General features: G+C 38.2%; 2 protein-coding genes and 1 pseudogene across 4 annotated transcripts; all 3 read right to left on the reverse strand.

The window, feature by feature from the left end:
* Nucleotides 1–16,332: 16,332 nt before the first annotated feature.
* On the reverse strand, nt 16,333–43,484 carry LOC149072386 (sphingosine-1-phosphate phosphatase 2-like). Its single transcript, XM_089246437.1, has 3 exons — nt 42,846–43,484; nt 29,317–29,406; nt 16,333–23,375 (listed from the first exon to the last, which is right to left on the reverse strand). The coding sequence occupies exons 1-3, from the start codon at nt 43,395–43,397 to the stop codon at nt 22,806–22,808; spliced, it is 1,212 nt and encodes a 403-aa protein (XP_089102563.1). The 5' UTR covers nt 43,398–43,484; the 3' UTR covers nt 16,333–22,805.
* A 15,985-nt stretch (nt 43,485–59,469) lies between these two features.
* LOC149072387 (chromobox protein homolog 3 pseudogene) lies at nt 59,470–67,020 on the reverse strand (annotated as a pseudogene). 2 transcript variants are annotated; one of them, XR_016194380.1, is made up of 3 exons: nt 66,898–67,004; nt 62,651–62,805; nt 59,494–60,249 (listed from the first exon to the last, which is right to left on the reverse strand). The product of XR_016194380.1 is annotated as a chromobox protein homolog 3 pseudogene, transcript variant X2 (transcript). The 2 variants fall into 2 exon arrangements; XR_016194379.1 differs by lacking the exon at nt 62,651–62,805 and having other exon boundaries at nt 59,470–60,249; nt 66,898–67,020.
* Nucleotides 67,021–67,297: 277 nt separating this feature from the next.
* LOC149072388 (cyclic AMP-dependent transcription factor ATF-3-like) lies at nt 67,298–102,726 on the reverse strand. The gene is made up of 4 exons (XM_089246956.1): nt 102,640–102,726; nt 71,959–72,473; nt 70,311–70,418; nt 67,298–68,777 (listed from the first exon to the last, which is right to left on the reverse strand). The coding sequence occupies exons 2-4, from the start codon at nt 72,406–72,408 to the stop codon at nt 68,592–68,594; spliced, it is 744 nt and encodes a 247-aa protein (XP_089103082.1). The 5' UTR covers nt 72,409–72,473; nt 102,640–102,726; the 3' UTR covers nt 67,298–68,591.
* Between the last annotated feature and the right edge of the window lie 18,701 nt (nt 102,727–121,427).

A 121,427-nucleotide genomic window follows, 5' to 3' on the forward strand; every position in this document is an offset into this window, starting at 1 on the left:
AGAGTATCATGGGGCCCCGGGACAAGTGGTTTTTCGGAGGCCTTACCTGGTAAATTCTAGAAAATTTCAACCGGATCTCATTTTTGTGAGGTCCCTCTTCTCTTGAGGTGCCCGGGTGGGCCCATGCGTTAAGACGGCACTGGATGGTACTATTATACTGACGAAAAAACCGGTCAAAATGGATGCGGTGTTCTTTTCAGAGCCGTTTTTCTCGGCAACTTGGGTTCTTGTATTCTGGGAATTCCGGTGGTGACAGGGTCGATAGAGACAGTAATAATTGCACGTGGTGTTCGTGGTAATGAATCAAGTAGAGCGCATGCGCAAAAAGTGCAAGTAGTGGTATCGCCATTGCGCATGCGTGGTGCTTATGATCAGAAGTAGTGTTTCTGCAAAGCTGCATTAAGAATCTTTCAAGCGGCTTTGGTGTTTTCTGTGACTGTGCTATACAAATACTCTCGTGGCAGTGGAGAGGTATTATTTCAATGTGAGAAAAAAAAAATTTTCTCAGGAAGAAAACTAATAATAATCAGGAAGAAATCTGAAAAAAAAGAGGGGAAAATCATCCAAAACGTAGTAGGACGCTTGAAATGAGGATGTCTCGTAACCCTACACAAAAGGGAATTTTTTGAGGGAAATTTTGCTTGAGACGTGGCTACCTTCCTTCTCACCGCTCTAAGCAAATGAGTAGAAAACCTAATGATATAAGCAAATGAGTAGAAAACCTGGGCCATGCTGGAAGCTGAGAGTGTACGTTGTGAATTTAACGAACGTGGAGTATGTCCAAGGTTATCAGACGTTCTCTTTTAGAAGGACGTATCTTCCTTTGTTATGTCATTTCCAACGTACAATTACTTAATTGGGTAGAGGCTTTCCTAAAACATCGTAAACAGTTTGTCCATTTTAATGATCATAACTCTCCATCCGCTCCCGTGAAGTCCTCTCCCCGTTACTTTTCTTAATTTACATCAATGACCTTCCAGAATCCCTCAACTGCACCAATAGATTATTTGCTGATGACTGTGTAATTTACCGTTTACCGTATCATTCACCATCAATCTGATCAAGAACTTCAACATAACCTGGCTTCCATCGCGGACTGGTGTTCTTTATACAAATAAATACAAATACAACGCCACAACAGGCAAAATGCCCAACGAGGTGGCTGAGAAAAAGATGCCCATAACAAATATGGATGTCATATTTCAAAAATACAGCAATCCAATTAAAAACACAATCACAAAAATTATAAACAATATATACACATGGATAAGGATGATTTAGTGCCCGCACGTCACACCTCGAAGGTTCCGCACTCGTATACAATGCCCATAATGTATTTATGGTTGTCTTATTTATGGCAAATGCCAATTAATACCTCAAAAACGGTTCACATGAAAGTTACCTGTACATTACTTCCTCTTGAATCGTACATCATCAATAATTTAACGTTATCCAAAGTTTCTCAAATCAAATACCTCGGTGTCATAATCTCAGCCGACTTACGTTGGAACAAACATGTTGACTATACGTTTACCAGAAGTGTCTTAAACTTTTCTTCCTCCGCAGCAACCTTAAACACTCCACTCGGGATATCAGACTACTCTGTTACCAAACTTATGTCTCCCCCGTTCCTACCTACACCTCCAGTAACAGACAAACGCGAATCAATCAAAAATAAATCCACCCGATATTCTCACGACTGCTGGTCATCTTTCGTTTCCGTGTCCGAACTTAAAAATGAACTTCATCTCCTCCCTCTCTCTACTCTTCGTCTCATATTTCTCGACTAACAGTTCTATAAAATTTTTCATGGTCATTTCAACAGATACCCCTGGTATCTTAGTCAAACCATCCTACATCTCTAGAAAGACTCGACCATTCCCTTAATTAAAATCTATTTTTGCTTCCACTGACTGCTTTAAATACACCTTCTTTCCTCATACCATTGGTTAATGAACAAACTCCCAAGCTCTATTGTCGAATCCACCACTATATATAAACTGGAGAGCCAAAAAAAAATGGCAGAGGCATGCGTATGCAAATAAAGAGATATGGAACCAATCAGAGTACGGCGCTGCGGTCGGCAACGCCTATATAACACAACAAGTGTCTGGCATAGTTGCTAGATCGGTTACTGCTCCTACAATGGCAGGTTATCGAGATTTAAGTGAGTTTGAACGTGGTGTTATAGTCGGCGCACGAGAGATGGGGCATAGAATCTCCGAGGTAGCGATGAAATTTGGATTTTCACGTACGACCATTTCACTAGTGTACCCTGAATATCGAGAATCCGGTAAAAAATTAAATCTACGACATCGCTGCGGCCGGGAAAAGATCATGCAAGAACGGGACTCACGAGAATCATTCAACGTGACAGACGTGCAACCCTTCCGCAAATTGCTGCAGATTTCAATGCTGGGCCATCAACAAGTGTCAGCGTGCGAACCATTCAACGAAACATCATCGATATGGGCTTTCGGAGCCGAAGGTCCACTCTCGTACCCTTGATGACTGCACGACACAAAGCTTTACGCCTCGCCTGGGCCCGACAACATCGACATTGGACTGTTGAGGACTGGAAACACGTTGCCTGGTCTGACGAGTCTCGGTTCCAATTGCTTCGAGCTGATGGACGTGTACGGGTATGGAGACAACCTCATGAATCGACGGACCCTACATGTCAACAGGGGACTGTTCAAGCTGGTGGAGGCTCTGTGATGGTGTGGGGCGTGTGCAGTTGGCGTGATATGGGACCCCTGATACGTCTAGATACGGCTCTGACAGGTGACAGGTACGTAAGCATCCTGTCTGATCACCTGCACCCATTCATGTCCATTGTGCATTCCGACGGACTTTGACAATTTCAGCAGAACAATGCGACACCCCACACGTCCAGAATTGCTACAAAGTGGCTCCAGGAACACTCTTCTGACTTTAGACACTTCCGCTGGCCACCAAAATCCCCAGACATAAACATTATTGAACATATCTGGGATGCCTTGCAACGTGCTGTTCAGAAGAGATTCACCCCCTCTTACTCCTACGGATTTATGAACAGCCCTGCAGGATTCATGGTGTCAATTACCTCCAGCACTACTTCAGAAATTAGTCGAGTCCATGCCACGTCGTGTTGCGGCACTTCTGCGGGCTCGCGGGGCCCTACACGATATTAGGCAGGTTTTTACAGTTTTTTTGGCTCTTCAGTGTATATCACTAGTTTTTTTTTTGTCCAATATCAAACAATATATCTGTCATTTTCAATCGCGTCCTCTTGTATAGGCCCCAGGGCCAACAAATATTGTATAAATAAATATACGTTGCGCTGAGGAGCGGCTCGAGACAATTTTTGCCGATGCGGGACTTATTTTTGGTACACCCATGACCTCCCTCCAATTAAAAAAAAAAAACCATGTTTCAATCACTTCGTTTTGATGCGTTCAAAGGAACAGCGATATTTTGTCATAACATATCTCATTTCAATTTTTTTTCTCCGTTCTATCTCGGATTTGGCGACCCTCGTCGAGTGGGCACAGAAATAATTTTTCCTATTTTTTTCGCCCTTTCACATCCGATTTGACGCCCCTTCTAGAACGCGGCCAGTGTGACCGAGCTGCCTTTGGTTGCATTACTAAGTCTGGCGAGCCGGGAGACGGACCAGAGGTCTGGGGTACCAAAGTGCATGGAAAGCAGGGAAACACTGGGTAAAAATGGGGCGATGGAGGGAGATTTTTTCTTTTCCGAACAGAACAAAAAAAAAACTAACTAATATTTCCTGGAGGAATAAACGAAAAGAATTCAAGTGTGTGTGTATTTTAATCTGGCCGAAATTGGTATACACTGTATGCATATATAGATGCACTGCTCATATTCTTTTCCTAAAAAATCTACTGGATACTCAAACTTTCAATTTTTTTCCACCTCAATCATTTTTTATGTATATTTTGTGTACACTAATTTTTTTAAAATACCTCAACGATTCTTTTCTAATAATGTATATCTAACTTTTCAACTTCTTTCGGCGCCTGCTATCATTTTGCACAGGTCGCACTACCCTAAGGCTGAGATCCCACCAAGGTTTTTCGCCGCTCGTCGATTTGCCGCGAGATAAGGAATTTCGTGGCGAACACCCATTGCTTTTTTTGCCGCCTTTTTTCCCCCTCCAAAACTCTGTACCTGTCCCTCTCCCTTCTCGCCGTCTTCCATACGTCAAAATGTAAATTTTCGCGGAGGAGGCTGCGTGTTGGTGCGCGTATAGTATAAATCTATGTTTTCCATTCCCCCTCTAGTGCTGCCGCGACGCAGTGGGATCTGGGCCTTAGACCGCCACTGGCTGAGCTGACGACAGAAAAGACATAGGAGGCGGAAATCGACCTCGTAAAAGGTTCAGTACAACCATGGAGCAATACTCCGATGAGTAGAAAAGCTGAAGAACTCGGAGGATCGGAGTGAGGGCGCGTTCACTGCGGAGGACATTCGTATAGCTTACTCTAAGCTGCTGAAAAGGGGAGGAAAAAGGCAACCTCCGAGAAGAGAAAGTCGTGCACAAGAGACATTCTCGGCAGGAGAAACAGTTACTGATAGGAGGCCGGAAAAGAGGCCAAAACCGAGGACAGGAAATATCTTGCGAATTAACTACAGAGGAGAGGGTGGTGGAAAATTAGCAGAGGAAGTGAGAAACTCTTACAAATCGGCCAGAGCGGGTATTAAAGTCTTGTACTATTGGGAGACGAAGAAATGAGCCGTCTTCGCCGAGGTTAGAGGAAAGGAGGATGCATCTAACCTAAAAGAGGATTTCGAATTGAAACCGGAGCCTAGAGAGGAGTACGAAATACAAAGTGGAGGAGATTAAAAGGGGGGGGGGACCCAAGGGTTATTATCTTCGATGTCGACAACGATATAGGCGAATAGGAGATCAGGGATAACCTCAGGAGCCTGGACGAACAGGAGGTAAAGAGGCTGAAGGTGCATAGGCGGAAATAGACTTGGAAGTCTGGGGGCAAGGTCATTATTGTGGGGGCGGGGGGGCACGATGATGTCAGTTCATATACATACACATACATTAGATCTGCCTACTCCACTTTTGATGCTGGGGGCCCCCACGCCCCCCCTATCTCCGCCCACGTGATGGTGGTAACAAAGTTCCCAAGAAAGGACTGGATGGTCGAGGTCGACCTGCAGACCTTTCGAGTGCCGACCACAAGAGGAGCTGTGCATTTTGACTGGCATCGGAGCACTGTGAAGAAGTACATCCAGCTCCTACAGTATTTCCAGTGCTGGAGATATGGCCACCTGGCCAGAAAGTGTCTTCACAAGAAGATCTGCGGAGAGGAAGGCCCCGAGGAAAGAGAGTGCAACAAGGAGATGAAGTGTAGCAACTGCTACGCGTCGAGCGGTCTGAAACTGCCTATAGACCACAGGTGCAACCCCGATGCCTGCAAAGTCCTCGCGATAGAGGTTAGAAGAGCCCGTGCCAACATCAACTATGATATGTCAGGGTGGTGTTGGGCTGGACGTACAGTATTTTTGTAAATACGTTGTGTTTGTACATTAACCCCCCTTTTTGGACAGTCCACTTTTGTTGAGTAAAGTGATCCCAAGTTGGGAGGAAAAAGCCCACACATAATGGCTACTTTCATCAATTTTGGAATTATACCTTTCATTAATGCTGAAGTTATATATCTTTAATTCCAGAAAAAAATTTTTCCTTTTGATTCTAGAATATCTCATTAATTTTAGGGTTATCCCATCGATGCTGAAATTATTTCTTTTATCTATTGTTTTAAACTCTCAGTGATGCCATAAGAAAATAACAGAGATTGCGCCCACATTTTTTACGTAGTAAATTCTAGAAAATTTTAACTACAGTAGATCTTTTTCGTGAGGCCCCTCTACTCTTCAGGCTCCCGCGCTGCTCCCGGGTGGGCACCATGCATTAAGACGGCACTGGGAAAGGGTTGTTTTTTTCACTCTGTAGATTTTTTTTGTAACCTCAGGGACTTCGGCTTTAATTTCAACGATAACGCACAATTCTTGAAGTTTGGGCTGAACATCCCTGATGTTAAAAAAAAAATGCCTAAAGTGAAAAGAAGCAACCCACACGTTTGTGCATACAGGGTCTAAAATGCATAATCACCGATAAAAGTAATAAATGCTGCAAAATTTATCAAACTTACTGAGACGATTGGTGTTTGTGAGACTTGTACAGAGAGAACTGTTCTGAAAAAGCAGTTCGATCTATGGTTCTATTATTTCGAATTTGCTCAGCTAATCGTAACTTCCAACTGTTCTTCCTACATCTTTTAATGGCAACAAAAGACCACTCAATCTGCTCCTGGAAAATCTCACATTTCTCTCTTTCAGATGTTATCTTTCCATTTCCTAAGAACTTTTAGTTCCAGAACTTCTTTTTTTCTTGTTTCGCGGAGCCAATCCAAATGTTTCCCACTGTGCCTCAAATCGTAATTAATATATAAGCTTCCTTTACAGTTACAGGCAGCTAGATTAAGTTCACACTATGATTCGTATTCCCAAATAATGTGTAACACAGTGGAAAAATTGCATGTTTTAATCAACTGGTACACTATTTAATTAACAGATATATTTGGTGAGACGTATCATCGCGCGCTCTTACACCTAGTACCTTACCAAGGTGCAAAACAATGCTGTGAAGCATATCTTAGGGATAACGATATCAATGGAATAAAGCAATGCATATTTTGCACCTCAAACTTTTTTCTTAGTTTCAAAAACAGAATTTTTTTTGGTGGGGGGTGGGGGTTTGATTGCGGAATATGGTTTACAAAGATGTAAAAAAAAAATCCAATTAAATTTCCAACATACGTTCCTCATTAGTTTCTTGAAAGGGAAAAGATGTCTTTTTAGAGTCGCATTGCGGCCACACCTTATACCAAGGCTTCCTACACAGAGATACTGTCTAGGAGCCAACTGTGGAAGTCGAGTAGTCATAGTGACGGGCTCGCAACGTGAGGATCCGGGTTCGAACCCCACCGGCGCCACAGTGGTGGTCGCCTGAAGTTGGTTTTCAAGGAGCGAATGTGTGCGAGCCGATCTCCCCATTAAAAAGTCCCCCCACCGAGAGCAACAGGCCTACAACGTTACAAATATTCAATCATTACACTTCACTCACAATTTGAAGTATAAATGGCAGCACTGAAATATCAAACACAACACTAGCTACATACTACACACTTAGGTGCACTCACTTTGTCCCAGACTCTGCCATGAAGCTGGGCTGGAAGAGATCTCGGCAACGGGATAAGTCTGGTGGCAGAGCCCCTGGCGTTCATTCATGTCTACGAGCCAAGCCTCCTATAAGGCTCTTCAGTTGTGTATGTACGGTTTGTTACAATTTTCGACACACACACATATGTTGCACTCAGGGGTGGGTTGAGACAAAATCTCTACCCAAGCAAGACCTGTTTTTGGGCCCCCCCCCGACTTCCCCAATTATAAAAAAAAAACGTTTGTTTCAATCGCTTCGTTTTGATGTGTTCAAAGGAACAGCGATATTTTATGTCATAACACATCACATGTCGAATGTTTTTTTTTTGCCCTTTTACCTTGGCGCTCCTTCTAGAGCGAGCAGAAATAATTTTCCAATTTTTTTCGCCCTTTTACTTCGGACTTAACACCCCTCCTATATAGAGAGGGCACAAATAAGTTTTCCTAATCATTATTTTGCGTTTCCACTTTGGATATGACGCCCCTCCTAAAGCGAACAGAAATTATTTTCTGTAATTCTTTTCACCCTTTTACGCCAGATTTGGTGCTCTTATTAAAAGGGGCAGAAATCATTTCTCCTAACTTTCTGTCTACCTCAGACTTGGCGCCCCTCTTACAGCGGGCACAGATAATTTTTCCAAATTTTTTTTTTCCCTTTCACTTCGGATCAGACGCCCTTCTAGAGCACACCCAGTCCACCGAGCTGCCCCTGGTTGAACAAATACGAAAGTCTGACGAGTCGGGAGACTGGTTAATGAAAGTAATACAAGTCGGGGAAAAAAAGAGGCATGAAGGGCCTCTGGCTCAAAATCTTTCCCACATCAGAAGACACCTTCAATTCTTGTAATACTCCCCACAACACAGCCCCTAAAATCTGCTGCAGGGGTAAACGAAAAGAGCTAGAGAGAGAAAGAGAGTATTTTTATCTGACCAAAATCGCTATGTACTGTACATATATAGGTGCGCTGCCAATCGATTCTTTTCTTTTCGAAAAATAACCGTAATATTATATACACACAAACCTCCAATTATTTTCTCATCTCGATCATTTTTCATGTATATTTTAGTTATTTTTTAAATAAGTACCTTAAAAATATTTTTCTAGTAATTTATATTTAACGCGTTTCAGCGCCCCTTCTTATTTCGCGCCCGGTGCAACTGCACCGGGCGCACTGCCCTAAGACCGCCCCTGTATGTCTATTCAACTGTTGTAATGTGGTAGGCCTCCTTGTGGTGCACCCTGGGAAACGCAAAATCTATCACAAATAATTTTTTGATGCAGCATGACCTTGATGGTCGGTTGTTACAGTAAAAACCAATCTCCAATCCAAGGTTCCAGCATAATGAAATAGGCCCATTTTTGCATGGAAATTTCAAATTATCCGAGGATGATGTCACTCTCCGCTATCCACACAAAGGTTTTTAACAGCTGGCTGATGTGAAGATATATTTTTGAAATTGCACACAAGCTCCAAGAAAAGATAGATATTCGTTGCCTCTGTAGTCTAGTGTGTTCACCTAAAAAGTGAAAGGACGGTGGTTCGATTCCCTGACAGGGGCAGTTGAAAATTCTCTTTCCAAAAATATATCTTCGCATAAGCCAGCTGTTAAAAACCTTCGTAATTTGAAATTACTCAAACACTACATTTCTACTCCAATGGATTGGATATGGTGAGCTCACTTCATACATTCGCCCCTTCCACGAACTCTCTTTCTTTTAGTGGGCCCATCTGTAGGGCCATAGGCATACATAAAATTTTCTCGAGGGAGGTTTCACATTTTTTCCTGCAAAATAACACTATAATCTTGGCTCGGGGGGGGGGGGGGTGTTTAGAACCCCAAAACCCCCTTCGCGTACTACACCAATGTGTAGGGCATTGTGTATGCAGTTCCTATTGAACCTTTGGAGATCTCGCCAAAATTAATGCTATTAATGTGTCACCACTGTGTATTATTAGTATTAACCCCTCAACCTTACCATATTCGACCGTATATTGCACGACAAACAATACTATCATATCTTAACATTCATCCCACGAATTTCGAACAGGGGTCAGCACGGATCATGGCCTCAAAACTAGTGAAAATAGTGACCAAAATTTTTAACAAAGTGACCAAAATATTTTTGGAAAGAGACCAAATGGACAATGAATTTTGATTATTACCAAATTGAATGAATTGAAATTGAATTTAGTTTTAACTTTGCATTTCAATAGAACTCATTGTAATTGGTTTTTCTTACATAATAGTGTGAAATAATTAAATCAAACTCAAATGCATTCTGCTAACCAGAAAAGTTTTGAATAACTTATCAAATTTATCAACAACTATGTGTGAGAGAATAACAGTAGCAATGCCTTCCCCCATGTTGCTTTCCACAACCCATCTTAAAATCAATTTAAGCAGGAAAAACTTCAAAACGGGAAAAAGTTTTCACATTAAAAAAAAAAGAAGGGGAAAAAAGGAAATAACAAAATTTGATGAGAATTTGTCCCATCTACATTCCAGTGGATTTTTCATTCGTGTTATGCTATGAATGACAGTATACAAAATGTACTCAAACTTTTTTAGTACACTAGTACAAATTTGATTTACATACCTAGGTTTGTATAATACGTTCCAACAAATTTTAAGAAATTTACTATAATGATTATAAACTAAAATTAAATTTTTAGCAATATTATTTTAAACTATTAAATTGAATAAAGTATTTAAACTATTAAATTGAATAAAGTATTTAAACTATTAAATTGAATAAAGTATTTAAACTATTAAATTGAATAAAGTATTTAAACTATTAAATTGAATAAAGTATTTAAATTATTAAATTGAATAAAGTATTTAAATTATTAAATTAACTAAATTATTTTAATTATTATACGCTGAGGCAGGAGCAATCCACCCTCCCCCAGCGTCAATGGCAGAGCCTACTGATGTATACATATATATGATGTATATCAATTGTCATCGTGCCACACCCGTAAGACCTTCAAGTCTATCTCCACCTATGGCTGGACTGGGAAAAGTGGGTGAGTCTACTATTTTACAGGCGGGAAAGAGGGGGGGGGCACAAAAATAATACTGTCCTTGGGTGAGGGAGTAAATAAATCAGTTTTGAAATTGTTTGGTTTTCGAGAGAAAAATTTGTAAAAATATATATTTTTCTTTTTTTTTACACACAACATACACCCCTACAAAAAAAACATTTACTCCTTTACCCAGAAACACAGGGGTGGGAAGTGACAAAGTCCATTTCGGAGCAGCTTTGAAGCAGCAAAATTCAGGATTCAGACCAGTTTTGGAGCAGCAAATTCAGGATCCGGAGCAGTTTTGGAGCAGCAAAATATAGGATTTGGATCAGTTTCGGAGCAGCAAAATATAGGATTTGGATCAGTTTTGGAGCAGCAAAATATAGGATTTGGAGCAGATATTTATAAATTGGAGCAGGGAAATTAACAAGAATATTTTCGTTAACCCTCACCCCCTTTTCAAAATAAAACAACTGCACTGTCTTTTGTTATCAAACATCTTTTCATCAGCTTGTTTTTTGTTTTTGGTATTTCAGTCTTTTGACACCTTGTATGAAAGAAAGGCTGCCATAAAATTTTTCACACCAGTCTATTTAAGATGATTTTTGCTTACTGAGGGCACTATTGGCTGTCTGGAACCACAGCACTTCAAATGGGCTAAAACTTTTCTATAAGTCTTAAATTTTTTCATACTTGGAAAGAAATTGTTGCAAAATGGGAGAGAATTTCGGAAGAATCAACGCAACGTTTGGCAATTAAGTACTCATTATTTGGCGAGATTGGCGATCTGACATTCATTATTCGGCAAAGTTTCTAAATTAGCATTCGTAATTCGGCGAAAACGCACTTTTTACTTCTGGAATGAAAATTTTTTTCACGAAACATCGGGATTTGACGCAATGACGATCGACTAAAGTAATTTCTGCTGCTTCCAGTGGCTACTTTTTTTTAAACGGCAACTGTGACTCACATTTGCGCTTTAAAGCTGAAAGATCATTGCAAACTATCTTCAGTTGCACAATCACGGATATTATCGGGGTTTCGCGATAGAAAGGGCGATAGTTTAAATAAGGTGTACAGTGGAATAAAACACGCTCTTAGAAAGAATCGTTTCGCGGTAAGCAGGAACAAACATTTTTGGCGTCCTTTCCGAAATTCCGGGCATACGAAGCAAAATTAGTTATTTGGCACAGGATAACGCAAGATGTTGATTTTGGCGCAGTGTTCCCACCCCTGGAAACAGTATAATTTTGGCCCCCCCCCCATAATACACAGCGGCCTTCCTCAGTAAATTTCCCATGAACCTTGTAAGTGTAACATGACGACCTGGGATCTCTTACAATCCTGTTGTTCAATTAATCTTGTTTAGGCCCCAGGGTTCGTTGGTTACCGGAAACCACCCGAGGCTTCCGCTGACAATCCGGTTCGGGTCAGTTAGTTCGCTTAGTCTGATGGTCGGGAGGTGGGGTCTCCTAGCCGTCGAGCGAGAACGGGGCCAGAGGTCGGGCTACCAACGTCCCATATAAATTCCGCTTTACATCCATGTCAGAGATCCCAATAGCTCGTCTAGTTACCTTCTCTTTCCCTCTGGGGGTTCCCGTGGTTCGTCGGTGGAGGCCACGTCGAGTCGTCATCGTCAAACTCTATTTTAATTGTGCAATATATTAGTGCAATATAATATAAATGTTCAGCAAAGTGTTATATAAATATGCAATATATTTTACCTCCATGCCGTCGGTGGTTCCTAGGACCATCTCACGGTTTATAATGTCATGAGTTTTTACAATGTGCAATAGGCCTAAAAGTTGTGGATCCTGGCCAGATCTCCAATTTGTTATGTTTGGTTGCCAGATTCAATATTATAATGTTTACAATATTTCCTTTTCTCATGAAGTTATGTAAATCAGATACAAGCTAATGTTGTGATTGGTTTTCCTTTTCTCATGAAGTTATGTAAATCAGATATAAGCTAATACCGCACCTTCAATGCTGTGATTGGTTCTTCAGTAAGGCATTGTGGGAATGCTACTATATAAAAGCCAGCTAGAGATGTGCTGACCCACTACCTACTTCCTCTCGACTTCCTTACCTACGACCGACTTAATCAGTAAGGCGTCACGCCCTGTCATGGTGTGAGCCAGATCGTCTCATAAATAACGATGAAGTTACAATAGTAGAAGTGTGCCTTGGCACTTATCCTGTCTCATCGCACGTAAGGTTTCAACGGCGTCGTGATCCAGTGATCGGTTAGTGGCCAGACCGGCCACCCGTGGACTTTCATCTCCAGTTCCATGTGCAGTGGCTGAGCTTTCATCTCAATGTGTGTGTTTACACCAAAATCGTCTGAAGCTGGTTTCGACGAGTCTTTGGCTGTGTGGCAGACACCTGGGAGTATCTACCGGACGATGTGATAAGACGTGAAAACCTGGACAACGGCGGTGAGATCGATTCATATTTTTGTTCCATTGTGACAATGAGAGAAAAGCCTGTGATAAAACGTTAATTAATAGTTTAACATATAAAGGGCCTGTGATAATTGTGATTACGCTGATTAATGGTTTAACAATATAATTGAATAAATGTTATAGTTCTATCTAAACTTTGTCTATTCCATTGTTGTCATCCACTCAATGTTTACTGGGGGAAAAATATTAAAGAACCGGGAGGTAACGATCAAGAACGTTACATAAGCACCAACGTGGCGAGGAATCGCCGTTTTGCAGTAGTCAATTCAAGATGGCTGACAAAGGGCACATAAAAAATTACAAAAAAATATATAATTTATAATATGAATTAACCTAATATACGGCAATATGTGAAAATCGATAGATATATATCGGGAAATACGGAAAATTAGGATAAAATGAACACAAAAATCAAATCAACACGCGGGGTTTATAAATGCAGTTGATACAGAGTTTATGGATGCTGTAGTCAGGGCTACCTATTTTAGCACGAAAAAAAGTCGCCACGTTGGCGCTGACTCCTCCCGTAATTTTCAACGAACAAAAACAGTGAATTCGCCCCCACCCGGGACACCCGATTTACCATGGCTGTAATACAATTGTTTTTTCTGGAGGGGAAACGTAATTTTACTGCCCCTTGACTGTGAAATTTGATAATTTTGCAAAGGAATTTTTATTACGTTTTCTTAAATATACCATTCCATCAAAAACACCGTCCAAGGCATTGCCCCCCGCCCCCAGATCTGATTACGGTATGTAGCAACCCGGGTCGAAAATTTACTATCGCCCGGGGCCGGTATAGACTCTTAACAGAAAAAGAGTAAACTCGGCACCTTTCCTCGTTCGTTTTAATAACTTCCGAGGTCTAAAAATGGGATTTTTTACACATCAAGAATGGCGCGCAAGATGTCGATATTAAGTCAACAATCAGTATCGTGAAGATGCTCTAAATTAAGTTATGGCCAGAAGCGGATAAAGGTCAGTTGACGGCCCGGGCATAAAAAAAATTAATATTAGACCCTTTAAATTAGGAAAAAAAAATGTAAAGTAGGGGGGCAAAGGCGCACGCTCGGTGTGCCCATCATTAAATCTGCCTCTATTTATGGCTCGTGTGCACGTTAACTGAGTTTTTATCAGCCTGATGACCAATTTTCATCTGATTTGGAAACTCTTGTGTTAAACTAAACGTTGAATTGCAGGATTCTGTGATTTTTTCATAAACAGTTCTCCTTTCGATGATACCTGGGGCTACGGTTTCTTGCTGAGATTTAAATCCAGTTAGAAAAATAGTACGAATTTTATTTGTAGATAGATCGCGATTTTAAGTCGGATGATTTTTTTTTTTATTGTAAGTAAATTCGAAATACCTGCGAGCTTCTTTAACCTTGGCCAGCTACATGAGTATTCTCCAAAGTGTATTAATACGCACTTTGGTATTCTCCCGCTGCGCGTAAGTTAGCTTCTGCACGGGCTCTCTTAAATCGTCATTTCAAATAACATTAAAAAAAATTAACAAAAGTAACGATAGAACAAACAACAAATGTAACTTGCTCGATGCTCCAAGAAAGGAATTCGGCCCTTAGGACTAAAACTTTTTAAAACAAATAAAGGATCAATTTTAAAATAAGATGAAAATGAAAGAACGAGTGAGCACATGGGGAAATAAAGAATGGTAGTGGGGGGGGGGGGGGAATTCTTTGTTGTAAGTATACACCTTTTATGCTAGTTTTTTTTTCAGACTGGCTTTTCCATAAAATGACGATTCTTTAACTTCTTAGCTTAAGGTTAAGCTTTCTTTCCAAGCGCCTTGAAATCAAGTTATGCTGACGTCACATGGTATGCTCCCGGGAAGATAAGATGCCTTCGATCGTAGTTCAATGAAGGGAGGGAGAAAATTAGCGATATTGATAAGGTAAAGTTCCTCCTTGAAGAAAAGAAAAACACGGAGACAGCAGAAAAGCGCACGAGACCGAGGTTTTTTTGCTAAAAAAGTGACCTGGGCCTGAAAATACGTAATAAAAGTGACCAGTTTCTAAAAAAGTAACTTTTAGTGAAAAAAGTGACCCGTGCCGAGCCCTGATTCCGAATCACCCTGTAATTAAAATAGTTGTTTCAATAAAAAATCCCCCTTTTGGGGAGGCAGAAGTGCAGACATGAAAACATTTTTGGGGGGGGGGGGGCTGAAAGTTGCTGGTAATCCGATATATATGGGACTGAAATGCGTACACGAGAGGGAAGCTGCATTGCATTTTCTTTCCAGAAATTATTGGGGGCCAGATCCCTTACAAAATTTATTAGAGGGAAGCTGAAATAGCATCAGTTCCAATGTTCCAGTGCCTATGGGTGGAGGACACGTGAACCCCTTCTTGCATAAGCCCTCTACTTAATTGTGGCTTTGTATACGGTTTGATTAGTGAAAAAGGCTGTCATAACGGAAGGCTTGGTCATAAACACGACTAATGGGAAATGAATGGGAAAATATGAAATGAATCAACTCACGGCCCGGTTTGACTTATGCCAGGGCAGAATAGAACACTAGTGGGTATTCAAGGCTTGAGCTACGAAGAGACTTGATTCATCAAATTTGTTTTCTTCAGAACATAAGTGTCATGGAGATGCAATAGAAGATTTTCAGTGGGATTGATACGCTAGATCAGTGTTTCCCAAAGAGACAATGGAAGGGTCCAAGGGTCAGTAAAAGCTTAGGGTTTAGTATAGGATCTTATGGGTTGACTCTTGAGTTGGAGACGATAAGAAAAAACATTGAAGGGGGTGATGGAACAAAAAGTTTGGGAAACTCCATGCTAGATAATGAAATACTGTTACACCAACATTCAAATGCTCCAACTTGGGGACACCAGTTCTAATAAATTAGGGTAGGAACATAATGCACACTGGTTTCTGATTCTACAAGTTCTGCCGTTATGGATTGGTTAAAAACCTGAATTTCAAGTTTTTAACCAATCAGCAATGGCGCAGACTTGCAGAATCAGAAACCAGCATACACTTTGCTAGTACCCTCAGGGACAATTCTATGTTGTTGTGTCACAGGGATTCTTTTCTTTGTAAAGGTTAGGGTAGTAAATGCATGCAATTCTCCGTGGTAGACGCCTTCAAAAGGAAATATAATAAGCTGGGTGGGAGTAAGAGAAGCTATCCATATTTAAATGAATGACAACCATAATTTTATGGGCAGTATATTTTAGTTTTGTTTTTGCTGATTTATTGCTGTAGGCAATAACCATATTTTTTTTATGGACTTTTTCAATATTTCTCTATTTTTTCCCCCTGGCCACTTTGTTGAGCAATTTGTTTGTGGCTTCTGATTTTGTATTTGTTTTGTACTTGGGGGGGGGGTTGCTATAGCCTAGAGGGGCAATTTCAGAAATGGGTGGTCAAGAAAATTAGAACTGGAGGTGGCAGCAAAACAATAAATCTGCCTTTTACATAAGGGGGGGGGGGGTGTGGCCATAATATTTTTATCTAATTTTTCATATTTTGACATAAGATGCTACTATATAAATAAGTATCAAAATAAACAGAAGTAATAATGTATGCAAAGGCTGACTAAACAGAAACTTACATTTTATAGCAGATTCCAAACACACACAACCCTTCTTTTCTTCTCTCACGAGAGGCTGATGTGCTAACCACTGTAAAAAACTACCATAAAAGAAACTTTTCGCACATCTTAAAAAGAACATGAATTTTCTGGAGAAGTATAGAAAAGCCCATTCTATTTAGAGTAGGGAAATTGTTACATAACGTAAACTTAGCTCATAGTACAAATATGCTCAAAAGATTTTGGTTCTACACAATTATTTTTTTAAACTAAAATTAATCTCAAAAATTAACACCAAAATATGGTTTATTAATAGTTAATTTGTGTTAACCACTGGAAATACACCTGGTAATGCTCAGGATAGATAATTCATACTTCAACGAAGCAAAAAATAAAAAAGTTTTAGTGGAGAAACAAATTTATTTTCTGTTACAAAGAAATGTAAACTAAATGAATTTCCATGCAAACAGCTGTATGAATTAAATGTATTTCATGAAAAAAAAACCATTTAAGAAGGATGGAAATTCACTAGATGTTGCCAAATGAAAGAATACTGATAAATTTCAAGTTACTGAAGTAATACGCAAGTCAAACTACAAAAATAAAATGAATATAACAAGTGCCCAATAGTCTGTGCAACTTTCATGATTTTCACCTTTTTTTTTGTTGGATTTGTTTTTGAGAGAAATGGTATAATTCAAGTTCCACAACTGGCATAAATTAGTTTAAGATCAGTTCAGATTTTTACATAGAAACTATAATAAAATTCCAATATGGTAATCACACAAGTTCATGAATGTTTGAACAGAGGATAACTATTATGTGTGCGCTTTTAACATAGTAAGCATAGTATGTGAAAAGACCCAGTAAGAGGAAAATAATAAAATATGTAACAATGCTTCCAAATGGTAAAGAATCCTGTTTAGATTCTTGCATACTCTGAATAGAAAAACTTGTTCAAGATCCCAATATAACAGGAAAAAATTTCAGAACAAATTTATAGATAATGTAAAATAATTCATCCAATATTTTATCAAATTATTTCAGATTTTTACCATTTCCCCACGTGATGCCAAATAATAGGATAGAGGGAACATCAAGCAGTAACCCATATAGCAGCCATCTCATTTCATGCCATCTTTTATCTGATTATGGCAGAAAAAAAAAGTAAATTTTTTAGTTAGTTTTCTAATTTTTCTTTCTCAGTTGTAGCATTTACCATAAGAAAACATCAGAAGCAAACAATTTTTTTTATATTTAACACTCTAAGAAATGTTGAATTTTTAAAAAAAATTATGTAGTGTTTGAGAACCTCTAAAATTTTTTTTTCTAAAATACTTTATATGCCTAGAATTAAAATTTCTGGATGAAAAGTGTCAGATCAAAAGTTTAGTAGTCTTTGAAAAAAAAAACCATATCAGGACAATTTCGAACTAACTCTCATCTTGAGTTTTTGCTCCTGTATCAACTTTAACAGAATTTTCAACATGAAAATATATCTGAAAGTGGCATTTTCTAGAGAAAAAAAAAAAGACTATTTTGGTCATCTAAACTAGTATTTTACCTCTGATATTGTTTTGCTTGAGAATATATCTTTAAAGAAAAACCATTTCATCAGCTGATTCTACACATATTATGGGCTACAACAATTTACAGATGAGAAGTGCAATAAGAACATGTATACAGAAAAAAATTTAATCAAAACAAATATATCTTAACCAAATTAAATTAATCTTTCAAAACATGAAAGTTTTTACACATTTTAAGGTCACCTAAAGAAATTCAGAATATTATTTTATTACCAAATGCTACATTAGACAAAGAACTTTGCCATAATAAACAACTCTATAGTGATACAAAAATGACTGAATGAAAGCAGAAAAAAAAAAAAAAAAAAGAGAGATCTAGAAACCTCCAAAAACACATCAAGGAAATATGAAACAAACTTATTTTGGCACAAATTAATAATTAAAAAAAAAAAAAATCTGTTTTGGATAAAACAGCACAAACAATGAGCTTTAGAGTATATAATATCTAGGTGGGTCCAAAAACTTAGATTGCAGTGACTGTAGATAAGGTGATCCGTCATGCTAAGAAATGGGCAAAATTTTATCAAAATCTGTTCTCTAACCATGTAAAATATCTGAACATCTGCTTTAAAACAAGATTTACTTTAAAATTTTCCAAAAATCTGAAATTCAGAAGATAGTCTGTGATGAGTATTTTAATTCTAAAATTTCTGCACTAATCAGTGCAGAATCAATACATGAAATTTCAGTTAATATCTTCAGTCTATGATGGGCCAAATTTTCTGTGCATTAGATTGTGTTATTAGATCATGGTCACCACAATATTGGTTTTTTTGACCCACCCTAATATACATCTCAAAAATATTTCCAAGTTTACAGAACAAAAAATTACAAACACAATGGGATAAATATTTCAGTACAATACACAGATGGCCTTATAAATGTAACAAATAAACTTACAAGATATAATACCAAACAAGAACATAAAAAGGAGCAGAAAAAAAGCAGTGTTTGCTTACACATATAACATGGAATGTTCCTACACAAATTCTTAAAAAAAAACCTAGGTTTTATAAAATTGAAAATAAAAGGAGGGGGGAAGATAACTTGTGTTTGAATAAAATCAATGCGAACAATTCAAAGCTTCACTAAAACATAAATGCTGTATGCATTAGTTACATTTTTAAAACGCAAATTATAAATTAAAAAAAAAAAATCAGTAAGACTAAAAAAAATTTTCAACACAGAAGTTTTCAATTTAATGAACTAACTTTTGATAAGAGTATATTGAATTTTACAAAATAAAAAAAAATTTCCACATTAGTCAGTGTGCATCATTTTCCCTTTTGAGACACTCACAGGAAATACAAAAATAATTGTTTGTTCATTCTCATTAGAACTAATTTAAATTTCAGTATTAATTTTGTAAACAATGTCAACTTAGAAATTTAACTTGCCAAATATATAATGACAAATACACATGCTTCACATGAAATAGAAAACCAATTTTTAATTGCACATAAATGCATCTTTTACTCATCCTGTGTGTATGTTTCAAATATGAATATTTTTACACCCTCAATAAACATACATCAGAATAGAAAACGGTAAAATATTTTTTAAAGGAATTAAAAAAAACACACACAACAAATGATAGCATATTTACAGCATTATTAGACAGCTGCTCACAAAACATTTGTGCTAAAATTGTCAAATTGGAATTAAAAAAAATCTTAGTATATACCTGAGTTTTGATGTGACTGGCATAGGAAGGAGATATTTGACAATACACACGGATAAACATTCACTAGATACATCACAGTTAAATGTGTTTCATTTGTACTTGTTTATCAGAGGATAATAAAATACTCAAATGAGGTTTTAATACATATCTGTAATAATTATTAGTCTATTATATATATAAGCATGGGTTCAGTCAGTAAATGATATTCCACCATTCATGAAACATTAAATAAGGAACAAATACAGGTATCTTTGCTTTAAAAAAAATTGTGTTATAGCAAAACTGCGTAAAGTTAATTTTAAGAATTCCAACCTGTAATTTGGCTTGGAGTTTAATCCCAGAAATGGGCTTGCAAATTGAAGATATAATGTAGTTAAATCCTTTGATGACGAAATACGTTGGATTTGATGATGTAGCTGAGAAAAATTCTTAGATACAACTCTCTCCAGATCTCACTGAGGAACAACGTTTGGTAACACATTGACAATGCCATGAGAAATTTACTCGAAAAAGGAGTTTTAGTGAAACTAGAATTTTCATATTTACAAGAAATGTGGAATTCTATGGCTTTGCAACTAAATTTTTTATAAGGAGATGAAAAGTGCTGCTGAATCTCAACCATTTCATTAAAAAGAGTTATCAGCCTAGAATACCAGGCTCTTGAGGGAAGAGAACATCCGCACTCATTCTAATCAATCAAAAGTAGTGAAGACAGAAAAAATTCATTCATATTGCCTAAATTTACAGAATTCATAAGTTTGAATAATGTAATTCATTAAAAAGGGTTCTTTTGCATTGGGTTTGATTTTTTAAATCCTTCTGAAGAAAACCAACCACTATCACTATCTTTCCCATGTTAAATTCAACTCAGTTTACACGATTTCGTCTTACATGACTAGCAGAACCAATTTATCATGCAAAGCGAGGGATGCCTGTATTCATTCATTCTTTTGTTTGGGCACTAAGTCATGGAAAAGATCACAATTGGAAACGGATATTCTTTCAAAATATTCAGATAAATATTACAAAACTATAACATGTTAATTTTGTTAAAAAGCATAATCAAGCAGATAACAAACATTTGTAACTTATAATTTTTGCTTTTATCATTCAATTAAATCATGCTGAAGGTTACTTTCTTCACTCTGCTTTATGGATGTGTTTGCCACCAACACAAATATTTTATATAGTTTGCCTTGGATGGATCGCACTGATCCCTTAGGTGCAACAAAAGTGGATCATGTATGTTGTTCGTATATGTGTCATATTGTATTTAATGTGTTTTATGTATTGTGTGTGTTAATAAAATTTTTCTTTAACAAAGTTATTGAAATACATATGGAGTGTCACCATTTGAGTTAATCAAGTCTATCTAGACCAGTAGTTCTCACTTTTTTTAAGACATGCCCCACCAAAGCATCTCTAAAATCTTGATGTCTTTTCTATCAAGATTGTGAAAATTTCATCAGAAGAAACATCGCCTTTTCCCACTGTGAAACTTCAAAAACATAAGAAAATAAATTACTATGAAACTGAAGTAAAAATTGTTCTTTTTGCTTTTCATTCTTAAATTTTGCCACACTGTCAAGATTGCTGCTCAGGGCTCGTCCCCCACTCCATGACTTGTAATCTTATTTGAAAAGAGATTATTTTAAGAGTCATTTACTTGGTTTGAGGCAAGAGTAATTAATCTATGGGTTGTGACCCATACCCAGGGCTTTTGACATGGTTCATGCAAATAAGCTTACAGTCCTGTTATCAACACACATATTTCACAAATGGCTTCATTATTTTCTAACCATGGGTCCCCCATAGTAGATCATGTTGGCTTTAGGTCGGGGCTAAAAAAACATTAAGAACCTTAGGTATAAAGCTTCCAAAAAACACACTGGAAGAGAAAAATAAAAGAATGAAAGGACAGTACTCAGAAAGAAGTTACCAAAGAATTGCTTAAAAAATTAGTATTAATATGAAATAATGGGTAATCTGAAAAGTCTTAAGTCTTAAAAGAAAAACTCATCCTTAAACAGGCCCCACGTTGGGAATCACCGATCTACACATATTTCATAAAGAAGTGTGCCAGTTGAAAATGAAAATTCCTGAACCCAGCTGAAATCAATAGATTAAAAAAAAAAAAAACCAATGTCCAATTAAATAATTTATTTATATAAGCCGCATTTGCATAAAAACATCCAAGTTTGTTCTAAAATATTTGATCATAATATAAAGTAATTGATCTTGTTAAATGGAGAAGCCTCCACAAGTAAGCACTATATACTATTTTGCAGTTGAAAAAAAAAAAAAACCCAATGTAATGGTACATTTATTATGAATGCATACGTAAGAGCTTTTCTAATTTTAAGCCTTCAATCTTAAGCCAAATATTTTGACTATGAAGATATACATACACACGATACACATTAAAAGATATTAAAAAAAAAAAAAAAAACACTGGTATATCCTTGTTTTAAATATCACATGTTTGAATGACTGCATGAAATGAAAAATCAAAAAATGAAATACGGAAAGATAAATAAATAATCAAATGAAAGAAAAAAAAGACGTATTTATAAAAATGATTGCACTTCATTTCTTTTGAAAAAAAGTAAAAAGTACGAGTTCCAAATGCACTAATCAGCTAAACTCAAGAATCACTTGATAAACTATTTCTCAAAGTAAGCACTGTCTCACATTTAAAAAAAAATGTTATTTTGAAGGATGGACATAATAGATAATGTGTGTGTGTGGGGGTATGCTTTTTTTCCTCAATGCATTGCACAGATTCTAGAAAACCTCAATTTAAATTAAATGTTTAGAACACACTTATTTTGGTTCATTAAAAAGCTTTAAAAGCTTGTGATATATATATATTCATGCAAATTATAAAAAATTGTGACAATATATCACATTCTAAGCTCTATCAATTTTAAATCATACTTTCTTTTAGGAAATGCAAGTAATATAAGATTTTCTTAAACTACCTTTTTTTTCATTTAGCTCACAAGTGCATCTGAGTTCAATTACTTTCATTCAAGAAGTCAAACAACGATGCATTATTTCCATATGCATCTACTGTACCAATAAATATAATCTGTAAAATTAACGAAGCTCTAAAAAATATCAATACAATTTTACCTTAACTCTTACATATGTGTGATTAAAAACCAGGAACTATTTTTGCAACTGCCTATCTTCCAAAGATAGCAACATTTGACTCCATGAAAGAAGAAAATTTCAACTTTCAACATACATACTAACTCTTTCAACATTGAAAAGTTTGAATACATGAGGAGCAACTGATACAATGACGAAACCTATGACAACATAAGTCATGAACTTAGAAGGCATCTCAACCTTTGCTTTTTGCCTACAACGAGCATCATTTGGATCCAGTCCAAAAATATAACAAACCACTTTATACAGGCCAGGTTTAAATAAAGTGCGAGCAATAACAATACAAGATAGGCCTATAGCCATTCTCAGAACAGAAGTAACAATAAACCTGCAGCCTGGCCACATTATCTGAGTTGAAGATAAAATAGGGCCACCTTGAATTACACCCACATGAAAGTTGAACCAAGTTCCTATAGCAAATCCTGTTCCAGTACCCATAATTACAGAAGTATCACCTCTGGCAGGAGTGTAAGATCCGCTTTTTGGGTACAAAATCTGTAAAATCGCCATTATCAAAATGGTTAGAAGAGGTGAATAGTTGTTTTTCATCTGAAATTGGTCGACAACATCTGCTAGAGGTAGATATATCAGCATCAATACTGGAGACAATAGAAGGCCACCAATGATATCCTGAAAGACATTTTATTGTAAAAAAACATACATGAATACAAATAAAATACAAAATAAAGATAATAGCACGAAAACATAACATGCAGGGGACCCAATCGGTCTGTCCCATATACAGTCAGTCACAAAAGTGTACATCCAATTATTAAAAGTACATTTTTTTTTAAAACTTAAGGATTTGAGAATGAAGAAATTTTAAACAAAACACTCAACATACACCTGTATTTATTTCATATACCCTTATCCGAAAAGTAACTAGTTACTTTTTTGATATAAAAACATACCAAATTCATACGTAATTAGAAAATACTTTCATTTAAAATATACATATCACAGAAGTTTACATACACCACAGAAAAACAAATATGCACAATTTTTACATAAAATAATTTAATACTTTGTGGGCCTCTACAATATAATATTAAAGTTGATTACCACCTGCAATCTTAGGTATTGACTGAACAAAATTTTTGGTGATATCTGGCATTATTACAGATCATCCTTTTGTCAATGCTTCCATAAAATATTTTCTGTAGGAAATATTATTTCGAACCCTTTTCTCAAGTTCGTCCCATAAATTCTTGATGGGATTCAAGTGTGGTGACTGGGGAGGTGAATGAAGTTGTTTAGGCATCTTATACAGGAACCATTCCTTTGCAATCCATGCATATGCTTTGGATCATTGTCCTGTTGGAAAAAAAGATCCACCGGTTTCCAAGTCCTAATGCTTGCAAATTTAAACATATGCTTGAGAAATTTTCTTGCAATATAGGCCCGTTTACACGAGGCAAGTGCTTTAGTTGGCAACTTAATTTTAACTTACCGATTCTTCTTGAAACTGTCCACACGATAAGTTGTAAGTAGGCGCTCATTGGATAATTTTTATGGAGGTGAGCGCAGTTAGCGCATGCACGCTTCAATACTCAAATCCACGGAGAGAGACAGACGCAACGCGCGGGAGTATAATAGTAATAATTTTTTATTTATCTGGCATTCAGAGAAGTGCTTTTTTTAAAGCTCATAGCTTTCGTAACAATGGAGGAAGATGATCAGGTAGAACTTACGAATGCTGTGATCACAGCCCCATTATATGATATTTTTTTTAAAGAATATAAATTTATTCACTTAAATAAATTTATTCAATAAAAAAGGAGAAACTATATCACTTGCGCGAGAGCAACACACTGAGCAAGAAGTAGGTCACGCAAGGGAAACAGTTCACTTGTCCCTTTTTTCGCCTCTGCCACCCACGCATCAGGAGGTCACGTAAGGGGGGCGAGAGATGACGCCACAGGGGAAAAAAGAATACACAACATACTATAAACTTATGTAAGTCATCGAGAAGAAATATAAGATTTCTTTATTTCTCCTCCAAGTTGTAAATATCGATTATATGATATTTTAATCGAAGTTGAAGAGATCAATTATGAATTATGTAAGCCGAAAATACGGGAGAAGATTCTTGGCATTCGTAGGAAATTCTAAGGGTTAAAAATTAAATAATAAAAATTCATTAAACAAAAATTATTTCCAAATTTTCGAAATCACTATTATTTTTTAATTTAATCTATAGAGATGACATCTTTATGTTAAATATTGGATCATTTATTTTTACAACAGATGGCAGCAAATTCGTTCTGGACGAGAGAAATATTCGAAACCCCCCCTCCAGTTTTTAATATATAAATCCTCCCCACCTGATATATATTTCTGAATCTTCAATTTTTTTCAACTCCTGACATCACGTCAACAGAATATTCCATAGCTTTTTCCAACATCTAATAATTTTTAGCTTGTTTGTTAAGGTAATTTTCATTTCAATAGTTCAACAAACATTCATGGCGAAGATATTTTTCAACAAACTTGAAGCTTGTGTCCTCTGGCCACCTCACCATCCAATATTTCTGCGGAATTCTAGCGAAACTTCAGGAGACGACGGAGTATGAACAGGTTCACGCTTGAGATCAAAATAAACCCCTTCGTGAGAGAGGAAAAAAAAGACCCCTCCAGTGCAGCAGGTCACGCCCACTGGCGCATGCGCATAGGTCTACTTAACCAGAAAAAATAGAACTGTTCGTATTCACTTACCAACTAAATCACTTGCTAACTAAAGCCGTGTAAACAGCCCTTATCGTCTGCATACATTGTATCGTACTTGGCAACTAAAAATTAAGTTACAACTAAAGCACTTGCCTCGTGTAAACGGGCCTTATCTTCAGGTATTGTAGGCTGTCCATTGTACCTCTAATGAAGACTAATTTTCTTACACCAGACGCAGACATGGATCCCAAACAGCATTTGAAATCATTGGTGGACTGTTAGTCTAAAACAACTAATTACACAATTGGATCTCTAATAAAAAAAATAACAGGGGTAGTATACAGCACACGAGTAGTGGAAAACTTTTTTCCTTCCCCAAGGCTATACATTGATTGTGAAAGTACAATAATCCCGTGCACTCCAGGTTAAATTTAAGTTTTCCCAAGTTAAATCACTGGAGGACAACAATAAAGAATTACATAATACACCCAGTTATTGGGCTTTGGGCACAGGGAGTCCATATAAAAAGTTAATTTTTTTACTTTAATAACTATACAACCCCTTTGAAACCTGAATGACTTATCTGCATTCTACACGTTATTTGGATACTCTTTCTAATTGGAAGTATGCCTCTAGGATTAATGGTTGACCAGTAAAATACTGCGCATGCTGTATATTCCAGAGTCTTTCTTTTGTTGGTCTTTGAAGCTTTGACACCTGAAATCAGGGTTGGATAGTTTCTTTTGAAACGGGAACCACCAAGATAGGTTTCTCCAGAACAGAAGAAACTAGTTTTCAAGGAAAACTAGTTTCCTTCAATAATTTTTATCATAAGAATTTATGCTTTAATAAATAAATATATATATATATATATACTAAATTTAATTATATATGCAAAATAACTGCATCAGTTTTTTGCACAGGTGAGCAGTTTCTTCCCCGTTTGAAATTTGAATTAGGCCTATAATTAACTATGCACATATAAGATCAATTAAAAAAAAAAAAATTATGTCAGTCTTTTGACCAAAGACTGACTAGTCATATCTAGCTAAAGCTTTTCATTAGACCTGGAGAAATTTCACAAAAAGTTTACAGTTCATTTATCTAACTTTAATCTAATGGAGAAGTTGAAAATAATTTTGTCAAGGTCACAAAACAATTAAACATTATTTATTTATTACACAACACTAATCTCTTTTGTACTACTGAAAAAAGAAAATTTCATTTTACAGTCGAATCCCGTTTTAACAAATACAGTCATAGCGAAAATAACTAACACTTTTCTAATCCCTTGGATACGTTTACATAGGGAAATTTTTAAATAACCTGGAATTTCGTTATAACGAAGTGATTTCTATGGTCTCTTGGAGTTCGTTATAATGGGATTCCACTGCATTTTAAAGATCATTAGAAAAAGATTACAAATAATGATTACAATATCAGAAAATATCAAAATCTTTATCAGTACAATTCTGTACAAAAATGAAAAAGTTTTTTTAACAGTTGTATGCTATAATTAATTTTTCAGCTTAGAATGAATGCAAAAGATGTGAATTTTTTTTAGTCCTGCAGAATTTGAAAAGGACTGTTTAAAAAAGCATTGAGATGTCTAGTTTTTCTTCAGGTATGTCGCTCTGTCAAGGGTTAGGAAGTTTCTTCCGAGTTGGAAAAGCAGCAAAATAAAACCATGGAAAAACTTGCTAAAAGAAGTAGGTTTTTTCCACTAAATGGAAGAAACTAATTTATAAAAAATTACTTCATAATCATGTAATCATAATTTACTGCTGTTACTAGAGGATTTTATCAACTCTAATGTTAATATACCTGGAGTACCTATTTTGAAAGGTTTTATTAGTTTTATATTTAATATTAAGTCCTTTATTCATGTATAAACTTTAAATTACTTTTATTGACAAGAAATGTTTTAAAATTAAAATTCTTCCTTTTATCAGTTCTCAGTGCAACAGAACATGAACACACACCATAACAAAACCTGTTTTGTTATGGCATATCCTAATGGCTGCCATAACAAAACAGGTTTTGTTATGGCAGCCATTAGGATATTCCTAAGTTGAGTGGATAAATCAAAATATATATGGAATTCTTTTTAAACCTGCCGAATCTGCGGGACAATTTAGAATTTCATCACAAATTTTTCATAATTTTGGATATTTAATACATTCTTTCCCACCATATTTAATGGATTAAAAGGACTGAACAGTACAACTGAAGTAAGTGTTTGCACATGCAGTTTAAAAAATATCAGGTTACTATATTTTGGCACAGTTTCTTACCACACACCTATTGCTGCTCAGAATTTTATCTTTCATCTTAATATTCAGGATCAATAAAACTTGCAAACAAATAATAGGGAAGAATAGCATCTTCATATCTTAATTTTATGACTTAGAAATAAGGCGTCAAGCCAGAATTTTGTAAAAAAGGCCTATCCATTCATGACAAGAATCAGCACTACTTGCACAATCTCTCTGCAGCTTATACATTGAGTGCAATAGAAATGGGTTTCAGATGCGTCATTAAATATTTGAACTGTTTACGCAACTTAAAATTTCTAATTATATCAAGTATGTCTCTATCCATCTCATGGAGATTTTTTTTCAATCATTGTGACTTTGATTAAAAAATTTTCTAAGCATTTCAATTGGCCATTATATCTAATGTCTCCCAGCAGCATTGGCCTTATTGCACAGGGCAAGTCTCAACCATACAACAGTCACATGATGATTCATAAATACTTTTACACTTTTGTTACATGTGACATAATATACTTTATAATTAAATATATTATCCATTAATTAGAAAAATGTGTTGCACGTATGAAACCAACTTGTGGAGAAAACTTGAAAAAGCTGATCATTAGCCAATACATTTTTTCCATAAAACCATTATGCAATACAATTATTTTGTGTAAACATGTATTAATTATACTATAAGATATAATTTTTTTATACTCAGATTACCAATTTTGTGTTGTAATTGAAACAATGTTTTAATATGTGCTCTTTATTGGAAAATTATATATTGCACATCCTGGTAAGATTATTTGTAATTAAATGTTAAAAAACATTGTTTTTAAAGCTTATTTGATATTCATGGGAATGAGCACGGCTGCTGCCCTCTATGCAAGCCTGTCTCAAAGAACAGCACATATCCCAGACCAAGTGATTTTTCTGAGGCCCTACCTGGCAAATTTTCGAAAAATTTACTTTTAAATTTTCTGAGGCCCCTCTTCTTTTTGAGGTGCCTGGGTGGGCCCATGCGTTAAGATGGCACTGCATCTATGGGCATTTTCCCTAACAGCGGCAGTAGTCATTGACGTCATGAAAATGTGAAAGCTCGCAGAAAACCAAATTTTCTGTCAAAATTCAGAGAACGGGAGGAAGGACGAAAAATCTGGAGAGTTTGGGCAGGTCTGCGCCATATTATTCAACAACCCGCGAGAATATCAATACAGTAAAATGCTCCATTTGCACTTCAAGGTCGTGTGATCACAATAGACGGTGCAAAAGGTTGGGAGAGAGTTTTCTCTTTTTCTTCTTTCCAAGAAAAAAAAGGACCTTTTCACTAGGAAAGAACAAGCCATTTGGGATGCATGAACCAAATTTTTTATGTGTCCTTTTCCAAAATTTCCGGTATTTGACGCATTATAGCACATCACTCGCATCTCTAACAGTGTGGCAGGAGTCAATCATTTGCAGAAAAACAATAGGTCGTAGCACAAAATTAAACAGTTCAGATGTTTACTGGTGGGCCAAACACCCCACCCAGTTGTGTTTAAAAAAGCTTGGTTAGGGCTGTTGACAGTTGTTAATACCAGAACTTTAATTATGTATACCCTGTACATATATACAGAAGATAGAACAAGATATTAAATGTCAATTACCAAAATAGTATGCATTCCCATGTATAAGCGACTGCAACAGACAAGAGTACACCAAACAACAGCAACCAGTAAACCAAGAGACAAGGAGAACTGAAAATTGGAGGGGAAAAAACAATTTCTCAAAATAATCAAATCACAATATATCTCACATAACTATAATTCAGAAAACAAAACGTGAAAAATTAATTTTCATGTACAGGTTTTATCCTCTAACAGAGGCCGATATATTGCAGCTATTCAATTAGAGATACACTCATGTCCATAAATTAAGGATAATTCAGAATCACACGGAAATCGAAATCTAAAGTAAAAATTTCACCTGTAGAATTATCACACACATCTGCAAGAATGATATGCAAATTTCAGGAAGCCACCAGATGATGCCAATAGTACGTCACAATGACAAGAGTGTAAGAAGGGTTATATAAGGAATGGTGGCAAAGTAAAATTGCTCACAAGAGTTCTGTAAGGCGCTCAGTGCCATAAGCGAATAGTTATGATGCAGAGGACGCATATGGATGATTTTTTACGCGGTAGAATTATCGGCCGCCTGGAATGTGGGCGTACTCAGATGGAAGTATCCGAGGAACTTGGAATTGCCCAAAGTGTCATCTCTAGGCTTTGGCAACGATTCCAAGATAACAGAAATGTCAGTAGACGTTACAGTGCAGGTTGCCCTCGAGTTACAATGCCGAATGAAGACCGGTATTTGGCAGTAACTGCCAAAAGAAGTAGACGGAGCACAGCATCCGACCTGTCTTGTCAGCTATCTGCAGCCACGGGTACCACAGTTACAAGGCAAACCGTGTACAGACGTTTGGGAGATGTTGGTCTATATGCTTGCAGGCCTGTCAGATGTGTTCCACTCACGGCAACTCACTGTCGGCAGCGATTAGACCGGAGTAGAGAACATGCAATGTGGACATAGTCACAGTGGGCTTGTGTGATGTTTTCCGACGAGTCCAGGTTTAGCTTGCAGTCTGATTCACGTCAGACTTTCATATGGAGAATGCCAGGTACCCGTTACCACCAAGACAACATCATTGAACGACACCATTACGGTGGTGCAGCATTGCTCGTTTGGGGTGGAATTATACTGGGTTCCAGAACAGATCTGCATGTTCAAACCGGAACCACGAAAGCCCATATTTATCGGGACATCATTCTGGAACAACATGTACGTTTGTTTAGGGGTGCTATGGGCGCAGAATTTGTATTTATGGATGACAACGCCCATCCTCACAGAGCAAACATAGTAAACGAATACCTTGAATCTGAGGATATAACCCGTATGGAATGGCCAGCATTCTCACCTGACTTGAATCCGATATAGCATGTGTGGGACATGCATGGCCGACGAGTTACAGCCCATCAACCACCTCCTACATGTGTACCGGAACTTTGGAGAGCATTGCTTGCTGAGTGGAGTGATCATCCCCAAGATCAGATCGATAATTTGATACTCAGCTTCCTAGGCGTTGTACGGACTGTATTTCATCGCATGGGAGACATACAATGTATTAACCATCATACCAACCATGCAATAGTAAGTTTTTGTAAAGGAGATATTTTTTACAATTGCTCGAGGGAGCAAAAATCGTAGTTTTTATAAATGGTATCATACATACACCATCGTTTTTGTTCTTTATCTTTTGTTTAATAAATGGGCTTTATGAATAAATAACGTTTGTTTTATTTCTGAACCTTTATTTGCTGGAGCTGGCATTATCCTCAATTTATGGACATGAGTGTAAATGGAGTCAACCAATAAGCGACAGTACTTTATTCATAACAGGACCTTTCTTCTGCAACTTATCACAAAGACAGCTTCCTCTCCCTTTCAAAACTAAACTCCCCACACAGAGAGGCCCAAAATAGATTCTACATTCTTGACAATATACAGGGTGCATAGGTAACAGGACGTATGACATTTCACTGGCAAATCTTTGATACTAGAGGCATACTTCCAATTAAAAAATATATCCAAATAACGTGTAGTACTAAAATATGTCATTCATGTTACAAGGGGTTGCATAATTATTAAAATGAAAAAATTAACTTTTTATACAGTCCCCGTGCCCCACAAACCCAACTAGAAAGTTGTTGCCGCCTCTCCGATTATAAGTGAAAAAATTCCATGTTTCTTAGTGAAATATTCACTGGGATATTAGAATTTGAAATCAGGAAATTTGGGAAAAAAACAGCATTAAATGATGCAAGTAAAATGGTTTTCCCAAATTTAATGCTGTGTTTTCCCCAACTTTCTCCTGTTTTTCATATATCTCAGAGATATGACACTACAAAATATGGAATTTTTTTAGTTGGCATCAGGAGAGACTGGGCAACAACTTTCTAATTGGGTTTTTGAGCACACACACACAGGAATTGTATAAAAAGTTAATTTCTTTATTTGAGTGCTTCATGTTATTTGGATATTTTTTCTAATTGGAAGTATACCTCTAAGATCAATGGTTTGCCAGTAAAATGTCATACAATATTACCTATGCACCTGTTATATAAATAGATACTATTTAAAATATATATAAGAGCTATCTAAATATTTCATATTATTACATATTTACATTGAAAATAAAATAAATATATTTATACATAAAATCCAGATTGAAAAAATAAAATCACACAAAATACAATTCCATTAAAAATAAAATCACAGCAGAATTATGTCACCATCTAGCGATAGTCAAACTTAATAGTAACTTGTAAATCACCCAACAATGTATGTCATTTAACAGTCACAGGTGCAACTAGATACTTGGTTAGCTAGGACAAGCACATATTGTGATGCACCAGTGTAATGTTTAGTGCCTGAGTAACATGGTGGTAAGATGCTCATCTACCACCATGAAGGTTGCGTCAGGTTCCAGGTTTGATCCCAGGGAAGAATATAGATAACTAGATATTTTCCCTAACGAGCGACGACTACAGATAGATGCTTTCATTTCCAACTTGTTAACGGCAGTAAATTGTGTACAGCGATATGGCCGAAGTTAGTGTGTGGTGAAGTAAGTGTTATGTTGAAAAAGTGATTTGTGAAGAATTCGGCAGAAAAGATTTCGGCACCAGAATGACTACCTTCCCCCTACCTTGTTGCAGCGATAAACATAGTTAACCCCTTTATGATCACAGATGAAATATTTCGTCTAAATGTCAGTGGAATAAATTCAATTGTTTTCTTTCCTCACCATTTCAAAGCTTTATTGTAACCCCATTAACTGAAGCTGTTTTTCTTTCACTTCTTTCTGTACTCCTATTAATGTGATTCTCCCTTCCCCCCCATACAATATATCTTTCTACTATATATATGTAAGAGCAAAAGAGAGCACATAAGGTGAGGGTGAAAAGAAATCTGCATACTCTCTTATCTATTAATTTTTATATACTATTTGATACATCTATTTTTTTTATACTATCTATATATCTATCTTCCTTTTCATCTTCTTTTCCAGAAAAAAAAAATCTTTCTCGAAAAAAGATTTTTGAGACCCTCTTCAGACTGTGGGCTCTAGGTTGCAGCTTGTCTAGCCTATAAAGAAATTTGACACTGGATACATCTTGAAACAAAGATTGCGCTCCCACTCTATACGAGATATTTTCTTTTTGCTACTCATGAAATTCAGAAAGTGTGATAATACTGAGGTAGACAGAACATACAGCAATACCGACTTATGCTACCCAAAGTTACGAGAATGCAGAGTTATGCAGTTTTTTGTGAAAATGCAAATTCCTCAAATTTAAATATAATCATAGAATTATTATAGAGATGATATATGACAATCAAGAGAGAATTGTTTGGTTGATCAGAATACCATGCGTATCCAAACTAAGCTGATTTTTGGGAGACTGCAGATAAAAACTTAGCCATGATTTAGAAATGGAATCTCAACTATCGTGTTGCATCTTATATTTTTACAGACTGGTCACAACTTTATACCTGTAGTCTAATACAGGGTGATTCAGAAAAGATGGGAAAACTGTAAGAGGTGGTAGTACACACAAAAATTTTTTTCAAAGAATGCATGGTCTAAAATGAAATGCACACGTACTACAGGGTGCAACATATCGTGGCACATCAAGGCTACAGCCCACAGCTCGTGTGCTTGTAGTTGGATGATCTACAAAATCTTGCATTCCACACCTGCTGTTCTGGCAGTCCTTGTACGACCTGCATCAGACCGGGAAACAAGAAAGGATCCCGTTTTGCACAGCTGCCAATACAAGCGCACAAATGTTTTCAGATTGGACAACCGCCTTTGGGAAAAACGCTCATCGTACATACGCCTGTCTCTGTGGTACTTAAGTTTGCAGCTCTGTAAATGAGATGCATGCCTGCTTTTTCAGTATTACTAAAGTGCGCCATTATCCCGTATGTTACAATGGTTGCACGATGGAATAACTTCACAGGGCTGGCATACACGCCTATTATTCACTGAGACACAGTTTTGTATATATGGTTTCTTCTTCCTCAGATTACATTTGCATGCATGCATGGTGTTCTTTTTCTTCAATAAATTTCAACAGTAATGCTGTTTTAACACTTGCGTTTCATGTTAGACCACACATTCTTTGATGACAATTGTTTGTAATGATGTGTACTATCCCCTCTTAAAGTTTCTCATCTTTTCTGAATCACCCTGCATATATATATATTATTGCCAGTTTCAAAAAATGCTTAATGCCAATAATCCATGGGTGAATACTGTTTTTTTTGCCTTCAAACACAAGCAGTTTATTTCTTTTGATAAAGCAACGTGCTGTCAAAGTATTCAAAACAAACCACACAGGACATTTATCACAAGGCAAATTAAATTGTATAAAGCCATAGAAAAGTATCATAGCAATAGTCATAATAAGAAGGAAAGTAACAAGTTTCTTTCCGAATTTTGGTCAAAATCAATTGGTATTTGAAAAAAAATTGGGGTAAGCTGTGCCATACACATGGCCGAAAGTTTCAACATGAATACGTTCTTTGGGCCTACCTTTACGTGAGATACAGACATAATGAAATTTGTTTTCATCATATTTGTTCTTGGAATAGCTAATAGAGGATACCAATGTTGTCTATTTGTGTCGCAAACTTTTGAGACATGGAATAAAACAATTTTGTCACGAATGTGGGCTGTATGCTTTGTGTCCGAACTGAAAGACATTAACATTCATTGAGTATCATCGGATTTGTCTTTGGAATATCTGAGATGGCACCATTACCTTCTATATGTGCATTGCCAACTTCTCAAAATTTTGTAGAGTCTCGTTTATCCGACATTCTGTATTATCTTGTATATTCCACCATAAAAAAAAACTGCATCAATCGTAAACAAGAACTGCAAGTTGCGAGCATGGAGAAAATGTATGAATTTCCTACTTGAGACAATTTTTTCTCGTTTTTTTTTCTCCAGGAACTAATTTTTTAAATTTCAGGTGATAATATTCTAGGAGAATGAGAATATTCCGAGAATATACTCCTATATGTAAAAATTAGAGAATAATCGAGAATAGGAATAATCAAGAATAAGAGAAATCCTATCAATCTCTCTTTTAAATAATGAATTTTTTTTACTAATTTTCTTTCATTGCCTGAAACATTTACAACAAAGCAATTTTTGACAATCATCTTCCCCCCCCCTCCCCTAACGACAACTTTTAGTTCGAGAATATTCTCAAAATATTTTATTGGTCATGATAAGTTTTAAAAGTTTGGTTATGAAGATTTTAGAGAAAAAAAACAGATTAAAACCTTAAAAAAAATTTTAAAATTAGATACATTTTCAGAAATAAGTTCAAAACAAAAAATTAAACTAAAGTTGATTGATAAAGGAAGCAATTCTTATATAATTATCTTCATTCTAAGAAGATAGGTCTATAGAACTGTTGTTTTCTTCAATGTACACACACTTAAAAATTCTGTGTATCACTCATATTTCTTTAAAAGTTATGTAATTCAGCCAAGTTGGTTTAATTTTCTTGCTTTCAAACTTTAATATTGTGGGCTACAAACTTTAGTATTCCTATCTTCTTGATGGGAGGAGAATATTCTTGAGAGAATATAGGACACTTATAAATTACTAGAGAATAAAAATTCTTATCAAAAATAAGAATTATTCTCAAGTTATTTATAGAGAATACTAACAACTGTGATTTAGCAATAAATAGCTTAGTGGTGAATATGATGGACAAAGAAAATTGGGCACTTGAAGATCCTAAAACAAAATTTGGAGAAATTCTTATATTACTTTGTACACGTGTGTATGAATCATTTTTACAAGAGTGATGTATAACCATTTGATCAGCATAATTATGAAGCTACTAGGTGTTACCTGCGGTTTTGCTCGCATGGATTTTGTAATCTGAAAATTCCCCTTGTGACCTTTTTAGAGATTGAATTTCGAAAAATCCTTTTTCAGCAGAGGCACCAACATCAAGAGGGCTGAAACTTGCTGGTCGTCCTGTATATACGTGACTCATGCACGTATGCAGAAGAGGGAAGGTGTATCGCACATTGTTTTTTCAGAAATTATTTGGGGGCTCGGTCCTCTTACAAAATTTATTGGGGGGACTGAAATGACCTCAGTCCCTAGGTTCTGGTGCACCCCTCGTGACCCCACTTACGGGTTGAATTTGAAAAAAAAAACCCTTCTTAATCTCTACATTATAATTTAAAACTCTGGCCAAATTTAATATTTATAACTCCAGCAGTTTCGGCTCAATGATGAACTGAATCAGTCAGGACATGTAAAATATAATATATGCATAGATCAAGGTAGGCAAGATAGGCTATAGGGAATTAAAGCTATAGAAAAGATACAAGACATGTTTTTTTCCCCTTTGCTCAGTTCAATTAGAGCATTCAAAAAAAGAAAAATTAAAAAAAAGTTAAATTTCATAACAATTATGGAGAAAATCAGAAAATTCTATGCTGTGTAATTTAAATTAGCAACAGGAAAAATATCATTTTATGTGTTTTTTCAGAGCTCGGTCAAACTGCAACAAAGTTTAAAGCAGCAATCAGGAGTGCCAGGTACATTACACAGGAACCAGGGTTGGTAAAAAAACCAAAAAACCGTTTTTTTTTGGTTTAAACCAGGTTTTTTTGATTTAAACCGGGTTTTTTTTGTTTTAAATAGTATTAACATTAAAAACAATAAAATTTCTGAAAAATCATTCAAACTTCTAATAATTAATTAAAATAAAATGTTTATTAATATAATTAACACTATTCCCATATTTAATTAATCAATAAATTTCTTATATTTTAACAAAAACCAAATTTTACAATTTGATTATTTTTTGCTTAACTCAATGGATTACTTCATGTTTGAAAATTCTTATTAATCATATAATATAAAAGATGTTTTCTCCAGTTACTTTCAGAATGCTTAATTAAGAAGCTATTTTGCAAAAACTATAATAAAAATTAGGTGAATATAATGTATTTAATGAAGCATAAAGAATGCAGATTAACTAACGATGGCTTACGATATACAGGGCGATTATAACTAAGGTTCTGATTTCAAAACACTGTAAAAAAAAGAACGATTGTCAGAATGACTTGCAAATTGACAAATATTCCTGAAGAAATATAATTTTATTAAGTAAAGGAGTAAAAAAAAAAAAAAAGACTTTAAAATGTAAAATTAATGACATCATCCAACACATGGGAAATTTGCTTGCAGAATGGAAACAATAGCCAGTCATGGCAAAATAACTCAATTATAGCATTACATGATTTCATAATTCATGGAAACATCACAAAAAGAGTGAAGTAATTGAACAAATAACTACAACTTACTCAAGAAATGTTAAATATGTTGTCCACCGTGTTCTGGTTATGAGGTGAAAGCACAAAAATTCTTGTTCAACAACAGATCAGAGTATGCCATGGTCATGATGTGGATGCACTTGAAATTCACCTTTATTAAACCAAATGCGACCCCACGTTAATATTCCTGAGGAAGTTCTAACATATAGGGGATGCTCTGAAGCTTGCAATTCACCAAAGTTTGCAATCCAACCACTGTTCATAACATTTTGAGGTACCCCCACAGCCAGAAGTTGCAAGGGTTAAGGTCACGTGAACTGATGGCCAGCCAGGTGTCATGCAATCCTGTTATTGTCAAAATGGGTTTTCAGCAGCTGCTTGCTTTACTAGTATTGCAATGTGCATCTTGATAGAAGTTGCTCTATCCACACACTGATGCTGTGGAAGTGCCGAAATGATGTGGTTGTACAAAATAGATTATACTGCTGGTCAAGTACAGCATCATCTACTTGCACATTTTGCATTACTTACACTTTTTTTCTTTTGCGAAAAAATTTCCATTGCTTTCAGGAGTATCCACGCAAATTTTCAAGTCATTCTGACCAGTTCTTATTGTAGTTTTGGAATCAAAACTTTAATTATAATCACCCTGTATATAGCTGATTATTTTTCATAAATCTGTTACTACTACTATACAGCAGAACCCTTATTAACTGGGCCTAACAGTGAAAGTATAAAAAAAACAACTATCAAATATTAAAACTGAGAGATATACAGAAGGAGATGTGCTACTTCTTATGGGAAAAGAAAATGAAAATGTCTGAGGTAATGTGTAACTACTATAGTTTGTTTCAGGTTAACTTTGCAGTGAAGAGAAAGGTATAGAGTGTATTCCTTCGCCGCAAAATATACTTCATACATCGGAGGTTTACGGTGATTCTTTACACAGAATATTTCAATTTTTCTTATGGTTTTGAAAAAAATACTGAAAAAATATGGTTTTGAACCGATGTTTATTCGTTCACAATTTTTAAATTAGAAAAAATATTGGTTACTATTACCGAAAATCCACAGCAACGGCAACAACATTCTGGCGCGATATCCTAGAAATTTTCTCCGCCAATATCACTGTCATGCTTTTTTTGTTACACCCAGTTATATACTGAATAGGCCTATACATACATATTTTACATAGCCCATTCCGTTGAATTTTCCATAACGATACAATTTTTCATTCAGTTTTACATGCTGTTATAGGTTTACATCAATACGAATATCCAATCAGTTTTTTTTTCTCCCGAACATAGGCTTTAGCGAATTCAGATATTCACTTATAGATAACAGGAAGTGTTTCTCTTCCACGAGAGCGCCGATACTATCTTGAGAGGGTCTCTATGGGTGCAGAAGTTTTGGTTTTAGATCCTCTTTTTTTTTAATTATTTATTTCTTGCCGTCTTTTCTTGGGAGAGTAGTGGATGCTGAATCCCCTACTGCCGATCACTGGGATTGTTGACACGAGTCGCGTCTCACTCACACGAACGCCATGTTCCACCCAGTAGGGCCACCCGTTTCTCCAGATGTCCTTGCTTTTAGTTTCTCTTCAAATAAAATAAGTGAGGGGGGGGGGTCACAGTTTGTTAGGCTTAGTTTCATGTTTTATGTGACAGTTATCTCTCTTTATACGCTAAAACGTTCTCTGGCTCTTCCATTCCTGAATACTCGCTGTAAAGAAAACTCCATAAGAATCATCCATAATAACCACATGAGCGGTACATGAACCGTAACAAAAGACTAAAACTGTCGTGAAAACAAGTGTCATCGACGTTATACCTTTCCGGGAAAGGGGGCTGGGTGAGCAACAGAAATTTCGGCAAGAAAAGTGAGTAAAAAATTTCTAAACCTTTCCGCATTATTATTTGGTGCTATTCCTGCATTTTCACGTGAAAACAGAATTAATCTGTTCTTAATTTTTTTTTTGATTGACTTCAAAAGTTTTATTTAACGTGAATTTTTTTAAATATAAATTGAAGAAAACAATTAGAAATCCCCAAGCTTTTGAGAGCCATGGTTAGTATATACAGTATTTTAAAATTATCCGTTGCTTTCATATTATTGTTTGGAATTTTTTTTACAAATAAATTTCAGCTAAGGGAAGTATTGCAGAAAAATATTACTATGTTTTCCGAAATTTTTAGTGTTACTTACGGCATATCAATGAAGAGCAAGTGACGCGCTGATGTAAGATAATTATTTTTCTAAATTTTAAAATACTTTCTAATCAAAAAAAAAAAAAAAAGATTTAAAAAATCTCACTTTTAATTTCTGAAAATATTGGTAGTGGTTTTTTTTTAATTCTATGATTATTACTAATTTACTGTGCAATTTTTTTACACTCATTACGTTACACGTAAAGATTTTTCTCAGTGAGATTGGCGAGAATCGACCATACCTTACCAAGGCCGCACATCGATACATTGGTTAAGAGGCTTTCGTTCCCATAGCAACGAGTGATGCGGTTCCCTCGTAGCTTCCCGTTCACTGCAAAGTTAACCTGAAATGAACTATAGTACACTAGTCTTTGTCCTTTAGGGACAGCTGGGGTCTTTATTGGATTATAGGACCACCTGCCCCTAGCATGATGGTATCACTACTGTTGCTGCTGCTTTGTGAAGAGAAAAAGAAACCCTGTGAGATAATACACCACTACATTTAGATTTATGATACAATCCTTATTCATGAATTTGGTAAATATATATATATAGAGAGAGCATCAGAATGTAGCCAAAGGTTAGAAAATGTGGTAAGAATGAGAAATTTTGGCTTCTGTATATAACTTTAAATAACTAAGATACGTCATATGAAAAAATATATATATATATATATATTCAGGCCACTTTTATGAGACTTGAAAAAAACCACTTACACCATCATCTTATGCCATTTAAAGATATACCATCAAAATATACCACAAGAATATAAAATGTGATAAAAATGAAAATTTCTGCCGATTATTTTTTGGTTGTTTTGTGAGAGTTTTTTGTTTGTTCTTTGTGTGCGTTTCCTTTCTCTTCTAAACCATGGTTATTGTCATAAGAGGTCTTCCACAGAGCATGATATCCCCCTTCTTAAGTACAACAGGTTGCTTGCTTGCAGGGTTTAAGCTGGATAAAAAATTCCTTTCGCAAAAAAAACGAAAATGGGGAAAAAAGCTTTAGCAAAATGCTACAATGCTAATGCAATGATTGATGGATGTCTGCTCATTTCGTACCTCCTGTATGCATTTTTACGAAAGTGGCTACTACTTTTTTCGCATTTTGCAAAAAATGCGACTGTAGCTTAAACACTGGTTGCTTGAAAAAAAAAGTAAGTGGTTGTTATCTTCATCAGTCACCAAGGAGTTTGGTGATAGAGTCGCCAAAACACGGTAATCCGTATATTGAGAATTTATCAATATTGATAGGAAATCAATTCTGGGGTTGTTCCCCAGACTTGATGTGTTCAATTGTTAACTTAATGTTTTGAGTAATCACAGCTTTCCCCTCCCAGTCTTTTTTTACAGACATTACGAACAGCGGATTTGACATAGCCAGCTAGCAAAGCACCACAAAAAAAGAAAATTCTACTAAAGAATCAACATTTTGTGGATGTTTTCTTATTAGCAGTCTAAAAAAAAAATTGGGAGTCAAGTTTAAGTGATAACTGTGTAATTGAAATTGTCTGCGGCAAATAAATGAAATATGTTAAGATTAAAAAGTTTTGAGATGGAGCTCAGGAGGAGCTCTGGAGTCAGGTTAGGTTGGTTACAATCCGTCACTTCCTGTGGAGACTTCTTTTCTGGTGATAAGTCGGCAAGTCCAACATATTGGCGCTGGGTTGCAATATCTCTAGCATTCTTTCCATCCAAGTGGCGCTAGCTACCATTTTCTTTCTGGAATTCTAGAATATTTGATACAACCATCTGTTCTGTGCTGGTGGTGCTAGTTCCGCAGGGTTTTCAAATGGGCTCCTTCTTTGTTTGGCTGCGTCTTCGGAAATAAAAAAACTGTTCCATTTGGTTTTGTTTTTTTCCCAGAGCATCAGTTGCCATGGATTATTTCCTTCTCCTGTTGACAGGTCAGGTTAGGTTGTATTGTTCAGTTATGTTTTGTTATCATTTGTTGTCATGCCTTCTGTCTTTATCGTTGTTAAGAAATACCAGGATGTCAGAAACTTTCAAAAACCAGAGAGAGTATTTTTTACTGGGGGAATGATTTGGAATCCAGAGATTATTTATGTTTATACTGTTATATTTTTCTAGTATTTTGTCTAGAAAATGATATTTTTATTATGTTTGTTGGTTTTTTAATTACTATTAAGTTTTCTATGCACGAGATTTTTATTTTTCGGAGTCCGTAGCATCAGTAGACGGCCTTGGCAACTATTCATTGGCCGTGTTTGGCAGCGAAAAAAGTCGCCAATAGTCGCCAAGTGGTGGATTACACCGAAGCTGTTCCGTACGTGATTTCGGGAATTCAAGAATTTAAGAAATCAAATTTCCCAATCCTGATGGCTTCAAAATGTTGGGAATTTAGAAACCCTACACGTGGCCAAATCACAGTTGTTAGGGAGTGTTTGTTGACCAGGATGGCAGTTGGTGCAACTGCTACCACTATTCACAGAGCTTTCTACTCTTTCGAAATCATGACTGAAAAACATGAGCTAGAAAAAAAATTATGAAATCTTATCCAATGATTGCTAAAATTACGTAAGTAAGGTTGTCCCACATTGACAATTTCTAATTTGAGCCAAGGTTTTGATCCCCTGATGAAACAATTTCTCCAATCTCCAACATCATAAGTTTAAGACAGCAACCAAAAGTTATCCAGAATTGGAACACAAAAACAATAGCGAGAACATCACAAGAAAGGAATTATGGAATTATAAAAAAGTGTTGGCCATGGGATTCACTAAACCAATTGGATTGGGATTACCTGTTCTGGCAAAACCAACGGCAATCAAATTTCTTATGCTGATCGCTGTTTGAAACCATATTACTGGCACGTTTTGGGTAAGAAACCAAGGTAATCTATTGGTGACAAAAATGTTTTTTCATCAACTGAAAAATATTCATGAAAATTGCACTAAAATAAATATGCTAATAAGCTATCATGTTGGTTTTAAAACATTGTCGTAATGAAAACTTTTGAAAAAGCCAAAATGACGACGTAATCTAGACCAGGTGGCCATGGCAACTAAAAATTACAGAACTGACACCTAATATTTTTTTATGTATAACTTAATTGAAGTCGAAGGACAGCACAAAATTATCTGAAATTATAGCATGTCAGCTAGTATGTAAAGGGATCCCTTGGTCCTGGACAAGTAAAAATATATACTACTTTACATTAACTTTCTTTGGGAAAAATATTACTGGCAGCAATGAAATTTTGCTAGCGCCTAAATTTGTTTTCAATTTGTTAAGCCCTAATCTGGACGACAAAAAAAAAAAAAAAAATAATAATCACCACCAAACTCGCCACAAACTTACTTACGCAATCTGAGCTCCAATAACTTAAATAGGAAAAACACAATAAGACGTATTCCACACTGTTGTAATACTGTAAGTGATGCAGCATACAATTCAACATGGATTGGTTAAAAACTGGAATTTCAGGTTTTTTTTTTACCAATAGGTGTCGAATTGCATGGTGCATCACTCACAGTATCGCACCAGCGTGCACCCTACCCTAGTCACCAAGCCGACATAACTTACTTGATATCGCTGATAGCTGAAATACAAGATGGAAAATGGGAGAGCGAAACTGACCATCGCATGTGTAGATGGCATACCATACTCTTGAACATACTTTGGCTCCATGTGGACAGCGGGTGGCGATGATGGCCTGGGCCAACAAATGATATCTTTCAGAGCTTGTCCAATGTACATAATGAAAACCCATACATTGACCACTCGACGGCAGATAGCCGTGTTCAAATTCCATGCCCAATAGGAAAAAAAGGTGGCATAAAACAGCTCATATCCCAGACTAGTTCCAAAACTAAATAAATAATACCAGAACTTGCTCTTGATAATGTAACTTGGCTTCTTGACATCTTGAGGAACATTGAGGTTTGGAGGAGGACTTGATTCTCCGTTTTGAGCACGTTTCTCAACACGATCATTGGATGGAATGGGGTTGCCATTGAACACATTATCCGAACATCCATCTATCCGCTCCACACCAAAATACTCTTGAAAGGCGTAGACCAGGTTCGAGTCCTGCAAACACTTCATGGCCTTCATGAAGGCACTTCTAGAAACCATATTTTCACGATTTCTAATGGTATACGAAAAGGCACAGCTCCACGAGTAACTCGAATTTGAATCGCCAAGCAACTTCCTATCGTGACTTGACTCGACTGAATTTTATCACCCGGGCAAAGATGGTAACCTCTCCGAGCAAAATTTCCCTCAAAAATTTCCCTTTCGACTAAATTTTTCGCACACATTCCGGAAAATGTGCTGCTATCTATTGTGGGAAATACGTAATCAAGTATTTTTCACATTAGGAAAGTATTGCACTACATTTATTTTTTTGTTTTTTAAAAAGTTCTTCTGTTATGAACTCTCAAAATTTCTCACAAATGCTAAGAAATTTCCTACATGAACAAATTTTGGCAAATTTTTTCCACGAATATGAAAAATTTCCCATAACCTGGTCGAGCTAGATTTTCCACGAAAATTTCTCGAGTAAATTTTTCCCTTACATTTTCCCCGAAACATGTGCTGCTAACTACCGAGCAAAATACGTACTTAATAAAATTTACTACAGGTGCATTAACTACTTTACCATCAAGGACGTAATACTGCGTCCAAATGCCTTTCGGATAGTGTCACACAAGCTCCGTTTTCTTTCCTCTCTTATCACCGCCAGGCTTTGTTGTATCCCTACGAGAAAAGTTGCTCTTTTTGCCTTCCTTTTATTTCGAAACAGTTATTAGTGTTTTCCCAACACATGATGTATCCTTTTACTATAAGAGCAAAAGAGAACTGGTTGGTGAGGGTGAAAAGAAAACTACTTCGCGTGTGTGTGTGTATAAAAAAACAAATGAAACTTTATATATAAGATATATATATATTATCTGCACTTATGTATTATACTGTTTCCTTTCATTTGTTTTTTTCCTTCAACTTCTTTACCTTTCTAACGAGTGGTAGAGTTAGGATGAGGTTACCATATTTTCCGCCCATTCGTCAAATAGAGATCTGAATTTCTCGTCGAAATCTTTTAAGCAAAGTGGTTTAATACCTATAATCATGGCCCCCACATCCTGAAGCAGGGCCCCTAGGCTGGGATCTTTTACGGGCCCCCCGACCAGACTTTCACGCGGCCCCCTTTATGATGAATTTATAGCGTGAAAAAACAAAAAAATGATTAAAATCCTCACGGGCCCCAGGGCTGGAGCCTTGTCAGCCCACCCCTTGTGGGGGCCATGCCTATAATTTAATAAAAATATACGTATTAATAAACAATTATTTTACATTAAAAAGTATTGCATTACAATTCTTTTGTTTGATGAACTCTCAAAATTTCCCACAAATGCTAAAGAATTTCCTATGTGGAAAAATTTTAGCCAATCACGAGTTACCATCACTGACTTGAAGTTATAGAATCGCCAAATCAGGCCCGTCATTTCAACTTTTTACAGAGGTGGGGGCAAAGAAAATATACTCAATATACGTATATTTCAACTTGTTTGTTCATTTCTATTGTATTTTTTAAAACCAGGGGGACAATCACCTCCCCCGACTCCCTCTCCCCAAATGATGGGCCTGCGCCAAATATCGACGAGAGAGATATGAAGCTTTCGCATAGACATCATAATCACCATCACTTTGAGGGACAGGAACACGATGATCTCTCCATAGAAATCTCAACGTTAAAATTTCCAATTTTATTCTAGAAATGCGGAAATTTATAAATTTAGTGGGGTTTTCCGCCACAGCAATAATTTTAAAAATTGAATTGAATTCTCTATTTTTGAAATATTGAAGACACGAAGCCCAGAAAATCAAATATAAAATAATTAGTCGGACTTAACTTTTGAGTTGGGTATCCATGCAACATTGATTTCAACTTTTTATTTACATCTTCTTGAATGTGAAAATTGAAGTTCATGTCCCCCTTTTGTCTTTTAATATTCAACTGCATCAATTATATGGGTTAAGTTAAAAAAAATTTTAATAAAATGGCTCATTCTTTACATTGAAATAATTCCACAGCAATTGAGATAATTGGACAGGCAGATTAACGAACTTAAAAAAAAATCGGAATATTTAGCACTTATCAAAAAAAATTATTTCTACATCTCTTTAATTTATATTTGTTCTTTCAATCTTTCATGAGCTGCCGAGAAAGTCGCGATGTTGGTTGCCTTGGATATGGTTTGTATGTCCCTCAAAGAGGGAAATATCATGTGATCCAAAAAGCCTCCAATTTTTATCATTTTAATTCTCATGAATAATCAGTCAACATGTTATAATTTTTTTCCATCTCACCCCTAGAGGTGCGCGCACCCCCGGTTGGGAACCACTGGTTTAGAGATACGTACCTCAGAAAAAAAACAGCCAGACCTATTGGAACTGCTGTGGTGGTCGAGTGGTAAAAATGACTGACTCTCATCGTGAAGATCAGGGTTCGAACCCGACCAATGCCCCTGTGGTGGTCAGCTGAAGTTGTTTTACTGCGGTTCCCAACTTCGAATGCGAGCATATCTTCCAGTTACAAAGTCTTGCCAAACAGAGCTACAGGCCTGCAACGGTGCAAAAGTACTATTAAATACTATACGCACTTCACTATTTGAAATTATAGATGGTAGCATATTAAAATTTACGAACAACACTCTATACACACTAAGACTACTAGGTACTCACGTCCGGCACAATTCAATCCGTGGTAAATTGGTCATGGCGTCCGGAGTTGTTCGGTTTGGAAGAAAAAGTCAGACCTTTTGAATTCGTTATCTATGCAATAACACACATTTTTATTTCAATTTTTATTTACATATTCTCATGTATGAAAATAAAAACTAACGTCTCTGTATTGTCTTTTAATATATTCAAGTGAATTAGTTCATATAGTATAAGATTTTTTTAAATTAATAACGTCCAACAAACGATAACTTGAAGAGTCATATACAAATTTTTTTTTTAATAACGTGATCGTCACGTATTCCCAAGAGATCTTTACGATTTGTTCGGGAAATTTTTTAGTGCGTTAGTAGACATACATCCCCGAAACAAGATTTGAACTCACACCTGCACAGTCAGAAGCTACCTCCCTAACCACTAGACTGCTAGGTGGCATTACAAAGAAAAAAAATCGATTCAGATTTCCACATTTCCTTAATCTAGATTTATTTCATTCATAAGCCGCCGAGGAAGTCGCCATGTTGGTTACCTTGAACAAAGTTTGTATGCCCCCAGAGCAGGGGGAAGGACGGCAGTTTTAGGTGGGAACAAAGAACACCGTTACAAAATTATCGAATTTTAAAGTTGTGGGGGCAGCAAAAATCCTAGTTACGGCCCTGTACGTCGCTCAAACCTTTCACTGAAAGAAGGAATATCACGTGATCCAAACAGCCTCATTATGTCAGTAATCTCTAAATTGGAAATCAATTATTCAATGTGATCAATAAATAAAAAGTAATTGAAATAATAAAAATAAATTTTTATAGTAAAAAAGTGATTTAAAAACTCGTAAGAAAAATTATTTTTTTCACGATAGGTGTGTGTGTGTGGCAAACGTTGTACTAGAGTAGCTTCAATGGGGTAGCTATATCACTAAGTTGATCATATTTCGTAAAAAAATACGTTGAATTTCAATTCTATCGAGAAAATACGGAAGATTGCAATGCTCTTGTCAAAAACATTGAAATCTTCCGTATTTTAGTATCACCATATAAATAATTTTTTTCTTAAAATTAGATGGCAGCACCAATACTATGAATAAAATGGCGGAAACCCTTTTTATCCGTCGTCTGCATCTTTCAAAGATTGTTTTGGATACCTCCTTGTATTTTGGAAAAAAAGGACTGAACTTGCTATCCAGTTCGGTTTGGACGCCTCGATCGTAGGGAACCAAGCTGAATGAAACATTCTGCTCCTTTAAAGTACAGTGACCATATTTTTCCTGACATCCCGTATTTTCGCAAAATTTTGGCTGTCCTGACGTTTTTTCAAAATTTTTTTTCACGAATCTTCATGAAGGCAACTGGAATTTTCATTCTTTTTAATGGAATTAAAAGGAATAAGAAAATTATTTTCCCAATTTATAAATTACATTTGAATTGAGAGTCATAATTCGACTAAAAATATGAATATTCATCTCAGAAATTTGTCTTTCACAATTTTTTTTCGTTGAATTTATTTTAAGCACTAAAATTCCCATTAGTGCTCCATTACTTTACCCGTGATCAATTTTTCGGTGATTTTAGCAACAATTGGCAATTTTACTTAACTTTGGCATCATTTTCCGAAATATTCGGCGATGTCCCGTATTTTACTGTATTAGAGAGCCATGATTTCCCGCGTTTTTCTCGATGAAATATAAGGAGTCATTCATTCCCGATTCATTTTCGGGATTGAAATTAGATGGCAGCACCAATCACAAATCAAAAAGCTTTATCTTCTTCAGGCTGACCATATTTCCCTATAAGGGAAATTGCCAGTTGTCACCAAAGGTAAGCACAATTGCCAATTACATTAGCCACCACTTATAAGAATCGAATCTGGTAAACGAAAACCGAACGCTGTTTTAACACAGGAAAATCACCGGTTATAAGAATGAGGTTTCCCTCATAAGAAAAAATTCTCAAAAAAAAAACTCACACCGTTCACCTCAGTGGTGGGAACTTGAATATTTTTGGTTGTTCACAAGGATATTTGAAGGACTACTAATTTTCATTTTTTACCTTTATAATAAAACTATCCCATGTCGACAAAAAAAAAATCTGGTCGTTTTTTTTTTTTTATTAAACTTGCTGTCGATAAGCGAATCTATCTATAATAGTGTTTGCCAAAGTGGGCAGAAAAATCCACGGAATATTAGAAACTATGGGTATAACATAGGGTCTTATGGATTGGCTTGAGTGGGGGGGGGGGGGAGAAAGGGCGACGAGATAAAAATTCTGAGAGGGCGATGGAATAGAAAGTTTGGGGACCTCTGATCTAGAATTATGCGTTCGGACCATGGCACCCATATCCTAAAACAGGGCCATATATTTTAGAACAAGGCCCCCAAGAAAGATTTTTCACGGGCCCTTCCATAGTGAATTAATACGGTGAAAAATAAAAAATATAATGGTAATTGTCCCGAGCCCCAAGGTTGGAGCCCTGTCAACCTTGTGTGGCCATAGCTCGGACAACAGTCATGGCACTCATATCCTGGAGCCAGTGCAGTCTTAACGCATGGGCCTACCAGGGCACGGCCCGGGGGCCTCAAAAGTGAGATCTATTTGAAATTTTCTAAAATTCGCCAGTTAGGGCCTCGGAAAAACCACTTGTCTTAAAAGCATCAAGGGCCCCCGAGCCGACCCTGCCTGGAGCAAGGCCACTATTCAGGAATCTTTGGCAAGAAGGGCCCCCCCCTCATGATGGATTTATATCGTAAAAAAAAAGATAACCGCCCCGGGCCCATGGCAATAGTAGTAGTTACTGTGTAGCATTTCAGTCAGTCTACATCAACAACTATGAGGATAAAAATATGCTATAGATGTTTAAACTACTTTAAAATTTTAAGAATTTATGAGGCTATAATGAGAAGAAGTTTTAATTTTTTCATTAAAACTTTTTTCTTCGGTTTTTACTTGCACTGGAAGTTAGGTGTGGCTATCGCATTGCACTGCTTCACTCGTTATCTATGAGCGAATTGCACTGGACTCGCCACTCCTCACTTTTCTGCTGTTACCGATTATGTGTGTGTGTGTGTGTGCGTGTTGATAACTTCTCCTCCCTCAACATTATTTGGACAACTTTTATATAAAAGGAACCAAGCGCCATTAAATCAGAACCGAGAAAAAGCTATTTAAAGTTATCTTCGATTCGGTTATCTCTGCAGTTTGGTAGTTGGTTCAAGTGCACACAGACGGCATCACAGCCTGTGTCACTTGGTTCTATTTAGATAAAAAAAATCCCCTCCTCCTTCAATAGTTCAGATGTCGGTATATCTCAAAAATGTTAAAAATAGCGCTTGGTTCCTTTCATATAAAAAGCCGTCCATTTTTCCTTCACACTTTATCCAGGCAGAGGAGACTGGCGCGTTTATAAAATTTGCAGGTTTAAATTCCTTTGTCTTATGTCGGGATGAGAGATTCCTCGTCTTATTTGATATTTAATTTCCTTATCATCGACCCTCATTTATTAGGGTGGATATTGCATCCCTAATATGAAATACTGTAGCTTTGAAATATTGGAATCTCGTAGTTTCTGGGGAAGCTCATTTCCTGGGGCACTATCTGGCTGAAAATGCCTGCCCAGGGCCGGTCTTAGACCAAATGGCACCCTGTGCATTACCAGCAGTCGGCGCTCACCCCCCCCCCCCTCGCGCTGATTCAAGGTGATGATGTGTCGGAGGGGGCAATTTATTGTTTATTGCTGGTCACTACTATTTCCTAAAATATGGGACTGATTTATGTTCCCATATTATCGGACTCTTGGGGGAAGGGATGGTCTCCCCATCAATCCTCCCGGAAATTTGCACCTAGCCTCTTTTTTCGTTGTGGACTAAATTAAAGTAATACTTACTTTGATAATTACTCCAAATTAGGGAAATTGGCCGAGTTAGTAAAGTTGTCTAAAGCTTTTTTTTTTACGCAGAGAAGTTTGATTAGTTATAATTGCTTTGAAAATTTATTTATAACAAGCAATTTTTTAAATATTTCCTGAAGGATATAAGATATAAATACGAAAATCGACATTTTTTTTGCACAAAAACGTAGCGAACACACTCCCGCCCATTCCTTAAAACTATTTCATTATTAATGCACGAAATTTTCTCATGGGGATTATACACCGCTGCGCGGACTAATGTCATGTTGTGTTTTTTACTCTCTGAAACTAGCGAAATTCACATCTAAGAGGATAACATACGCAAAAAAATACTTTTTTTTGTTCGATTCTTATTCAAGATTCCCATCGAAGAAAAACAGAAAAGAATCACTTTAAGATGCTGGAAAAAATCGTATAACTTGCAAACTAATACTGTGTAACAAAAATAAAATCGAAATTTCACCAGGATCACCAGACTTTCATCTCCATCAAGCTCATATTGAGCTTTTTTGCCCCTCCTGAAGAGCAGTTGGCATTTATATTTTTTGTCAAGCAATCCTAATTCTTTCTGGAGAATTTTTACTGCGTTGATTACAACCTCCCAGCTTGAAAGGTCATTGATTGGCTGACCACTCCAAAAAAGCAGGGCTGCCACAAAATATCCCCACAAAAATGCTACCCCCCCCCCCTCCCCACGTTTACGAATTTAAAATGTCAACAGTAACGTAAAAAAATTAGTCTCTCTCACCAGACATTTGAACAGCCCACCCCTACTTGAAAGTCATAAAAAAACGGGGTACTGCAATCGCTTCCAGTCTTCTGACTTCACCAACATAGTGTAGTTGTATTATTTTTCTCTAATCGGATTGCTATCTCCAGGGCCGCAACTAGATGCTTGGTCAACCAGGGCAAGCGCGTCCCCCCCCCCCCGAAATGAAAGTGGTCCTCCGAATGAAATTTCTAGCTACGCCCATTTAAAACAACTGTCAAAGATTTGGTCTAACATGAAACGTAAATTCGAAACGGCAGCTCCACAAACGTTAAAACGGCATTCCTGTTGAAATTTATCGGGAGAAAACGAATATCACACATGCATGCAAATGTAACCTGAGGAAGAAACCGTATGCAAATCTGCGTCACAGTGAATAAAAGGCGCGGACGCCAGCCATGTGAAGTTATTCCAGCGCGCAACCGTTCCAACAGTTGTAACGTACGTGATAATGGCGCACTTCAGTAATACTGAAAAAGCAGACACGCATCTCATTTACGGAGCTGCAAACGGAAGTACCACAGAAGCAGCACGAATGTACGGTGAGCGTTTTCCCCCACAGGCGGTTGCCCAGTCCGAAAACATTTGCGCGCTTGCATCGGCAGCTGTGCGAAACGGGATACTTCCTTGCTTCACGGTCTGATGCAGATCGTACATATGGTTTCTTCTTCCCCCAGGTTACATTTGCATGCATGCATGTTTCTCCCGATAAAATCCAAACGTTAAAACGGTTGAAACAACCGTTTTAACGTTTGCGGAGTGGCCGTTTCGAAACGCGTTATAGCGTTTGCGTTTCATGTTAGACCAATCTTTGATGACAATTGTATGTATTGGTGTGTGCTATCACCTCAAAGTTTTTCCCATCTTTTCTGAATCACCATGTATTATAAAATCATAAACTCTAAAAATGCAACGTTTTTGTTTCATATTTCTATGCAACAGATATTTGAGCGTTGCATAAAAATGTAACTATGTCCAGAACCGTTTGAGCCATTGGTCATTTACTAGGTTTACCTAACGGGAGGGAAAGGGGGAACCGGATAAACTAAACGTAACCAGGCTCTGTCACCGAAGTAATTTTAGCGCAGTGTGCTGAAGGACGTGGTTGTGTTGGAAGAAATTCCAACCGGCCGGACGAATCCTGCCCTCACCATTTAAACATTCCCTTAACATGATACCGTTACATATACAAACGCACGACATGAAACGTAATATAGAATTTCAGGGCAGTTCATAAGCGGAGATAGACTTGGAAGTCTGGGGGGGGGGGCGGCAAGATGATGTCGATTCATCTATACATTAGATCAGTCGACTTCACCTTTGATGCTGGGGGGCAATGCTTCCCCACGCCCCCCCCCGTATCCCCGCCCATGGGACAGCGTTAAGTCACCTAACAGGACGCGACATAAACAAGGCTATTTCAAGAATTTTTCGGAAACCATCGAAAAGCGATTTTTTGATTAACAGTGATTGTTAGGATGTAATGTACACTATGGGTACCATGGTTCTCAAACAATCTTGGAAAGGCCGATGTAGCCCGCGGGGCGTATATGTCATAATTTCTTACATTACAATTTACATAAAGAAGGGACTGTGAAAAATTCTTTCCAAGGAGCGCTGCGTTGAATAATGAACTCTGATCACTATTGCCTATGCATACATTTATGTAGTATCAAGCCATATAGTAGGACCACCGTATCCGGGGCTCGGTCGATTGCGCCGAAAATGGGAGTGTTTCGACTTGCAATATATTCCCCCAAAAGGTCGATTGCGCCCAGTCTGATTTTAATCCTTGTGGGTGACGGGAGGAGTGGGGAAGTTACCAACTGCCGATTGGGGGTGTCACTAAGTCTATAGAGACAGGATTAGTGCATATAAGCAAGATATATATATATATATATATATATATATATAAGATTCCTGATATACCATAATTTTTTTTCCGAGGAGATATGGGCAGTCTTGGTAGGATATATGGCGTTTTGTGTATATTTACACTGTCATACCGAATACCTTTCGCGAGCCGGATGGAAGCCCTTGGCGGGAAGCATTTGGTCCGCGGGCCAGATGTTTGTTGCGCATCCCTGGTGTAGAGAGAGACGATTTTTTTTAATCAACTGCATTAAAATATACTGTATATTTGTAGAGGAGGAGGAGACCCCCCCCCCGTATCCGCGGCTTGGAAAGTAATGTACAGGGTGGGCAAAAAGTCCGTAGAAACTTTAAAAATTCATAAAAACCGGAGAAATAACCGAAATAACCGATTTGCAGGGTTAGCTTCGCTAGGTCACGGAAATTTTAAGACAAGAAAAAACAGCCCACAGAGAGAGAGGTGGTGCTGACGTACACAAGTCAAAGAAAATATATGCAAATAAAGAACAGAATGCCTCCAAACAGCACCTCCTAGAGATAGGCCTCTGCACTGTTTGCCATATACGTCATTCGCTACTTAGCAAGTTTGCCACATTTTGAAACACAGCATTCTGTTTCGTTTCTTTTTATTTTGGCGTAGAATCTTCTTGATTGGCTCACAAATACCGCAGTGATTAGATGTGGGGCATAGAAATCGCCAATTCTGAGCCCGATCATTTCTTTTCCTCACAACGATGATACTGGCACGAGCAGGGAATTTTTTTCCCTTAACATTCTGAGGGAATATAGACTACTTACTGACGTCACAACTGCGGAGGCCTCCTATCTCTAGGTGTTGTTGCTCCAAATCGTTTATTACAGCAGTATGTGTTCCACATGACCACCACAGAGTATAACACATTGCAGGCGAGTCACAAATCCAGCAACGGCAATCTTGTCACCATCGTTATCGTAAGATATCAAGATGGTGGTAACAGTGTGCTGCAGGTCCACATACACGGTTTACAACGGTGAACTGCTTGTGGATTAGGAGCGCAAGTACTTATAACCGTCGTCTCATTTGCATATATATTTCCACCGAAGTCGCTCGTACCAGCATCACCTATCGGCTGTTTTTTTTAGTTTTTTTCCTGTCTTAAAAACATTCTCGTGACCTAGCGATGCCAACCCTACAAATCGTTTATTTCGGGTTATTTTTTTCCGGTTTTTATTCATTTTTAAATTTCTACGGACTTTTTGCCCACCCTGTATATGAGCTTGGCAGACTTGCGTGAGAAAGCACGTAAACTTGGGAATCGTGCTGTATTGTTATTGCGGTCATCGCGTGTTAGGATGTTTCGCGTATTGTGGTGAGTTGTGTGTTACTGCGTGTGCGATTTAAATGCATTGTATATTTGGGCTTATCACATACTCCGTGTTATGGGGAATCACGCATTGTGCTGTAATGCGAATTGGAATGAATTGTGTATTTTGGATTATCACGTGTTATTGCGTACTGTGGTAAATCTATGATGCCTATATAGCGAATTTCGATACATTGGGTATCACGCTGTATTGCGTCTTGTGCAAAGCTTATAGGACTGTATTGCGCAGAGTGAGGTGTATCAAGTTGTATTTCACATTGTATTGCGAGATGTATTACGGGTTATGGTGTAGCGCAGGGGACTTCAACCTTTTCTAAAAGCGAGCACAGCCTGTGTTCATCAAAAAAAAAAAGAGCACCATTTTCGGAAAGTTCGACATACGACTTCATGAAATCAGGACGATTTTAATCCTAGAACACAATTTGTACATGATTTTTAATTGCAACGGTGATCAAGTGCTCGCGAGCACTCTGGGTGCTTCAGGGAGCATCGTGTTGAAGATGCCTGGTGTACAGCCTCCTCGTATAGCGAGGAGTTTTGTGCTGTTTTCTGCTTTATCGCGTATTGTTCGATACATATTGAACATTCTATAGTTAGGTATATTGTATATTGCGCCGTTCATTGCGTATTATTTTGTGTTGCGAAAAGTTGCGTCGCAAGGTATGTAGCGGTGTATCGTATTTCATGGTATAATGCATTTTGCTGTTATACGATTATCTAGTTACTTAAATGGTCATTGTGTATTAGATTCTTCTCTGTACCCATTCGCCCGGATCCTATAATTAATTATAGTATGAACAATGATTCCAGATTATGTGGTGGTGTAATCAGCGTGACCATGTTGTGCTATCTCACCCGCCTTCTAAATCAAAAGTGGCCTTTAAACCTGCGACTGGGTGGTTATTTTTTGAGGCTTCCACGGCATATTTTTACTTGACGCAATAAACTAGATATGACGATTTTAGGAGGGGGAGGTTGATGCAAAACTTGGCAGGGTACCAAAGTGCCCTCATCTCCTAGTAAATACATTAACTCAAAAATGCAATGTATATACCTATGTATAAAAATATCCGACTTACATATATAGACTTCTTTAAAAAAATTTCCTAAAGTCGATAAATGCCGGAAAATCATTGGAAAACGTGTTTGACTTCTTTACAATCACGGGAGTAATATTACGTCCAAACACCAGCGGAATAAATTCAAACAAGTTTTGTGTTTTCTTTCCTCTCTATTCACCATCGCGAAGCCTTATAGTAACCGTATCTCAACTGAGAAGTTGCTGCTTTTGCTTCCCTCCTTCCTTTCTATACTCCTGTTAGATTTTTTTCCCACTCATAATGCATCTTTCTACTATACGTGTAAGAGAACACGCAGGGTGTGGGTGAAAAGGACTAAAAACAAATTCTTCACCTATTATATATTTTTCACTTATATATTTTTTTTCCTTGGCCCCTTTATCTAACGTGCAGTTAGGTTAATACAAGGTTACCAGATTTATCGCCGATTGGTCAAATAAAGGTAATCTAAACTTCTTGCCAAAAGTTTGAACGTGAAGTAGTTAATATAGTACCTTAGCCAATATTCGCGATAAATTGCCGATGTTTCGTATATTTCCGATCTTATTTTTGATATTGTTTGTAAAACAATATCGGAACGATTATTCCGCATCACCAATAAGTTTCAATTCCTTTTAGCGTAATTGTAACATTGGACCCTAACTGGACCATTTGCAGAGGTTGCACTGCTCTGAATCGGGTATTGCGATCACCCTTCTCTACGAGGGAATCGGGGGCCGCAACTGGGGGATGTAGGCAGGTCTAGTTGTCGCAATCGTTAGACCAGTGGGAGAATAATTATTGACTATTTAACAGCTTATTCAACAATTATGGCTCCAAAATGCGCTTACTTGCCCTGCTTGACAGTATCAAACTGTAACCCTATCGGAATCTAAGAGTTTACGAGTAGCATTTCCCGAAGTGGATGATAGCGCCCCTGAAGGTCACATATGATAGGTTGATTGCTTCATCAGAACGGTTTCCTGTTTGAGGTCCGAACGCGCACGCGTGCCGTTTTAATCTGCCAAATATTTACTACTTTTTAATCACGGCATTCTTCATCGAAGGAATAGATCCAGGTAAGAGGCCTTTCACACGGAGCTGATGGGGGGCCGGAAGAAGTTTTAACAATTGGAATATACTGAGCCTTTCACACGAGCCGAAATTTTCCCGCACCTAGGAAATGTTCATGCGGGTCCGGACGTCGTCCGCATGTGCCAAAACTTAAGTGCGGGCTCCGCATTTTTTGACAATTGGGTTATTCGGAGCTATTCACACGATGCGGAGCGTATTCATCCGCATCTTTGGCTACTTTTTAAAGACGATTTTGCACGGAATTTTTTTTAATTATATTTGCCATAAATACACTTAAAAACACCATATGAAGGTCCCTGTTCATCAATATGATGTCCCACACATGTCTATCCCTCCGTTTCCTTCTGAAATGGAGATGCAGAAACTTTAACTGCCTTTCGTCCATACTTTACAATTTTATACAATAAAACTTGTCAACAACGGCCACTGACGGGTCCAAAATTATAAGCCGTTCTGTTCAATTACGAATACTCAATTGACTACATACCTTTAAACTACTACATAGCTTTTAAATTTAATTAAAAAAAATTTCATTTTTTTTAAATATTTGAAATTATTTGAAAAGTATAAATGTTTAAAAATTAAAAAAAAAAAAATATTTAAAATAATTTTAATCTTTAATTTTTTTTAACTTAAAAAAAATACTTTTATTAAACATCGTTATCCACGAAGGCGCATCGGTTGCATTCAAGCAAATGCAACCGGTGATCTTATTGGTTGAATTTTTCACGTTTTATCAAAGAGCTTTTATCAAACTTTTATAGTGTAATCCCGGCCTAAGACAGAATTGTGATGTGAATATTTCTAAGCACAGACATTTTGAAAGTCTCCACCCCTCCCCTTTTTTCCTACTTGCAAAGTCTTTGATATCTGCTGATTTTTTTTTTGGAACATTGATGTTTTGTATGTGTTTGGATTGGATTTTTCGAATATTGGATGTTTTTGGAATTTTTCTTTCATATTTTTCCGAAAAGACATTTTGAAAAAAAAATCTCTTGAAAATATTTTAAGATATTTTCTCCCATCGACTACTTGTGAGGATCAGAATGAAGACATCTTTATACCCATATTCTATGGGGCTCTAGATTAAACCACCAAAGAATGGCTTTAGGCTGCCTATGGGCACTGAATCAGGGATAAAGGAGAAAAATTGCGAAAACGCCTGCATCTTTAGTACTCGTGTGAAAGGGTATGCGCATCCGCTCCGTGTGAAAGGGGCCGTAAGGCACCTTTTTAGGAAAGAGGACTATCGATTTATAAAATTTGAGCAAAGGAAAGGTTTGCCGCTCCGATTGATGTTTTGGAAGTCGGGAAGCAGGACAGGAACAGCTAAGGACTTCGAATATACCGAGCGGACTCGTCACTCTCCATCTCAGAATGGCAAAACCAGTTTTCTGTTTAAAGTGACGTCTTGTAAAAAAAAAACGGCACGAGAAACAACTATTAGCTGCAGCGATAATACTGACGTTACTCTTTGCACAAGTATGGTGGATGAGCATGCCAGGGATTACCAGCAGCTCTAGGAACAGCGATAATAATAACATGCGTCTTCGCGTAAAAGTATGACGAGTCCAGCTCCTTGAAATAAATACGAGGCTTAGATCCAGTCAATATGTCTGAGGATGACTTGGTGGAAGTGGGTCATATTGGAACAATACGGCCAGTATTTTACGGAATTTTTTTCCCCAGGAAAGTGATCGCCTACACCCCTCATTTTATTCAATATGATCAAATGTTTACCTTGGGTACCTAGAGCCTGCGCCTCCAATTGAGCTTCCTTCATGGACTTCATCCACATTAGGAAGTAGATTCCATCGCGCCATTTGGGAGGGGGAAGCTGATCTTGATCATAGGGAATAGTAGCGGTCTTCAATGTTTCTCGAATCAAGAGCGTCCCTCCATGCCATCCATTTGAAGAGCAGCACCTATGTGTGGTAACCTTGATTGAATCAAGATCACCTTGAATGCTTAATTAGGGGTATCGATCAAGACTTCGCGAGTATGAAATTAGGCATATTGTCACTTAGCACTTTGAGGAGCACTATGGTGCTCGTGAGTTGTCATCACGATGCAATTTTGGATTGGAATATACTGCAGAAATACCTAAATTTGAAGTTCCGATGTCTTTCGCCCATTCTTCAGCTTGAGGGGATAGAACAGAAGAAAAAAAAGGATTTAGGAAGGACCCTTTCTATCAACGGAGGATGGATCGCGAAAGGATGGGACAGTAACCAATTGGAAAACAAATGCTAAACATTGAAAGGGGGAAATGTATCGCGTCTCAGAAAATCAATTTTCTAAATTTTGCTTCACTATAAATGCAGTGACGTCAAAGTAGCACCTTTCTTAGGACAGGCATCTTCAACACGGTGCTTCCTGAAGCGCCCAGAGTGTTCGATGCTTGTGTCAGATTTCATGCTTGCGAGCACTTGATCAACGTTCCAACTAAACCACCTCGTACAAATTGCATTCTGGGATTGAAATCATTCTAATTTCATGCATTGGTAAGTCGAACTTGCAGAAAAGGGTGCCGCTATTCTTTTGACGATGGATACAGGGAGTGCTCGCGACTAGAAAAAAGTTCCTCTGCTCTAGGAGCCGGGATGTGTAGTGAGTACCGGTGAATAATATTAGTCTAAGTGTGTGAAGATAGTGCGTCCATATTTCCGATTCCGGAAACCCGCGTCGTCTCCGATTGGTTAAAAACCTGCATTTCAAGCTAAAAATAGTTGAAATTCGTGTTTTTAACCAATCTAAGACGACGCGGGATTTCAGAATCGGAAATATGGATGCACTATGTTCACACACTTACACTATAAAGATATTTTATGAAAGTTGTAACTATAGGCTTATTAGTATTTTCGCATTCGCTCGAATGCAAGATACGCTTATCGATTGAATTTAAGTTTTATAAAAGAACTTTCTAAAACTTTTATAGTGTAATCTGGGCCTTTCTTATTGTAAATGATTGGTACATGCAGTTAGTGAAAACTATAGAAAGATAGTATATCGTGTACAAAATGAAGTTACTAATTTTATAAATGGATAAAAAAAAATTTCTAGAACTTCAAACCTTAGTCACAATTTTTGGATAGGAGATCGATTGACACGGATTGGTTAAAATCCTAAATTTAACCAATCCGTGCCAATCTCAGATCCAAAAATTGTAACTATAAACCAGCAATTCCCAACTTGTGCTTTAACGCCCCCTTGGGGGGCGATGGAAAGTTTCAGGGAGCGGTAGAAACTACGGGTATAACATAGGATCCTATGGGTTAGATAGCTTTGGGGGGCGATGGGACGAAAAAGGTGGGGAAAGTATGGTTTAAACCATGTCAGTGAATACCATCCTTAACTAGCTAAAACCAATCTGAAATGTATCATTAAATAAATTTATACTGAACGGATTTGTAGAGAAAAAAAAAATAGGTTTTTTTTATTGTCTAACAACTCAAAGAAAATACTTCATTCACAAATATCGACATTTATAATGATACGAGATTTGAACACGTACGATAAAGAACCGATACGAAAATGTATAAAAAAACAATCGTGAATTATTCCCGATTTTAATCGCGGCCTGACGTCTCGTGCCACGTGATGCGTTTCTCATAAAATTTGATAACTAAATGTGGCCACTTTTCATTGGCCACCTTTGCTGGTACAAGATCAGCCAAATCGGCATTCATCCATTTGACGAGCAATATCAGTTCATCGTCGGAATTTCTAATAACTCCGATTATTCGCTCTGGTTGAAAATTTTGAATTCGATCGAGATATTTATTCTGACATCTCCTTTCTGGCATCACAACAGCGTAATATTCGGGTTTTTTATTATTTGAGGTAACGGTGGCTTGACCGATTTCACCAACATCTCTTATGACCTTACGATTTTCTTGGAAAAAATCAGAATTCACGGAAATCTCTTTGGATCTGTCTTTATTCTGAGCCTTCATTCGTTCTTCATACTCTTCAATGATATCAGGACAGTTCAAGTGTTCCTCGGGCTCCCAAGTATTCTGTTCTTCCGAATAACCTTTCCATTTAAGTAGATATTCCACTCTTCCATTGTTAAATCTTTTATCGACCACTTCCTCGACTATGTATTCTTCATGTTGCTTTTCTTCGACTATGCATTCTTCAGGTTGCTTTAAACTTCTCTTCCGAGACTTTGATCTTATAGAACTCATCTGCAAGAGATGGAAAAACTATTGTTTTTAAGACCGCTAAAAAATATCCAAACAGCAGAACTTCAGAGCCATTTACTGATTTTAGAACGAAACCTTTTTCCAAATAGAATGACTGATGGTAACTACTTTCGTATGTTTTACAGGTGCCAGCAGGTACTATCAAACATCAATCTGTTCATACTATTTTTATACATTCTGAAGGAAGTTTTCGTTTCTATGGAACTGCGTTCACTGAATCATTGTGCTTATCAGTATCAATCAGCTCAGTTATTTCATTAGAGATAAGGGTTAGATTTTATGAGCAACACAGCCAAGTCAGGCAGCTAATATTTCAATGCTTAAGCACACCCTGATCTATGAACCGGTGTTCAAAATATGGTACGTTTTCGTAAGTTGGAAGAGCAATTTTTACTACACCTGCCATATTTCATTGAGACGAAAACCACGACATCGAACGCTTCGTGGGTGGCTTCCGAACACGAAAACACTAACCAACTCTTATCAGAAAAAGACGAACATAATGAATAAAGATCGAGCGATGCTGCACATCGTTGGCTACCACTGGCGTACAGTTAAGATTAGCAATTAGCCATGACCCATATTTATTTTACACCATAAATTTAATATATAGCTATCCACTTCCCACCGCAATGAAAAATTCTGGGTTGGGTGCCCAAAGATTCCGTTCCAATAGAATCGTAGCCAAGAGCACATGCCAAAGCTGGAAAATAGGTGCTCCTACAATTATGATGGCCATGGACAAACTTTTTCCGAGTCACAAGCGTAAGACATCTGCCAAACGCAGAAGACGTTAAACAAAAGTTTGTACGTCAGTATCATAAACAGTATGCCATTTGAGTTTAAATCTTGATTGTATCCCACACATCTCTAATCGAGCATGTCTTTGATCGATAAGTCAAATTTCCCGTGTAATCTAGACAGATAACCATCCCAGACTCAATGTAAATCAAAGGCGCACACGGAATCTACAATGCTTTAAGCCATTGAATGCCGTTGTCAGTACGCAAAGTTTCTGCTTTGGAATTGATCAAGCACATTTTCTTTTGATGTTCTTTTTCCATTAGTGTAATCAAAGTATTTATGATAGAACTATGTACAAAGTATGACCGGTAAGTAGGGTTAATCACCCCTCCTTTCGAAAACGAATAGCCCGACGTGCTGTCGAATGAGCTTTAAGGTCTTCCCAAATCATGGGTGGAGATACGGCGGGGGCTGTGCCCCACCCCCCTTCCAGCGCGTCAATGACTCAGACTGATTAATGTATATGCATATATATATATATATATATGAATTGACATCCTGCCCCCCCCCCAGCCTTTGAAGTCTATTCCGCCTATGTTCCCAATGTTACCCAACATCTCTGCGCTTGTTTCTCAAAATATTTCGGCGGTTCATACGACAGCTGACAGATGGTCTTGCCATAGCCATCTGGTGGCCCTGATGTCATTTGCGAGCTATTAGCAGAATATTGCCACCGTTCATAGCACGAAGCCATTCAGCATATACATACGCTCCAAGGAGGGAATGTTCTCTTCATAGCTTAGATGGTAGAGCACTCGTCCGGCAAACGAGACCGGGGTTCGAGTCCCCGTGAGGGTAGAGATTACTATGCTTTTCTGAAACATCTCTTCATGTGCAGTCAGTTTTCCATATACATATATTGTATTAAGGGAGAGCGACGTCTTTCTACAAGTATTTCCATAGTTCACACGCTTCCATGAAGGTCATGAAAGCGTCGAAGATGAGCATCGTCATGGGAGACCGGTGACGAGCAGAGCGGCGACAAAAATGTTCGGTAGTTATTGTCACGAGATCGGCGTTTGTTCGTCGGTTGGAATTTAAATCTTTCACGTGAAATCGTTCGAATCATTGTGACCGAGGATTTGGGTAAATGCAAACTTTGTGCGAGGTTCATCCATCACCTAAGCGATGAACAAAACAGCGATTAGAGACGTGCGAAGACTTCATCGATGCCACGTGTTTACAGTCAATTGTTACTGCAGACGAAATTTGGTGTTTCCCTAGTACAATCCACAAACTGAAATACCGTCTTGCGGAAATGGTTTCATCTCCGAACACACACAGCATTTCGTAGTTTCCATTGCAGTTTTACACCAATTTGAAACAATTTCATATCGATTCTGTGCTTCATTACGCAATGCAACAACTCTTACGTTGCCAGCTACCGCATGAACAAACGACTGTCTAGAAATTGAGAAACAAGAGCAGATGTTAGGTAACATTGGGAAGAACGTAAAGTTTGCGCGTCGGGCTATTCATATTTTTGGAAAAACGGGTGATTGACCCTATTTACCGGTCACATTTAGTATAAAAAGTGATTAAAAAAATGCGTTGAATTTTGTTGCCGTGTACCACTTACGTCATTCAGAACTTGAAGATGTGAATTGTCGCACACTTATAGAAGTGTGTACGTAACGTCTCAACTTTTATACTTTTTCATCGTTTCCAAACTCCGGTCATATCGGCATAGAGAGCGATTTGTAACATCTCAACTAGGTCGATTCAAACAATCTGCTACGAAAGCAAATGTTGAGGTTTTTTTAAAGAGCCGTTATAATCACGGAATTCATAACATGAAATTCTTTCAAAATGTAAAAAAAAAAGGCTAAATGAATATTAAAGTTGATTAGCTAGAGCTCTTGAAAACCCAAGATGATTAATTGGCCATCTTTGTGCAAAGTGTGACGTCAGAATTATCGCTACAACCAATCGTTCTATATGTCGCTTTTTTTTTAACGATTAGACGTCACTTTGAACAAAAATCTGGTTTTTGTCCTAAGATTGAGGACGATAAGTGCATGGTATTCCACTTTCCTTAACCAGGGCAATATTAATGCATGAGCCAACCTAGGCAGTCTCTCCATGATGAAATCTAGTAACATCATTTTTGAGGGCTCGTATTGCGCCCTCATCCTAACCACATCATGACCCACCGGTGTCTCAATGAAGAGATTTTAGCAGGTGGTCGAAGACATCAGAAGTTTTTGAAACTATGAGTGAAGTGTAATGATTGAATAAATGTACTGCTGTACGCCTGTTGCTGTGTGGCGAGACACTAACGGGGAGATCGGCTCGCATTCCCGCCTCGAAATCGAACCACAGAAAACAGCTTCAGCCGACAACTATGGCGACGGTGGAATATGAACCTGGGTCCTCGCGACGAGAATCCGTCACCGACCACCACATTATCGGTTAGCTAGGCCTTAGCAGTAAGTATGAAAATTTAGGCTGGTCGTTCACTGTAAGCTACTACAGCTGTATTAGTATTGCGCATACACGCAACTTGTTATCGCGCATAGTAACTTCCAGTGGACGACTAGCTTTAGAAGTGGTTCGAGCAATTTCACAATACATAGGAACCTCTCATAACGGATACCGTTAGCGTAAACTTGTTAACGGACACTTTTGAATAACATCAATGTATTTTACCATCACGCATTAACGAATACTCCTCGTTAGCGAACAAAATCTTAAATCCTATGGGCGTCCGTTGTTTAGAGGTTCTACTGTAGCAGAATCTGTTGAATACGAGAGATCAGAACGTCTTTCAACATCGAAAAACTAAATTCTAAGGCAGATGCTACAACGAGCGTCACTTGACGCATGGTTTTTTTTACGCACGCGCTTTGTGGGGAAGGGGATGAAGAATTAACTGGAGTTTCCAGACGATCGCGGATAATCACGCACCACTTCACGAAAGGCAGAGCCGTAACTAGAAGCTTGGTCAGCAGGGGCAAGCATGCATTTTGGTGTCCCCTTGTAATGTTGAAGGAGGTAAAAAGTGTGAAATTTGCGCCCCTTCTGGTCCAGCGCCCGGGGCGGCAGATCCACCTGCTCCCTCCTAGTTGTGGCCTTGACGAAAGTTTATATTATATTATGAAACCGGTTCCTACGCGAAAAACAGCGTTCCGATGACCACTCCTTGTGTGTCGGGGGAATTCACCGTATGGTGCTAACCGCTCTCGTCTTTCATCGGAGTAAAGCTGGGTTTTTTCTAGGAGCAGGTTTTTCTGCGCCGCGTGAACCGAATAGGACCATTTCGTGTCGGCAGAAACGTAACTTAATTTAAAACTAGCGTGGCGCATCAGCTTAGGGTGGCTATATAGTACCCTGGCATCAGCAATTCTGTCGTCTGCATGCTCCGGTTTGAAGGGAAAGAAAACAATGGAAAAAAATGGGTGAAATGCGCGGCGCACAACGCTTTTGACCCTTTCAGAAGCAGTCGGCCAATCACGCCCGACGTAAAGTGCTGTCGTGAGGCGTATTGCGCTCTGAAGGAAACAGTCGTACAGCTTTCCCTATCGGCGAGTGGACGATGCACAGAAAACCTGCTCCTAGAAAAACCAGGCTTGAGAATGCGACATTAGATCAAATAGGCAATTAACTATTAAGGGAATCGCAAATGTTCTTAACGTCTGCGGCTCTACTAGTCATTTAACATTTTGGACACGAGGCAAATGTGTCGCATTCGCATCACTTGAACCTTTCACCAAGGCTGGGATAACACTAAGTTTGGTAAAAAATATTTTTACAAAAAACTTCGGGAAAAAAAACCAGTAAGTCTCCTGGTTACATTCGAGCGAATGTAACCAGGTAAGTAGTAGACTTATTTTACAAAACTAGAAAAAAAAAAACCAATATCTTTTACCAAACTTTTATAGTGTAATCCTGGCTTTAGAATCAAAATGGCCATAAAAAGTAAACGTTTTGAATCGATTCAAGACATCGAGAAAGCCACAACAAAGCAGCTTAAAACACTCAAAAGGCAACTTTCGATCATGGTCCCCATATCCTGGAGCAGGGCCCGTAGGCTGAGATCTTCAGCGGGGCCCCTCCATAGTAAATTTATAGCGTGAAAAAAATGAAAATCGCCCCGGGGATGGAGCGTTGTCAGTCCACCCTTGTGGGGGGGGGGGGGTCAATGCTTTCGGTTCTAATTGAGAAAGTTGGATTAGTTTCCATCGATCTTTCAAAATCAACTAACTGAGAACTGTACTTGAATAAATATCTAAAGCCCGGGATTACACTACAAAACTTTTATCAAAAGATCTCTTACAAAACTTGAAAAAAGCAACCAATAATCCTATTGGTTACATTCGCTTAAATGTGACCGACACGCACTATAAAAGTTTTGTCAAAGCTCTGATAAAACGTGAAAAATTCAACCAATAAGATCACCGGTTGCATTTACTTGAATGCAACCGACGCACCTACTGGTTGAATTTTGCAAGTTTTATAAAAGATTTTATCAAACTTTTATAGTGTAATTCCGGACTATGGCCGGTATTACACTGTAAAATTTTGATGAAATCCCTTTTATAAAACTTGAAAAATCTAACCAATAAGGTTATTGGCTACATTCTAGAAAATGCAACCGGTGACCTTATTGGCTGCATTTTTCAAGTTTTATAAAAGGGATTTCATCAAAATTTTACAGTGTAATACCGACCTTAGTCAAGGAATGGTTACTTTTCTTTCGTTGGATTTAGATTTTGCTGAGAAACAGCTGTTATAAAAAAAATACCACATTTTACTAATGGAAACATTTTCATCACTTCCATAGGGCATAATGTGGTTATAAATTACCAAATAGAAAAATTTTCTATTACAATCAAACCAATAACCAGGGTCATTTCCTTGTAAGTTCGGGCCCCGTATAGCGTTCTTTGAGGTTTACCGGATATTATGTAGGAATTATGCATAATAGCTGTTAAAATTCTGAACCATGCTAAAGCATTCGCTTATTTTGCATTCTGATCAGGGTATTCAAATCTCTCATTCAAAACTTCAACAAGGATGAGAAAGAAAAATATGTAAAACTTAAATTTTGAAATTTTTTTCGGGGTGCCCCTCCCTTAAAATTCATGGATTATGCTGGGCACATGTCTCGGTTGCCGATTCGAGAAATAGGATAAAAGCTCGATAAACTATCGAAACATTATAGCAGTTTTGTATATAGTGTTATACTTTTGTGTCAATGTGTTGAATTGCTGATGAAATCTGTGCGATTGCGAAAATGTGTTTTAAGTAGCGCATCTTTACGAATCTTAATGTTAGTATTTCACTTAACCCCATAACTTGTTCACGTGACGCTTGACTTCATCCTACGATAATTTTTATAAGGACGATCACCGGAATCACCGACGGAAATATAGACAATGGAATATGATGGTTCCATCCCATAAAAAATACGGGACGTAAATTCACCCTCCCCGATATTCAGCCCTGGATCCCAACTAGGGTTCAACTTATATTGCAAATAGATTACTTGAGTATTCGATCTCAATATACATCGTGAAACGCATAATGAGTTAATACGCTAAAATGTTGTGTGAACATAGCATATTTGAATAGCGAGAATCATTCGATCATCACGTACAGAGGTGAATTCACGATTTTGATACCCTTCTCTCGCGTTCTAGTCCAATTTTCTTGATGATCCTCCTCCATTCCCTTAACATCATTCACCACCCATTTGAACTTACAATAGCTCACTTAGACGACCCCCCATAAATATGCCTCTGAGCATGTGCATTGCTCAGTTCTAAACAAAATTGTATAATCACAAGTTTCTCGAAATTAAAAACATGCGAAAACATGGATTACCTGTGACAATTAGCCCTTGTTAGCATGGATAACAGAAAGCTTTCAACCGAGGTAAAAAATTTTATCTTCCAGGAGCGTATTCTCAACAGAATGCTGGCATCTTACAATGATCGCCAATTTTGTGAGCCACAGTTTACTAGGGAAAACGTATACAATGTTGTTTGGCCTTTGGCGACATAATAACTCGTTTTCGATGCTTACGTTGGCTCTATCTTTTCTCAATATCCGAAAACCGGTCTCGGAAGGAAGCCAAAAAATATGGCGTCTTGTCAAGTCTCGTTGAGTTTAGCCAAGGTTTCTAGAATATATAGTTTAGCTTCAGTTAGCTTTAAAACTTTGGTCTTACCTCACAAAAAACACAGAGCGGTGAGCAAGAAAATAAATGTATTATTTTTTATTTCAATGAAACGTGCCATATCATTACATGACAAAATATTCATAAATACAAAGATTATATACAGTAGTATTGCATAAATGTTTATTGTATATGTGTAGATAGGTAGATATATTTAAGGACCGAACAATATATAAGAAAACACAAATATATATATACACATACAAAAAGTACAATAATCGAGTTATGGATATTAAGCTTACAATAACATACTATTTTAAATTGTTACATAATTACGTAATCAGCATTAAACTTTTTTCTAATTAATACACGCTTTATATCAAGCATTTTATTCCATATTAAAAAACAAACTTTTCTATACTTACAGTACTATCAGTAGCATAATCGGGCAAGATATTGTATTTTATTAATGATGATTCTGTCGAAAATCCATTCGTAACAAATTCTTTGTCAATATCTGCTGTCATTATTAAATCCTTTGTTTTGCCCGATGTCATTGAAAGCAATAGATTTGCTATGCTACAGTATACGTAATTTTATACATTTTGTAACTATATTAGTATATAAAATATTACATAAAAAATAACAAAAATATATTGGCTCAGAGCAAACCTTGCAACATTATCAACCTCCTCAGCCAATATTTCGAACTTTGATCTCAATATTCACAGTTGGGTTTAGTCAACTGGATGGGCACCGACAGCGAAATACATCGAGCAATAGAAACTCGTTCGTAATTAGAAGATATTCATAAGAACTTGGAAATGAAAAAAGGAAAAATGGCTAAAAGATACAGTATAATATTCCTATTCACTTCAAGTTCATTTGAAGATCCCCCTTAGTTTGCTCGTCAATGTCGGGCCAATAATTATGTGTCTCGTATCAGGAACTACATGGTCAACAGATGTTATTATCAACGCTTTTTCAAAAACGACAAAGTTGGGCTACGTTGCCATGTGGTATATTCATGATTTAGGCTCTCATCATGACTCAATGCATTCGAGTCTTAAATCACTGGGGTTCAATGAAACATTCCTTCTGCAATATTTCCCCACATTGTTTCAGATTCACCGTGGTTAATCAATAAATCCATATATGGACATACTCCTTCTTCAAAATCTTTTCTAACCTATAATCACGGCGTTAAACCGATTGAATTCAGCTCCTTTTCCCATTAGTAACGGGGCGATGGCTCGGAGGGATGACGTCGCACTAGCCCTGAGCCAGTGTCTGCAATCAAAACAAACCATAACCATTGAGAAAAATGGCAGTTCTTGCAGACAATAATTGTAAAAGATAAACATTGGAGGCGCAAGAATGCCATTCCGTGTTAATCTCTTCAGCCAAGAACGGCAGATGGCCATGTTGGACCGTTCTGCGCGTGTTCACACGACGCTCTAGACATCGGAAGTCCACACTGAGGCAGATGACCACGGAGTAGATCGACAAGTTCTTTCCGCTCACGTTCAAGTGTGTTGATCTCGCATCTCAGGGCTGTGTTGTTCACTTCCAATGTTTCAGACTCCTGGTGAAAGGGAAACAATAAAATTGAAAAAAAATACGTATCAGAAACATACTTCAATACACAAGAACAATGTTGTACAGGGTGATTCTAAACTCATGGGACGAACTTTAAGAGGTGATATAAGACACATAAACAATCATTTTTGTTCATAGAATGTGCGGTAGAATCGCAATAGCAAAGGCGGTAGCAGGTGATTTTAGAAAGTGTACAACAGCACTGCCCCAAAAGCAAATATCATATTTTTCCAACGGATTTGCTGTGATATGTGCTATCTCCCATTCGAGGGTGCATGTGCACCTTCGGATTGGATTAGAGTTTGTTTTTTATTGGTGCACGGACCATCAAGATTACGTTGCGCCAAACAATGATCAAGGGGTGCAATGACTTGTAGTGTAATTAGCATTTCCAAGGTTGCACTATGAGAAGGCCTACCACATTACAATACCCTGCACCCTCGAATGATTGATTGCACTTATTGCAGGAAACCCGTCAGAAAAATATAACAGTTTAAAACGCAGTTTTTGAAAGTTGCAGGAGTTGGAGTTACGTTTCTGTGGCTCTGAAATACGGAAATTATATCAAGTCGGATGAATCCTGATTCTTCCTGACACATAGCAAGGAAACCATCTATATTCTTAATGTGACACAATAGACAGAATTTCAGGGTGCTTCAAAGAACCATTTATCTCACTATAGCAACTTGATGAACGCTAATGGCTTAACCCCTTTACGTACAGGCTTTTGAAAACTGGATGACATGTAGTTGAACTAGCAGAGATAAATCTCAAAAACTGGTGTCATTGTTTACACATGGAAAATGAAGGGGGAAAAAGATGAGAGGAACAGCAGGTTTTCATTTTGTCTCCCTCTGCCAGGTATCTTTTCTTTGTGTATGTTGTATTTTTTTAATCGTAAAACTGTGGCGGGGAAAGAAAAGATAAAAAAAATAATAATGAGGAAAAGAAAAAAAAAGACAATTTTTTCAACAGGGTTACCAATGAAGAAGGAAGGGGGGCGGGGAAGAGCCCGGATGTGTTTCTTGCATTTACGCAGGGCCGAGATATCTCGCCCCCGATCATTAAGGGGGCTAATTAGCCTTGGACCTACTAGTCAGAGCAGATTAAAACACGAGTCCACACAATCATAAGGTTGTGCTATCAAATGACTGGAGGGGTCTACCCATGGGTGGATTCAAAGCACCACCAATCTTACTTTTATTAATCTCAATAAAATACGATAATTTCTAAATTTTCTTTCCTTTTTTCCCCCATCCATTAAAATGGTCGTAATAAAGTTGAAGATATAAAGATTTCTAAACTTTGTAAACTATTCCACATCCCATACTTAAGGAAAGCTTTTGATCCTAGGATCGTGACTATCAGTCACGCTACCAACGGGGTTTTTCAAATCCGTTTCTTTTCCTCGTTATGCCACTGGATCTCATCAAGGCTAAGAAAATATTGTCTTCAATTTTTATTAACTTTGGGTTAACAAAAGATAATGTGTGAGGTCATTAAGTAAAGTGTGACTTACCACTGCAAGCCTACCGGTTCTCTCTTTCTTTTTATTCCTGCATTTGGTTGCAGCTACTTTGTTTCGTTCCCTCCTTCTCCTGCGCCTGTCTTCATCTTCCTTAGTTAGCTGTAAAATATATTGAGGGAAATTATAATTAAATTTTGAAGGATTTATATATATATATATATAACAAGAGTTACATTTTTTTCTTCAAATCATTAACCATTCCATTGAACAACTTAAGGGGCCACTTTTGAAGGGATGCAATGAAGTTCTCATGATTCTCATATGATAAAAACGGGCTTTTTCAGTGAAATCTTAGACAGGATCGTGATTTGGGTTTTCTCATTAACTGTGGTAAAACACCTGTTGATATCTCGTTGAGTTCTTGCTAACACCTGCTCTTGAGGTAGTTTGGGAATTCACCGATAACAGTCTCGACCTCGATCAAACAGTTTTTTCTTATTCGGCACTTTCTCGCTTTGTCAACGTACTTTCAGAGTTTTTCTATTTTTACGCTGATGTGAACCAACAACCGTTATTTATGTTATGGTTGCTGTTAGATGAATCTGAGTTAAAACAAAGTGGAAGGCATACGCAGTATCTTCTCGGGAGTGGGGGGAGACGGTTTAATTTGACCAATCATAACCGTACTTTCTGTTATGATACATCTAACAGCAACAGCTTGAGCAGGGATGGACCAAATTATTATTTTGCGGCCATGTTCAAAGCTTTGTGGCCCTCTAAAACTGGTTTTCCCATTCCCCTAATGTCCGTGGGCATTCTGGTGCTCGCCAGGTTTTCTTTGGCACCCCAGAATCACTATCAAACTACTCTTTCATGGTAATAAGAAAGCCATTCGGCAATAAATTTGGACAATAGTTCCCGCTGCCCAGCAAAAAATGTACAAGTGTACCCCTCCTCTACTGCTCTACAACAGTGTTTCTCAACCGCCGGGCCGCGGCCCACTACCGGGCCCTGATATCATTCATACCGGGCCGCGAGGGATTAGCCGTTTCATTTTTCCTCATTCGTGTGTTTGATCGGGCCTTCGACTCGCAAAAATGAATGAAACCGGGCCGCGGGCTTGAAAAGGTTGAGCTACTACTCTACAATATTTGTAGGTAGGAATCATAGTTGAAGGGTTGTCGGTGCCAGACAACCGATCATCTATCTATCCAGGGCCACAACTAGATATTCTTTCAGCAGGAGCAAGCGCACATTTTACCTCCCCCGTGTAATTTTTAATTTATTGATTAAAAGAAGAATTCAGCTGCCCGTTGGTCCAGCGCCCGGGACTCCAGATCCACCTACTACCCCCCATTAGCAAATTGTGGGGGGGGGTGTCAAAACCCTAGTCCTGAGGGTTCAATGTCTGAATACTAAGAGTTCCCTGCCCTGGAACAGAGTTTTAAGTTAAGTTTAAATTTAATTAAAGTATTTTTATCTCATTTTGCTGCCCCTAAGTTTTAGCAGCCCGGTGCGTTCGCACCCTTCGCACCTGCTTAAGTCCGGTCCTGGGTATGAGCGTCTATTATTTTCATATGAATTTCTTTTCGGACTCCGCTCTAAAATCAATGTTTATTTGTGATGCATAAATTTGGGAAGCGTTTTCCGCATTTGGCAGGGAACCCAGTCACTTTTCACCGTTCTCAGATAAACTTACCTCTTCCTTAAGAGGCTGCTTGAATTCTGGCCGCAATGTGTCAAGACCGTGCACAATTCTTCTAGACTGAATGGTCAGTTTGAGCCCTTCCTTGATGAGTTTCGATCTCGTCGCCTGGACTCGAGACACGTCAACCGACGTTGGCGAAAATAATGGGGGAGAAAGAGATTGATAATCTTCAGGCGATGTCATGTCACCATAAGAACCACTGGACAAATCCGATAGGTATGCTGCTGGACCTGTTAGACTTATTATATCCGAGATCACGTCTGGTGTTGGTGGCGCCGAACTGTGACCATCGGTCTCGGATGAATCTATCTGCAATTGCTGATGCTGTTGCTGTGGCTGCTGCTGCATCATTTGCTCGCAGGATGGGTAGTACATCGGGTCCAAAATATTGAATGGTGGCAAATACTCCGATGGGGAAGTCGGACCAATTGATCCAAACATGGTGGAACATCGAATCCAAACCTGCACAAGACAAGTGTCTTTTCAAGAATGTTCAGCAGTTTCTTCTGAAATAAAGAACAAGGAAAATTTCACAGCTATACACGTATGTCGCTAAAAAAATTGTATGCAAACTCATTCTAACCACAGTATTCTATGTTTACATTCAAAGCACTGGAGATCAATCAAAGAAGCACATTCCCCTCTGGGGATACACAGATGAGTTTACTAAAATATGGGTAAATATCACAAGAGATATACGAAATATTTTCTTTTTTTTTGCCCCACCACCGCATTTCTATACGCTATCAAAGTATGTCATCATTAGCTGTTAGATAAGAACTTCTTTTATCTCTTTTATCATCTCTGGTGGTTTTGTTTACAGGATTAATCACATTCTCTTGTTTCAACACGTTAATACTTTGACAGGTTGTATACAATTAGATAGAAATTCCCTAACTGACTATACAAAACACTTCGTGAACATGAGGTAACAAAGTTCGACTCTCGTTACGCGTAATTTTTAGATTCGACCTTGAAATAATCGGTTAATGCGATAAACACTAATTACTCACAAGCAACTCCATTATGATAATCGATGGCAAGTGTCGTTGTTTAGTAAAATGACGGCCAAGTGAGGTTAAATATGTTTTTATTATCCGACTGATTAAAGAATTTCACTTCATAGTTTGACCTGTTTAACTCGTCTATCACAAGCAGAAGAAAGCAAAAATTATCCATGATTCTGAGGAGCAAATTTACGAGAGGGATTACAGCCGTAAAATTATTAGCAAACTGTGAATGAAATTAAGAGGCCATTAGGAGAACAATGTAATAGGTAAATCACAAAATTTGTGAGGAATAAAATGAAAAGATTGTAGATTATACTAGATGCTAAACCTTATTTGTTGCTTAGTTTAATGACCAATGACACGTCTTACGGTTGTTACACCACGTTCATCTTTCGGGCCTATTAAATCGTAGGTGGCAAAACATTTTTCTCACTGTGTTTTCTTTTGCCTTGTGTATAAACTATAGGGAAGGATAAATCTGTCTCGATCGATCCTTCGACAAAAGATGAAAAACTTTTCGCCGATTCACCCGTGTGAACTCAAATTATCTTTGCGACAGAGAATAAATAGAAAAAGAACTAATTAACTAATAAATCAATAATCAGTTTTTCACAATTAATTTTCATAGCTAATTTTTTGTTCCTTGGCGAAAATGATTGAGAACCTCTTCTTTAAACTTTCTGAAAATTTCAAGGACTGGTTTCATTTAAACAGCTTCCCAATGTAGGGAGCTGTCCAAGATGCAGAGATGTCCAAACTGACAGGTTTTACTGTATTCGGTTAACACGAACAAATGCCCGAATGCCCGAACACGTGTGAGAAAAAAAATGTGGTGGCCCGTCTGTATAGAGAATTATTTGTTAGTTAATGTATGATTTTGTGCAGTAAAACTATATGCCTACTAATATTACTTGTATATGAAATCTTATGCAAAATATTAAGGGGAAAAGGTGGCCCGAGTTGGGGTTTGGAACATCAAGCCCAAGATTAGTAGGCCTACTTCATAAAATTCCATTGGTCATGATTATTTTTATTTCATCGTAATTTCACGTATTCGTGTTTAAGCTCCAGACAGAGGCGGATTACAATCGGTCGAGGTCCCGGGTGCAGAAGAAAATATCGAGTCCCTTAAATTATAAATAAGTGTAAAGTTGGGGTTTTACGGGGCCCTTCAGAAGTCAGAGCCCAGAAGAGCACCCGGTATGCCCGCCGTTAAATCCGCCTCTGGCTCCGAAACTGACTTGATTGAATTGAGGAAAAAAAAACAAAACGATAAACTAAATCCGTATAGTATACGTAATAGAAGGTCGAAATCCAACATCATTTTCAAACACAACTTGACACACGGACATGTTAATTTAAGCTTCTTGTTTTCTTGTTACTTTGATGTATAGTTTGTTTGCAACTGTTCATTATTTTCTGACTTTGTGGTTAAGCGCGTAGGCGTGAAGCACGCGCGAAGAATTAGAAGCAGTGAGTTGAGTTTTTTCGATGAAGTGGTCAGGCGGCATTCTCCGCCGATACACGCCTGGAAGCCACCACGATCGGTGGTGCTCTGGCAATCAATGCATTCAGTAAAATACCAAAGTTCAAACTAGAGTTTTTTTCCTCTTTCTTTTCGGTATCATACACTCCCAAGGTTTTTCGTTGACGCTTTTAATGTTTTTTCAATATCAAAACTGTTCCTACTTTGAGAGAATCGGTTTGGTTTATATCGTGGTGCATATACTGATAATAAGCTTGATGTTCACAATTGTAATCGTAACCATACAGTATATCCATGGGTTTGTTTAAGAAATATCAACTACTCCCTCCAGAGAAAACGCCCCAGTACCCTTCCAGAGGCCAACTGTGTGTAATATCTTCTCTCTATATATATACCTGTGGAAACTGTGGCCTCTCCGAATCGTTTTATTACCCATCAGAGAATGAGATCACAAACACCGATCCAAGTAATGTTCTTTATCTTGCTGCAGAGGCAACATCTATCATCATCTTTCATCAGTGAGGAATAGGGTTTTGCTGATCTTTCAAGTTTGTTTGATTCAGGAAAACATCTCACAAATACTATCCCTGCAATCACTTGATACTGCTCTCTCTCTCTTTTTTTTTGGCGCGTGTTCTAGCGGTTGAGCTAACATGCTCTGGCAAGTGCATCCAACTTTGCTCATACAGGCCAGAGCTTGAGTCCCGGCTCGCAAATCAGGGTATTTGCGTGTTTGAACTGTCCCATTCTACTCAGATCCTTATAGAGCCTTCATTTGTATAAAATTATCGCAGTGTGACAAAATGGTGAGTTGTGCAGAAAAATTCTGACTCTTCGTTAATGATATTCAAATCCTATTTTAAACCATCTTGATCTTAGTGGAAATTTTCCGTCCATCTATAAGCACCATGTTCGATCTGGATACCAGTTACTCCCATGAATGATTGAATCCTGATGCAATGAGGCCCTTACTTAGGCATCTTCAACCTGTTCTCCCTGAAGTACCAAATAATTCTCGATCTTGTGCTCAATGTTGGACTTACGAGATCTTAATCGACACCCTAATTAAATCAAAAGTCACCTTATTCTAAAATTCACATTAATGTGGTCTGACTATGAGCACAAACTTGTCTTATATGGGTGATGCTCTACTGTACTGGGCATTAAGCTACTCGTGACTCGCAAAAGTTTGACGAGCCATTACCTATCATTAATCTGGATAGACGGGACCGATTTGAAGTTAGGGCACAGTTCGGGAAAAATGACCGATTTTTAGATGTTATGCTATTGGAATAGAATGTGGAATAGAAAATGTCGTAATAGATATCTTGAATTAATCAGATTTTTCTGCATTTAAATTATTTAATGCAGTAGTCTGTTTGTTCCTCGAAGCTCAGCGTTCCCAACTTGTCATTTTCTAATTTAATTAGTAGCCCTTTTGAAATTCCGTTTAGTTGGCAAATTTACCATCTAGTTGATAGTGAGAAATTTATTTTTTTTTAGAACACCACCTGGTTATAATAAATAATGGATTCTTTTAAAGGACCTATGCAAATTCCTTAAAGGTAGTCTGATAGAGAATCAACAAGAGTTTCAAGTTCAACAATGCAATGCCAAAAGGATGATCTTATTCATTCCATTCCTCTTTAAGGAAGTTATCATTTTTACCTACTCAATTGAGAGAAATTTCTTAGACATTGATTTTAAAAAATTCCTCAGATCCAAATTCTTAGTGGAGTTATTTGTTCCGGAGAAAACTGGCAGAATTGAAAAAATCTGCGTTAGAAGAAGGGAAAAAAAACTGTAAGGGGGTAGATATGTCTGAAGTTTCTTTGTGGGTGAATATCAATTTTTAAAGATTTCCCGATAACACTAAAACTCTTTATAAAAGTTATTTCTTCTTTTTGGAAAATACCCACTATATTGCCAGAGCCCTTAATCCCTCTACTACTGAGACATAGAAACCCACCCGATCAACTCATCCAAACTCAGCTGAACTTCCATAGACATACATAAACTGTTTACATTGATAACTTGCGAAATGTTGATTTTCTCGTGTTTTAAATAAGTTGTGTAATTATTAATCATGGGAAAATTACATATTTCTGGTTGTTAATCTTCTGATTCTATCAATTTTTGGCAAAAATTCTGGTTTGTATTTTTTGTTTCGCAGTGCTTTGTACACTTCAACGTCGGTGACTAGGGTGGGGGGGGGGGGGCTTTTAGACACTCCTTTGACACTGAAAAGGGGCGCCAAAATGCTCGCTTCTCTCAGCTCACTACGTACATACGTAGTTGCCGCCCTGCCGGTGACTTACCGAACGCTTCCTAGAACACAATCGGCATTGCAAAAAGTTCTTATGACACGAACTGGGCGATATAATTCTTTGTCTCCTTCCGTGATATTCAGATTTAAGATCGTTTCTTCCATTACCAAGGTGATGCAGAAACGAGAGTTAAAGGACGTGTAGGAAATACAGTACGTGCATTCTTTGGACGACGACAATATTGTTTGGCAGAGAGGGGGTGCGTCTAAAACAAAAGATTCTTGGCGTGAGAAAAATAGAGAAAAGAAACGTTTCATTTCCAAGGTCTTCATCTTTTTTTTCAAGTTTTCAAACCCCCCTTTTTTTTTTCATAATACGCATGAAACTCACGTGTCGTGACGTCAAACAAAATCCGTAGGCGTTCATCGGCCCACGCATTTAGACCTCTAGGCCTTGCACCTGCGCTCATGTGGGTCAGCAACCAGCTTTCTCGTTCGCGCGCGTCTTTTCTTGAATCTGTGATGTTGTGACGGCCGTAATGGCAGTAACATAGAAGATGAAGAGAGGAGGAACGTGCAAAAAAGGTCAGGGATAAGCGCCCCCAGCGGTGAAAAAAGAAAATAATCAAAAAGGTATTGGAGGAAACGTAAAGAAAGGGAAGAGATAACACACGCATTTTTTTTTTTTACAAAAAAAAGTCATAATAACAATAATAATAAAGTTTTATCTTCTTGAAGGGCTCTCTTATTATAGCAGTTATTACCTGACCGCTATCAGAAGTAGTCAACGTTTTCACGCGGCTTGCGTAATAATGACTGTTGATGAACTTTTGAGTTGGAAAATAAAACTTTAAAATACAAAAAAATGAAAATTGTTTTGTTTTTGTTGTTTTTTTTTCCGCAAAAATGCAAAATTCATAAGAAAAAAAGTTTCGTAAAGTTGGGGGAGGAACTTGTATCGAGACCTTGTGGTTGTTTCATGAAGAATTAAGTTGTTTCCGATTACGCGGTCAAGTATCTGGTAGGACGTTGAGGATTGTTAAATGATTTGTTTTTACAATTTGATTGCTAATTCCCAATTCCATTTTTCATGTCAAATTTCCCAATAGATCATCCATGGTTACTGAACGTTGCAAGAACTGAGTAGAACTAGAAGCCGTGTTGATATACAGCAGGAAACTCATACTTTGTCGCAAACTGTCTTTAATACGTGCTTTGCATTTCAATTCGACGCTTCTTATTTTCCAATGAATCCATTCTCTTATGTAAATTCATATAACCTTGACCGTAGAGAATCTTTCAAATCTTAAAGCTATAATTTACGTTCCTTCAGAATTTGGAAGAAAAACGATTCAATTGAATGAAGAGGATGTACACCTCACACACACACAAAACCATCATCTTTTTCCTCTCTCTCTCTCATGGAAATTTCTGTTCTTATTTTGAATGTCGGAAGCAATTTTGGTAACAACACAACAAGCATGTATATATATAAATAAATAAAAAATACTTCATTAAATTTTCAGATGGTTACGAATTCAAGGACTTTCTACCAGAGAACGAGAAAAGTCTTAGTATTTTGTTTTATTTGGACGGTAAAAAAGAGAGAAGAGAACAGAAGGTACCTTCGACTACCATCAACATCACCGTTGACATTAGGAATAATAGGAGACCTTTCCACCTAACAGGAAGCTACTTTCAAGGTTAATAATTAATTAACAACTTTGAATGAGTGTAGAAAAGGGTCATAGTTGAAGATTTCCCACACCCCAATTCTATGGATAAAGGAGCAAAGTTTAGAAAAACAGAATTGTGGGAAAAAAACGTAGCTTCCAGCACAAAACAAGGCAATTGTAATTTTAATAGATGAGAAATTGAATCATGGTTTCGGTGATATTCATTAATTAAATACATGTGTTATTTCGAAATGGGGGAAGATACAAATAATCATTATAATCATTCAATATAATCATTTCAATACGTTAAGAATAAGGAAATTCAATGATATGCCAGCATGTAAGTTGAAAATTTCAAGGTCGTCGTGGTTGTCCTTGATTAAAGGTAAACCCGAAAACCTTGAAGAAATTGAATCCCTTTTTCTTGGGATTTTTATATAGCACTATATATCTGTACGCTGGAGGTAAAGGGCACCATGTGCCAAAAGGAAAATTTTACAGGAGAGCCGTTTAAGGATTTTTTTAGTATGGCTTTCTATGGAGCTTCTAAGTTCTCTTGTTTATTGAAATAAGTCTTAGTATCTTATACCAATGTGTAGTGTAACGAAATTTCTGCAAATTAATAGCGTTATATCAATATTGACGAAAATGAACATAGATCCTTTTACCTACGGCATACAGATATAGAAAATGATAATAATTGATAATAATACTGGGTCAAATCAGGATAAGTCGAATGTGCAGCGGCCGACAAAAACTTCGAGTTGTCGTTCGTTCGACTTATCGGAAATTCCGATTTCACAGCGGCAAAAAAGAAAGATTTATTAAAACAACAGTGCTATTTACGAATAAAGCATTAGTAAAACATGTCAAACTACTGGAGATGAAAAAATTCGCAAAGATAAATTATTTTAATGAAATCATATTTAATTATTTATAGAATATTATAGAAATAAACTCAATGGCTGTGTGTGGTCACTTCTTTGTTCGAAGGAGGAGGAAGAAAACCAGAATCATCTTCGCACCCTAAATTATCATCTTTTTCGTGCAACGAATTAACTATATAAATAATGTTGTTATGACAATGTCGATTATTAATCAATGTTAACTGTTACACATCAGGCATGCCATCGCGAATTAGTACCATATGATTTATGTTGAGGAAACGTATCTACATTTGCCTCGACATCGAGCCTATTGTGTTCATCCATGGTAGAATCGTCCACAATTCCCACAAATAAACCTTACTTCGGTACATTTTGATCACCAAAGAATCCCCACACACTTCAAAACAATTGACAATTGTTGTCATTATGAACTTTACATCCATGGTTTCTCACTAGAGAGGCTAAATGCTATTTCTTAAATTCCGCTCATTCCCGAAAACTTCGACTTAAACAAAGGAAAGTTCGAGTTAAAGGGAAATTAAGATACTAAAATACGAAAGAAACTTCTGAGGCCGAGTGAAAACTTACACAGATATTCGACGTATCGGAGTTCGACTTATCGCGAATTGACTGTAATTGGTGAATTATGTTCTGAGTCTGGGGCTGAAACATTGTGAAAAGACAAAATAGACGCTATAAGAAAAGAAAATTGAATGATATGCCAGCACATCATAGTTGTCCCTGATTCAAAAGATTCACCCGGAAAACCTTGAAGCGATGCTATACAGGGTGTCCTGTAAGTGCTAATGCTGCCTTTATCTCATCAATCGCCTGTCGTATAGATTCCAATTTTAAAAAATGCTCAAAAATCGTTCAAAAACTACCCTGTACCAGTGGTTATATTTGACATCCATATTTTTTATGAGCATAATTTTTTCAACCATCTCGTTGGGCAATTTGCTTGTTGTAGCCTTTGTATTTGTATTTTAAGAGTGAAAATAGAGTGTGTCAAAGAATAAAATATCTAAGTTTTTATACGGTCCCCTTGTCCTCTAACTTTCAATTGGAAAGTTGTTGTCTTTTCTGAGCCCTACAAAAAAAAAAATTCCATGTTTTTAACCGCAATATTCACTGAGATATTTCAATTCAAAAAATCGAAGAAAGTTAGGAAACAGCATTTCCAAACTTTTCTCCGGTTTTTGAATTTGAATATCTCTGCAAATATTGCAGTTAAAATCACAGCATTTCTTTTGTTGGACTTGGAAAAGGCAGGGTAACAACTTTCTGATTGGAAGTCAGAGGACATGGAGACCGTATAAAAATTTAGATTTTTTCTATTTTTTGACACACTGTATTTTCACTCCCAAAATTGGTACAGAGTGACTTCTGAACACATTTTGAGCATTTTTAAAATTTAAATCATACCTCTACGACAAACGGTTGATGAGATAAAGGCAGCATTAACACTTACAGGACACCCTGTATACTTATTATACAAATACAAATACAAATATACAAATACAAATACAAATACAAATACAACGCCACAACAGGCAAATTGCCCAACGAGGTGGCTGACTTAAGAACATCATGGATCCCCGAGCCATTTTTTGGAGGCCCTACCTACTACTGCTACACCCCAAATGCACCCCCCACGGAACCCCCCAACGAACCTGTACATGCGGGAATGTGCGTGTATGTGTAGTGCAACCTGACGTAAAGTTTGTTTCTATGTAATGTTTGTTATGTGTAGTGCTGCCATCTGCCACCAGTTTTTTTTCTAACTATGAGTGAAGTGTTATGATTGAATGATTTATCGTTGTAGGACTGTTGCTCTCTGTGGCGAGACTTTTTAACAGGGAGATCGGCTCGCATTTGCGCCTTGAAGTTGGGAACCACAGAAAACCAACTTCAGCCGACCACATTAGTTTATTTCTTTTGTGGTATATGCTTTTATATTGGGTTTCTGTATCTTGGTTATGTCTGGCATCCATATATTTACGGGCATCTTTTTTCAGCCACTTCATTGGGCACTTTGCTGTTGTGGTCTTTGTGTTTGTATTTGAATACAGTAGTTTCACAAAACCGACAAGAATCGACTGTAAAATGTAACATTGATGTTCCTTGACGTTAACTTGATTCAAACCTGACCAAGTTACGATTAAACCTTACATTAACATTCACGTCTGGTTCAAGTTTCCGGCTACACCTTAAACATTTCTTCTATTGTCGAAAATCCCGTTCTTTTGTTCCACATCATTTCTCTTTCCGTCATCATATTCAAGGTTTATTAATACTTTTTTAGCTCGAACAATAAAATACGTTTTTCCTCTATGTGTGTATATATATTTTTATAATATAATTGTTGTGCAATTAGTGCTCGTACGAATGTAGAATACAATTATTTAAACGTTTGTTTTTCCCGTGCGCGTGTATTCAAAAGAAAATGGAATCTTCACGAAAGATCTGAGTCAGAGTGTTTTTTTGCGAGAGACGCTATTATGGAATGAACTTGAATATACATATAAAATTAAGAATTTTATTTATTTATTTTTCCTGAATAGATGAGTCAGTAAACGAGTAGAGAAATTTAATAAGCAAAATACATATACTTTTGCATACTCCATTTTTGAAATTGTTATAGTTTTTGTTCTATTTGCGAGACCATGGTAAGTTTTGGCTGGGATAGTTTCTCTCTCCGTAAAATGATAATTGTGAGATATATAAAAATTCAAATTTCTCTATACTGCCTCTAATTATTTTGAATAAAAACTTACCGAGATATTGGTGAGTGAAATTCTTTGATTTTTTTTTACTATTTTACGACTATTGGCATTTTTTTCAGACTTCATCATTTTAGTGGGTAAAAGTGGCAAAAATCAAGAATTTTCATCACCGATATATCGGCAAATCGAAAATATTACGGGGTGAATTCCGTCTACTAAAGAACAACAAAAAAATTTACTAGTCAACATTTTTTTTTTCAAAACCTTTTTTTTCATATTTTACTTTAGTTTTAGAATCAACCATAGAATTTTTATTAATTTTTGACACTCTCTTCGTGGAAGACTTTGCATACTGCACTCGTATGAGTAATTACTAAACCGAAAGATAACATTTTTGAATTCAGATTGGTGAATATTTAAATAATTTTTAGACACTGATCATTGATCATTTTTGTCGCACCACGGTAATTTTCTGCACACGAGGGCTAATTAGACCGGGAACTACCCTTAGTGCCGATTCCGAACGACAGGCTTGTTTTTTATACTCATCGAGAGGTTGGTATGCTAACCCCTTGATGGGGGACTCCCTGCGGTAGCAATTTTTTCTGCGGTCATGTCGCCGTTTCTGTTGTACCCCTGTGTCAGGAAAGTTTTCTGACAATCACCAACAGGGTATCGAACTCGTGACACCTCTAAACATCCTTTGGTACTTTAGGCGAGTATCTTATCGACCTGGGCTACCACACCCGTTTAGACACTCTTTTTGAAACTCTATTTTGAGATTTTTTCCTTTCAAAATTTGGCTATCTGACCTCATTTGGAACAGTCATCGACATTCTCTTAATCACTCAAAAGTTTATCGTGAGTATGCTCGTATAATTCAACGCTCCCCCCAATTTGTGTTTGTGTCCTTTTCATTATAGCCAATATTGTATTTATATATAAATGTTCAAATAACTGCGAAAGTTAACGCTCTTAACCCTTCAAGCGGTTTTTAAAATTTTCCTGATCCGCATTATAATGTAGTGGCAGAAATCCCTAAACCTTCTTGAAATTTTCACCTATTTTCAAGAAGAATATATATTTTTTCCGATTGCGAGCTGATTAATATACCCCCGCACACACAATAATAAAAAACCAAGGAAGAGAAGGAAAAGAAACTATCGTTTTCTGTCATTTATGCTTATCAAATCCATTTGCTCACCAATTAGGTGTTAAGCGAGATGACTAGCTCCGATGGATATTTTATATTTCACAATAAGATTCTCATTTCGTGTTAAATATAATATGGCAAGTGTGAGATAACAGATGAGATGGCATGGGCCCCCTCCAATTGCTTTTAAAATATACCTCCATCCTAATATGTGTACATTCTCCATCTTAACTAAACCCCGAAACTTTTCTCCAACTCCCAACCCCATCTCGTCTGTAATCACAACAAAATTTGTTAATCGCGACAGTACCCAATTGTCCGGGGAAAATATGTAAAAAGTTTGTATGTGTTTTTTTTTTTGACACAAAATAAAATGTTCCAGACTCTGCCACGAAACTGGGCTGGAAGAGATCTCGGCAACGGGATAAGTCCAGTGGCAAAGTTCTGTCGTTCATTCATTCATGTTATTTATGCTGTACGCAATAATACTATGCAACCTCGAGGAGAAAGGAAAAACATCTCATCTTTCTCTCCCCTTCTGTTATCAGACGTTGAACAAAAGCTGACTCCGTCCACTCGCAGTTGATTGACAGGACGGTGAGTGGGGGGGAGGAAACATGTTACCAGGAGAAGAAAACTTTACAATGGGCCTCAGGGTTGCAGGAATGAGTGTTTTAAGAACCTCAGATATTTTGTGGTTGCCGCTGTAAGGGTTAAACAAGTTTTTTGTGTATTTTCTTTTTCACTTCCTAGTATGCAAAAAAATAAATAAATAAATAAAATAGGCTTTCACTGGGTGGGAAATAATCTTTTGAAAGTAATTGAACTGTTGAGCAGTTATTGAATTAGATTTGAAACTTATCAGATGAGCATGCTGCTGCAAGATGACATATTTTAAGATAATCAGAAAAAGGTTTTTTTTTCAAATATTTCCTTTCCTATGTCTTCACGGATTTGCTCTGCGGTGTCTCCGTTTATACGAAAACCACTGATCTAGATTCAGAAGCATGCAATAAACCACAGACCATTTCACCAACGTTCAAACCTGTCGCTTGTGAGATCATTTACCCTCGTTAAATTCTCTAATTCGAAAGATTCAATTACTGATACCCTTGCCTCAGCAGAGGCTCAAACTCGAAACCTGAGAGAAAGAAAACTAGACTAACTAACATCTTAACTGTGCTTGACACGTCTTTCTTCAGCTTCACGTTGATCGAAAGACATTCGTGCAATAAATTAGACACCCATGTCGAGGCACTTTTAAGCTCGGAATTCAAGAGCTGTGGATGCGGATCATTCGGGGCCAAACAAGCGGCGAAATTCTTTGTATCACTTCAAGGGTGGTATTCTATCAGTTTCTGACGCACCGAAGAATAATGATACGTTTAATGACCATCTCGCAGGCCGCACGTGTTAAATATAATAAAAGTCAATTATTTCGTGCCCACGCGAGAGATAATACTTTCCGAATCCAACAAGCCATTCTCTTCATTAACGCCCCATTAAAATGCGTGGAACAGCGCGGCATAATTAAAAACTACTTCAACCTATCATTAGATGGACATCGAAGGGCGAGAAGTGATAGAAATAGTTCTTTGGAACCGGTCTGGGATTTGTAACCGGGCTCGATCAAAAAAAAAAAACAATTTTTTTAAGTATTACACGTATTTGTTATTGATATATATAATTATTAAGACGATTATATACTGCATGGAGACGTTTATTCAGAGGAGGACATGTCATGTTATTTTATTTCATTTTTTGCCGGACGTGATATTGATATTTGTTATACATTTTGTCCTTCGGGGGAGAGGGTGAATCAATCATAATATAAAAAAAAAAATACAAATATTAACCGGAACTTGGGGTGAAATAATTAAAATATAACCGAAAAATAACACGATTACGTGGGTAGCGAATAAGAAGAGACCGTTTTAGAGTAGTATGTGGGCGTGGTGTGACGTCACGTGCGCCTCCGGCCACAAGTCTTTAATGAGTCTCGTAGACTGCGGGGGGATTTATGCAGACGAAACATGGCGTTGAGATTATTTCTCTTTCTCTCGTTTTCTTTCATTATTTTTTAATATAAAGCTAGCGGGGGGAGAAAAACATTTATTCAACACAAACACACGTGCGTAAAGCGTGTTTTGTTTGCTCTGTTTGAGATCCGAAGAGTAAGAAAAAAAAGTAGCATAAATGGATCAAGTGGTTTGATGGCGGGAAATGAGACACTACATTTTCAAATGGATGGACAATTTTTCTTTCTTTTCTTTTGGGTTTCGTCGAAAACGTTTTCAAGAACAATTAGACTCGGATTCTTTTCTTTTTTTTGTCTTTGTGGTATGACTTGCGTTTTGCAAATTACTAAAGAGCATGGAATTATATCAATCCTTTGCCGTACGTTAAAGCTTTCATTCGTTGGGCAGAAAATCTCGAGAGAAACATTTCTCTCCGACTCGGCTCCTTCTGCCATTCGGGAATATATATGAAGACTGGATGCCTATAGGCTGAGATAGGCCTGAAAGGCTGGGGGAGGGGCATGATAATGAAAGAGGGGGGAAAGGCATGATGATGATGATGCCAATTTATATATATGCATGTACATTAGATCTGCCGGCTCCGTCATTGACACTGGGGGGGGGGGGTAATTGCCAATCTCCCCTCCCCCCGTATCACCGCCTGTGTGGACGTGAGACGGCAAACCTTATCCAAAACCAGAGAAATAGGAGGCTTTGATATTAGGTCTTCCTCCCCAGATCTTGACCAAAGGTCTGCTGGGGACTTCGTTACATAAAATTATAGAATTTTCTAGGGCGCGGTAGCCCAGGTCGATAAGATACTCACTTAAAGTACCAAAAGATGTTTTTTGAGGTGACGCGAGGTCGATACCCTACTCGTCCTGATCAGAAACTTTCCTGACGCGGAGGTACGACAGGTACGGTAACAACATGACCACAGAAAAATATTGCTACCACATTGAGTTCCACACCGAAGAGTTACCGCACGAACCCCTCAGTGAGTATAAAAATAGGCAAAATGTCCAACGTTGCCGTTCGAGATCGGCAATAAATTGTAGGTCCCATTGTAATTAGCCATCGTGTGCAGAAAATGACCATAGTGCGACAAAAATGATTAAATAATCATAAAACTTTATAAATATAACTTAAAATTAGGAGGGGTTACATTACATTGAAATTACAAATAGTTATAAAGAGGACTTTACAAAAAGGAGGCAATTAAAATTAAACCTAAAATATAGGCCCCCGGGTGCCTTTATATTCTCTTCACTTCTCTCATATTCTAAATTCGCTTTCACTCTTCAGGTGGTTTGTGGTGCCGAAAAATTGCGGTACGCACAGTGGATAAATATTCATGGAGAGCTGAAAGTTGGGCAATTAATAAACAAAGTATGTATTGGTCAGTGCATGTCGATTGTTCGAAAATATTAGACTTTTACATGAAAAGCCTCAGTCGAGGTAAAAGTTATGGTGCCTTGTTTTGAGGATGATGAAGGAAATGCAAGAAAGTGTGAATTAAACTTCTTTTGTGAAATGATGGGCAATTTCTTCATCCCAGAATTGCAAACAATGTTCTATTCCATATGGTTCCAACGAGACGACCGCGAAAGACTTCAATCCTCTGATTTCTCGCTTTATCATTTGATTTGACCATTAGAGTTCTCAGATTTAACAGATTCGGATTCCTCTTTAGGATTACATTATGAAGAGTCTTTGCCTAGAGTTTGCATATGATTTGCGAATCGTAGACTGCCATTAGTCACCGTGATCTTCGTGCTGTTCCATAGGATATATCAAGAAGCTTCACGGAATAATCCGGAATCATGATCTCGAACATTGCACACAAACGGAAGACGAGGACATTTAAAGGAGGAACATTTAAAGGTGGAATGAGAGATATTTGTATTCCCCTTCCCGCATTGTATTAATTTTCTATGCGTATACTTTTATTTTTCAGCTATATAAAGTTTCTATAAACATTAATCGCTTTTCTGTTCTGGTTCAAGTTAATAGTTAACAATTTGTGACACCCTGTATTTCTTGATGGGACATAAAATGGTTATTGCACAGCAGTTTGCCATCTTCCTATTCAACTGAGTTCGAATCTCAGATATGGTATAATTTTGCTGTACGAAATCAGCTCTCTGTTTAATACGCACTGGCGGCAAAAAAGATAACCATTGTTTGACGGTGTTATGTCCATAAATGCCTTCATCTATTCCGTATTTTAATTCGTTCTCAACTGTACATTGTCTAATTAGATTATTAGAGTGACTTGAACGACCGAGAGATGTGTAAAATGAGGAAAAGTTGTATAAAGAAGTCGATGAATATCATCGGTGAGTCATAAAATGCACAGCTATCTCTTGCTCCGTACCATCGCAGGTGAAAAATATGAAAAAAAAAGTATTAAAAAACGTCTGGAATTAAATATCATGCATATACAGTAATCCGAATGCCGCGAGCGTATTTTGTCGTCGTTTCTTTGTTGTGTTTGATGGAGTGAAAGCCAAAGAACAAGCTGATTAGATAGTTTTGTGGGGATTCTCAAGGATCAGTCCCACGAGAGTGGGCTAGGGGACCCTTGGTAAGATAATTAAAGTTAATAAAAGTCTAAAGATAATAAAAGTCACCGGCGTGATGTAATTCGTACTTGTCCGGTCATTTTCAAAGGAAGACGCTCGTTCCGCTGCCTTTGCATTGAAAGCCATAAAAATTATTGCTTCCCCGAGGCGACCGCCCGACAAAGACTTTTATTATCTTTAATTATCTTACCAAGGGTCCCCTAACCCACTCTCGTGGGACTGAGGCCTCACACGGTAAAAGAACACGTGTTCCAACCTAGCGAGCACGCCCGGTGAAATGTAGAAGGAGCGGTAAAAAGGTGAATTTTGTGCCCCCTAGTCCAAAAACCGGGTGCACTATACCATACCCGCTTGCCCCCGCCCCCAGTTGCGACCCTGTTCCAACATATTATAACAATCACGGAAGGTTTCGTTATACTTTGAAAATAACGCGGCAGTTTTTTCTGCTCTTCTTTGTCACCACTGTTCTACTATTGGTACGGCAACAAGTTAAATAATGTAAATGACCTGATTTCTCTCTCGCAATTTTTGAAACGTGCCATAATGTTCTGCCACTTGTTGGACGACAAATAGCACTTGAATGATATATCTTTCCATATGCATAATGAGAAGTATATACGCAGTCGAGCCCCGATTTATTTCGCAGAATACTGGCGATATAAATGTATAACGAGTTTGGTGTTATATCGAATCACGGTTTAACATGTGGAAGGCCTAAAAATAGATTTGTTTACTGAAAATCTCTGACGCTTAGCGGGTTTGGCTTGACATCGAGGGCCGCTATAACGGGGTTTGACTGCATATGAAAAATCGGTGCGTTTGTTCCTAAAGATAGGACGGACAACTTAAAAGCAAATTCAATTCCGAATCTCCTGAATGTGAGGTGATCCATCGCCACTTGTGATCAAATCCAATAAAAAAAATGCTGTGTTGAGGTAACTCGCATTCAATTTAAATAACACTTTATCCGGTTTTTTAAAAATGTAAAAAAATAACTTGTCATTATACAAACTCGCGCAAATTCTGCTGCCACATGTTGGGTGACCAAAAACAAAAAACGGGTGTATTTCGCAGAAGGAATGAAGGTAAATAGGAGTATTTAGGACTTGAAAAGACTTGACTTTTAGCCTTAATGACCCAACGCAGTCCTCATAAATCCAGACTTTTATCAGGATGTTCATAAAAACCGGATGTGAGATACTTAGACTGTATCTGCTTATCTGGTATCAATCTCGGTCATAATTATGATGTTGTATAGCGATAATCTAACTTCTCGAACCTAGCTCAATTCCTTGCAGGCATTTTCGCAAGTCCTCCTCCTCCTATCGCTTAATTTTAAGTAGGTGCTTGCAAGTCTCAACTCATTATCATTTAATCTACTTCATTAAATCCAAAGGACAAGCAGCAGTGATATGGGGGCTTTCATGGTTGTAGGCCGCGGTTGTGTCGATTATTTCCATATAGGCGTGGAACTCGAACCACAACTTATTGTTATGCAGAACCCATTTTCGTAGGTGTATATCGCTATTGTTTTCTCCTCCATCTACATACCATAGATTGTCAAAATGTTATTTATTACTTGACCACGGCTCGTTGCAAAATAAAAAAATATATATCGGATATTTCTCATCGGCTAAATCATGAAGAAAAATGGTTAATATGACGGCTATCTATGTTACTTGAAGGCAGTGCCGAAGAACTATGTAGTAGGATCCAAAAGTTCGGGGACTTGGCGTAGAATACCTTACCTTAAATACTGTAGTTTAAAATATCGACGCCCAACTATCTTCAGGATAACCTTCTTGAGTGACGATATGTTTTGAACAGCACTCATACAGCTTCTGGAAGCATTGCTAGAAGCCATCTTTTACAACCATCTATAATGCAATGCTGCTTTCAATCTAATCTGATGGCACAAAACGATGTTCCTGTAGATTTTGTCCAATCAGTGGAAACAAATAAACCTCTAAATAAGTACAGAAAAAGACGCCTTCTCCTTTGTTAATCCAATATATGCGGAAAACTGAATGTGTGATGAGATATTGATGTGTTTAGGAAAGGAAAATTAATTTCTTCCCTCACGGGGACTCGAACCCCAGTCTCTCGTATGCCGGACAAGTGCTTGACTTCTAAGCTATGAAAGCAGATAGAATATTTCCTCCTTGGAGTTTATATATGTGCTGGATGGCTCCGTGTGTGATGGACGGTGGCAACACTCTGCTAATTGCTCGCCTATTCAATAATAATTGCCGCCGTCTATCGCTGGAGCCATTCCTCACACAGCTGGTTTTTCGTATATATTGCACTAAATAAGTACCATTAGGGACTGATTTGCCATTGTAGAAGGTATCATTGTCCACTTCGTCACATCTCCAACAAACGACGTAAATTTATTCCAGAGGGCTGAACAGTGAACAAAAGGCGTTACCTAGTCGTTATTTGTGGGAGTCTATTCACCGTAAACTACCCGAGAAGTGGACAATAATACCTTCTAAAATGGTATATCTTTTCTTAAATGGTTTACTTTGTTTCCCCAGATTGAGCAGAATATGCAGGGACGTCGGTTTGTGTCATCAGATTTGGTTAAGGCAGCATCGCGGAGACCTTCCGGTTGGTTGTAAAAGATGGCTTCCAGAATCTGCACGAGCACTGTAAGTCATCACCCAAAGAAATAATTTTGAAGTGGTCATGTGTCGGTATATTACACTTTTTAAAGTAAGGAATTCTACGCCAAGTCTCGGAACCTTGATCCTTCCTCGTATATAAACATCTTACAGTAACTCCTAAGTGATATCGATAGTTACTTTCTTGACAAACTGACCTTAGGTCAATCTGAAAACCATCTTGACCAATACATAATCCATTCGACCTGCCAAGAAAGAAAGGGGAAAAAGAAAAAAATAACATGGACACCATATTATTTGAAATGCTCCTGACCGACTTCTAGAAGCTGTAGCTGCTGTGAACTAACAAACTGTATATGCTAATGTTAAAATATGCGGCTTCCATTAAAAGTTTGAAGAGACGGGGGTTGGCATTTGCCCTTGGAGCCCAATAACCCTTTGATCACGATTTGTCATTTTGTTGATGTTGTTTAATGGCTGTCGATCAAGGAGGTCCTTCCATCTTCCTCTTCTTACCACGGAAGATAATTTGACGAATGCCATTTACCCAAAGAAAGTTTCGATTTCGTAAATCCGTCGTTCGTGAGTGGGTGGACGGATGGTGGAATGAATATATGTTGAAACAACCAACACAATCATCATTACGTGTGAAATAGCCTCACTAATTTCTACTGATTTGCATATTTCAGCGGCTAAAAATAGTCTCTATCCATCATTATGACCATGTTGTTTCTCGACCACCGGAATCGATTCGGAAATTTGTTTCATCTTTGAAACTGTTTAAGGTAGTGGTTTCCAAACTTTTTTTTTTTTTGGTCAAGGAGCGATTCTCACCAAAAAAGGTCATCGCAGAGCACTGATATTTTTCCACCACTCATACGATCTGAGTTGTCCTACACGGAAGTGCTAATGGATTAGGGATAGACAACGATAACTAGAATCTCCTACTAACAGAATGTGTAAATCTCGTGATTTAGACTCCTTCGATCACAGCCAAGTGATTGGTGTCCGAAGGATGGGTCATTCGATATCCGTAAACGTTCGAGGCATGAGTTTTTGGCGTTCAACGGCTTAGGCTGGTCGTCCAATGTAAGCGATAAATGAGTCATGCAGATCTCTGTATTCGTAGGACTGATCCCATTGCACAGAAGGAACGAGGACTTCGCCCGTTAGCAGTGATCTTCAGCTAGTGATTTTCGTCTACATCAGCAGACGACAAAAATTTCCGATTCGAATGGGATCTCACGCCTCTTGCCGTATCTGCACAGGCGCAATATTGTTTTTTTACTTTTTTTTCGCGCCACTCTCTCCGTTTTTTTCCTCCTCAGGTCTCTCCCTTCTTTCCAGCATCAACATGGATGCTGAAATAGTTGCTATTCATAGGTTATGATGGTAAGTAGTAATGGATTAAATATAATTATTTATTTATTTACGAAGAGAGAACGCCGCCTATTCAATATGTGTCAGATATCTTATAAAGTACGGACTTGATAAATTTTCTCAAAAATTTTAGTTTTTCAATATTACCTCAAGATTATTTAACGAACACGCTCGTCTGCATGGAGTGCAGCCGTGAACTGATTAGCGTATAAAGGTCGCTTTCAGTGGACGCCGTAAGACACCCTTTGTTGTCGGACTTAATGTCGGCTCTTGCCGCTCACGTAGCTTGCAGCATTTAGTCGCTTCCAGTGGATGGCCGGCCTTATGGCAAAAATACGCGGATTATGAGAGAACTACCACTGGGGCAATTAACCTTGAGTGTTATTGGTCGTAGACGGTTTAGCCACATTTACGTTACCATCGAGGCCAGTCATTAACTTAGACAACCCCCCGCCCCCCCCCCCAGCCTAATGACTTCCAGTCAGACGGTCAGTAGAAGGGCCGTGCAACCGTTGGAGCCAAAGAACCACGAGAGTACCATTGCTTAATGCACGTCAACCAGCTCAACGTCTTGCCTGGACCAGAGAACCGAGTGAATGGTCCACCGATTATTGAAAAGCACTTACTGTGGGGGCTCTGAGTAACAATTCTTTTTTTTTTTTTCATGTGTCTTAAAACGATTTGAGTCAAAGAATCTAAGAGTATGATGACAGCTTCGTGAGGCCATGGACCCTGCCTGCCTGATTGGAACTATATAAGGTCATGGTTACCCGATAACTGATTGGGGTAATGTATTTTCTTTGACGAATACATGGGAGCTCCAATACAGTCCGATCATTTCACGCTGCCGCTCTGAATGTATAACAGTGGTTCTCAAAATTTTGTCACCCACGAGGCCCCCTTACTCTAGCCATCATTTACGCGTGGCTCTCCTGCCCTGATGGTTATTTATCCGTAGTTCCTTTATCAAAACACGGTCATCAGTCCCTTTTCCATTCTCCTGATGGTCACCAAACACTCCTGTCGTTCTCTAACAGTAATTAACCGTTTCTTCCTTGCCCTGTAGAGACGAGTGATCATTATTCACCAGTGATTCTGTTGCTCTAATGGTCATATACTGTGGTTCAATTGCCCTAATGGTCATTCACCGGGCAGTAACCGTTGCGTAAACGATTGGGCAAAGTCACATCTCCCCCTACCAATTACCACGTAGCAGTACATCAATATCCTAGACGGTCACTGTTATTTGTTTATTTTTCCCATTTCTTGAGCAAAGTTTGAAAAACCACTAGTTTAAAGATTTGATCAAATCAATATGAAGACAAATTTGAATTCTGTTTAAAACTGACTTTCCATTTCAACACACTGGTCAGTTAACAAAACGAGAAAGATAAAGACAAAATCAAGAAAATTAAAAATTCATTTAGGCAAGTCGCATCAGGGACGGTTAAGGAAAGAAAGGGAAAGGTTTCGTCATCTTTTAACAAAGAATTGAAAAGGTTTCGTCTCATTGAACGACAACAAAGCAACAACAAGAGTCCATTTAACAAGAGATGGACTTGAGGATGGCGATAAAGGGGGGGGGGGGCCTCAACAATTAACCTCTTCCTCGGCATCTTGACATTTTGGGGTCTTCAGAAATTGAGCCTCTAAATGCTTCTTGACCCCGACGAAGACGCGGCATGAGGTCCGACTGATGATAATGATCATGATGTACACACATACATACACGTACATGCAAAAAAAAGAGGCTAAATTATTTCTCTTGACCACCCGCTGCGATAATTTTATGAGTTGAGGTCCAATCTTAGGGTTACATGATTAAAAAGAGAAAATAATTCTAAAAAAAAGAAGCGCGATTCACCAATCGTCATGGTCAGTGTCCAAAATCCCGATTCGAACGTGATCTATATAAATCACCGATCGGCTGGACGACGTGTTTACCCAATATATAATTCCAAAACACAGAAACCCTCCCCGTGTAGTGTCACGCGTCCTTCAGAAATGGCGGTCCTCCTCCAAGATGGCGGGGTCTTGCGCGTGTTTGGCAACAGGGTTATGACTAATAGATGGCGGTGTTGAGAGTTACTCAATGAGACGCTTATGCAAATTAAAAAAAGCTGTAGGGAAAGAATTAAAAATAAAAGTCATTTTGTGTGTGTGTTAAGTTCTAAATATTTCGATGGAAATGAGTTGTTTCATTTGGTCACGGTTTGGAAGGAGTTGTTATTTCATTGCGTATAGAATTGTGTCCAAAAAAAAAATATCTTATTATTCTTTCTTACTATTCTTTTAAAAGAGCACCTTCTCTTACATTGATGACCTTCCGCGGTCATAATGTTTGACCCCTCCAGTGACGACCTTCTCGGCATCTATCATTACGGGATTCGGGACAGCAATTAGGCTCTTTCTGTCTGTAGTAGGTGCGGATGGTTCTATTATGTTTGATTGTTTCCATATACCAAGAAAAATAACCACAATTTCTTTTAAGTCTCATTCCGAGGAACTATTATAACCATTAAAATTTTCTTTTTTTTAATTTGGTTTCATGATCTTTTGGGAAATTTGGAAATTCGGGAACCAAATACGCACAGCAGTGTTTTTCGAAATATTCGCTGTGGCGCCAAGGGGCCACGAACCTATCCGACGATATTGATGTGCACCTGTGTGTGTGTGTGTGTGTGTGATTGGTAAAAATCATACTTTATACTTGATCACGTGCACGCAGAGGCGCATTTATGGTGTTTTTTGTCACCCCTTTCCCATTCTCTGGTCTAATTTTTTTGACCACTCTTTCCTTGAATTCGCCACTCTGTGCAATAATCCCATTTGGGCCCCCCCCCACACACTCCTGTAAGTACACTGTGTCTCTAGAGTTACTCTTTTAGTCATTCAAATGTTTGCACACTGTTTAGGTCACTCACACACTTGCCCACGCTCATGACCTGGTTCCTTTTTCTGAAGGTCACTCGTTTTGTCATTCACATGTTTGCTTACGCTCTGTAGGTCACTCATTTGGTCATTCACATGTTTGCTCACGCTCTGTAGGTTACTCGTTCGATCATTCACATGCTTGTGTTCACGCTCTAAGTCACTCTTTTGCTCACTCACGTGCTTGAAAACTCTCTAGGACACTCTTTTGGTCACTTACTGACCTAGTTCTTTGCTGTTTGGGCAGAGGAAGATTTGTTGAGGGTTATACAAATTTTGCTGCCTTTCTCCCATTCTACTAATTTTCTTGGCCACTCATTAATCAAATTTACCACCCTGGGCTATATCCCGCTAAGCTCCCCTGTAAATACCATTGCGTGCACGTTCTTAAAGGGTGGTTTGTCTCTAGGAGGGGTCTTCCAGAGGTACTAAGGGGTCTCCGGGTTGTGGTTCGGAACGGAATAAAGCAGTAATTCGAATGAAAATAAAGTGAGTGACTATGAATTAACCCTTTAAGCGGCATTGACAAGATATCTCGCCCCTTTGAAGGCTTCTTATTTCAGCATTGACGAGGCCAGATATTTTGTAAAGTTGCTTTCTCAATGGAAAACTTTTCCTTATACCTCGTAGTTTGCACCCTGAAGAAAACCTACTTCATTAAAAGAAATATGACATTTTGAAGGGGAACTTGTGATTTCCACTGGGCCTCTTAAAGGGTTAGTAGTGCAGGGGTCCTCGTGTTTTCGGTGTTCGGTATTGCGGGTGAGCGCTAGTAGTAAAAAACACTGGCCTATAGTAAGTAGGTTTAATATCTGTCGAATTATCCGGGTTACGAACACGAAACATAAGCCACATAAAAATTTATTGTACGATCCGTGAGAAATCGTTGGCTTTATTGGCCTATACTTTATTTCTAGCCGAATAATCTACGAATTTCTGGCCATTACAGTCTAAGAAATATTCCCTAAAACTATTAAATTATATTACATTGCTGACGGACAATTACAGTACGTCAAGTGCCACTAAGAGAAAAATGTCAAAAATTGTGAAAATATTTACTTCACGGAGGGCCAATTTACCCGGCAATTACGCATAAGATGCCCATAAAGTTAGAATTGACCATCGGTATTGGTACTTATGAGTATTTATATGTTTAGGATGCAAAACGCGTGTATAAGTTTACTATCATGTAATATTCAAGTATGCCAATATCTTCACGTTACGTAATTTAAAATAATAAAATAAAGCAAAATCATTATAATAGACGCCACCTCCATTTTTGGGGCCACAAGTATGAAGCGAACAAGTATGAAGTTGAGCCAAAAACCAAAAAAGTGGCGCTTAAGGGAGTAAGCGGGATAATAGTGGCCCATTATAATTGAAGAGAAACTAACATTTTAAATCTCAGAGAAAAATTTCGGACCAGAGAATTCTTCTCTGGTAAAAATTTCGGACCAGAGAATTCTTCTCTGGTCCGAAATTTTTCTCTGAGATTTAAAATGTTAGTTTCTCTTCAATTATAATGGGCCACTATTATCCCGCTTACTCCCTTAAGCGCCACTTTTTTGGTTTTTGGCTCAACTTCATACTTGTTCGCTGGATACAGAAGTAGTAAGTTCATATCTATACCATATAAGTATTATTTGACTGTATAGCTCCAAAAAAGTTTCCCTATTATTTTGCTTCTGTGAAATGCAATTCTTTCATGACAGGACAATTTTTAATGTACTTGATGCCATACTAGGAGAAAAATATGGATGGGATAGCTTGAACAAGTACATATATCGTATCAAAAGTGTTCTGTATCATACTATATCGTATCAAAAGTGTTCTGTATCATACTATATCGTATCAAAAGTGTTCTGTATCATACTATATCGTATCAAAAGTGTTCTGTATCATACTATATCGTATCAAAAGTGTTCTGTATCATACTATATTGTATCAAAAGTGTTCTGTATCATACTATATCGTATCAAAAGTGTTCTGTTCACATATTTTTGGAAAGCCAATTTAATAACATTTAATTTCAGTTCCTAAATCTAGAGCCTAGTTAGTATAGTTCAGAAGATATTGATGTATTTTAATGATAGGTAAATTTTCTCAGAAATAGATCTAATATATACTTAAGTTCAACAAAACATCTTTTTTATTCGTCGATAAATGAATAAAAAATATACATTTTCCCAATTCTCTTTGAATTTTACGTTAAGACTTTATCTCTAATCAGTTTTAATAGTCTTATTTTTTTACCTGAAGTTTTACACTTTTTACAATATCTTTTGTAAATGTAATTGCTTGATTTTAAAAACCAGTTAAGGTAATAAAGTTTATTTGCAATGCATAAAGCCCATAAATACAATGCACAAGCCCATAAAATAGGCTCTCAAGTAATTTTTGTTTTACGTTTTTAGTTATCTTAGTTCAAATGATATTGATGTTCAAACACTTTTCTGAGAGATATATGAAACATTTATCTTTCTCTTATATCTGTTTCAACAGAAGGTAACACAGATTGAAAAACGTTTCACCCAAGAAAGTATACATTTATAAAAGCCCAACTAAACAAAATTTTCAGAAATGTTTAAATCATGTCTTTAATTTATGTGATTTGTGAAATAAAACGTTTTTAAATACGAAATTAATTTTTCTGACATTCATTGTTTTAATGTTTAATATTAATAGTACCACATTTTACAGTCAAATGGAAATAAACATGAAATTTTCCAAATGAATAATACGCTTTTATAAATGAATAAAAATCTACACACACGTTTTATGAATGCTCGTTGAATGTTCTTTAATTTAAATTTCATGATAAAACTCTCTCCCTTTATCTTAGAGTGTTTAATAGTCTTATTTTTTACCTGAAGTTTTACACTTTTTGCATATCTTTCACGAATGTGATTATTTGAATTTTAAAAATTAATTTGAGCGCTAATAAAATTTATATTTACATTTTTTGAAAGACCATAAAATAGGCTTTCATATAATTTTTGATTTACGTTTTTGTTCATCTTAATTCAAATCATATTGATGTTCAAACACGCTTCTGAGAAACATATGCAGCATTTTTTACCTTATATCTGTTTCAACAGAAGATAATAAAGTTTCGAAAATGTTTCGTCCAACAAAATATGCATTTTCATAAGCCGAACTGAACAAAATTTTCAGAAATGTTTTAAATCATGTTTCTAATTTATGTAAATTTTTGAAATAAAACTTTTTTTTTTAAATGCGAAATTACCTCTTTGACAGTCATTGTCTTAATGGTTAATATAGTAACACAGTTACAGCCGAATCAAAAGAAATATTTCCTAAAACTGGGAATTGAAAAAATTTCTAAAAAATACCCAAAAAGTATGGAAATTGTATGTTCAATTTAAAAAGTATAGTTTGAATATAACGCGTTTCTTAGTCATAATTTCGACATTTTTTTGGCTCAGCCATATACAGGGTGTCAATGCGGCCTTCATGTCATCAACCGTCCCTCGTGGAGGTATACTTTTAATTCAAAAAGTTGTCAAAACTCGTTCAAAAATTACCCTGTGCCAGTTTTGAGAGTGAAAATACAGTGTGTAAAAAAATAAAAAAATAAATCTAAATTTTTATTACGGTCCACTAACTTCCAATTAGAAAGTTGTTGCCTTGTCTCTCCCGAGGCCAACAGAAAAAATTCAAAATTTCTAAGTGAAATATTCGCTGAGATATTTGAATTTAAAAAGTGGGGAGAAAAGTTAGGGGACGGACAGCATAAATGAAGGAAAGGAGCGTTGTCCGTTAGTTTTTTCTGTTCTTTCATAATTTTTTTCTGATTTTGAATTCAAATATCTTAGCGGATATTGTAATTAGAAACGTGGAATTTTTTCTGTCGGCCTGAAGAGATACAGGGCAACAACTTTCTAATTAGCAGTTAGAGAACAATGGGGCCAGATAAAAATTTATTTTTATTTTTATTTTTTGACACCCTATTTTCACTCAAAATTCGTAAAGGGTAATTTTTGGACGCTTTTTGATAATTTTTAAATTGGAATCATACATCTACGACGGACGGTCGATGAGATAAAGGCCACATTAGCGCTTACAGGACACCCTGTATTTAACATTCTATAAGTCAGTACGAAGTAAAAATTTTGCAACCAAAGCACATATTTCCCTAAAGTTCATTATAAAAACTTTTATAATACTTTTAAATCAAGTCCGGTTAGGATTACACTATAAAAGCTGTGTAAAAGTTCTTTGATAAAATTTGAAAAAATTCAACCAATAAGCGTATTGGCTACATTAACTCGAATGTTACCAATGAGAATATTGGTTTAATTTTTCATGTTGTATATAGTGTAATCCCGTGTGTTGTATATAGTGTAAATATAGTGTAATATAAATATAGTGAAATATAGTGTGTTGTAAATAGTGTAATATAAATATAGTGAAATATAGTGTGTTGTATATAGTGTAATATAAATATAGTGAAATAGAGTGTGTTGTATATAGTGTAAATATAGTGTAATATAATATAGTGTAATATAAATATAGTGAAATATAGTGTAATATAAATATAGTGAAATATAGTGTGTTGTATATAGTGTAATATAAATATAGTGAAATATAGTGTGTTGTATATAGTGTAATTTCATATAATGTAATCCCGTCCTTAGTTACTTCGAGAGATAAATCAGTTTAAATACACAATTTTTGTTTATTTTTGGGAGCGAAAAATGAGGGATTTTTTTAGTTGGTAATGTCAGCAGTCACATGTCATGTCATGTCCATTAGTCTACATACGCCCACGTATAACATGTAAAAAAAAAACACTTGTTTTTTTCTCATTGCATGACGAATATTTCGGTGCATTTATTATAAGTTAATATAAATTATACTATAAGGCTTCTCATTTTTGGTGTATTGTATTTCCTCGTGTGTCGCGCTTCCAAGTGCCAAGGTGCGTGCCCTTGGTGAGTATTGAGTGATACGTGTAGGCGGTTTAAGCCTAGCTTTAATGTCTTAGGATGAAAAGTTCAAAGTTTAAACCTCTTCTTGTGTCTGCGGTTTTTCATATGGCAAACGGCAAGAAAAAAAATGAAAATAAATAAAATAAACATTTATTTCTCTTTCACCAGGAAATGGCCTAAATGTTTCTTTTTGCTCGTGCTCTGGTTGTTTTTCGGGATAAATATCAGTGACCGGTCAGTCTACTTGGTCCTAAACCTGATAACCATTTAAACTAAATAATTGGGGAAATTTAGTTTTTCGAAATTTTGCTGTGCAGTTTTACATCTGGTAGGATATCACACAGGGCCGCCCTCACCAGATGCCCGGTGCGAATACAGTCGATTCCCGTTATAACGAACTCCAAGAGATCAGACAAACCACTTCGTTATAACGAAATTTCATTATAAAGGAATTCCACATTTTTACGTTGTTCCTATGTAAACTTATCTAGGGGAAATTAGAAAAATGTTCGTTAACTGTATTAAGATGGGATTCGACTGTATAACATCGGGGTTGGGTATCTTGATAATTTCAGGCCCAAATGATTGGGGCGTTTTTTTTTATATACGTATTTTGTTGGAGGAAGGAAAATTCATACGTTATTATAGAATGTCAAGGAATGCTGAATAATATCTGTACAAAAAATATATATAAACACGATCAAATGTAAATTAATGAAAATTTATAGAATTGATGGATTTAGAATTGAAGGGAATTTCAAATTAACGGAAGAAAATAATTCCGAAACTAATGAAAATTAAGACATAATAAAAAAAAATAATCTGAGAAGTAATGCAAATTTAGAATTAATGAATTAAAAATGAGAATAATAATTGAAAGAAAAGATTTAGGAATTGGTAAAATTTCACAAATTGTGAAAGATGATTTAGGAATTGATGAAAATTCACAAATTATGAAAGAAATGATTTAATAATTGATGAAAATTCACAAATTATGAAAGAAATGATTTAATAATTGATGAAAATTCACAAATTATGAAAGAAGTAATTCCAGAATCAATAGAAATTCAGAAATTATGAAAAAAATAATTGAAGAATATGTGAAAGGACCCCTTGAAGAATTCAATTTCCTCACAAATTCCCCCTAGGAATAGGATTGTGAAAGGATTCTAATAAGTAAGGACCCCGTTGTTTGATTCGAGGCTCTGAGTCCCTTTGTCTCACAACTAGAAACATAAATACATTTCATGACCCGGGCAAACGTCTATTTCTGGGCCCTCTCTCACGATTTTTGGCGGATTTGGGGCCCTGGGTATCAAATGTGCATGCTTTTGCCTAAGTGATGGACTCCACGGTCGAGTTTCTTTCATAAGATGAAAAAATTTCTCTGACATCAATTTACGTTTTCATAGTCGAGATCTCAGATACCTTGTTTTACTTATTACAAAAAAATTCAATTCATATATTTTTTCCCCTTCTATTGCCGTAAGTACGGAGCCACTAAAGCACAGGGCTGCCCAAAGGGAGGATCTAGTACCAGACATGAATTTCACAACTCCACAACTTTAAGGGGGCTATATAAAATTCCATGAGGTATTATTGGTCTTCGATTACCGTTTTCTTTGAGACTTCGGTTCGCGGTGAAAATATTTTTATTTAAGGACCGAAAAAAAAAGTGAATAATGTATTTAGTTATAGACACGATGGCCACAAAAATTACAGCTATAATTAGTAAATGGCTGCGACCCTAAACACTTATAATTAAGGTGATTAAGACTCGTAATAACAACTGTAATTATGAGTAATTAAGTAAGAATGCGGCTCTATTATATACGTGCGTAATTACTTCGTTAATGGTTTCACGAACGTTCGTCTTTTCTGTCTCTTTTCTTTGCCATTTTTCAAAAAACTTGGCGTAAACACCGTGATTTCAACATGACATTTATGTGCAGATGACGATTTTAGGACTAGTTCCATTGCGAAATCAATCATCCACCCGCACGGTCGAGAAAAAACTTCTCCGTTCAGTTTAAGATAGCCGTTACCGAAACCAAAATGACCATTACCGTGGAGACCCTCGGTTGATAAAAATCTTATTAAGGGATTCCCATTATCATAGAACTATTTCTCAATATCACGAAGCTCTAACGGAGATTACAGAGATACGCAGATGATAGATTTCATTTTGTGATACCCTTAGGTTTGACCCTTCTGAAGGCATCAAAGGTCAAAATGACCATATTAAAACATTTTTTTAATAGGTCGATTGCTATCTCTTAATAATAAAGTGATGATAATGATGAGCCAATAACGGTAATTCGTTAATAATGACCATCCAGTCCTTCTTGAGACTTGTTAAACATAGTTGAATAATAAACCTGCGATTAGAATATCTGTACATCGCATGATTCTATCGTATCATACGAAAGTAATGGACGTACGATAGTATGGCTTTGAATTACAAGATATAGTTTCTGGACTTATTATGGTCAATAATATCAAATTTTATGACTAAAAGCTGGAATCGACTTTGACTTCAGGGGGGCCATGGGCAAAGCAGGTGTAAAAGGGAACCACATCATTAAATCCATTTCGGACTATGGTCAATGATACCAAATTTTATGAACCGACTTTGCCATTAGGGGAGTGAGCAACGGACAATACAGGGGTTAACGGAGACCACATAATAAAATTCACTTAATTATTGAATATATTTTGATTACATTTAGGTGACTATGGAGACTTGCTCATGAACTGAATCCAAATTAAAATTATAAAATTGACTCAAAATACTTCAGAACCTTTGGTCAGTTTGGTAAGTATCCAGTTGGAAGCATCGCGATAAATTATCGATAGCAAATGTAAAATTTTCACAACAAAGTTATTATCGTGAAATTAAAAAAATTTTTAAATTATTTTCAATTTTAAAAAAAAACTTCAAATTGAAAAAAAAAGGAATCGATAGAAATTCTACTTACGCGTGAAAAGAACGTAAGATAGAAATTCCACGAAGAAATAATTCACTTTAAAGATAAAAACGAGCCACAAAATAATCAAAAACCTTCTCTTTGAGGTGATTATCAGAGATTTTGGTCTCTAATCATCTTCGGCATCTTTTTTAAAGCATCTTTTCCGTCAGGCCACGCCTCTCGCACGAATGATTGGACGAGAAGTTTCGAGACGAGCTGTGATTGGACAACGACTTCCGGCGGAAATTATGACGCGGATCAGAAAAGAACAAAGAAAAGAAAGAGAAAGTGGACGCTGTGCTTTTTCTCTCTTTTTTAAAAGACATTCTCTTTTACAATTTATTTTTCCTTTTTTTAATGTTTTTATCATGATGATTATCATTACTATTACTATTATTACTTTGATACCAGTTTTTTGGTGCTATTTTTGTTCTGTGGTGTAGTTTTTAACGTTCTTCGTACCGTCTGAGAGTGAGGCGAAGGTCCTCAAAGTCGCCATTGAAGGGGCAAATGAATGTCCCTATGAGGGTGGGTGTGGATTCGGAAAAATATGAGTTTTTTAGTTTTCATTGTCCGATGGGCTAGATTAATTGTTCTCAATCTGGTGCTATGTGGCCCTGGGATATTTATTCTAAGGGGCCACGGGTGGAAATAAAGTGAAAAGAGAGCTATGACCAGAGGCGCTGACATGAAGAAAACGTTGAGGGGGGGGGGGGCTGAAAATTGCCATTCGTCCCTTATATACGGGACTCAAGCCTGCACGAAAGAGACGGAATGCTGCGTTGCATTGTATATTATTCGTGAATTATTGGGGAGGGCCTCAGACTGCTTACAAAATTTTTTTGGGTTTTTAAAATTTAATACCCAGGTTCTCTCTCTCCGGCGCCTATGATAACAGGTGATTAAAGGGGCCTAAAAAACTTTTGAAAAAAAGTATAGTTACGTGAAGCATAAAAGAGAGATATTACGAGAAAAAGTGCTACCAGTGCGTCTTAACGCATAGGCCAACCCGGGCACAGCCCGAGGGCCTCAGGTCCAGAGGGGGACAATATGATAATGAGAACTGGTTGAAATTTTCGAGATTAATCATGTAAAGTGGTAAGCAGGCATTTTTAGTCGGGTGGGGGCTTCATAAAAATCATTTTTCCCGGGGGCCCATGATACTCTTATGGTGCGCCTAAGTGTGGCTTATTTTATAATCAGTTGAACTACTCAGAGCCGGCTTAAGAACATCATGCACCCTCAGGCAAAACAATTTTCCTGAGCCTCAAACCTTGCTAGAAATTTCCTGCTTACCAATTTTGCATGCTTACTCTTGAAAATTTTAATCACATTTCATTTTCGGGAGAAACCGTGCGTGCCGGACGGGACCTGAGCGTTAAGACAATACTGGAATTAATGCCTTTCCCCCACAAGGGAAGGGGGTTAATGCGGCCCATCAGCCCCCCCCCCCGATGGGCCGCATTTGGCAGGCAGGACGGAGGCTCTGCACCCCTGGGCAAGAGGGTTCAGAATTCCACAATTTTCAGGGCCACAAAATTTAAACAATAGAGCTCCCGAAACCTTAGGCTGATTCATCCGCCATATTTGTACCGTTGCATAAGGCGCCTCAAATGTACCGATCGGACTGATTGTCTTCCATCTTAGAGTGACAAAACCAGGTCTCTGTTCTAAGTGACGTCTAACCGTTAAAAAAAGGGCATAGGGAACAGCTATTGGCTGTAGCGTTAATATTGACGCCACACTTCGTACATATATAGGATGAGCCAGCCTGAGGTTTCAGGGGCTCTAAGCTTGAGGGCGATAGTCCAAATATTCCAGGCACCTTATTGAACAAAATATGCACAACTATTCATATTTTTCACTGAAGTTGCAGAACCACCTCTCCACCCCTGTGCGGTCGTGTGGGCATCGTGATAGCCCTATGGACTCGAATTCCGAGGTTCCGGGTTCGATCCCTACAGGCGGCGCAGTGGTGGTCGGCTAAAATACTTTTCGTGTGGTTTTCCAACTTCAGGGTGCAAATGCAAGCCAGTCTCACCACAGCGAATAGCAGAAATTACGACTTTTAAATAGCACACATTACGATATTCATTCTTAGCCAGTTTTGCCTCTAGAAAACAGATGGCAGCACCTAAACATATGAATGCACGAAACTTGCATAAAGCAAGTTTATAGTGAGGGATGAGCAATAATTAGTTACGACACAGCCACCTCTTCGGAAATAAAAATGGTAGTAAATTGCCTGTGTGACGATAAGACCAGGACTCTAGATGGTTGATTATGCCAATCCCAATTCCGCAGCAGGGACCCCCAGGCTGGGATCTTTGGCGCTTCTTCTATAGCAAGGGTGCTCAACCTTAGAGTGCGGGACACTTCATTGATTTGGAAATGTGCAACTTAATTAAGCGATCTGTAAATGTGCTGCGGTTTGTTTAAGTGATGGGGAACTGCCCCGCGGGTTACTTATGTGATCCGGAAATGCGCCACTTGGTTCCTTTTCACAAAATTAGGTTTGAGGAAGGGGGAAGGTCACGGGCCACATGAGATCTCTCCAAGGGCCATGGGTTGAGCATGTATGCTATATAGGAAATTTATAGGATTAAAAAACAAAAAATTATGAGAATCGTCTCGGACCCAAGGACTTTAGCCCTGTCAGCCCTACCCATGTGGGTGCCATGAGGTTAGTAAAATGAATTAAACGACCCCTGGGATCGATAGAAGGGTCCATGGGAGGTAGAAGCCTGAGGTTTAGTACAGGATCCTATGGGTTGACTTGAGTTTGGGGGCGGCGATGAGAAGAAAAAATTTTTAAAGAAGTAAAAAACGGAAAGCTTGGGAAACTATGACTTACGCGGTCTGCAGCACATTTCCAGATCACTTAAGTGACCCACGGCCTATTCACAGATCACTTAAATAGCCCGCAACACGTTATCAAGCCCATGGCCCACACATGGGAGCGGCTGACAGGGCTCTAGCCCTGGGGCTAAGGACAGTTTTAATCATTTCTTGACTTTTTCACGCTATAAATTAACTATAGAAGGGCCCGTGAAAAGTCTGACTGAGGGGCTCGCAAAAGATCCCAGCCTAGGGGCCCTGCTCTAACATGTGGGGGCCATGGTCAAACCAATGAAGTGGATCTTACTCTTCAAAAGGTTGAATGCCGCAGGTTCTTCCTCAGGGGTAGCTCTAGCTCACCTGCCGCTCGGGTGCAGAACCTCATGTGCCGCTCCTAAAGACGTCCCTGGTGGAAGACTGAAATGGCTTTAGAGCCGAGAACTCTGAGATATACCTTCATCCGTCCGAAACTTCATACCATTGGTTAACCAACGACATGTGCTTCACCATATGTCCCGCTTTTAAAGGGTCCAGAATTATTTCCCCTTTTCTCAATCATGCCAGCTGGGGTTGAACATTGAAAACGCCAAAATACCTACTGCAAAGTTCCCCAAGGCAGAAATCAGGAGAATGTGAGGGGGCTTCTGACTCCCTGAAGCACCCAGAGTGCTCGATGCTTGTGTCCGCTTTGATGCTCGCGAACACTTGAGATCAACGTTGTAATTAAACACCTTGTATGAACATTGCCGTTTTAACGTATGGGCCCACCCGGGCCTCACTAAAATGAGACCCGATTGAAATTTTCTAGAATTTACAAGTTAGGGCCTCAGAAAAACCACTTGGCCCGGGGGCCCATGAAGCTCTTAAGACGGCCCTGTGTATGAATTACACACATTCAAGGAATGATCTGATTTCATTCATTCGTATATCAAACGTGCCATATCCCACCTAAGCATCTTGTAAAATTTTGATGCCTTTAAAGCAGAGGTCTTCAACCTTTTTCTACTCGCGAGCACCCACCATCAAAAGAAGAGCACCCTGACGGCAAGTTTGGCATACGAATGCATGAAATAGGGCGATTTCAGTCCTTGAATGCAATTTGTACGAGGTGCTTAATTGTAAAGTTGATCAAGTGCTCGCGAGCACGAAATCGGACACGAGCATCGAGCACTCCGAGTGTTTCAGGGAGCACCGTGGTGCTCGCGAGCAACGGGTTGAAAAGATGCCTGCTTTAAAGAGACCCCTTCAAGAGACACGGGGGGGGGGGAAAGGGAGAGATCAAAAATTGTAAAAAAAAAAGTTAAAATATTGAAAAAATTGATCATTAATTGCTGTTTAATCAATTTCTGTGAATTTCAATTGGTTTTTTTGAAGGTTGAGTTCTTTGGAGAGAATTAATTCTCGGTGCACTCTATTCAAACTTCCGTGTGCTCCTCTCCCTTTCAAAGTAGATCCTACTTACGCCATTTTCTCCCCTTTCTGTGACATATACAGTAAAACCTCTCGATAACGGACACCCATGGGACCGAAAATTTTGTCCGCTAACGAGGAATGCCCGTTAATGGATAGCAAAATACACTGAGGCCCGTCAACGGTAATTGAAAAAAAAGCGTCCGTTATTGGGAGGTGTCCGCTAAAGGGGGAGTGTTTGTTGAGGGAGGTTTTACTGTAGTTTTATTATTTGAAAAGAGATTTCCTATCCATGTTGAAGAAGCCAAAAGTCTACCAACTTGGCCTGAGAAAAGGGTTTTTTCAACCTTTGAGACAGGGCGTTCCGAAAAGCAAGTTCCTTGAAGCCCAAAGTGGCCAAATAAGTCTTATGCTGTGGTATTTCTAATCACACAGTGGCGCCTTAACAGGTGGACCCAACGAGGCCCAAGGGCTTCTAGTTAAATGGGGTTGGGGAAGCTCTACTTCAATGGAGAATCTTATTTATTCTCTGAGATCATTTTTTAATTAAATATGAATATTCATTAATTATTAAATTATTACATTATAAATTTGAATTCTTCCTTAATTCTGAGAAATTATTTTTTCGTTAAATATGAATTTTTCATTGATTTTGAAATTTAATTTTTTCATTAATTCTGAGAAATTATTTTTTCATGAAATATATGAATTTTTCATTGATTCTGAGATTTTATTTTTCATTGATTCTGGGATTTTATTTTTCATTGATTCTGGGATTTTATTTTTCATTGATTCTGGGATTTTATTTTTCATTGATTCTGAGAAATTATTTTTCATTAATTCTGAGAAATTATTTTTCATTAATTCTGAGAAATTATTTTTCATTAATTCTGAGAAATTATTTTTCATTAATTCTGAGAAATTATTTTTCATTAATTCTGAGAAATTATTTTTTCATGAAATATATGAATTTTTCATTGATTCTGAGATTTTATTTTTCATTGATTCTGGGATTTTATTTTTCATTGATTCTGGGATTTTATTTTTCATTGATTCTGGGATTTTATTTTTCATTAATTCTGAGAAATTATTTTTCATTAATTCTGAGAAATTATTTTTCATTAATTCTGAGAAATTATTTTTCATTAATTCTGAGAAATTATTTTTCATTAATTCTGAGAAATTATTTTTCATTAATTCTGAGAAATTATTTTTTCATGAAATATATGAATTTTTCATTGATTCTGAGATTTTATTTTTCATTGATTCTGGGTTTTTATTTTTCATTGATTCTGGGATTTTATTTTTCATTGATTCTGGGATTTTATTTTTCATTGATTCTGAGAAATTATTTTTCATTAATTCTGAGAAATTATTTTTCATTAATTCTGAGAAATTATTTTTTCATGAAATATATGAATTTTTCATTGACTCTGAGATTTTATTTTTCATTGATTCTGAGATTTTATTTTTCATTAATTCTGAGAAATTATTTTTTGATTAAATAAGAATTTTTCAATCCTTAAATGCAATTTGTACAAGGCGTTTAATTGGTACGTTGATCAAGTGCTCGCAAGCACCATATCGAACACTTTAGGGAGCACCATGGTGCTCGCGAGCGAGTAACGGGTTGAAGATGCCCGACCTAGACCTTCCAAGCACTGTACTCGCGTGCTAATTATGCGTATGAATCGAATGAGACAAACGTGAGAACCTGAAGATATACCTCCCCCCTCCCTTTTATTTCTTATTCCATTCATCCCATGAAAGATCCTAGACTAGAATCGGCTTGAAGTACTTTATGGACCTCCGCTGTGGTGGTCGGGTAGTCATAGTCACAGAGTGGCATCGCCAGGACGACGGGTTCGAACCCCCAACGGCGCCGCAGTGGTGGTCGGCTGAAGCTGGTTTTCCCGTGGCTCCCAACTTCGAGCGACGAATGCGAGCCGATCTCCCGGTTAGAAAGTCCCACCACAGAGAGCAACAGGCCCGCGACCAGTGGCGTATTTGCGGGGATGGGGGGGGGGGCGCTTAGCTGGCTATAGCCCAGGGCGGGAAGTTCAGAGGAGCAGCAAATTTGAGGAATGATTGGCCAAGAAAATTAGTAGAATGGGAGAAGGGCGGAAAAAATTGTATATCCTTCTTTAAATTCCACCTCTGCGCAAATAGCTAGGTCAGTGAGTGATCAAGAAAGTGACCTAGAGAATTTGTAAGCCCGCGAGTGACCAAAAGAGTGACTTGGAGCCTGAGCAAGCATTAAAATGACCTACAGAGCGAAGGACCAGGTCAATGAGTAACCTAGAGTGTGTGCAAGCTGGTGAGTGACCAAATCAGTGACCTAGAGTGCATACAAACATGTGAATGACCAAAAGAATGACCTAGAGCATAGTTTCCCGAACTTTTTATATTCCATTGCCTCCTTCTTCAGGAATTTTTTTCTCTTATGACCCCCAATTCAAGCGAAATCATATGATCCTATGTTATACCCGTAGCTTCTACCGCCCCCTGGACATTTCCATCGCCTACCAGGGGGCGATATTGCCCCCCATACTTTCCCAACCTCTTTTTGTCCCATCGCCCCCTTCTTCAGAAATTTTTTCTCCCATCGCCCCCCAAAGCAATCTAACCCATTGGATCCTATGTTATACCCGTAGCTTCTACCGCCCCCCCCCCAGGGGACGTTAATGCCCACGTTGGGAATCACTGACCTAGAGCATGTGTATATAAAGGAGTAATTGATCAAAAGAGTGACCCAGCTAGGAATCCTGCCAGTGAGCAAATCAAACGACTGACCTAGAGCGTGTGCAAGCATTCGAGTCACCGAAATAATGTGCAAGCATGTGAATGACTAAAAGAATGAATTATAAGTGTGTGAGCATGGGAGTGACCAAAAGAGTGAATTATAAGTGTGTGAGCATGGGAGTGACCAAAAGAGTGACTTAGGAAACACGGGTGTCATTGCAGGAATGGAGGAAGACCAAACGGGTTATGGACAGGGTGGCGAATTCGAGGAAAGAGAGTCAAGAAAATTAGACTAGACTGTGTGGAGAAGGGCGGTAAATTCGTGTAAATTCAGCTGACCACCACTGTGGCAAAAAATGTAAATATTCAGCTCAGATATTTGTCAGGTTCGATGTTTTTTTTTTCAGCAATTTTTCAACAATTGGTGATTGCGCCTACTTTCTGACGAAGTTTTTAATCACAATCGGCGATGTCCCGTATTTTTACCCTTTTTTAAGATCCCAGTTTAACGTATTTTGACGTGAATACGACTTTTAAATCATCTGACGGTACCGGGAGCATTGGCAAAAACGTTGCGCGACGCTCATATCTGAGGAAAATACGCAAAGCAAGTATAAATCCGGGTTTTCCTAGGAGCAGGTTTTCTATGGTGCGCGCAGCGTGAAAACGCTGATTGGTCAAAAAAACCTGAATTTCAGGTTTTTAACCAATCAGCGTTTTCGCGCTGCACCCGGCGCTGAAATTCTACTTCTAGGAACACCCGGCTTAAAGCAATGGTATCGTCAGATGCACGTTGCACAAATGCATTCAATGATATATCACCCCGGTTTCGATACCTTTTCCCTTCTGGGCACTAGACTACCCCGCTGCCCTGTTTCGTAGCAAATTGTTTCCCGCTATATCTCGAGCAGTTCACAACGAAGATAGACGTCATTGGTATCGTTTGTTCGCTATTCCAAAGACTAAGCCGATGCCAATACCATAATTTCATTATGTTTGTTTGGAATGGCTAACAAACGGTACCAATGGCGTCTATTTCCGTTGTGTGTGAACTGCTCGAGATATAGCGGGAAACAATTTGTTACGAATCAGGGCAGCGGGGTGGTCTAGTGCCCAGAAAGGAAGAGATATTGAAACCGGGATGATATATTGAATGCACCTTTTTGCAATGTGCATCTGACGGTATTTCCCTTTAAAATGCAAATGTTAAAACTCGTTCTTGCTTGGCTTGTCAAGAATTTTGAGCTATTCGTGTTGGTAATTGTAGAAACTTCACGAACAGCTCACAGAGAAGTGAAAATCGAATGTTTGGGAGTTGCTTAGGGGCCGTTCAAGTATTACGTCAGCACATTTTTAGCCATTTTTGACTCCCTTGTCAGAAAACTTTCGTCAGCAAGAAATTCATTGCGACCCACTTTTTAAGCCACATATGATAAACCCTTGACCCGCGGACCAAATGTGGCCCTGAAGGTTGTCTGATGTGGCTTGCCCCCCCCCCCCCAAACCCAATTTTGTAAAAATGAACTAAGCGTATAGTGGTATCACTAGCGTATAAAGTATTGATATACGATATTGGAATGCCAACACCTACGCACTCTTGCCGTCAGCACCGCCACAAGCGGCCCATTTACAGATCGCTTTAATGACCCGTGGCATATGTTCAGAACATTTAAGTGGCCCGTGGCACATTTTCGGGACACTGAAGTAGGCCCGTGGCAAATTAAAGATCACTTAAGTAACCCGCGACACAGTTCCAGAATACTTAAACGATTCGTGGCACGTTTAGAGAGCCCTTGAGTGACATGTGGCACGATTTCAGAGCACTTAAGCGACCCCTGGTGCGGTTCTACATCACTCAAGTTACCCGCGGAATATTCCCAGATTACTTAAGTAATCCGTGGCACAATTACGGATCACTTGCATGACGCGCGGCACAGGTGCAGAGCACTTAAGAGGCCCGCGACACATTTCCAGATGATTTGGATCCGCGAAACATTTAGAGATCACTAAAAGTGGCTCTGTAAGGGTAGACGTATAAATAGGGAGAATGTTAGTTCAGGTACCCAGAAACTAAGGAAAGGTTTTACTCGTTTTTGGCCCTCCGAATAAGACGCCATTACGAATAATTCATACCGGGTGGGCACAAAAAGTCCGTAGAAACTTAAAAAAATCATAAAAACCGGAAAAATAACCGAAATAAAAAAACAGTTTGAGTGATGCGTTGCATAGTTCAAGAGCACTTAAGCGGCCCGGACACATTTCCTGAGCACTTTTTTTACATTTAGAGATCACTGTAGTGGCTCTGTAAGGGATTTGTCTTTAGCGAGAATGTTGGTTCGGGTGCATACAAACTAGCGAAAGATTTTTGGCGCACTGAGTATATAAGACGCCATTAAGAATACTTCATATTTTCATAAAGGGTGGTTGATGACGTAAGCATCATCCAAACCCCCCCCCCCCTCCCCATATCGATGCTCACGTAACACTTCAATGACCCTCTTCTAAGGAGCATCAATGCCGAAACGAGCTCAAAATATACGTCGACTTTATTTGCAAAATGTAAAAAAAAACAACTCATGTGTTTTTTTTTTGAGAGCAGCATGACCTGATAAAGGGGTTAAGTAAAAGCGACGCTAAAAGCACTGACGAATCCAATCCCTCCCGGACATTTACAGAAAATGCTAATAGCCATTCCTACAGTCAAGGAACTAATCGAGAGGAACATCCTTGGGTAAGTGCGTCTGTTACACAAGGCGATTCTTCTATTGTTTTGATATCATAAAGACGCCCGTTGCCCGTTTTGATGCGGGCACGAAGGTGGCAAGTGCTTAATGCGCTTCAAATCTTAATGTTTAATGTCAAGATTGTGGCCTCTATAGTGGTATTCATTGCACATCTGGGAGGAGCCAAGAGAGAGAGAGACAATTGAGATGTTAGTTCTGCAAAAGTCTCTCTTCCGCGGCGCACGGCAATTTTCACGCTTTCACGTTCGGCAACTTTCTCCGTCACGACTTTTGTTTGATCACGTGATTGTGTGGTGGAGCTTCTACTTCATTTTGTGTGTGATCCAATAGGCGCGAAACTACGGAATGGTTCGAAGGGAGGGAAAACGTTGTTCGTCAATCTTTTCGAGTGGCCTGTTGTTACGTTGCATCAGACGTTCACGTTGGATCGTGCACGCTCGACCCGTGGCCCGCGGGCCCGATCGGAGTCATCTGATATGGCCCGTGACCTCAAACCTTATTTTGTGAGAATGAACTAAGTGGCGTGTTTCCAGGTCCCTTAAGCTACCCGTGGCACAGTTTCAGATCACTTAAGTGGCCCGCGGCATATTCTCACTTCAATTAAGTGGTCTACAGCGCATTTTCACATCTCTTAAGTGGCTTCGGAACGTTCCCAGATGAGTTGGGTGCCCCGCGCCACATTTACAAACCATTTAAGTGACTTGCGGCACATTCTCCCGTTAATTAAGTGGGCCACAGCTCATTTCCAGATCACTTAAGTGACTCGTGGCACATTCATAGATCACTTAAGTGACTCGTGGCACATTCACAGATCACTTAAGTGACTCGTGGCACATTCACAGATCACTTAAGTGACTCGTGGCACATTCACAGATCACTTTAGTGATCCGCTACACATGTTCAGATCACTTAAGTGACTCGTGGCACATTCACAGATCACTTTAGTGATCCGCTACACATTTACAGATCACCTAAGTGATCCACTGCACATTTGACGACCACTCAAGGAAAGTGGATCACTCAAGCGACGCACTGTTCCAAATCACTTAAGTGGTTTGTGACACATTCTCCCTTCAATTAAGTGGTCCATGGCACATTTCCCGGTCTCATAAGTGGCCCCCGGCACATTCCCGGATTACTCCAGTGACCTAGGGCACATTTACAAATCATTCAAGTTACCTGGGCACATTTACAAATCATTCAAGTTACCTGGGCACATTTACAAATCATTCAAGTTACCTGGGCACATTTACAAATCGCTTAAGTGACCCCCCCCCCAGGCCATTTAAGTGGTCCCTGGCACATTTTCAGATCGCTTGAGTGATCCGCGACGCATTTGCAGATCACTCAAGTGGAGCGCGACATCTTTTCAAACCAATGAGAAGAGGCCCAAACGAAAGGTTTAGCACCCTTAACATAAGATCAGTGTTTCTCAAAGTGTGCATCGCGGAGAGCCGGAAATTGCGTGCCTATTTATATTTTGCACGAGGAAAATATCAACCAGACTATTCTGGGGAGCCGTGGGTGACAAACGTTTGTGCAGCCACTGCATTAGGTGAATCCATTGACCATTTTTTTTTTTGTCACACACACACACAAAAAAGTGTTTTTTAGCAAATTCTTATCGTAGGCATTTCGCACCGCACCCAGTGAAAATGTCAGAGTTCACATTAAACGCATGCCGTATAATCTTTTCAGTTTCCGTATTTTGGAACTTTTTCAACTCAAACCGCCTCGTTTCATCCAGTCTAAAAAAAGATGGCGTATGTTTTTCGTAGGCTCAACCTTTTGGGTGAGTGTGGGACACACTCATTGATTAGGAAAACTTTCAGCGGGTCCCTCGAGGGATTTGGAAACTGGGCTGTGGGTCGCTCAAGTGATCTGTGAACAGGACCACAACTAGATGTTTGGTCACCTGGGGCACTAGACCCGCCTGCTTCCCCCCCCCCCTAGTTGTGGCCTTGTCTGTGAATATGCCGCGGGTCTGGAACTGTGCCTCGCATCACTTAAGCGATTTGGAAATGTGCCGCGGGTTCCTTGAGCGATTTGGAACTGTGCAGTGGGTCACTTAACCGTTTAAGAGGCAATGACGAGATATCTCGTCGCCGTAAAAGCCTCTTATTTGAGCATTGACAATTTGTGATTTGTAAAGGTGCTGCGGGCCCCCTTAAGTTATCTGGGCCCCTCTACTCTTGAGGCCCGTGCCCGGGTGGGCCCATGCGTTAAGACGGGACTGTGAATAGGACAAGGGAGCCGCGAGTGACACAAATTTGAGAACCCTGCGCTAATATAAACTTTAATAATTTCTCTGCAACCGAATACAGTCTCGCGCATTCACGTCTTATGGGAGATCGCAATCCCTTCAGCACCCAAAAGTCGTTAACCATAACTCTCTACAGGTTCACCTACCAATACAAACAATATCGAGCATAATATGGTCATTGCACAATCAATGACCTCAATTGCCATAAGCTTTTCGAATGAATAAATCATCATAAAAAAATACGGGATGGTCTTTTTGTTTTTGTATTATTCATGAGAACCATATTGGAAGAACCTCCGATGACCTCAAGAACCAGCCTCACCTCCCGACGGACTTAACGAACGAAACACCATCCTTCACGATGATGGTAGTAGTAGCACAGCAATGACAACTCCATCTATAACGACCCATAATGATTTTGTGTTTGTTTTTCCTATATATACACACAACGTCAAACGTCATTCCTAGCGAGACAAGCATCCAAAATGGTTCTTGCGACTCTTATATGTAAATCGCTGCCGAACCACTAATTTCATCTACGGGAGCCGATCCCCATCCGTGGGCTTGGTTTAATTCGATTAGATAGGGCCTTGTAGTATATGATTTAAAAATAAATAAATCAGAATATTAAGTCTCTTGAGATAATTTCTTGTACAGTGATACCTCGGCTGGCGAAGCTAGTTCGTTCCGGAATCGCGTTCGTTAGCCGAAATATTCGTTAGCCGAAACGCGATTTCCCTTGGTTTCTATGGGAAATCGTTTAATCTGTTCCAGACGCTGCCTAAGATTTAAAGACACGTTTTTTAAGACACCAAGGAGCGTTATAAAAAAGGCGAAAACTGATCGAAGGCTGAAATGGACAGCTTCAAAATTGGGTAAATGAGAACTTACAGGAAGATGAGAGAGATATACTGAAAATGTTTTTCTTTACTGCTATACAGGGTGATTCTAAATTCATGGGACAAACTCTTTAAGAGGTGATATAAGACTCCTGAACAAGAATTTTTGGTCATGGAATGCGCGGTCGAATCGCAATAGCGAAGGTGTAGAGGGTGTTTTCAGAGAGTGCACAACAGCACTTCGCCAAAAGCAAATATATTTTTCTGACCGATTTGCTGCCAAAGTGCAATCAACCATTCGAAGGTGCAGGGTATTGTAATGTGGTAGTCCTTCTCATGGTGCAACCTGGGCAACGTAAATTCTACCGCAAGTCATTGTACCTTTTGATTATTGTTTGGCGCAGAATAAACCTAATGGTCCTTGCACCAATGAAAAACAAACTCCAATCCAATCCGAAGGTGCATATGCACCCTCGAATGGTTGATAACATATCGCAGCAAATCCGTCAGAAAAATTTATTTGTTTTTGGTGAAGTGCTGTTAAGAGCACTCTGTAAAAACACCCTGTACCGCCAGAGGCTTGCTCGGGGGGGGGGGGCACAGAGATCCCCCAGCCAACCAAAAATTAGGAACAGAAATTAATATTTTGGTGAAAAAATTAAAATATCGAAAGAAAATGTCCTTTATATGTATACTATATTTACCAATTTCTGTTAATTTAAATGCTTTTTAAAAGATGGTAACTCAAAATTTCCCGGAAAGAAAAATTTCGTGTGTCCCCCAAATTTTCTGTACCTCCTCCAAAGGTCAATCCTGCGTACTTCCCCTATCTACCGCCTTTGGTACTGCTATTCAACCGCACATTCTATGACCAAAACATGCTTTTTCACAGGTGTCTTATATTACCTCTTAAACTTTGTCCCATGACTATAAAAAACCAATACAGTACCAGCTTTAACTCTTCGCGGTCCAGGTTTTTTCCGGCACTTTGTTGGTACAGTTCGTATTCCCCCACAATGAGAAAGGAAACTGGAAGTTTGTCCATATGCGGCTTTTGTATAGCTTATGAGTTCTGCTGAGAAGCCGAATTCACAGTGGGCCTTTCTATTAACGTAAGGGGGCCATTGCAGCAATGAAGTAGGCCTACTGTTTTTTCCTCATGCGGTCCTATGTCAATTCCACCTCGACATAGGACCGCAAAAGGTTAATCTACTTAAACTGTTGTGACACAACACAGTTGAATTCGTAGGTGTCTCCATCCATTTGTGATTTGGTCAGCTCGTATTTATGCAGATGGAAAAGATAAGCTCCTAGAATGTCCAGACTGTTCAGCTTGATGCTAAGACACTTTCACTGAGAGAACTCGTGCTCTGAAAACATGGGCTTCATTTTTTTTCAATCGATTTTTGTTAGCTGAATCTTCAAGTGCGGATCCAGAGTGAGGCGATTGAGACGATCACCCATCCCAAGAACCGAATAATATGGAGAAAATTGGTCAATCCCGTAAAATAAGGGATGATCAATGCATCTACACACGAAGTCGTTTCTCCGACACATCGCACTGGATTCACCTGCCTCCGCTCCATTCGCAACTAAAGATATCTGCATCGGCATCATTCGCGGCTGAAGATGCCTGCCTCTCCACTCCATTTGCAGCTGAATATAGTATCTACCTCGGCTTCATTTGCAGCTGAATGTAGTATCTACCTCGGCTTCATTCGCAGCTGAATGTAGTATCTACCTCGGCTTCATTCGCAGCTGAATGTAGTATCTACCTCGGCTTCATTCGCAGCTGAATGTAGTATCTACCTCGGCTTCATTCGCAGCTGAATGTAGTATCTACCTCGGCTTCATTCGCAGCTGAATATGCCTGCCTTCACTCAAGCGCGGGTCCGTGGGGAAGGGGTGGGCAGTGGGAACGACCACCCCTCCCAAGAGCCGAAAAATATGGGGGAAATTTGTCTGTCCCGTGTGAAATACGGAATGACCAAACGAACTTGTAAGAGCGAACCCAATTCGCTCCTTCCGTCACATCGTACCGGATCCGCACCTGAGTCGAGGTACATCTAGGAAAATATTCCCAGCTAGACATGCAGGTCTGCAACTAGGCTGGGGCAACTAGGGCCGTGATCCAGAGGGGGCCCTAACTCCTCCTTTTTCTGAGCATAGATCTTTCAAGGACGTTCACGAAGAAAAAGTCTGTCCCGGGGCTCCGAGAAGGCACGCTACGGCCCTGCGGACATGAACAAATCAGACTCGAGCGACAGTAATTCCGATGTGTGATAATTGGCGCAAAAATTCAGCTCACGACGCGTCTGTTTTATCAGCACCTCCTAGAGATAGAAATCCTCTGCACTGTTTGCCATATACGTCATTCAGACTACCTAGCAAGTTTGCCACATTTTGAAACACAGCATCCTATTTCGTTTCTTCTTATTTTGGCGTAGAATCTTCCCCATTGGCTCACAAATACCGCATAGTGACTGGATGTGGGTCATAGAAATCGTCAATTCTGAGCCCGATCAGTCCGACCATTTCTTTTCCTCACAAAGATGATACTGGCACGAGCAGGGAATTTTTTTCCCTTGAATATTCTGAGGGAAGATGGACTACTCACTGACGTCACAAGCTGAGTACGGAGGACTTCTATCTCTAGGAGGTGCTGGTTTTATGCTATACAGCCGCGTGCATCCATATCAACCAAAAATGTTCGTTCGCCGAGGCAGAAAATTCACGGGGGGGGGGGAACCCTCGTTACCCGAAAAATTCGCAAGAGCCGAGGCGTTCGTTAGCCGAGGTATCCCTGCAGTATTTGGACGGAGCCACACCTCCATCACACATCCACGGTTTTCAAATTCAAGCAGGATCGGCCACGAGATTGAACCACCTCAAGGAAGACACACAGACAACGATATTCCATTTGTTTTTGATTCGTTTTTTTTTTTTTTTTGTTCTTTTAATATTATCATTTTTTCTCGTACCTCACACACAGACCAGTCTCTGGTAGAACCAGACCTTCTTGAAAATACGACCTGATTCTCAGATTCCAGTCACGAACAGTTGACACTCCCAAAACATTTGTCTTACGAAAGGCACTTTTGCTTGTCTCGCGATTCTGGTTTCTGGTATAAGCAACTGAAAAACAATATACTGTAAGTGATTTTAAATTGAAATTATACACATAAATATACAAAACTCTTAAGATAACCTTTTACGCAGCTGGTCGGCATGATCTAATGCTGGGGGCAGACATTATATACAGTGGGACTTAGTTAATTTGAACGTAGTTAAGGGGGAAGTGCCCATATACCGTCCCCCCCTAAGCAAAAAAGTTAAGGGGCCGTTCAAGTATTACGTCAGCAAATTTTCAGCCATTTTTGACACCCCCCCCCTCCTCCCCTCGTCAGCAAAATGTTGCTCCTAACGCATATTGTTGTGGGATCAGAGACGTACGTGGGGGTGGGGACTAGTGGCCCCCTCCCCCACAAGATCAAAAATTAATTTTTTTAAATTTAAAATAAATTAAAATTTCGAAAGAAAATGACTTTATATGTTATTACAATCGATTTCTGTTAATTTCAACGCTATTTGAAGGCTAAGAATTCATTCAAAATTTCCTTTTAAGAAATCCATTGCTACCCACCCTCTAGGCCAGGCATCTTCCACCTGTTGCCCGCGAGCCCCCACGGTGCTCCCTGAACCACCCAGAGTGCTCGATGCTTGGATCCTAGTTTCGTGTTTGCGAGCACTTGATCAACGATTCCAATTAAACACCTCGTACACATTGCGTTCAAGGATTGAAATCATCCCGATTTTTCATGCATTCGTAATGTCAAACTTGCTGTACGGGTGCTCTTTTGATGGTAAAAAATACAGGCAGTGCTCGCGACTAGAAAAAAGTTGAAGATCTCTGCTCTTCTTCTTCTAAGCCATATATAGTAAAACCTTGGCCCGCGGACCAAATGTATCCCTGGGGGTTACGATGTGGTCTATAACACTGAAACCTCTAACCGCTTTTGTAAAAAATGAACTAACCGGCACATTTACAGATCGCTTGTCTTCCGTGATACAATTCCAGACCATTTAGGGCGGTATTCACCGACATGGTATAAGCTATAGTCACAATTTTTTGATAAGAGATCGACACGGATTGGTTAAATTCAGGGTTTTAACCAATGTATGTTGATCTCTTATCCAAAAATTGTAACTACAGGTTTGAACCATGTCGGTGAATACGGCCCTTAAGGGGCCCGTCGCATATTTTCAGATCACTCAAATAGGCCCGTGGGACATTTACAGATCACTTACGTGACCCGCCACACAGTTCCAGAACTCTTAAGCGATTTGTGGCACATTTAGAGATCCCTTGAGTGACATTTGGCACAGTTTTGAAGCACCGGTGCTGCCCCCAGTGAGGTTCTTCTACATTACTCAAGTTACCCGCGGCACATTCCCAGATTACTTGAGTGATCCGCGACATAATCACGGATCACTTGTATGACGCGCGGTACAGGTCCAGAGCACGTAAGCCGCCCGCGACACATTTCCAGATCATTTGGATCTGCGAAATATTTAGAGATCACTAAAGAGTCGCTCTGTAGGGGGGGGGGCGTATAAATAGGGAGAATGTGTGTGTGTGAGAGTGAGCGAGAGTTCAGGTGCCCACAAACTAGGAAAAGGTTTTGCTCGTTTTTGGCCCAACGAGTAAGATGCCATTAAGAATAATTCATACAGGGTGGGCAAGCAGAAACTTAAAAAATTAATAAAAACCGGAAAAATAAGTGAAATAAAAAACGGTTTGCAGGGTTAGCATCGCTAGGTCCCGGGAATTTTTTTAAGACAGAAAATAAAAAGTAACTAAAAAAACAGCCGATAGGTGGCACTGACGTGCACAAGTCAAAGAAAAGATACGCAAATAACGAAAAGAATGACTTCAAATCGTTTATTACAGCAGTATGTGTTCCACGTGACCACCACCACAGGGGATAACACTTTGCAAGGCAAGTCACAAATCCAGCAACGGCAGAGTGCAGCAGGTCCACATACACGGTTTACAACGGTGAACTGATTGTGGATTAGGAGCGCGAGTTCTTATAACCGTCTCGTTTGCATATTTCCACCGAAGTCGCTTGTACCAGTGCCACCTATCGGGTGTTTCAGGTGCTTTTTCTACTGTCAAAAAAATTCCCGTGACCTAGCGATGCTAACCCTGCAAACCGTTTTTTATTTCGGTTATTTTTCCGGTTTTTATTCCTTTTGAAAGTTTCCACGGACTTTTTGCCCACCCTGTATCAAGGGTGATTGATGACGTAAGCATCATCCAAACCCCTCATCGATGCTGACGTAATATTTGAATGACCCCAAATTCTGAAAATTTGTTTAGAGTCTACCTTGTAAATTCTACAAAATTTCAACCGGATCTCATTTTTTGTGAGGCCCCAGGGCACGTCCGGGTCCGTCCATGTCCCATGTCCCGGTCCGCGTCCCATGCGTTAAGACGGCATTGCACACAATTAACAAGAAATTAACGGGAAAATGAAACTTCGAATCACTCACGGCCCGGTGTGACTAGTGTTTAGGGCCCGGAACTGGGTCGCGTCCCGGTGTTTGAGAAATACTGATCTAGAGTGTACTCACTGCTGTACTCCCGTTTCACCACTAAGTCTAGCCCTTTTTTACTGATATGAGCGGAGACATTTGAGGATTTCAGGACACGAGGCTCGAGGGAACATGATGGCTCAAACACACACATACTCAACCTATGACCCGCGAACCAAATGTAGCCCTCGGAGTAATCTGATGTGGCCCGTGACCTCAAACCTAATTTTGTAAAAATAAATCAAGTGGCCCATTTCCAAAATCACTCAAGTTACCCGCTGTGCAGTTAGTTCCACATCACACAAGTTGCCCGCGGCACATTTACAGATCACCGTGGAACATTCCCGGATAACTTGAGTGATC

Source organism: Pholcus phalangioides, unplaced genomic scaffold (assembly GCF_987345545.1).
Source record: "Pholcus phalangioides strain wild (caught in Gottingen) unplaced genomic scaffold, Ppha-v1.0 ptg000017l_1, whole genome shotgun sequence".
NCBI lineage: Eukaryota > Metazoa > Arthropoda > Arachnida > Araneae > Pholcidae > Pholcus > Pholcus phalangioides.

What these genes read in the sequence shown, in the direction of transcription:
- LOC149072386 (XM_089246437.1), bottom strand. Translation starts at nt 43,397, where the DNA reads ATGGTTTCTAGAAGTGCCTTCATGAAGGCCATGAAGTGTTTGCAGGAC. An exon ending in TCAGCTATCAGCGATATCAA is followed by an intron (nt 29,407 to 42,845) that starts GTAAGTTATGTC and finishes TCCAATTTTCAG; the next exon opens with TTCTCCTTGTCTCTTGGTTT. An exon ending in TGGGAATGCATACTATTTTG is followed by an intron (nt 23,376 to 29,316) that starts GTAATTGACATT and finishes AATGTCTTTCAG; the next exon opens with GATATCATTGGTGGCCTTCT.
- LOC149072388 (XM_089246956.1), bottom strand. Translation starts at nt 72,408, where the DNA reads ATGTTTGGATCAATTGGTCCGACTTCCCCATCGGAGTATTTGCCACCA. An exon ending in AGCAGCCTCTTAAGGAAGAG is followed by an intron (nt 70,419 to 71,958) that starts GTAAGTTTATCT and finishes TATATTTTACAG; the next exon opens with CTAACTAAGGAAGATGAAGA. An exon ending in GAACCGGTAGGCTTGCAGTG is followed by an intron (nt 68,778 to 70,310) that starts GTAAGTCACACT and finishes CCCTTTCACCAG; the next exon opens with GAGTCTGAAACATTGGAAGT.